General features: G+C 39.2%; 10 protein-coding genes and 2 pseudogenes across 73 annotated transcripts; 6 read left to right on the plus strand and 6 right to left on the minus strand.

The window, feature by feature from the left end:
• The first annotated feature begins 12,427 nt into the window (after positions 1-12,427).
• LOC148842571 (uncharacterized) lies at positions 12,428-16,912 on the plus strand. Of its 2 annotated transcripts, none has more exons than XM_088956902.1 (9): positions 12,428-12,980; positions 13,490-13,566; positions 14,646-14,874; positions 15,125-15,279; positions 15,419-15,464; positions 15,564-15,655; positions 15,887-15,983; positions 16,215-16,271; positions 16,506-16,912. In XM_088956902.1, exons 1-9 carry the CDS (start codon positions 12,825-12,827, stop codon positions 16,659-16,661), a joined length of 1,065 nt encoding a protein of 354 aa, XP_088813028.1. In that variant the 5' UTR covers positions 12,428-12,824; the 3' UTR covers positions 16,662-16,912. The 2 variants fall into 2 exon arrangements, with proteins under 2 accessions (XP_088813028.1, XP_088813029.1); XM_088956903.1 differs by having other exon boundaries at positions 12,654-12,980; positions 13,485-13,566.
• A 1,204-nt stretch (positions 16,913-18,116) lies between these two features.
• Positions 18,117-22,141, minus strand: LOC148842572 (uncharacterized). The gene is made up of 4 exons (XM_088956481.1): positions 21,610-22,141; positions 21,202-21,330; positions 21,024-21,094; positions 18,117-18,525 (listed from the first exon to the last, which is right to left on the minus strand). The coding sequence occupies exons 1-4, from the start codon at positions 21,772-21,774 to the stop codon at positions 18,282-18,284; spliced, it is 609 nt and encodes a 202-aa protein (XP_088812607.1). The 5' UTR covers positions 21,775-22,141; the 3' UTR covers positions 18,117-18,281.
• Positions 22,142-27,916: 5,775 nt separating this feature from the next.
• LOC148842573 (uncharacterized) lies at positions 27,917-39,523 on the minus strand. Of its 50 annotated transcripts, none has more exons than XM_088958410.1 (12): positions 39,132-39,523; positions 38,032-38,151; positions 36,017-36,120; positions 35,767-35,913; positions 35,198-35,334; positions 34,744-35,011; positions 32,563-32,667; positions 32,326-32,454; positions 29,809-29,858; positions 29,600-29,697; positions 29,173-29,457; positions 27,917-28,673 (listed from the first exon to the last, which is right to left on the minus strand). In XM_088958410.1, exons 5-12 carry the CDS (start codon positions 35,310-35,312, stop codon positions 28,140-28,142), a joined length of 1,584 nt encoding a protein of 527 aa, XP_088814536.1. In that variant the 5' UTR covers positions 35,313-35,334; positions 35,767-35,913; positions 36,017-36,120; positions 38,032-38,151; positions 39,132-39,523; the 3' UTR covers positions 27,917-28,139. The 50 variants fall into 50 exon arrangements, with proteins under 50 accessions (XP_088814536.1, XP_088814551.1, XP_088814547.1 ...); XM_088958425.1 differs by having other exon boundaries at positions 35,198-35,285; positions 38,032-38,091; positions 39,350-39,506; XM_088958421.1 differs by having other exon boundaries at positions 35,198-35,285; positions 39,132-39,506.
• Positions 39,524-40,214: 691 nt separating this feature from the next.
• LOC148842574 (putative glycosyltransferase At5g03795) lies at positions 40,215-50,271 on the minus strand. 2 transcript variants are annotated; one of them, XM_088956660.1, is made up of 6 exons: positions 50,130-50,271; positions 49,466-49,730; positions 47,805-48,777; positions 47,582-47,712; positions 41,238-41,586; positions 40,215-41,100 (listed from the first exon to the last, which is right to left on the minus strand). In XM_088956660.1, exons 3-6 carry the CDS (start codon positions 48,690-48,692, stop codon positions 40,432-40,434), a joined length of 2,037 nt encoding a protein of 678 aa, XP_088812786.1. In that variant the 5' UTR covers positions 48,693-48,777; positions 49,466-49,730; positions 50,130-50,271; the 3' UTR covers positions 40,215-40,431. The 2 variants fall into 2 exon arrangements, with proteins under 2 accessions (XP_088812786.1, XP_088812787.1); XM_088956661.1 differs by lacking the exon at positions 50,130-50,271 and having other exon boundaries at positions 41,238-41,556; positions 49,466-50,035.
• Positions 50,272-52,363: 2,092 nt separating this feature from the next.
• Positions 52,364-57,517, plus strand: LOC148842575 (uncharacterized). 3 transcript variants are annotated; one of them, XR_016103418.1, is made up of 6 exons: positions 52,541-52,811; positions 53,254-53,342; positions 53,528-53,625; positions 56,508-56,627; positions 56,711-56,758; positions 57,062-57,517. XR_016103418.1 is itself a non-coding variant. In XM_088958635.1 (5 exons), the coding sequence occupies exons 1-4, from the start codon at positions 52,802-52,804 to the stop codon at positions 56,623-56,625; spliced, it is 315 nt and encodes a 104-aa protein (XP_088814761.1). In that variant the 5' UTR covers positions 52,389-52,801; the 3' UTR covers positions 56,626-56,627; positions 56,711-56,885. The 3 variants fall into 3 exon arrangements, 2 of the variants coding, with proteins under 2 accessions (XP_088814760.1, XP_088814761.1); XM_088958635.1 differs by lacking the exon at positions 57,062-57,517 and having other exon boundaries at positions 52,389-52,811; positions 56,711-56,885; XM_088958634.1 differs by lacking the exon at positions 57,062-57,517 and having other exon boundaries at positions 52,364-52,811; positions 56,508-56,885.
• A 1,071-nt stretch (positions 57,518-58,588) lies between these two features.
• On the minus strand, positions 58,589-61,598 carry LOC148842576 (sugar transport protein 14-like; annotated as a pseudogene). Its single transcript, XR_016103682.1, has 4 exons — positions 61,388-61,598; positions 59,885-60,189; positions 59,148-59,728; positions 58,589-59,043 (listed from the first exon to the last, which is right to left on the minus strand). The product of XR_016103682.1 is annotated as a sugar transport protein 14-like (transcript).
• A 4,141-nt stretch (positions 61,599-65,739) lies between these two features.
• LOC148842577 (protein MODIFIED TRANSPORT TO THE VACUOLE 1-like) lies at positions 65,740-77,183 on the minus strand. Its single transcript, XM_088958388.1, has 5 exons — positions 76,435-77,183; positions 75,355-76,101; positions 74,536-74,691; positions 72,318-73,310; positions 65,740-66,118 (listed from the first exon to the last, which is right to left on the minus strand). The coding sequence occupies exons 1-5, from the start codon at positions 76,639-76,641 to the stop codon at positions 66,077-66,079; spliced, it is 2,145 nt and encodes a 714-aa protein (XP_088814514.1). The 5' UTR covers positions 76,642-77,183; the 3' UTR covers positions 65,740-66,076.
• A 20,668-nt stretch (positions 77,184-97,851) lies between these two features.
• NINJA (Putative interactor of JAZ) lies at positions 97,852-106,777 on the plus strand. Of its 10 annotated transcripts, none has more exons than XM_088958396.1 (6): positions 97,941-98,327; positions 98,521-98,621; positions 98,860-98,988; positions 102,319-102,421; positions 103,585-104,831; positions 106,044-106,777. In XM_088958396.1, the coding sequence occupies exons 5-6, from the start codon at positions 103,688-103,690 to the stop codon at positions 106,517-106,519; spliced, it is 1,620 nt and encodes a 539-aa protein (XP_088814522.1). In that variant the 5' UTR covers positions 97,941-98,327; positions 98,521-98,621; positions 98,860-98,988; positions 102,319-102,421; positions 103,585-103,687; the 3' UTR covers positions 106,520-106,777. The 10 variants fall into 10 exon arrangements, with proteins under 10 accessions (XP_088814515.1, XP_088814516.1, XP_088814517.1 ...); XM_088958393.1 differs by having other exon boundaries at positions 97,994-98,327; positions 98,521-98,642; XM_088958390.1 differs by lacking the exon at positions 102,319-102,421 and having other exon boundaries at positions 97,856-98,327; positions 98,521-98,642.
• A 4,560-nt stretch (positions 106,778-111,337) lies between these two features.
• Positions 111,338-113,079, plus strand: LOC148842579 (E3 ubiquitin-protein ligase ATL42-like). The gene has a single exon (XM_088958399.1). The coding sequence runs from the start codon at positions 111,448-111,450 to the stop codon at positions 112,804-112,806; it is 1,359 nt and encodes a 452-aa protein (XP_088814525.1). The 5' UTR covers positions 111,338-111,447; the 3' UTR covers positions 112,807-113,079.
• A 4,251-nt stretch (positions 113,080-117,330) lies between these two features.
• On the minus strand, positions 117,331-121,149 carry LOC148842580 (uncharacterized). Its single transcript, XM_088958400.1, has 3 exons — positions 120,583-121,149; positions 118,561-118,976; positions 117,331-118,448 (listed from the first exon to the last, which is right to left on the minus strand). Exons 1-3 carry the CDS (start codon positions 121,031-121,033, stop codon positions 117,483-117,485), a joined length of 1,833 nt encoding a protein of 610 aa, XP_088814526.1. The 5' UTR covers positions 121,034-121,149; the 3' UTR covers positions 117,331-117,482.
• Positions 121,150-122,642: 1,493 nt separating this feature from the next.
• PNSB3 (NDH-dependent cyclic electron flow 1) lies at positions 122,643-124,518 on the plus strand. Its single transcript, XM_088959755.1, has 6 exons — positions 122,643-123,003; positions 123,113-123,223; positions 123,571-123,627; positions 123,887-123,949; positions 124,047-124,109; positions 124,224-124,518. The coding sequence occupies exons 1-6, from the start codon at positions 122,776-122,778 to the stop codon at positions 124,269-124,271; spliced, it is 570 nt and encodes a 189-aa protein (XP_088815881.1). The 5' UTR covers positions 122,643-122,775; the 3' UTR covers positions 124,272-124,518.
• Positions 124,519-139,852: 15,334 nt separating this feature from the next.
• Positions 139,853-141,342, plus strand: LOC148842582 (protein JINGUBANG-like; annotated as a pseudogene).
• Positions 141,343-142,251: the final 909 nt, after the last annotated feature.

Below are 142,251 nucleotides of genomic sequence, written 5' to 3' on the forward strand. Positions count from 1 at the left end.
TAAGAAACTTAAGGATGCATGAAATGAAAACCCAACCTTTTCTTTTCTACTGGGTTTATTGATTCAGAAGAAATTAAGTAGGATAGCTAGACTAGTTTCTTTATATGGAAAGATACTTGGTGGTCAACTTTTCAATTTTTTCCGGTGAAGCTCCTCTGGATTGCTTCGATTCGAAACCCCTTTATTCAGACTACTCTTCTGAGAGCCATTAATGGATTCACGATGAATCGCATCTCTTGGTGCGACTAAAGCGAATCTAATATTATTCTCCATTAAATTGTTTCGATCGGCATCCGTTTGTATTTGTTACGATTCATGAATCAATTCGACCTTTTTGCTGAATCCAAGAAGGTTTGATTTTTTCGCTTTTCAATATTGCTTTCTTTATTCACTTGTTTTTGTATGTTGCTTTGGAGAGAGAGAGAGAGAGAGAGAGAGAACCAATGCAGTATCCTATTCAGTTATCCGCTCTCAAGTCTCACCAAAGAATAAAGATAATGCGAGAGGTAGTTCAGTCAGCATTCTATTGGTCCACGACAGGGCCCCATCAGCAAGTTGCACCCTATTCACCAACCAATGTTTGCCACGTACTGATTGCTGGATGAAGCTTATGAGATATTTTGGTTTTGAGCCTTAAACTGTTCAATCAAAGTAAACCAAACTCATTTGTTTTTTAATTTATTTATTTGAGAAGAGGCCAACAGGCAACACTCAATAAGCAAGCACCAATTTCAAATTGGCTGTGTATTACAGCAAAAGAAAGAAGCCCACCACCACCTTGGAATTTGCCTTCCAAGCCAGACCTCATTAACTCTCCCCAAATCCACTGATGGACAAAAATAACTAGTTCACGAGCGTCCATTTGTTCTGCTTCTGCCACCAACCAAAACAGTGGTAGGCCCAGTTTTCTTAGAATGCCTCCTCATCAATCACGATTCATGATTCATGAATCACTCTCCCTCCACTCCATAGACCATGCATAGTCCATTCCTCCTGGGTCAATACTGCCCATCAAAGATCAAACCATTCTAAGCCGTGGAAGCCATCCACCTAGCACACACTACCTACCCCTAGTGAGAAGACATAAAAGACCATTGTTACTTAGTGGTGATGAATTTCAAAACATGGCGGGGGTGTTTCTGTCTTTTTGTTAACACTGTACATTAGGGGTTGTTTGGAATCTGCATAGGAATGAAGTCATCCTATACTTTGTTTGTGAGATACCTTCTTATATATGTATATATGATTGAATAGGAGTTTCAGCAAAATCAGCTCATCTTCCACTTAAATGACACCCCACCAGTGAAATAATTTTTCCAATTTAAATGATGAAGTTGTCATGCCAATTGCCATCAAACGCCCCTGGAATCAGTTGTGCCTGAGGTCTGTGGACCTCCTTATTGCTATGATCAAATGTCCCCAATGCAACATGACGGAGACCCAAACAACTCTTCCCATATGATGACTTGGCTTGGGTCACTACATCGACCTAAAAACCTTTGAAGCATCACCATTGTCCAACTATGTGGTGCCAGAATTCCTGTTCCATGAATAAGACTGATGACCCCAATGCATTAACTTCTCCTACGGCATAAATCATGTCCAATGGCGTGGCTAATATTGACTTTTGTAGCTTAGTTAATCGGTTTTTGTCGTGGATTATTTATGGATTTCTTTCTTCTCCATCGCATTTAAATCACAATTTGTCCATCTGGATTTGAAGTTACAACCAAATCAATTTACGAACATGCATGGCAAGTTGGCAACTACACATTTCAAATTCATTGTGGTTTGAGGTCTTTGAAAAGTCTGAGTTCATAGTACTTTTCTCGTTTTTGATTTGTGTCATTACAAATAATTTTACTCATCAGGGTGAATGTATCCGAGTTCAAATCAGCCCCCCCACAATATTGTTCCCCACAAAGTCACACAGTACATCCCTGCCGTATATTGGGAGCATCTCCCAATGATGACATCATCATTTATGGAATTATCACCGCGAAATGTTTCCAATACATGGTGGAAATGTGCTAGGACATTGTGGGGGGATTGATTTGGTCTCAATGTATTCAGGGGTTGAATTTTTTATATTTCTAAATAAATAAAATAAAATAAAGAAAAGAAAAGAACCAATATTTTAACACAATCTAGTTGCAATATTATACCTTGTATTTAGGGCTTCTTGAATTGCTTTTTTTTTTTTTCTTTAACATGCTCTTCATGTGAACGTTTATCAGAATTGAATTGTGGACAATTAAAAGCGTATTTATACCTTATACTGAAATTTAATTAAATATAATAGAGGTAACGAATATCAGACACTCGACCACTTGGTCACGGGCTTTGATACCATCTCAAGAAACGAAACTGTTCAACCTAAAAATTTTAATCTGTTAGATGAAAATCCCTAAATAGGTTTTATTATTTAACACCCACTTTCTAAAAGAGGAGACACAAAGGCGTTGACCCCTTCTAGGAAAATACTACAAGATAGAAGCCTAACAATGAAGTAGATGTGCCATGCAAAATTAACATCGCATATGTAAACAAACCCAGCCCAATAATTAATGACACAAAAATCTACGTCTAACTAAAGCCGAAAACTACTCAAATTATGTTTCTGTAGTGTCTCCACTACAAGTATTGAAAAAGAAAAATTAAAGTTTTAAAAGCCCGAACGTACACGAATGAGATGACTAGACCAGAATTAATCTACCAAATAGCTATTTTCCAAAATCTGGTAGAGCCAATTATAATATTAAAATATACTAATTAATGGGGTAAGATGGAAATAGAAGTTTGGGAAGAAAAGAAAGTCATGGACGCATTTACCTTAATTAAGATAAATAACCCATATGGTATCATACAACATAATGAATAAACATTTCTAGAAATAATGGACTTTGAATTGTACAAGTTACAGGATCATAGGCTGAAGAAAGGTCTACAAGTAGTCGGGTTCATAGGTTTATGACCAGTCGTGGCTGGTTGGCTGGCGTATATGTTATATAGGTTGGGTTTGGAATCCTTCCATTTAGTAGTGGGTCCTTTTCGAAAATCTAAAGAACTAAAGATAAGTATGATCAAGCAATTAGAGTACACATTCTTCTTTTCTCTATTCACTTGCTCTTTCAAGTAAAATTCCACTAAAGCCACCCAAAAGGCTATTATTATTATTATTAAGCTAACATTGTTTCACTCTGATATTTGGCATATTATTGGGGTCATTTTTTAGGGTGTTTGGTTCCGTGCCACTTCAGCAGTTTCCCTCTCTTACTCTTCCGTATGTATCGAGAATGATAAAAGTGGACTTTGATTTTTGTGCACGCCTACCATTTGAGAAAGTTATTTTTTAAAGCTTCTACAAATAGTCAAGCGTTTTTTCATTGTTACGCTGATGTAGAGCCTAGTGGTGCCTATTTGTCATAAACAGTTGTAATTATTACTCTTGTAAATGTAGAAAAGAACATTGTAAAGTTGGTCAATGGAAAAAATATACCCATTGACCAACTTTCCCAAACTTATTTTCCGACTAATGAGACTTTAATGCTTTCATTTGTTAAAGGAAACAAATTAAATGAGCAGTTTGATATACAAATCCAAACAATTTCTGATCTTTTAATCAAAGAAACAACTTTTTGGTGTATGGCCTATTGGCGTACAATAATATAAGCTTAAGGATGCAATAATATTTCTAAGTTTTTCTATTGCTTTTTTTTTTCCTAAAACCTAAAAAGAATCTTTCAAATACAAGCCAATGTGACTGCTATATATTGATAAGAATAATTAAGCATATATATGGTAAAATAATAAGTGTAATGGTGAAGTATCACTTCTATGTTTCTCGTTGGCATCATCTAAAAAGAATATATATATAAAGCTAAAAAGTGTACAAAGGAAAGCATGAGGATGCAAGAAATGGAAGCTAATAGTAATTTTTACCTTTTTTCTTAGAAATTACAAGAATGCCACAAGATAAACCCCATTATGTGATTGACTTGTAATTCCCCTATGTTATTTGAAAATTACGGCAATGCTATATATAATTCTTTACGGTTATGCCATCCTAAAAATTAAAATGCCATCCCTCTTCTCTCTCTCTCTCTCTCTCTCTCTCCTCCTTTTCTTTATCTCAATGTTTATTTATTCATTCATTTTTTTTATTATGTAAGCATTTATTTATTTAATAAATTATTTTAAATCAATAAAATAAAAGAGATTTGACATTGAGAGAAAGATTTTAATAGGCATTTATTTAAATTATTTATTTAGTTATTATTATTATTATTACTATTATTATTATTATTATTATTATTATTATTATTATTATTATTATTATTATCTAATCATTTATTTAGTTAATAAATTATTTATAAATCAATAAAATAAAATATATTTGACATTGAGAGAAATATTTTAGACTTATTTATTTATTTTACTAAATTAGTTATTTACTTTATTAGAAATAATTTACTAACAAAGTATTCTCACCCCTTGAGCAAAATATTTAGCTAGGGTTGTCAATGGGTCAAGTCTGACCTGATGGACCCAAACCGATTAGGCCGATTCTAGTTCTAGGAACTGGAACCAACGAGTTGATTCCAGTCCTGATATAGGATCCCAATTACTACTGGTTTAGAATATAAATAAATTATATATATACTATGCATATAATATATAGAATATTTAATATATATTATACATAAATATTTATTTTTATTTATTATAATTGGGTCTATCAAGTCAGACCCTATTGTCTTGACAACCGATCGATTCAGTTTCGGTCCAAAAATTACAAACCCTATTGGGTCTGGGTCCAAATCCGAGGAGCATGACCAAACCATCGGGCCTAGATCTTGAGCCCAAGCCCGACCACCATATAAAACCTGAAGTTCGACCAAGAAATTGAGAAAAAAAGATTCGTATTCTTTATTTGACAACAATATTGATTTATTGATATTAAATCGACTTCAAAGTGAAAATTTTAACTATTTATTTATTGTTTTATTTTATTAAATTAAATATATTATTATCCATAATTTTTATTTATTTCATTCAACATGCGCCCAATATTTAGGGTTGTCAATGGGTTAGTTTTGGTTCTAGATAACTTGGACTAGTCCTGTCCCAATAATAAATGAAAAGTTACTTATTTATTTTATTATAATAAATAATTAATTTATGTATTTTACAAAATTAAATAAATTATTATCCATACATTTTTATTTATTTACTTTAGTAAATAATTCAATTAGTTAATAATTTATTTTACTAACAAATTATTTCTCTTTCTCCCCGAGCCTAATAATTTAGGGCTATCAATAGGTTAGGTCTACGTTAGGCAAGGGTGGAGCTAGGAATTTTTTTATGAGATGGGCTAAAATCTAAGTGGGGGTAATTTAGGGCCAAAATAAATATGGATGGCCATTTGGAGAGGGGGGGGGGAGGGAGAGGCGGGGAACCATTGGGGTGGGAAGTGGGAGAGTGGGAAAAAATATACATGAAGAGTAAGGATTCGTTGGGCCATACAGGGGCCTTGGCTCCTTGGGGTCCCCTTGTCTTTGCCCCGGGGTTGGGATTAAACCTATTCGTAGGCCACGCTAAGCTTTGCCTTTATATCAATGGAATATATTCAGGCCCAAGTCTGAGCATGACCGGATCACCAGGACTATATCTTGAGCCCAAGTTCAACCCCCATATAAAGCCCAAAGCAGGAAATTGAGAAAAAAAAAAGATTTGTATTTTTTATTTAACAATAAAATTGATTTATTTATATTAAATTGGTTTCAAAATTGAAATTTTTATTTATTTATTTATTTATTATTTTATTTTATTAAATTAAATATATTATTATCCATAAATTTTTACTTATTTTAAGTAAATCCTTTTTTCTAAAAACTTTTAATTAAAAAAAAATTGGCTAGTGTGTGTGTATATATATATATATATATATTACCCAAAATATAATAATCTTTCATGTTTAATATAATAAGCTTGAATAAAATACAGTTAGAACGAGGGTTTCTGCCTTTGTGGGTTGACCTAACTTGGACTCTCTAGATTTGTAAAAATAATATAATAAGCTTTATTAACAGTAGAGAAATAGCTCCCAATACCTTCAACTTTAATATACATGTCCTCCTAACACTATTTTTGAGGGGACTTTATTGAATGAGTATAGAAGCTTTAATGACATTGAATGGTTGTAACAAAAAATATTAATAATCAAGTCAATTGAATATTCTCTCATTCTCTTTCTCTCTGCTTCTCTAGAAAGATTGTATAGCTATTTGGATGCGAATTTTAACCACATTTAATCGATTAAAGTTGAAGAACTGGTTGAGTTCATTCAAGTTTGTGTCAAGTCTTTCTGATTCTCCATGGTAAAAATCAAGTGGTCTTCCATTTTGTCCCTTCTTTATTATTGTTGTCTACTTGGATGTTATGACTGCCCTCTGGGAATCAAAAACAGGTGGCTTCACCTTCACAAACCAGCATCTCTCTCTCTCATATTCAATGATGTTCAGAGCTCATTGACCTCTGCAGTCTGCAGGATAATATTTCTTGTACATAGAAATAAGGGAAGCACAGCTTCTGACTGCATAAATATTGATTCACAGCATGTGTGGACACCACCTAGAAGAAAATGATTCACGTTGCATTTAAAGCTATTCACTGTTATAGATGGAGTTAGTACCCTGTTTATATATAAATATATATTAGACAACCCCGAATTGCTGCATGCATCTTAGGAGGCATTCACCAACATAATGGCTTTGTTTTGCACAACAAAAAATAACTGCCACATCAGAAAATTTTACTGACGTGGCAAAAAAAATCTTTCATATTGTTAAACACTCTTTAAGCTGTGTTTGGTTTGAAGGAAAAAGTAGGGAAAGGAAAGGAAAGTTAAAGAAATTTTTACAAACTTTGTATAGATTTTCCTACCTTTCCCTTCTTTTCTCTACCTTTTCCTTCAAAACAAGCATAGCCTTAATGGATGGGATGGTGAATTCAGATTCCATGAAAATTTGAAATTAAGGAAACACTTTTACTTCATTTAGTGTCTTCGATTTTCTGCACATGTCAATTGGGCTTGGGCTTGGGCCTGGTTAGCAGCCTTGTACAACGCCCATGTTATGATATCGTGAAGAAAATGTAGGTTCAAGTGCTATGCACTAACTCAACCTTAATCCCAATTATTCTTGATTGGATACACAAATATTGTCCCTCCCTGTGGGTTCAAATGACTTTTTTTTCTCTTTTTTTATTAAATAAAGAGACTGGACTTCACTTGCATTTATGCTTTGGAGAGATGGGTGGTTAAAATGGTTATTGATCCTATTCTTAGGATCGGGGAAGCTAGCCCAAGTCCTTCTATATCATCAGGCCCATATAGGTTAGAGGTAAACAAATTACGTTGTTTTGGATTGGGCTGGACTACAACTTAGCCAACCCAATTCAGTTCTGATTTGTCTTCAACATGAGGAATGTAACAACCACCGAATAACCCAATACCCATGGAAGTAAATCGCCTTGACACTCCACCCGGACACCCCCCCCCCCAAAAAAAAATAAATAAATAAATAAATAAACTGATTGCCAAACCTGAAACTAAAACTGGGCAATCACATGGTAACAGCAGTCTAGTTTATAGATATTTGGTTAACTATTTATTGGTAATTGGATGGAGATAAAATCTGACATCTATCAAGTCCTGATGTTCCCTCGAGTCGGACACGAATACTTAAATTTTGCTACTCTGGTCGTCAATGATTTATTGTATAAACATCCCTTCACGTGCAGTTCATGTGCACCACATTCCACTGTTTTTAGTTTTGTTTTTAAAAAATATTTGTTTCCCTTCTTTTAGTTCTGATTAATCAATCCCGTAGCTCATGTGACGTGCCTATGTTGCATTCTGAAAATCACGTTTGAATCCAATTGGTGACCGACTGTCGATTAGTCCCATATAACCAGTTAACCACAAGGTCAGGAGTCAGGTGGGCTGCCTCAAAAGGAGGGATTCGGAGGACCCACCCTTTAATTGGTCCTACCCTATTTATATGGGTATGGGCCGAGATGGGCTGGACTCTGGAGTGGGTCGGGCTAAGTGACTAAGTGGAAATCCCAATTTAACAAGACCCAAAATTCAGATCCTAACCCACCAAGTTAGTGGGGATTTATTTATTCCCTAATCCGAAATTAAGAAAACAGAATGTTTCATCTTTCATGAGAGCCTTGACCTGCCATCCGGCTTCAGACCAAGATGTATCTCTTTGGTCAGAAGTCAGTAGAATTGGATCATCGGCACCACCCAACCCTATCAATCGCAAGATATCTTGGGGCTTTTAAGGTGAATCGTGATTAGTTGACCAAGCTGATGATGGCAACGCTCAGGTGATTTTGTTAGCGGTATATAAAAAGCTTTTGTGTATTTGTTTCGTCTGTCTAATGGAGTGGGGTTAAGAGTTGAGTGTAAAAGTATCTAATAGCTAGCTTCTTTTTTTTTTTTTTTTTTTTCTTTTGTTTGTGAGTTTGTTCACCTAATAATATTATTATGTTAGGTCCTCTGCGTCTCTACCTAAAATCTTAAGCCCTTGGCTTTGCTAACAAGTTTCATCCCAAAAACACACCCGAGGAAGGTCGCTGTCACTACTCACTTGCCTAAAGCTAGAATTGTAGCGGTTGAGCTTATATCGCCAACCTGCCTCCCCTCCCTCAATCCTTCCTTTATTCAGATTTCTTTAATTTGGTCATTGCCGTGAAACTGAACCACCCATTGGACCAGAGGGCCGGCCGGTGACCGGGGCAACTTCTAAGTATTACCTGAGCCGAGAAGTGAGACCTCAGCCACAAACAGTTGCGTTGGTGGTTAATGCAGGGTCAGAGACATGCATCAACCCATGATGACTATGAACTATCCGAGATGCTATCTTTATTCGCCCATCTGGTGTCTTTGGTAGTTGGCCATTCTATGTACCACTGGAATTTGAATGGGCCATTGTAGAGTGGGCCCTTATTGGAACTTGCTTATTTGCAGAATGCAGACTGGTGGTGTCAATGGACTGGGTTGGGATCCTGTTCGAATCAAAACCAATTCGAATGGGTTGGGTGGTCTAATAAGACGTTGAATTAAAATATTAGATCAGGCCAGACTTGGTGGTCCAAAGTATTTGTTGGATCACATTAGATTTAGCCCATCTGTAATAGATTTATATTAGATTGGACCAGGTTTGGGTTTGATCCAATCTGAATTAAAATCAATCTGAGCGGGTTAGGTGTCCAATAAGATATATTGAATTGGATCAATAGGGTCCAAAATATTTATTAAATTGGAATAGACCTGATTCTGTAATAGACTCATATTAGACCGGATCGGATTAGACCAATATCCAGTCTATTCATTGCCCTTGGTACATATTGAAATATTTCATGGGCCCTGACATAAGAAATGTAGTAATTCGTTGGGGTGGTCCAAAATAATTTGGGCTTTGGAGTTGGAGGTCCATTATGCTACTATTAAGTACCAAGACATGGAGAAATTAGGGTCCGTTTGGTTTGTAGTCAGAATCGGAATCGAAATTAGAATCGAAATCCTCTAGAATTGAAATTGGAATGGTTCATTCCCATAGTCTGTTTGGTTCAAACAGAAATGGGAATGAGAATTAAAATCAGCAGGAATGAGATTTCATTCTCAAAAGAGAGGCAAGGAATGGCCATTCCCTCAAATGGGGGAATGCTATTCCAGCAAAAATGAGAATGGGATTCCGATTCCACCCAATCAAATAGTTAAAATCGGAATAATCCATTCCGATTCTGATTCCAGACCCCTATTCTGCGAACCAAACGAGGCCTTAGTTGATAAACAAACAATCTTTAGATGAACAATAGAGCAACTGAGCAAGCAAGAGACAAAAGAGTTTGTGTCCCAAATTTGGGCTGATTACGTTGACCGCACGAACAACTGATGAACCAGTGAGTGGTTCTGTTTTGCATGACACCATCACGCACTTCATTTCCTCTCCCCCAATTCCCGCCGTACACATCATCTCCCACCTCTTAACCAAATTTTTTCTCTCTTTCTTTTCTTTATCAATTATCAATTTATCACTAATAGTTGATTTACCATTTCTACCCTTCTTAATGTTTCATTGGAAATTGATGTAACCGTTTTCGGCCACTTACCAATGTTTTGTGATGTAAAATTTTTTGGCAAAGTACCTCATTATTTGACCCAGTGGTGGCGTGCCTTAGTGATGAGCTACTTGGTGGCGAACTCCTTGGGGGAGAACTGCTTGGTGACGAACTACTTGGTGGCGAACTGCCTTGGTGGCGAACTGCCTGGGGATGAACTGCCTGGTGGCGAACCGCCTTGGTGGCGAACTGCCTGGGGACGAACTGCCTGGTGGCGAACTCCCTGGTGGCGAATTGCCTGGGGACGAACTGCCTTGGTGGCGAACTGCCTGGGGACGAACTGCCTGGTGGCGAACTCCCTGGTGGCGAACTGCCTGGGGACGAACTGCTTAGTGGCGAACTCCCTGGGGGCGAACTGCCTGGTGGTGAACTCCTTGGGGGTGAACTGCCTGGGGGCGAACTGCCTGGTGGCGAACTCCCTGGGGGCGAACTGCCTGGTGGCGAACTCCCTGGGGGCGAACTGCCTGGTGGCGAACTCCCTGGGGGTGAACTGCCTTGGTGGCGAACTGCCTGGGGACGAACTGCCTGGTGGCGAACTCCCTGGGGGTGAACTGCCTTGGTGGCGAACTGCCTGGGGACGAACTGCCTGGTGGCGAACTCCCTGGTGGCGAACTGCCTAGGGACGAACTGTCTGGTGGCGAATTGCCTGGGGGCAAACTACCTGGAGGTGAACTGCCTAGTGGCGAACTCCCTACTAGGCGGCCGATTGTAGGTGGCGGGAGCTGAGAGACCTCCGAGAACTCCATCTTTTCCTCCTTGTAGGTGGCGGGAGCTGAGAGACCTTCGAGAACTCCATCTTTTCCTCCTTGTAGGTGGCGGGAGCTAAGGGACCTCGAGAGCTCCATCTTTTCCTCCTTGTAGGTAACGAGAGCTGAGGGACTTCCGAGAACTCCATCTTTTCCTCCTCTTCGTAGGCGGCGGGAGCTGAAGGACCTGCGAGAACTGAATCTAAGGTCCCGGGGGTATTTTCCCGGTGGGGGCTCTTCGATGCTTAAGTTAGCACTCTTGTTGTAGAGAGCTTTGAAGATAATATGAGAGAGCTAGAGAGCAGGGTTACTTCCCTTTTTTCCCATCCCTCTCCCCTTTGGGGGGTGAGGTCTTTATATACCGGAGTCCTCACGGGTTAGGTGGGTGAAAAGCCTCCAAACGGTAAGACTCGTCGCATCCTGTCAGAACCGGGGTACGGTGGTGAACTCCTCGAGGTCGTCAGGCTGGCGCTTGTGTCAGGCGGCCAGATCGGCGCCTGGGCTGGGTTGTCAGAGGGGTGTCTGCGTCAGTCAGCAGGTCAGCGTCTAGGCCAGGTCGTCAGATTGGCGCTTGTGTCAGTCGGCGAGTCAGTGTCTAGATCAGGTCGTCAAGCTGGCGCCTGTGTCAGTCGGCGAGTCAGTCTAGGCCAGGTTCGTTGGTGGGCGCCTTGGCTGGATCATGCGCTAGGCTGGTCCAGGTCGGCCAGGTCGCGCAGGTCGTGCGTAGTTCGCGCAGACCGCGCGCAGTTCGTGCAGGCCGCGCGCGCGTGCCGCGCAGGTCGCGTGTGCCGCGCGCAAGTCACGCCAGGCCGGCCAGACTAGTGCCCGGGTGGATCACCAACTTCATAAGTTTGTTGGCTGGGTGTTTTCCTAACTGTCACGAGGTGCCATGTGTCACAATTTCACTTAATGGCCAAATCTGCCCTCATCAGAACTAATTATAACAAAACAACCCCAATGTCTCTAGACTCTAGTCATAGCGGCAGCGTGAAACATGACCCTTACAAGAATTGGCGGGAATTGACACACATACTAAAAAATTAATAAAATAAAAACGGAGAATACCCATTTTGCCCTTGTGTATTGAAAAATATGGTTTCCATGCAACTTTAGTAAAACTTTTGGCATTCATTTCTCTTGATGTTTTGATGAGTGATGATTTCTCGAGTTGATTATTAATAGAATTAGAAGGGAATTAGAATTGGTGGTAGTGGGGCCCTCCACCTCCACTTACCAGTTACCACACAGCACCATGCCTCGTCAATCGTCACTATAATAACTTTTGACATTCATGCAAGTGCGGATTCACTGTTCTTAAACCGGAAGGGTAAAGTCGTCTGTTTATAAACTATTATCGCACCAATCCAGATATTACTTAACAAGGCTGAAGGACAGAAGGGTAAAGTGCGAGCTCACACCTGGCGCCTCACAGGCGCATCAACACATTCTAATATATCATCTATACTTATTAGTTATAATTCACGGGAGATGTTATACGGTGGATGTGCATGTGAGACGCCCTCTTGTGAGGAGTAGATCCCGTCACGAAGCCCAAAGGCCCCATCACGTTCTAATATATTTAGGGTAACTATCCGTCTCGGGTTATTGGCGGCATATTTTTCTCTCGCATTTCTTGTGCTTTTATGCTGTTAATTTTATGCGGTAGAAAAAAAACAGCCAAACACCCTCTAGACTCTGGACTCTGGAGTTGGTCAGCTTCCCCTGTAAACTAAATAGAACGACAAGTTTCGGACGGATCGGCAATTCGACATGTATTAATAATAGACAAGGCCCATTCTCAAAGTATCCGAGTTCTAAGACCTCAAAACCGAACTCATCTTCAGCTTTCAGCTTCAGAGTTAGAGATTGTTTCAGAGAGACATGAACGAGAACATGCCGGAGAGCTTTGGCGCATACAGTATTGGCATGGACGAAGCATATCGGCCCCTTCCTCCCTTGTACCTGGGTTTCCTATTAATCTGGTTCGTTTCGGCATTCTCGTGGACGCTCAATACATGGAACAGCCGCCATTTCCAGGTACTCGGTTTTATAATTATTATAGTTGTTTAATTTTAACTTGTCACGATGCCACTCATTCTATAAATCCATTTCGATCGGAGAATATTGCACAAGAGATTGGAGAAATGTTTAAAGAGCTCGAATTTCTATGAATTTGTGTCTGAAGTGCGAAAGAAGCGACGGAAGAAGGGAATTCAACAGCAAGTTATAATTCATTCGTTTTTCGGCTTTCTTGTTTAACTGGTTTTACGAAATTGCTGTGGAACTTATTCTGATTACTTCGGTTTCTGATGCTTCATTGTTTCAGAAATAAAAAGGGAAAAAATTTAACATTTCTCCAGGAAAACTTCTTCCAGGTTTCAAAGAAACAATTTCCTTCAGTTTATATGCTCTTAGTTGGGAAGATTTCATCTCACCTTTGCGTCGGAAGCTTCGCATTTCTATTTGAATTTGAAGTTGATGGTAATGTAATAATAATGATGATGATTAATTGTCTTTTTTTTGGCGTTATTTCCGTATTAGAGCAGACAAACAATCTTCAATGGACGCTCGCCTCTGTCCCTTTGATTAAAGTTTTGCAGCTCGCTTTATCCTTTCTCTTCTGGTACGTGCAAAGACACAGAAAGATGAATTATGTATGGTTTTGATATTGGAATATATGATACCTTGTTTGTCTTTTGTGAACAATCAATAGGTTCCTTCATTTCAGATTTGGATGAAAATTGGTAATGTTGCAAGAATAGTTCATAATGCTTTGGATGAGGTTACAAGAAAATGCTTCTTTTTGCCATCTGTGCCAATAGTTGGCACTCAAACTTAATGGCAATTCAAGCAGGACCTTGCTGCAGAACATTTTCTATATAGAGATTAATTGGCTACAACACATTTAATCTGTCCGGTTTCCCAAATTAGCCCATGTGTGATGTCTAGAAATTAAGTCATTCATGCAACTCAGGGAATGGGGATTTTTCTTCAATTTGCCTGACATTCAAACTTCATGCAAACTGTATGAAACTTATAGATTAACATGATAGACTCATCTTAATCATAGTGATGAAGGCGGTTTCAAACCCAGCTGAATGGAACAAAGGGCAAAACTCTTAACTTGGCATCCTCGCTATCTGCAACTTGGTACAGCTTTCTGATGTGTATAGTTGGACCAAATAAACTCTGCCCACTCTGGATTATAGAAACCGGAATGGGACCTTTGTTCATGATGTGTTTCTATATGGCTTGAAGAGATTAGATTATCCATCTGAAGCATTAACTATAGGAAATGACTTAGAGTTGTAAACATTTTTTTCGCTGAGGTCCCCCTCCTCTCCTTTCAACTATAGGAAATAACTTTGCAAAAGGGTGTTTCTTTATCATCAGCTTTCTAAATCATTATCATCTACCAGTTTTCACAACAATACACAATTAACAAAACCTCCTTTTGCAAAGGAAATAAGGAAGCAATGTAAATAAATTACTCAAATTAGCATACAAATTTAATAAATATTTCATCCCAAATTCCCTTTGGCATCAATTGTTATATTTGGAAAACAGTGTCAACGAGTTAAATTTCTCATTTATCACATTGTTGAGTTTCCATCTGTTTATTTATTTATTTTCATCGTTCAGCCTTTCTTCTTTTTTGTTTGATTATCCTATTCTTCAATGTGCGTGCTATTGCACTTGCAGGTATTCATGTTTTAATCTTCAGACTTGCTCACTGTGGATGTCATTTGGGGTGTACATAACTGGAGTGCTCTTCCAGACAGCTTCTTTTGTCTCTTTTTTGCTCATATCTCATGGTTACTGTATCATGTCTGAGCGTCTTTCAGTACCTGAACGCCGTACAACAGCTGCTCTTGGGTGTATTTTCTACTTGACTCTTGTTGGTTACAGAGCGTCTGTACCTTACTTCAGAGTGAGTCCCTTGAAATTCCTTACCTCATTGCCACCCTTGATCCCTGAGTAAATAGTCAACTAAGATGCAGTCTCCAATAAGCAACAACTAGATATTATATATCTGGGCCTTTACTTCTAGATACTATGACCATTTCTGATGTCACATTGTTGGCTTCTCCATTCTTTTCTGAATTTTTAACTATTTTCTACATTTATCTGTTTCTCCATGTTTAAAGTATTCTAATTTCTTTCAACTGTCTGTGACGTAGGTCCTCCTGCTGCTCAACTATTTCATATCATTCTATGTAATCTTCTATCACATATCCCAGAATCTCCTGGTGCTGCGTGAACAATTGAATTTTATAGAGGACGAGGACATTCGTGTAATGCATGATGCAGTGCATGCAAAGTATACCATGTTCAAGTATGTAATCCAAGCATGCAAAATACTTTCTTTTGAATATTAAGATCTAGGGATTTATAGTTTTTATAGAGGAAAACAATAGTGTATTTTGACCTTGGTGCAATTTCTGCAACTCTGCTGTTTGCTTGTCTCCTATCAGGAAATTCCAAGGTGCGATGCAGATAGTTGCCATGGCAGAAACTATGGTACGGATATCTTTACAAATTCTATTGTGTACTAAACTAGTCAATACAAAAATTATGGAAACCTGGTTTTTGAAACACTTTAGGTTTTTTTATCCCCAGATATACATAAACATGGATGACACATCAGGTAATTATTGGCTTCGGGTGTTAGTACGAGAATGGGCGCAGTTGTGCATCTTCTTTTACATTGGGTATGTTGTAAGCCATTATCTCTTCTGGTATACACTTAGACTCCAAAATCCATTTTTTGTCCTTCTCAATCATGATAAACTTGTCAATCTTTCCAGCATTCTCATTATCCTAATACAAGACATTATGCACATTTAATCAAAGTTCCTCTTGTTTCTTTCTAGAAAAGATTATTTTCATTGCAAAAAGGAAAAGAGGGGGGTAAACATGATCAAACTTCCTCTTGTTTTCAGGTGGACTTTTAGGTCGCAGGAATTTTCACCACGTTTCTCTGTTATGCCGACTCTCAAATCTAAAGGGGAGAGGATGGTGCCTCCTATCTACAGCATTGTAAGCTACCTTCCTAAGATCTAAAAACTCCTAAGAAATTGGATTTCTAAATTTCCACATGAAATATTCTACCGTCCATCAATATGTTATTTAGGAATGCTGCCAAAGATGCTCAGGATAACATACACATCCACTTGTTAATATACACATTGAATTAAGGAATTCTACCAAAACAGACATTAGGCTATTCTGATATTTTCTGATATTTAATGCTAAATCCTACTATTGCAGGAAATGGATGCTGCAGCTTTCAAAGATTTTAGATCTCATGAATGGCACATTGGGGTGGTAAGTAAAACCATTTCAACCTTGTCTATCTTTTGTTATTCCTCTACATGTTTTTATTGAATGAAGAATTGACACATCTATTACCTCCTGAAGAACCTCTTAGCAATAAGAGAACTTCATGGTTTACTTGAAGAAATTGCCTTAAGTTTTCAGCATGTAAGCTTTATTTAGTTTGTATAATTTCAGTAACATTAATTGGTATTCATACTAAAAATTGTAAATGCATTTCTACAGCCAACTTCTTGTCCTCCAGATATTGAAAGATCTGCAGGTTCCTTTCTAGTCATAGTTCAGCATCCTCATGCATATCTGGCAGCATCCAGGGGCCCCACCTCTCCTAGCCAAGCTATTTTAGATACTACAGCCACAGATCTAGATCGAGATTCATGATTATATAGCAATGATGGATACTTCACCTAACAAGATACATCTACCTGCAACCATTCAGTTGCAGAATGAATGATTTTCTTTTCAATCCTTTATACATGTTTTTGCCTGCTGCAGAAATCTGATAGCAAGGCCTGCACAGTTAAAAATTAAAATCACTGTAACTATATGGGCTAGAATAAAAAGAGCCCACTTTTTTGTCAATACATGAATATCGACTGTTAAAGCAGAAATGTAATGTATATTCACCCCCACTCTCTGTGTCATTCAATATCTTTTGCATTGGTATCTTCCGTTTAGATATTCCTGATTTTATGAGTTGAAACCTGTTAAAATTAAGAGTAACTTGTGGCATAAATGCCAACTACAAATCTGCAATCTATTTATACATACCCACATCCAACCATGTAATCTTTTTCTGCATAATGGTAATTGCGTAATCTGTCAGCAGTTCGCTCTTAGAATGAAGGGGATCCTATGTCAAGATATACCCACTAGTTGGCACCTTGCCTTGAACGTTTAAAGCTAACTGTTTAACTTCAAGAAGGATTTTATCTTTGATTTGTGAGTAAACTTTCACAGTCAATGCAAAGAGAAAGAAATGAAACGGGTTATATTTATGAATGTTCATTGGATCCATTTGTGGGCTATTTAGTTATCACATAAAATAAGGACCCATTAGTGCACCACCCTTGACACTATATGACTTTACAAGGACAATAAGGATGAAGGTCACCATAATTTTTCCTTAGCTTCTTTAACTATAAAGTTTTGGATAAACCTCAAGAATCCATTAGCAACTTAGAGGAAGTTCTACAACATTAATGTTTTTGTTTTCATTTGCTTTTTCGAATACAGATATTGTATGATTTATGTAAGATGATGAAGGACCATTATATGAAACATATTTTTTACCAGAGATTCAATAATACATTTTTTGTCAGTTTTGATAACAAAAATAAGCACACACACATACAACCAAGAACATGTTTTCATATTTTTGTTTGAAGAACCACTTTGTTTTCAAACCAGATGGTTTTAATTTGTTTTTGGAACTGACAACAAGGAAAACAATTAACGTTGAAGAACACCCCCTTAATGTTTATCCTTCTGCCATAATCATAATCGGAAGATGTAGGAGATAGAGGAGGAGCTCCCTATTTATTTTAAAGTGTAGGTAATGTTTGGAGCATCTAAAGTCCCTATATATGAAAAATTGCACCCACGAATACCTTCCATAGACCACAAATCCACAATCAAAGGAAAACCCTCCCATTTACCAAATGCCTTCTCAACGTGCAATATCTATGTCAAAGGAAAAAAAAAAAAGTACATTCTGAAATCATAAAGTACCACCAGATGAAAAAACAGAATTAAAAAAAAAAAGTACATTCTGAAATCATAAAGTACCACCAGATGAAAAAACAGAATTAAAAAAAAAAAAAGAAAACAATGTAGTTGGCTTAATTTTTTACATAAATAGACAGTATGGAGAATGTATAAATCCTCTTATAATGTCAAACAACACTTGCCTTTTGGCTTTCAAGTTATGCTAAAGCCAAACTAACTTTTTTATCAGGAGTATTCCCCGAATAAAGTTACATTGTTACAAGGGCCTTTGGTTTAACTTTTCACAATTTTCTTGGGTCTTACAATGAAGTCATCATCATCATTCTCATTAATTATTCTCTTCTTGGTTTTCAAATCACTGTTCTTGGAGGCATGCTTTTGCTTTTGTGAGCTTTCAGGTTTATCAAGTTTCAGTGACTTAATGGGAGTTCCCATCCTTAGCTGCTGTTGCCTCCTCTGCTTTCTCTCATATGCTTTCTTTGCTCTTTCGGGGGACAATAAACCATGTTCCATCATCCTGCACATGGAAGTAGGTAATCCTTTTCAGTTGTGTTGTAAATAGTAATCTCTAAGATGCTTCATGTCACAAGGGAGAATTTTAGCACAATTATTATGTGTGTGTGTGTGTGTGTGTGTGTGTGTGTGAGAGAGAGAGAGAGAGAGAGAGAGAGAGGCCCCTATAAATTCAAGTAATCAGCCCTGGAGTTTGAGCAATGAGCTTGTGAATACAGATAAATAGTTAAGAATCATGGTTTCAGAAAGTTGCTATATACAACTCAGATTTTAGTCAATGAAATATAATTTTATGGTTTCAGCTGTAAAGTGAAAATAAGTGTGCAAGAAAATTCAAGTCCAATCTGCCTCCATTAATATCACAACCCCATTAACTACAAGACTTCATCCACTAGAAATTTTAGTCTAAAATGATTGACATGTTATTTTATCAATTGTTGTCACAGGGAATTTGCATTTTTATAAGCACCACAATAAATGACATGAAGAAAAGGCCTGAAAACTTATAATAGAAAATCTGCAGAAAAAAAAAACATTATATTGAATTAAAAAAGTATAAATGGAATATTTAAAGTATAAATGGAAACACTGGCACTGCATTCCTTGTAGAGAGAGATCTTCCATGCTCAAGTGAGGTTTTTGCTGTCATCTAGACAAGATAAAGAAGAGAAGTACTGAAGAAACTTAAACCTTCAGTCCTTCACGTGGTCTTGAAAAAATAATAAGCCATCTTAGTAGAAGGCTGCATTAGAACTACAGACCAAAATAGGCTTCACTCCATTAATACATATTAACACTGCCATTGATGGCACTAGCAGATGGATAGCCCAGTTTTATGAGCTGATGAGAAAATGCCTTTATATCAAATGAAACACTTGATTGGTAGACCATCATTACTTGGATTAAACGCATGCTGTCATTGTGCAGAAGGATCTAAATATTTATACCTTCTAAGGTTATTCATTTAAGGAAAATTTAAATTTTATGAATTTCTTGGTTATTTTGATCCATAATTCTAGGTCCTCAATTATGTCAAGCCTTTAACCATAAATTCATTAAAGCAATGATCCCAAGTAACCTTTTCTATTACACTCATGATACATAAACCCCAATTCTTTAAACCCCCTAAAATTGAGGAAAGTACTTTCTTTGTTCCACAACAAATCTGCCACACTTGGTAAAATGAGCTATTTAAAAGTGTTATCTTTGGTATTTATGAGTTTTGTGTTCTTCATGTTAATTATGTTTGTAAAGTGTCCAACAATTTCATCACTGCTATATGCATAGGCAGATAAACATCACTTCTCATTTCAGACCAATCAAATTTTGATGGTTGATTTATCTTGAAGTCCTTTGCCTTGAACAGCATACTCCATATTTTCACCAGGAGTTCAAAATTTTGCTCGACATTTTGGAGATGATGCCATGGGTGCATGCACACCATGCCCTCTTTTTCTACAAAACATTTTTTTTTTTGTGGATAGCAGCACCAAATCACGTTAGGGAACCACAAAAAGAACAGAGTCAGATAGCATAAACAGTATCAGCAAAAGAAATGCACACCATGCTACTTTTCTATAGTGATAATAGTAATTAATTTAGTAGCAGAATTTCCTTGAACCCAAAGAAGCATAGTTATGGGTGGCATAAGGTTCACCACAAACATACTTATTGAAGCGTGCAAATCCTGAATGCAGTCTCAGTCTTCTTGATTATTTTTTCTTTTAATTGGCTTTCTTTCTATTTTATATACACTTACCCAACCACATGCTATCAGAGATGCAGTAATTGTCATACATAAATGGCATTTTGCATTTATAATGCTTTCTTAAAGATAAGAATAAACAGATAGAACCTTAAAAATAACCCAGTCAACTGAATAGACTAGTTGTTAGTGAACACAGTTGACCTAGTCAGTGCTCAATTATCCCAGGCAAACTTATCATGCGAATTGACTGACTGGTTAATGAGGCAGTCAGCATGATTCTGATCTGACTGGGCACGATGCTTTAATAACACTTAATTCACATAACACATCTCAAGTCAGATGGAATAAATGAATGAACTTGCAGGAGTTTACAATACATGCAAGTCACAGTATGAATACTCACATGACTATTTAAAAGAAGGAAAATTCCAAGGGCATAGAATGATAGAAGTACAGAACTAGGAACTTGGTTTGGCATCCCAATTTAACCACCTAAAAGTTTAGGAGTTTGATCACAAGATTTGTTGTTTCAAGCGCTTTTCTACTAACTAGATTCCTTTTTAGCAGGTTAAACTCTCCTGTTTCCCCCCTTCCCCCTTCTCTCATTCAAGTGACATCAGTATTCGAGGAAAATACAATATGCAGCACCATTTCTAAAATGTATAGAATCAGAAATCTAGCAAAATCCGGAATTTCAAAGATGAACAATTTCTAGAAGGATAACTTGATAAGAATCAGGATAGTAAGAACAAAGGAAAATAGAATAATCTATAAAGTATTATAATGATACTCACCAAAATTCTGCCATTTCACTTGAGGGTATCTGTTTGGACAGTGACTCGTAGAATATCCTTAGCGGCTCTCTCTGTGAAAAGCAGTGGGAGAAATAAAGATAAGAAATAATGGATATTTAGTCATGGAAGATATTCTTCCTGAAAAGAAGGGTGCAGCCAAAGAGTATGGATCTAGTACTTCTTCAGGAGGATCGTATTTTTGGCCAGGCAAAGTGTAAACTTTCTTCTTTGATTTCACCTTAACAGCTGTCGTCTTAGAGACAGATTTTGATGAACTTGATGTTGTTGATGTTGTCTTCGCCTTCACCTCCATTATAATAAGGCATTCATTGTTAGAACGATTCAAATCAACTTAACAAAATTTGAAAAGGAAAATGAAAAGCTCAAATACCCAGAAGCTCTGGCAAAAAAAAAATGATATAATTAAGTAATAGAGGAAGAAGAAGAAGCAAAACAACCACCATAACTTCAGAAGGCCAAATGGAGCAATTAACAAGTAAACAAAAACTGAAACTCTCCAAACGGGTACCTGTTAGATAAGTACGAGACACGGAAAATCAAAACTGAACAATCTCAGATGGGGTACCTCAGATTTAGTAAGAGTGGAGAAGGATTTCTGCTTCAAGTCCGGGGTGTGTTTGCTTGAGCTGACAACCTTCTTCTTGTTAAGAGGAGAAAGTCCCTTGACCTTTGAAGAGCCATCTTGATTGGGTTTAGCCTTGAGCACATGAGCTTTGATTTCTGTAGCCATGTCCACAGTCCACAACTAGGGAACAGATGAATCCCTTATCTTCCTCGCATGATTTTTCGAGTCCCTAAATCTTGTCATGAGGATCAATTCTCAGTCTGACCATGTGGAATCTGTAGCAGTAGATGTCAAAAAATACAGGTGAAAGAGAAAAAAGGAAATTTTTTTCAATTGGGTTGTTAACTTAATAACTGTTTTTGAAATTGGAGGTGTCAAAAATCACGTATAACGGGCGAAATGCTGTCTGCTGGTGAATGCCCGAGTGATGACTGATGAATGGTAAGGTATGGGAGCTTATCGAAAATCGTACTTGGTGCGCCTTCTGGGCTCTGGCCTTGCTGACTAGCTGTTGGTTCTTTACTTGAACGACGAAGACGGAAGAGGGGGGCTACGGGGGCAAAAAAGTCAATCTCGTCTAGGATGTCTAGATTCCCGTAGTCCGTATTCTTTCCTGATACGTGTCTCTCATGATGAGTTGATTATTCTTTTTCAAATTAGCGGTTGATTTAGACTTTAGACAACCCAAAAAAGAGTCTGTAGTCAGAGAACTGATTTTGTCAAATGAAATATAAATACAATAATCCATTTGATTCACGGTTTAATTCTTATTCACCTAATGAGTAAAAAACAAAAAAAAAAAGGCAGCTCCATTCTGTGAAACTGTATATACTGATTGCTACTGATAGCTACTAGAGTTCTAGTCTAGTATGGGGTTTGCAAGCAAAATAAGCGAAGAAAGTATGAACAGACAGGTTACCGGTTTTATTTACATTTTACAAAAGCAAAAGAAACTTCAAGATAGTTTTTTTAATAAATTACGTATTTTTAGTCGATAAAACTGCCCCATCCATATTGTAGGCTTGGTGGTGATGTAGGACCAGCTCAATTATAATTCTTAGAGAATGTTGAATGATCTTCTTGGATCAGAATTTTATGGTTATCGATGGCTATAATGACTTCTTGAAGGAATAAGAAAGAAAATAAGTAGAATCACTCATAGGGTGCTTAGAATCACTTTAGGGCATGGGAATCATTCACCATATTTAGCATAAGCTCAAGGAAATTCAATAAACATCATTGCCTTGGATAAAATGTCCATACATATTTATAGACTCCAAACTCATAATTATCCTAGCAGTCAAACTGTTAGATTCAATAATAGTCTTAGGAGTCAAACTGTTAGACTCAATAATCCTATTAGGGCTCAAACTAAATTGTTATATCCTATTTTAATTCAAAGAAAACTCAATAACTTTAATCCTATTTATACAATGATTTTGAAATTTTAAATATAAAAAAAAACTATAATTAAACAAATTAAACCTTATCAATAAAGTCCACAGAAAATTGCAAAAATAACAAAAATACCACTATTATCCAAAATACAGAAATACATAAAATATCATAAAATTCCAATTGACTCTTCATCTCCTACATCACTTGGACTTGATGATTGGAACTGCTCGATCCATATTGTAGTCATTGAGACTTGTTGGGAATCACCGAGGATAGATCATTCACAAAAGAGACCTTGCTAGTCACTGAGGATAGTAATCTGATCGCCGACAATGATTTTCATTCTTTGAGCGTATTGCAACGATTTATATTCTTTGAGCGTATTGGCGTATCGGAGGATGAATGAGCATCCTGAATTGGATCATATGAGCCATCAATTTGACAATATTAGAGTGTGTAAAATTGGTTCAGACGCGAAAGCAGAGCAACAATTGGGAAGAAGAATGAATTGCCAATTTCATTGAATGAGGTCTTTATAAATACAATTGGAGGAGAAGAGTAACCGACTAACAGTTGACACTTAAGCCTGGAGTTCATTGTAACAAATGACAATTGTACAACTAACTTACAACTGTAATATCTCTAACACCCCCCCCCCCTTCAAGTTGGATCATGGAGTAGTCAAATGCCCAACTTGGATAAAATGTGATGAAATTGATCAGAGTTAAAAGCTTTAAGTAAACAAGTCAGCTAGCTGGTTGTAGCTAGGTAAATGGTTCCTTGCTGAACATGATCTCTAACAAAGTGGCAATCGATCTCGATGTGTTTTGTACACTCGTGAAAAATTGGATTTGCTGCGATGTATAAGGCAGCCTTATTGTCACAATGTAGAGGTATGACATTAACAGAGATGGTGAGTTCAGCAAGGAGTCTTTTGAGCCATAAGAGTTCAAAGGTTGTGACTACCATTGTACGATACTCAGCTTCAGCAGAGGAAGGTGAGACGGTATGCTGCTTCTTTGCTTTCCAAGATATGGTAGAGTTGCCAAGTATGGTAATGCAGCCTGTAGTGGAGCGTCGTGTTAGTGGACAACAGGCCCAATCTAAGTTACAAAATCCTCAAAGAATGAGGTCATTTTGGGCTGCCATGAAGATGCCAGAAGAGGAAGTGCCTTTGAGATAACAAACAACACGCAAAGCAGCATCGAGATGTTCTTGCTTGGGGTCATGCATGAACTGACTTAAGTAGTTGACAACAAAGCAGAGGTCCGGTCTAGTGACAATGAGGTACATTAGTCGACCAATAAGCCGACGATATTGTGCTGGATCAGTCAGAAATGGACTAGAAGAGTCAGTGAAGTGTCTTTGACACTCTATGGGTGTTGGTGCAGGCTTGCAATCTATCATCCCTATGTCTTGAAGTATCTTACGAATATATTTTTCTTGACTGAGAAATATGCCCGAATTAGTGTGGGTTACCTCAAGACCCAAGAAAAAACTAGGTGATCCAAGATCCTTGATTCCAAAGTGCTCATTGAGGAAGGCTTTGAGAGAAGACATGACTGAGGAATCATTCCCGACAACTATAACATCATCAACATAAACTGCGATAGCAGTGTAAGAAGTGTCATTTTGTTTGGTAAACAATGAATAATCTATCATAAATTGAGTGAAGTCTAGGGAAAGAAGTGCTTGGGTGAATTTATGAAACCACATGTGAGAAGCTTGTTTGAGCCCATAAAGAGATTTCTGCAATTTGCATACTCGACGATCACCTTGTTTGACAAACCTAGGAGGGATAGTCATGTAGACTTCTTCATCAAGATCTCCATGTAGGAAAGCATTGTTGACATTTAGTTGGTGAATGTCCTAGTTCTTGGCTATGGCAACTGCAAATAGGCAATGCAGTGTAACTAGTTTTGCTACAGGTGCAAATGTGTCATAAAAATCAAGACCTTCCACTTGGTTGTATCCCTTGGCTACTAAACGTGCTTTGAATCGCTCGATTGAACCATCAGCACGATATTTGATGCGATAGATCCATTTTGAACCAATAGCTCATGTGGTAGTTCTACAAGAGTCCAAGTGTTGTTCTTTTCCAAGGCTATAATTTCATCATCCATTGCTTGTTTCCATCGAGGGTCAAAGGCTACTTGAGCATATGTAGTGGGTTCAACCTCTAATGAACCGGTTGCATTTTTAGAGGATGGTGGTGGGTTGATGGATGGTGGAAGGGAATAGGTGTAATCTTGTAGTTGGGCTGGGACTTTGTGAGACCATTGTGGTCGTGTGGTGATGGCTGGGGTCTGTTGAATTGTGGGTGAAAGGGGCGCAGTGTCGGGTTTAGAATCGTGGATACTTTGTGAGACCGTTGTGGTCGTATGGTGATGGCTGGAGTCCGTTGAATTGTGGGTGAAAGGGGCGCAGTGTTGGGTTCAAAATCATGGATACTTTGTGAGACCGTTGTGGTCGTGTTGTGATGGTTGGGGTTTGTTGAATTGTGGGTGAAAGGGGCGCAGTGTTGGGTTGAGAATCATGGATATTAGGACTTGGAGGTGTCGAGTGGATTCAACAGTTGGGTTTTCTGAGTTTGGGAGAAGGGGAAGATATGCTCATAGAAACTTACATCCCGGGAAACAAATATACGACCGGTAGTTAGGTCGAATATGCAGTATCTTTCTTGCAACGAGGGTAGCCAACAAAGATTCTTTTAACAGCCTTGCTTGCAAATTTATCAAGGGGTCGGGGATGCACTTGAGCATAACATAAGCACCCGAATACCCGTAAATGTTCATAAGATGGTGGTGAATGAAATAGTGCTTCATATGGTGAGTGACCAGATAACACCAATGTGGGGAGAAGGTTGATGATGTAAGTGGTTGTTAGTAAACGTTCCCCCCAAAATGAAGTAGGTAGTGAGGCCTAAAATTTCTAAACACGAGCTACTTCCAGCAAATGTCGATGTTTGCGTTCAGCTATACCATTTTGCTGGGGTATATCAATGCAATGGTTTGATGTCAGATGTCATGGTGAAGGAAGTATTCTTGCAGTTGTCATGACATGAATTCAGCACCATCGTCTGATCTAACCATTTGAACTAAACAATCAAATTGTTTATGCACCATATTGCAAAAATACACGAGGGAAGGGACTACCTCTAATTTATTTCTTAACAGATATACCCAAGTACATCGGGTGTTATCATCAACAATTGTTAGAAAAACATGAGCCCCAAAATGTGAAGGAGTTTGTTAGCCTCCCCATATATCGCAGTAGTTTGAACACCAAGAATAGAAGAAATGCTATTGTTGGAAGCATGGCCAAGTCGCCTATGCCATGTGGTGCAATTGTCGTCAGTAACAGCCGAATGAGTAGATGCGGGTGTCTAATCCACAAACTTCAAGTGGTACAGACCACGGTGGAGTTTACCCACTCCAATTACCATCTTGGAAACAAGGTCCCGGAGGACACAAAAGGTTGGAAAGAATAATACCGCGCACTTTAATTGAGCAGTAAGCTTACTAACCGACAGTAAATTGCATTTGAATTGTGGCATGTAAAGCACATTATGAAGGATAGTCCCCTTAGCTAATGAAACAGAGCCTTGTTAGCTTGCTGGAATTATGTCACCAATGGGTAGATAAACTGGTTTAGTGAGGTTGCTGTGTGTGACAAAATTCAGGTCTGAAGCAACCATGTGGTCGGAAGCACCACTGTCCAAGATCCAAGAAATAGGAGAGAAGTCATTACCAGATGCATTTGCTGCTGCAAACTCAGGGGGGCTTACACTCAACAAAGAGAGCAACTGTGTATATTGCTGCATGGTAAGCCCATTGATTGGAGAGGTTCCAGTGGTGTTGCAAGGCTGTGAAGGAATGGATTCAGTTCCAGCTGCACAAGCCAAGTAGTTGGTGCCTTGTTGCCTTGACGGCCATATTTTCCTTTTTCCCAGTTGGGAGGATATCCGACTAATTGGTAGCATTTGTCTCTTGTATGCCCCTGCCGTTGGAAATGATCGCATCGAATCTTGGTTCGAGCTAGGTCCATTGGAAGCCCGAGGTGGTGGCTGAAACGAGGCTTGCAGTGCCAATGCTTCAGGAATTGACGGGCCACGAAGAGAAATAGACTGCTGATGGCATTCTTCTTGAAGTATCAAAGAATACGCCTTGTTGAGACAAGGCAATGGATCTGACTCGAGGATGCTGGACCGTATGTTGTTGTAGTTTTCATGCAGGCCCATGAGAAATTGATGCAATTTTTCCTTCTTTCGTTCAGCCACAATTATCTTTACAGCAGCGCCACATGCGCATTTTGGATATGAGGTCAAAGTGCCAAGCTCATCCCACAGTGTTTTTAATCTGGTGAAGTAGATGGTGACAAAGAGATCGGCTTGCTGTAGCATGGCCAGATCCCATTTTAATTGGTGGATTCTTGTATCGAACTTCCAGTTCTTTCCACACATCAGATGCTGAATCTACGAATGCCACACTGTCATAGATTTCTTTTATCAATGAATTGAGGATCCAAACCACAACCATGGCATTGCATTTCTATCAAGCAGTCCATTCCGGCGAGGTAGGTTCAGGATGTGACAAAGATCCGTCTATGAAACAGATCTTGTTCTTGGCACGAAGAGCGTTTTTCATAGCCCTCTGCCAAGTTGGATAGTTGTCGCCGGTGAGCAACTGTGAAACCAAGACACTTCCTGGACTGTTGGAGGGGAACAAGAAGAAAGGAGAAGCCGGACCAATGGATGTCGACAGATTGCTGGTGGACGATGAAATCGTCATTTCTTTTATCCCATGAGACACAATAAGGAAAGAGTCGTAGACGATGAAAAGAGACAAGTACGAATCGGCAGATCACCGCTGTTGTAAGTAGTCGACGGCAATGGCTTCGGATCGAAAGATTATTCCAGCCTCGCTCTGATACCATGTAAAACTGGTTCAGACGCGAAAACAGAGCAACAATTTTTTTTTTTTTCTGCTTGCTTAAATTACTGTTTCTCTTGGTAACATCTAACATGGTGTTTTTTTTTTTTTTTCTAAATCATTTCCCCGCTATCTAGATTGATGTTCAGACAACAAGCAAATGAACAGTGATAACAAAAGTAACAACCCGGTAGAAGAAAGCTAATTTTGTAGTTGAGTGGAGATACACACCATCCCCATGTGCTCTGCTTTCTTGTTTCCAATTTCCACAAGCAAAGCCAGTAGGGCCTCGCACATCTCACAAGCATCTGGTTCAGAAGTATCCCTCTTCTGTGAGGAGTAAACCATCCAAGCATGGTCCAGCTTCCGCTCAGGTCGGACCACCACAGAGCCTGGGACCTCTGCATCACGGCACGTCACCAAGCCATCACTTTTCTCTCCATACCGGAGTTGTAGATGCAGTGCACACACTGCCATGACAGCAGCAAGAGGGAAGACCACAGGTACCTTGCGCCCAGTTTGGATGATGTCAGACTCCTCATTCCCAAAACACCTAGGCAAGGGGAGCCGTGGAAGCTCTGCATGGCCTATGTGAGACATCATGGCCAGAACACCTGGTCCTACACTTGCTTCAGAGTGGAAGGACACTAAAGGGATCTGTTCTGGAAGCTTGTGCTTTGTGATGAACTCCTTCCGCTTATCATAAGTGAGATCCTCCAAGGCTCGCATGTCCCCCTGCAGTACAATTTGTATGTTTAACAGCTTCCACAACAAAGCAAGTTTTCCCCATTTCTTTTTCTGAGAATGATGATTAAAACTTCTAGTATAGAAAGATTTTGGCTCAATAAGTAGGGTAAACAATATATTTTATAGTGGTGGAAGAATTAAGCTCAGAAAAGTCCGGTACTCTGGTTGAAATGCACAGGACACACATTTTAGTTAATGGATGGGAAGTGTTAAGTGATGGTGAAAGTTAAAAACCTGATTCTTATAGTCTAATGCCCTAATTGGGTTGTGTTTTGATTGGCTGAGTCATCTTGGGGTGGGGATCAATGTCCCACTTGCACAAGCTTCAGAATTCGGTATCTTGGCTCCAAAAAATGGTGCCGTGCAGAACACAAATTCATTAAATTATAGGCTATAATCTGCAGTTTTTGAGATTTTAAAAACCGTAAGGGACCCCATTGCCCCCTAGTTCCACCTTAATCCAAAGAGACTTCGAAAATGAGATTACCTTGATAAGCTTGCATATCAAGAGCTCCATGATCATCCGAGCTTCCCTGTTAGCAATCTGGCCTTGTCGGAGAATGTCAGAAGCAATGGGGCTTCCACCGTAAGGGCTTTGCACTAATGCCAAGCCAGCAACCTTGTCTTCTAGGTCAGACCAGTAAAGGGACAATGCTGCAGCAGCATCCACCCCACCTTTGCTGTGCCCAAGCAGCATAACCTGCTTGCCAGAACCCCAATACAGTTCCTCAATGTATTGCTTTAACTCCCATGCATTGTGCTCCACTGATGCCTGCATATGAAAATTTCCAATATAAAGGGCACAACAACATGAATTATTACAGTTCTAGAGACATGATAATGATGATAATGGGGATTATAACAACTGCGATGATAATGATGGAAAAGAAGGTAAACAGGTATTCATTTCTCACCTCACTGTGAATCTTTGCAATATGGCATGCAAGACCCATCTTCGAGAAAAATCTTTTTGTATTCACAAAATACAAGGGACCATGGTTGCTAAAAAGACCTGCAAGAACCATGAGTTGCAGCAGAAAAGGATCAACAGCCTATTCCAAGAGTCAAACAAAGAGCTAGAAACTCAATGCTCTAGACTAAGAAAAAACAGAAATTTTCTCACCTGGAATTAGCAAGTAGACAAATGAATTAGGCAGAGTATGCTCTCCATTTCTGGAAACCATAGAAAGCAATAACCAATTGGATTCACATATTATAAACAAAAAGGACAAGAAAGGGAATAAGCAATGACATTCACATATACCAGGCCGTACTGGCAGGAAGAAAAAGAACCATTGCTCATACGGCACACAGTCATACATTTAAAAATGGTGCAAATAACCAATACTCATAAGACAAAATGTCCAGTGAAAAAGAATAAATGCCCATTAACTAAGACCTTTCTACCTAAAAACATTCCAAAAGCTTGCAGCATAATTGTAAGGCAATTATTACCTATCTGCAGAATGCCAGAATCAAATCTTTTTTTACTTCAGACTTGAAATATTTTTTATCAATAACTGAAATAGATTCATTAAATAAAATTAAGTACAGAGAGAGAGAGACTCTCTTAACTCTCCCAAAACAGAATGACATGATTACAACATAGCCAAAAATGGTTGATTCCTTCCCACCCCATGTTTAGCCAGTGCATCAGCAAAGAAATTAGCATCTCTTTTCACCCAATGCAGATTTACTTCCATTCCTGGTGCCAGCCACCTAACCTTCTTTTTTCATTAATGTAGTTCCACCCACCCACCCCCCTCCTTTTGAAGCCAGCTTATAACCAAACTTTGAACCCCCTTCAACTATCAGTTTGCGGATCTTCATTTCCTTGGCTTTTTGAACTCATTCCATAAGGGCTGAATTTCAGTCCTCAAAGAATCTCCCACACCAATAGGACCTGAGAAGAGAGCAATGATTCTTCCTTCATCATTTCTAAAAACTCCTCCAATGCCTGAGGGGGGCCTGGATTTCCTTCACATACCATCAAAGTTCAGAGTTCAGACATGAAATAGTTCATCAAGTACATTTAATTTAGTTTCTAAGAGGAGCACCTTATTCTTCTTGAGAGCACTGGAACTATTCAATATATACCCATTTACCACATGACCTGGATATTGTTGGGAAGAACAAACCAGAACAGTAGCACACATAGGTGTCTTAAGGGTGTCCAAAAATTGTATAGAAGAACCATTCAGTTGGTGAACATGAATCTTATGCTTTAAATTCAACCTGTGGATCGCAAATAAAATACCCAATCTATAGCAATAAGAATGATTACCATGTCTTTGATTATGCAAGATAATGAGTTAATGACATAAGAAATGCTCATTCCCATATATAAAACTCAGGTGGTCTCTCAGTCGAATGTAAAATAAATGTTTCAAGTATTATATTTCAGAAATGTGACATTCACTGTAAGTGCAGACTACTAACTACATAAGAAGGAAATTATATATATACTCTTATTATAATGAGTCCATTTATTTTCATTGCAGTTCATTAGAAAACACCAAAAACCATATCATCCAACCTTGAACATTTTTCTACCCCTTAGAGAAAAAAGAAATAACTTCCATTTGATGATAACTAGATAAAGATGGAGAAAGTAACTCTAAGCAGATTAATTATTCCTTTTTTATACAGCTTTACTGCCTCTACTACATTGAAGGGTTATGGACAAATTCATCCATCAGATAAGGGATACACGTTCACTTTTCTAGTCCACACAAGTCTTGTATCCTAGTCCACTGAAAATGCCTATTTTGAAAGCAGGGATTTTCTGCTTAAATTGACCACATGAACAAGGGGAAGTAAGTTTAAAACATTTGGCCATTTTGGAGACCCAACCAAATTTCCTTTTCATTTAAAGACTTTTCTAAATGACCAAATTAGCAAATCCAATCAGCAGATCATTACTTCCATTACAGTTGGATCCCCTTTTGTACCTTTTTTTTTTTGTTTTAAGTGTAAAATATCAAATTGAATTAACCAAAAGACATAATTACAAAGACCCCTGTATACTAAGGCACCAAATAGTGGGGATGTACAATTGGATCTATATGGCAGTATGCATTCCTGTTTACAGAAAGCACTTTACTAAAGGAAAATTCTCGACCCCCTGAAACTTTTATGAATAGACAACCATGGCTACAGCCTTCCCATCAGTTTCCTTGCCAACATATCCTCTGAGATGCAGTTATGTTAAAGATGTGACTTTTCCTTTTGACCAAGAGGGTCCAACAAACTGCCAAAGGAATCATGTTTTACGCTGGTCTGCTTTCTTACTTAACCCCTGCAGATACCGGCTTTCCAAAACTTCCCTAAATGATCTTCAGAAACAGGGTTTAGCCCCAAATATACCCAAACACCTGGCCTATAACTTATTGGCTCCTTGACAAAGTAAGAAAATTGTGATTTCCTGATTCAGGTTGCATACATACTTCTTTATCCAGCCCCAAATACTTTAGGCCCAAAGTATAACTTTCTTCATACATAAAAAGATTGAATTCCTTCCAGATTGCAAGAATGGAAGTTCTAATTATATCTGAGAGAGTTTGAAAGTGCAAATAGATTGTTATAATCAATATAATGAACTCTCTGCAGTCTACCACAGGATATTAGATTAGTTCGTTACCTTATTCGTTTAAGTAGTTCCATGAATCTAGATGTACCATCCTCCACGGGTGCCATCCCAGGAGTTCGTTGCAACCATCCAATATCATCAGAGGACCCATGCATTGTCCTCTGCACTCGGGAAAAGAAACTGGTAACAGCAGACATCCCTAGTTTATTTCAATAGGAACAAAGTGAAATTAACAGTTTCAAGGAAAATACACACAAACCCATTAAGTTCATGAACTAGCCTTTTTACCTCCGAACTTGAATTTGAGCATGTCTGACATGAAAGAAGGAACGCCTCCAACAGGCAAATGTCAACCTCCAGGCAAGTCTAAAACCAAATACAGGTAGCAGCAGCCTGGAAAAGGTTGGATCATCTGTAAGAAACATGCAGATGCACAGGTAAAGCTAAAATTAAAAGCATGCTCTGATTTGTATAAGGGCTTTAGGCTCCATTTGGTAAGACTGCAAACATCAAACCAAAGCAAATTTGCGGCCCAGTTTGGTTTTATAGACATTCAGTAAGAGTGCATATTTACTTCTAAACAAGGAGTAAAAATGTTTTTTAGTCCCCATTTGCACTCATTTAGCAGCAAGTTTTGCCTCCAAAAAAGGCTACAGAGTTTTGACTCAGGCTCAGTTTGGAAGGAGTACAAATACAAATACAAATATGTACAGTGCAAAACCTTGTATTTTGCACTATTTTGTGTATTTACACTGTACATATTTGTATTTGTACTCCTTCCAAACTAAGCCTCATTGTTTGCATTTACACTCATCTTAATGTTCAGTGGTCAAATAGCTGAATTTTTTTGAATTTGTGTTCATCTTTATCGAATAAACATAACACCAGAAAATTTGTATTCATCTTTGTACCCATCATAACCACCAAAACACTGAAAATTAAAGGGTGCAAAACCAAACTGAGTTTGCACCCTCAACTCCTCAAGTTTGAACAAATTTTCATTCATGTGAGTGCATTCATTTTTTGTACTCTTACCAAATACAGCCTTAATAATTCTCAAAGAACATTATTGTCTAAAGAACCACAGTACCCCCCCAATCTGGATTCCATGAAACCTATTCTTCCCAAATTCTGAGTGAACAATACAATTGAATTTCCATACTAAGCTATCTAAACATACAATGCCATGGTGCACCTGCAGCACTGTGATAGCCTACATCACAGAACAATGGTTATAAGTCATGGTGCATTTGAGGGTGTCCATCAAAGCTGTGTTCCCAAATTATATGGGGACCAAAGCATATGATTGGATTGTCATGCAATGACCAAGGCAGATAATTTTAATCTGTAGATATTAAAAACCGATCAGTTTAAGATGTAAATCTGGGTAGGATACAAAACTGGAACCAAATTGATTAGGCAATGTCAGATAAATTGATTAGATTACGTCAGATGCAGAGTACAAAAAGGAAATATTTCTACATCCATCTAGGAGCACCTTGTCACCTGAGATAACAAATCACATGATAGTGACACTTACCACAAAAGTATAAAACTGGACACATGCCATATGTACAGTAGGTCAGGAGCCACCACTTAATTGGGCAACAGAAACCAGATCTACAGAATATTTTCTGGACTTAAGTTTTGCACCATGGAAAAGGAAAAGGACTGAAACCAAATGGCTGAGATCACCTGACTGTAATATATTTTCCCCTGTAGATCTAGTTGGAACCTAATAAATGTAACACCTTAATCTTATGCAATCCTTATGTATTTCCGCATGTATGTAGATGTGTGTTTAAGGATAGCCTCATGAATGCTTTAGTTTTTCACCTCTCCCCGAGCAACCTGACCAAGAAAAAGGTCAGCCTAGCTTCCTTGTAATATATTTTCCCCTGTAGATCTAGTTGGAACCTAATAAATGTAACACCTTAATCTTATGCAATCCTTACGTATTTTCACATGTGTGTAGATGTGTCTTTAAGGATAGCCTCATGAATGCTTTAGCTTTTCTGTGTTTCCTTCCTCCTTTGAACCCTCACCTCTTCCCCAGCAGCCTGACCAAGAAAAAGGTCAGCCTAGCTTCCTTGTAATATATTTTCCCCTGTAGATCTAGTTGGAACCTAATAATTGTAACACCTTAATCTTATGCAATCCTTGTGTATTTCCACATGTATGTAGATGTGTCTTTAAGGATAGCCTCATGAATGCTTTAGTTTTTCTGTGCTTCCTTCCTCCTTCGAACCCTCACCTCTCCCCCAACAACCTGACCAAGAAAAAGGTCAGCCTAGCCATGTTTATATGCACAAATGGATGGATATAGAAGCCCCTGGGCCCTGGGCTCCCATAATGTTCACAATTAGAAACAAGGATACGGCAGGTTTTGACTAAAGGTTAAAATGCACTACTTAATCTTTATAACTGAATATCATTTCTCATGAGATGAAAGGATAGGAGGATTCATACCCTTGAAAATTGAAAGGACCACCCCAATTGGTATGGTTGTTTTGTACAATTTCAAAACTTCTACTTGAAGAGAAGTTTTCAAGGATTTCTGGCACTCCTGTTGCATTGATCTGGAGGCTTGTGCCTGTATCAGAAGGTTTAGGAGAGGTTGAACAACCCTTCGGATGAGATCGGTATGTCCTGCCACATGAAGATCTTGTATGCCGCCCAGAAGACAAGAATCCCATATCTTGTGAGCATCTTTCTATATCTCTGAAGACAAGATCCTCTACAACAACAAATTGTACCCAAAGATAACCATTATGTTTGTAAAATGGTTTCAAATAGCAACTATGAACTAAGGGCATAAAACTCAGTTGAGCATCCTAATTTAACAAGAATAGGATTTATAATGTAAATAAAGGTCACATAATCAAACTACCATTTATCAACCTAAAAAGGATAAAGAATTTACCAATGAAACGAATGAAGCGACGCCTTATTTGGGAAGCCAACGTCAAGATACGAAATAAAAAGTCATCCATTGACAAGCAAAAAACAAGCTGTTCAGAAGGTAAATTTGTGGTCATTGCAGAATGATAAAGTTCAGACCTGCACTAGAATTCAGTAAGAAATAACAGTAGCAGAAAACTAAAAAGGATAGAGAGAGAAGAAGAGAAGAGAAGAGAGGAGAAGGAAAAACTGGTTCGAACTAGAGAGAAAGTTCAGTTCTCCCTAGTCAGCCAGATTGTATTTATACTTTTCTAATGAAAAACAAAAGGTCTGCTGTGCCCCTACTTAAGTATGGGACACATCACTTAAACATGACACCTCACACCAAACATAAACAATTTGACAAAACTACCTCTATACAGTCAACACTAACACGGAATTACAGAAGTCTTGATGAAAGACCTTATATTAGACACTCCTAGTGACTTGAGCAGTCCTTTTATCAGGTTATAACTTATAATACACCATAAAATGACAGAGAGCAAAAAAATTGAAGTTTTCAAGAAGAAGAAGAATTGAAAATAAACTTACCAAAAAAATCTGAACTTATCTCAGTTGGTGAAGATCAAATATTGGAGAAGTGGCTGCTACTCTGAGGTGGAGATGTGTATAACTCATCATCATCACCTAAGCCTTATCCCAACCACATGGTGTCAGAGGCTCAGAGCTACACGAATCCTGTTTTGCCATTATAATATGTTTAGTGCCACATTCACTAAATATATAGAATTAAATTTCAGCCTTAAGGCTGTGTTTGGTTTGAAAGAAAAGGTAGGGAAACCTGTACAAGGTACACAGCCTAAAGGATGGAGGTGTGTATCACTGCCATCAGGATTTATAGGTCTCTCATTGGGTCCAAGCTATAGATCCAAGCAATATGAGATCCTATAATTGAAAGTTTCAAGTGTAAATCATCTGGATAGAAGAAGGATTATTGTTTAAGTAAATAAGGCATAAATTTCATTAAAATAAATAAAAAGGTTGCAACAACAAATAGGGTGATCACATAGCACCCTACCCACAAAAACAAACAAGAAGAAAGCACAAAAATGGGGACTTCTTGTAGGACAGTCCAAATGAGGAAAAGAAATTCCATTTGGTGGCCTGGTTATGTCTCAAAAGATGAAGGGCAGTGGGTGTAAGACGACTAAGTGGCTGTTTGATAACAGCTTAAGTTGCCGAACTGAAAAACTTATTGCTTTGTCTTTTAGTGGATAAAATGATCAAATAATAAAATATACACGAGTATAGTAGTCTACCCAACTTCAGCTTCAGCCATTAAGGAGCTAACAACCACCTTAAAATCTTATTCACTAAAAACCAAACAATAAGCTTTTAAGTTCAGTTGCTCCAGCTGTTTTATTAAACAGCCCCTAAGGATGATGAATAGATAGTTCTTGGAAAATGGCTCTGGAGATAAGGGATGGAGAAAGAGAATCTATGGTGTGATAAGCACGGGAGCAATGCTATGAATTAGGAAGTTTCACATATCTAGAATACATTTGCAGCGAGCTTATAGAAGGGTATAACGCAAATTATGGATGAGTTTGGAGGGATGCACAGTGACAGATCATTGGAATTTGGAAGCAGTCTAACGAGACCTGTTCAATATTGCATTCAACAAAGATGCAACAATTCAAGATTATTACAAGGTAGTGAGCAGCAGCATTTTTTTTTTTTTGGCACCAAGATTTCTTTGTAATGTGAATGATTGGATGCTGACATTTCAATATTTCACCTAAATTGTTGCCACATACAGACATGGAGGATGGCAGATTTTGAATGGTGAGTAGGACTGACATTTTATTACTAAACCTTTCTCCTATGAAAGGAAAAAGCCAGTATACTTTTTTCTGTGGAGGTAGATTCAGAAGACTCATGTCTCCTCTAAAGTATCCTTCTTCACATGGATGCTAGAATTGGATAGGATTTCGACCATTAACATCTCATCAATAAAGGAATAAATATTAAAAATAGGTGCTATCAGTGAGGTGCTAAGGAGGGATCACTTAAATATCTAATAATCAATTGTAACTTCATTCTTAAGATTTTGTCTCATTTCCTTGAACTTTTCAATCAGCAATGGGTAACTCTGGAGGACCTTCCTAGATTAATCTCATCATAGAAGGTGCCTGGTTTCAGTGTAAGAAGGAAAATATTAGTGAACCTGCTTCGTTTTGCACTATGCTGGACTATATGGAAAATGAAGAACAACAGGATTTTTGAATCTAAGGAATATGGGGAAATAGTTGGCTAAATAGAGAAGGCTCTTGTTTGATGGACTGGGATTCTCAAGCATTTTAATGGGTTCAACAGGATCATTTCACAAACCAGTAGATTAGTTTTATCTCACATTTATCCTTTCTAGAACAATAAGAAGGTTCATATACTAATGTTTTCTTGCTGTTATGCCTCTGTTATAATCCTTGTAACCATTTCAACTTTAAGGGAACCTCTCCCTCAGTTTCTCAGTAGTACAATATTAGTTAAAATTTATAAAAAAAAATGACTGAAAACAAACTAGATTTGAGGACAAATTCTTTTAAAAAAAGAAAAGAAAAAGATTATCCAATGTGTAACAAACCCTCCCACACAACTATCTTTCATGCTAAACAGATAAAAAGCTTGAGTCTCACAACATGCTTTCTTTCATTTCCCCGATTCCTAAGGAGAAAACAATTCTTTGCATCATGTCAAACCTGTTGTGACTTAGTAATCTAATTCTAATAATTTTGTCAACCACAATGCACAGATATGCAGAATGTAGGTATATGCATCGGATAAAATAACACTCACAGATGAAGAGATGGAATTCATTTGCCTGTTGATGCATGACTCTCCCATATATCTCCAATCCTGAATGAATACACAACAGGATAAGGCTACTAATTCTGTCTGAAAGGAGCACAAGAGTTCCTACAATAGAATGCCCAAGAAAGCAAAATAAGAATCATTTTGGAAGAACTTAAAAGAAAAGGATAGATGTGCAGCTCTCATCTGTACTAAATTATCTAAAAGGAAAGGAGGCCGTCTACAACTATACAGTCATCATAAGATGGGACCCAGGTATAGTAATTTGAGCATCTTTTATGCTATGCACAAAAAGAATAATTTATATATAATTTACTCTAATATTCTGCTGAGCCAGTTCAAGGAATCAAATGAAGTGATTGGTCATTTCCAGAAAACAAAATCAAATATTGAAAATCAATAGTCAAAACAAAAATTGAAGAATAGCAGACAAATGGACAGAAATGCAAATATTGGCTGATAGATCAAAAAATAAAAATATTGGTCATCTCTGCTCTAACTTCTAGACAGCCAGTCTAATTACAGAAATCAGAAAACGGAAGTTGAAGAATAGCAGATAAATGGACAGGAATTCAATTTTACACCCCCCCCCCCCCAATTTATATACCCTAGCTGAAGGAAATCAAACATTCAACAGTCTGTCCTAATTAGCAAACTAAAACCATTTTAAACCCAAGGACAGACAGAAGAGGTCCGAATCAAATACAGCACCCTGCAATATAGCCTCGAGAAGTAAAAATAGACCAGGCTGATCAAACGCAGAAAACCAGTGGGTTGAGAAACATAACAAGAAAAGTAAGAAAATCATCTTATCCAATGTCCAAACGCACGCCTACTTCCATTTTACAATTCTCTCAGAGGATCCAACTACGACTACGTAAGTAGTTGGAGAAAAGGGAATCTTCTCTCACAGACACGGATAAATATAGAGGTGCATATACCAAACCTCAAAAAAAAGCTACCTAAATACGGAATTCTGCCTTCGAAGTTTGAAGAAGCCGACGGTGAATTTGGAATTAAAAAAAAAAAAAAAAAACGAATTGCAAGAAATTAGAAATTTTGCATATCCTTCTCCATGGCACCACCTGCTTCAGATCGTTAACTGTGACGCGATCGTCAAATTGTAGATAAGTAATTTTTGCAGTGTTCTAAAACGTTGGGTGGAATTGGGATTGGGACCCGCTTCCGATTGTTCATTGAGAAAATGAAAACCCACAACCCGCAAACCAGAGGCAAAGGCCAGACAACAATCGCATCGCTGCTCAATTTATTATTTATGGTGGGAGGAAAAGTGATGCTTAGCTTGAACGGTCGCTTTGCTTTGTGCGGGACGGAACTCGGAAGTATCTTCTAGATTGAGATGGACACTGTACTGTACTGATGAAGCCTCCTCACCATACCACACACCTACCCTTCCTTCATGCCATCTGGATGTGGATGACGACGACGTACAGCCAGCACCTCTCTCCCTCTCTGCATTATGTTATGGCGTATTCCAATTGAATTAAGTCAAAAGTCTCACTTATCTATCAATCTCAACCATTCAATCAAGCAACAATTGCATCGCGGTACAAGTGTTGTTTTGATCATGCTAGCTGTTGTCTATACGTTTACAACTAGATCTCTAGGGAACGGGATCTGCACTTGGGCGCCTCACATGCACATCCACCGTGCATTGGAAACATCTCCCGTGAATAATAACTTAAAAGTATGGGAGATGTTCCCAATCCACGGTAGGATGTGCGTGTGAAGCGCGTGTGAGGCGCCCTATGTGGAAGTAGGTTCGATCTCGATGTCGAGAGCTAGTGGTGGATCACCACCTGACCCTACCATTCGAAGTAAGCAAGACCGGTCACCGAATACGAGCAGTCGGGCACCGATACATCTAATCTAAAAGACTAAAATGAGCTGGGCCCAATAACTAAAGATCCAGCCTTACTGGGCTTGCTATTAAATATCAGGGTGGAGAGCTGAGCTGCAAACTGGAGCTACAGAAAGATTCAAGGCACGGCACCACTGCACGAGGCACCAGCATCACGTTGTCAGTTCAAGTTGTAACCCTCTCACACCAGACCAACTATTGCCAAACCAGCGTTCTTATCTATCCAAACTCCACACAAGGAGAACCGTTCATTGAGATGCAAAACACCATTATGTACATAATAATATAATCCAAATTCCAGCACTCCCCCCCACTCTTTTCTTTGTGGGGAGAGAGAGAGAGATTGGTTTATTGATTGAGTGGTAATTACATGATACCTCCCACCTGCTTCACTCTACATTGTCTCTGTAATACCTCTTAGCCTTCATTCTCCCCTTCTTTGGGTTCTTTCTTCTTTACAAAGAAGGCTGAGATGTGTCACTCTTGTCACTACTAAAAAGCTCTCATCTTAGTTTTAATTGAAATACTCTATTGAACCAGATTGAATGGAGAGTCATATAAAATAGATCATACTTGAGAGGCTTAGTGTGCCAAAGAAAATGTCTCTGCACCTTCTTTACATTCAGCTGCATCGCAAGATACTTCTTGTGTGATATTGAAAGGAGTATGTCCTTCAAATTGGGAATATCTTTCTCTGGGAGAATGACTGAGAAGGCCTCCCAGTCTAAAACCTCAAAAAAGGGAGGCACAAAGTTGTCAGATATAATAACAGGGACACATTCATAGAAGATGGCCTCAACAACTCGTGGACTGTTCACCTCATAACCCCTAGGACATATGCAGTACTTGCTGCTCTTCATGTGCTGAATGTAGTTCATTTTACTTGCAACACCACTAGGCATCGGACCTAAGATCTTCATGTCGGGGTCTCTGTTCTCCCAGTACTTGAGTAGGATTGGACGTAAATACCCATGTATGTTCCCGGCATAGAAGGCAAGAATTTTTCTCTCAGAAGCTGGTTTTCCACCAATATCCCTTTGAGGATTCTTTGCAGAGCGGACATATGTTTCTGGCAGAGATACATCCCTGCCTATTTTGAAGCCTGTGGTAACATCAGCATTGCAGAGGGCTTTGATGCAACGTTCCATGTGATGCCTTGTTTCATATGGAGCCTGGCAAAGTGCAGTTAATCAAAAACATCAAGCACTAGTAAATTCTAGGCCAATATAATTAATCTGTCATGTTAAGGACTTAAGTTAAAGGAAAGGTGTAGAACACAAGTTTTAATGCACAAGGAGACAATACATACCCAGTCATGGCAACCAACAAGAAAATGATCTGTTCCTCCAGTTCTGTTCCAGAAGGGATATTTTGCAGCAACCATTTCGGCATAGCTTTTCAAATATTGGCGTAGGTTTGTTCTATTGTGTGAATTGCGCACATACAATGTAAATTCTAGCATTCGTGTACTAAAAGGCATGTAAAACAAATGGGCTTTTCTTGGATCTTTCACAGAAAATTGCTTGTTTCCCTCCATTAGTTTCATAAACCATCCCTCAGAAGCATATATTCCCTTGAGGATTGGCTGATGAAATATGGGCTTTCCTCCTTCCCTGTAGACGTAGACTCTGAGCAAATGTTCCATCAGTTCATAACTCCTGCAAATGGGACCATATGGAAGTTCCAATTGAATGGCTATCCATAAATGTAGTATCAACAATTTTAAACCTTCATAGATCAATAGAACATGGGTCCATGCAAATTCATGAAAGAAGTATAGTAGTAGCATTTTAACTTATCAACAGCTAAATTAATGTACAAAAGACGTTGTAGGAAGATAATTCCCCCAATGCAGCTACTTTCATTATTTTTCTTCATTTATAAAATCAAAAACCAAAATGTTAGAAAACTCTATATAATCATGTCCACCTTTGGCTGTAAGCAACCAGAGGACCTTCTTAACCTGATCTACAGTACCTTGATTCTTGAAATCCCCTAACTCAGTGTTTCAAAAGCAAAAGCGCAAGAGACAATTTGTGCCCGAGGCACAAGGCGCAAGGCAAGGCGTGCGCCTTTTTGAAGCAAGGTGCAAAAATACAAAAAAAAAAAACAAAATAGCTAAAAAAAATGCCAAAAATAAAAAATATTAAACATAATATTAATAAAAAACATAAACTTAAATTTTAAAATAAATGTTTCAAAAAGCCTATTATTTAAAATTAAAATACATAAGCATAACATGTAAAGCATATTCAAATGAAAATTTAAAAATAAAATCAAACATATAAAACATTTTCAAGCATGTAAAACCCATAATCTCTTTTTTCCTCAATTACATTACTTCAAGTAGCTAATGTGATGTAAAACATATTACATTCCCGATTCTACGAGCCAACTTTGTGCCACACCCCTCAAGGCAAGCCCAAACAAGTCCATGTTAGGGTCTTAAATTTTTAATTTTCACACGAAAAATAATGTGATGTAAAACATAAGTGTGCACGTGCTTTGTACATGGCAATTCTAGATGATGATAATGATAGGAATAATGTATCTAAAATTTTCTATAAATTTCATGCATTTTTATTTTTTTATTTTTTGTTTTTCACTATTAATTGGATGCAGGTTGCAAAATCTGAATCTAATTACGTAAGCACTTCATATTGGGCTACAAAGTTTCGCGTACCATTGACAGGCCTACCCACTTGGCTGGACTCTTCTTTTTGTAATGTTTTATCTTCTTAGTGTTTTTTTTTTTTTGTTCATTTATCAAAAAATGTAAGATTTAAAGAGAGGGAATTGAATGGGGTAAAATTTTTAGTTCAAACTACATTTTAAAGTTCACAACTAAAAAATGATTAAATTAAAAAATGGGTATTTTAGTCAAAAGAAAGTTCTACAATCTTATTCATATTTTTAATAGTAGTGTAAATATGGATTTATAGATGTATTTAATTTTTTCTATATTTTTTATTTATATGTGTGTAAAAATAATATAGATATGCATACTTATTTTTATTAAATATGATAAATATACGATATATGTGCCCAAATGTTTTTTTGCAAAATTTATGTATTTTTATTTTTGTGTTTTTTTATATTTTATTAATTTTTATTATTTGATTATAACATTAAAGGTTAATAGATTTGACCCCAACAGTTGAACTATTGTTCTTTGCTAAACAGGAAAATAATTTCATTTTCATCATCAATAAAAAATATTTCTTTTTTATTATACTTGTTTTTTTTTAATTTGATTAATAAACAATATCACAATTGTGACTATTTTTTCTACATTTTTTAATTTTACATATTTATTTCTATTTAAAAATTTTACTATATAACTATGATTTCATGGGTTGGCCAATATGATTTCAGTTTTTCTAGACCACTCCTCTCCGGACAATAGAGTTTGGGCAGAAACTTCTACAGGTAGTTTTTCTTGTTCTTCGTTTTTCAATGCTTTGGCCCTTCCTTCTAACCCGATTTCCTCTTTTCCTGTTAAAGAAGTTTGGAGCACTCCGGTCCCCCAAAAGTAAGGGCTTTTTGTTAGGAAGTGATTCTCCAAAAAATCAATACCTTGGAGGTGCTTCAAAGAAAGAGACCAAATTGGTGCTTGTCACCTCATGTCTGTAGCCTTTGTTTGAGGAATGGTGAGACGGTGAATCACCTATTAATTTCTTGTCCTTTTAGTGCTCTAATTTGGGATTGGTTCTCTCTCTTTGATTGTAGGTGGAATCCTCCCACAAGTGTAGCGGATTTATTTAACCCTAGCTTTTTCCAACAACCAAAGAAGAAAGGGTGATGTGGAGAACAATGAGGGCAGCTATCTTGTGGGCAGTATGGGAAGAGAGAAACAATAGGATTTTCCAAGGGAAAGAAAAATCAGCTCCTAAAGTTATTGAAGGTATCACCATCAAAGTAGTACATTGGCTGAAAACTCTTGACTTGTTCAAGGATGTCTCTACAGATGATTTGATTAGAGGCTGGAATATTTTAGCAAGATCTTCTACTTTATCACCTACCATACAAGCAGTTTGGTCCCCTCCTTTGCAATGTCATGTCAAATTGAACTTTGATGGCAGCTCTATTGGGAACCCCAGACCTTTTGGAATAGGGGGTGTGTTTAGAGATGTGGAAGGAAAAATCCTAGTTCTATATTCTGGCCCAATAGGTGTGGGGGACTCACTTAGAGCTGAAGTTTTGGCACTCCTCCAGGGGCTCAGATGGGCCAAGCAATTGGGTTTCCAACAGTTGGAAGTGGAAGGGGATTCAAAATTAGTAGTAGGATGGCTGCAATCAAACAGTTTGGGAACGTGGTCCCTTAGACAACAGGTAAGGGAATTATTGAGCCTCACAAGGGAGCTGGATGCAAAAGTGTATTGGTCTAGGAGGTCAGCAAATGCTTTAGCTGACTACCTAGCAAAACAGGGGGTGAATCGGGAGTTTTTGTTTTGTGCAGTGTTGTAAGATTTTTGTTATTCAGGGGTCACCTTTTACTTTGGAAGGTGATAGTTGTTTCTTATGGTTTTATCTAATGAAAGTTATCGTTTCCTATCAAAAAAAATATATAGTTGAATGGCTTAGTCATCACTTGGATAAAGAATGCTTTTGTTATTGAGTAAGTTTTAAAATATATGGGTTTATATTATTAAAAGTATTTGACATAGATCTAATTAGTAGCATTTATTAGTGAAAAAATAACTTAAATATGGGATTTAATAAGAGAGAATGGGATGTATGTATATAATATAAAATAAAAAGTAAATATACACAAAAATTCCAACTTCATGTGGATTGCACATTGAAATTTTAAATTACAATAACAATGAGTTTATTTGAGTTTTAACCATGATGATGATGATGATGATGATGATGATGATGATGATCATTATCATTATCATTATCATTATCATTTAGATAGGAAAGTAACTTTGCTTTTAAATCAATTTTAAATTATATATTTCATCTACATTATATAAATATTTTTTACTTATTACACTAAATTTTTGTTTGATATAATTAATATATAACAATAGAGATGTATACAATTTTTTTATAATTTTTATATTCTTTTTAGGTTGACTTCAAATTTTGTATCACATTTACATCATTGATAAAATTAATTCTTATGTATAATACTTATTTTTGTTCAATGTAATGAATATAATATTATAGATGTACCCAATATTTCATTTTTTATAAATATATAACATTAGATATGTACCCAATATCTAGTTTTTTTCATTTTTGTGATTGTTTTTATTTTCTATTTTTTAAAATTTTATTATTTCACTATAACATCATTTCATTTTTAGGTTGATTTTAGATTTGACATTCCATTTTCATCATTAATAAAATTACTTCTTATATTTCATACTTATTTTTGTTTAGTATAATGAATATACAATGTTAGAGATATGCTTAATTCTTTTTATTTTTCTATATTTTCTATATTATTTATTTTAATTTTTTTAGTATTAAATTATGACATTGTTGATTAGACCATTTAAACCAAATGGTTGAATTGTTTACCCACCACCGGAAAGGAAGGAAAATGGTTTTGTTTTCAAAATATTTATTTTTTTAGTAATAAAATTAATGTTGTGGATTTAATTAGTGGAATTTAATGATGAGAAAAATATATCTTCAATATAGGATTTAATGATAGAATATAACTTGGATATGAGATTTAATGAGAAAGAATATGAAAATAATTTTATTTCAAATTGGTTTTAAATTGTATATTCCATTTCCAACATTAATAAAAATATTTCTTATTTATCATACTTATTATTATTTATCAAATATTTGATTTTAAAACTGTTCCAAAATTTTCTTTAATTTTTATATTTTTTTGCATTTTATCTATTTTTGAATTTTTATTATTTAACTGCGGCAACATGAATTGGTCCATTTGACCCAAAATGGTTTAATTTATTACCACCACCTAGATGAAAACACTATTTTTTCATGTAGATTTTAAAAGTATAAGTTTGTATATTATTGGAATTATCAATTTATTATGTATGAATTTAATTAGTGGAATTTAGTGATGAGGATAAATAAAGATGTTTTAAATATATGATTTAATGAGGGTGAATGAGAGTTAATACCTTAAATGTGTGATTTAATGAGAGGAAATTGAATGCATTGAATAATAGTATTCAAATTACATTTTCTACCCTCGCAATAGAGGGATCATATTTCAGAAAAGGGGGTATTTTAGTCAAAAAAATCCAAAACTTTTAGAGGATATTCCTACTTTTTATAGTAGTATAGATATTTTATTAAGATGAATGAATGAACAACATTAGCAAATAGGCGGTTCTCGGAGCTTCGGTGAGCAAGAGAACTGGAGCGGAGTTTGGGGGTGTGGTCGGGGGTCCAAGGGTGGAGCCCCTGGCCCAACCGCTAGGTTCAAAAAAAGCAAAAAAGAGTAAAATTTTCAAAGGGCACACATTTGGGCTAAGGCGCAAGGCACATCAGGCACATGCCTAGGTGCACCAAGTGTGTGCCTTTTGAAAGTATTGCGCCTAAGACCTGGGTGAGGAGCCTACCCTAAAATATGCCTCACCTGTGTGACTAGGCACACATTTTAAATCATTGTCCTAACTCACTTTTGCAGATAGACCATATGCATGCACATGGTTTAGTATGATTCAACCTGGTCAGAATATTTTATAACTAACATTTGACCAAGCACAAATTATAAATGTCATTTTAAGCAACCTAGCATTAACATAACTTGTACTCAACATCCACTGTCATACCTGCCCAATTTATATCCTCAAACAATTTCAATGCCACATACCAATTTTCCCTGATAACAGGGATATAAAACAATGACTTAACACAAACAAGATAAACTCAACATGCAACTCAACTTAGCCTTAATCCCAACTATTTGGGGTTGGCTACACAAAACCTGTCCGGCCATTATGCCCTATCAAGAGCACTGAAGACAAACAGGATAAATAATAAGTTACGTCTTTAAATTTTCATAATGGTATTATTACATGAACATCGAAGCATGAGTAAATTAACCAACTACTGCATATCACAACAAACTAGCAAGCATATTTCTTAATTTCTACTCTGAACTTAACTAGGCCTTTGTCCCATTTACATTTGTACCAAGTACCAACAATAGGAAATTTCATGTGCTGAGAAAGGATAATAACTTTATGTGCTGGAATTGAACAGATAGTGCTAGAGAGAATGCCAGCATCCTTAAGATGTAGAAAACTTAACACTTGGGGATTGCCAAGTCAGAAAATATCCCATGATGCTATGTCCTCCCAGCACTCTACATTGCACTTTAAGCTTATTACTGTGAAGGACAATCTAGGGTAAGGATTTTAGACGCTTTAGTGGCCCTTTACCCCCAAACAAAACCCATGTTGCTTCTATTTTTGCCACGATTTATTCAAGGTTTCTACAGCTTGACAACATCCATTCAATATTTTAACTGGAAAAAAGGGGAAAAACATAGTAGATAAGCAGCTCACAAGTTTTTACCAAAAAATAAATAAAAAAGCAGCACACAAGTTGATCATACCAATAAAAACTTACAGAGGTCAATGACCTCCAGACAAAATTAAACTACTGCATATGGTGTAATTTATCTACCTTTTACATTGTAGATAGATTTACCTTTTAAACATGGAAACATTCCGAAAAAGAGGAGCATAAAGCTCTGTATCATTCCTTACAACAGGAGCATTCTGGATCTGTAATTTTGCAGACAAAAGTTCCTTGTCACGTACTGAAGACCATCGTGGCTTCTACAATCACAGTGAGAAATATTTAAAAAATTATCCCAGAAAGAAATCACTCATCTACAGACTAATCCAACTGTCATAGTCCAAAGGCATACCAATGAACGAGGAGATGCATGGCTACGGAGCAATAAGTGGTTCATCTCAGCTATTGAAGTCACTGATCTTGGTGGCATCTCAGACCTCATCTTCTTCCTTATAGGCAGTTGGTTATTGTTAGAAGTTAACAAAATAATTGAGTCATTACATTTTGCATCCGAGCCTCTAAGACATGTCATGTTAGTTAAAGAAGCTACAGGTGACAATGCAAGCAGAGAGAATGTGGTCCCAGCATCCTTGCTTCTAGTATTCTCCAGCATCATATTTGTATCTGCTTTCTGCCCTTTATCAAATGAAAAACCACTATCTGGTGTAATAATCTGCAAACCACTATCTGGTGTAATAATCTGCTCCAGGGATAGATTGTGTTTTGTTTCTGTAGGTCTGTCTACCAAAGAACCAATGTGTACATCCTTGAAATCCTCCGGCGTAGAATTCTCGTTTACAAATTCCTCGGACAAAATTCCATTCTCGGACTCTATTTCCTCATCTAGTTCAAATGCATTATCTGGATCCCTGTCCTTTTCTGATACAAAATCATCATCCTGGTCTTCAGCTTCTTCATTATACTCAGTCTCTTTCATCGTATTGGAATCATTGGAACTTTTGACCACCCCAAGAATTACAGATGATTCAGTCAAATTTAAAGCATCCACAAGTAGAAAATTACCAGAATTCATGGTTTTAGGAGGAGAATTTCCACTTGAAAATATGCTTTTTCCAAGTTTTATAACCTTATTATCAAGAGATAAAGACAAAAGAGCATTTCGATATGGAAGCATCAATGACTGAAACAATAAGATAATAATAGCTACAGACCCCATGACAAAAAGCAATCTCCTGGGCTTGAACTGACATAGCTTTTCAAAATGAACTGAACACTCCATAACATTAAGAATAGAACTAGCTACCCAATGAACACTGATCCGCTTGGGAGTTCAGACTTCTACTATCTCATGCAATCCTGGAGATCTGACAAGAGATCCAAAAGTCAATCAAGACCATATAAAAATCAAAAAGGGAGGTAACAGATTTACATTAGTCAATCAAGAAATACACCTAATTAAACCAAACTCCAGCAATTCAAGCAACGATTTCAACTCTGAGCATGCAAAAGACAGTCCATATTTTTTTTAATTGGAGATAAATGAAGAGAAAAATGTGTCAACAAACGCAACCTCAGCAGTGATTCGGGCTCTTAGAAAGCATGCCAAATATACAATTTCCTACACAATGTAAAAAAGCTGAAATAATAATCTAAGAACTAGACCAAAACTTGATGAAGGATCATCTATCAGATTTCTGAAGGAGTATTGCAGGTGTCAAAAGGACAATGTAGCCTAAGCTAAAGCTAAAGAACATGACACCTCAATTATAACATTGCAATAGTTCAGTGGACAAAGTAATGTTAAAATGGTAAGAGAAGTAACGGTTGGTACCACTGATCAAAAACAAGTGGCATTTGGTGCCATGGAAATTCCCATTTTTTTCGACAATAGAATTAAGAACCCAGTTAGTAGACCGTTTTAAATTCAGGAAAAAAAAAACCCGAACTAATGCTATCAGAAATCCCGGACATTGTAAGAATTCAAGAAACCCAGAGAGATCTAAAATTGATTAACAGGGTAGTAACAATATCAGATACAAAACAACTATCTACCTTAGTACATAAAACCTCAATTGAAGCTTTGACATCAGAACAAGCACCAAGCCCCTAGAAGACCAATTCTTCGCCCCAAGCAGAGAAATTTACAACTAAAGAGGAAGCAGAGTGCAAGGAAACTGAATAATAAACCAAATTAGTAAACCAGAGCATCGATATTATGAGCTTCAGCAACCTCGGACATATATCAAACTGTCGAAACTTGAACATACACCAAACCAGAGCGATCTGCAACTCCTCACTACGAAACCAAGAGTTCGAGCTACATGAAAAGAAGAAGTGGAACAGAATTAATCTTCTCAAAAACTTCTCAAGAACCACCCGTCTACTTTTTACCTAGTAGAACTGCCCGTCCTCTGTTGAACTTGTTAAGATACTTAGGCATTTGAAAACCCTAACTGTTTCAGGCATCTAGCTTGCTTGAATGGGAGTAGATGAAGAAATCAAATTTAAAAGGAAAAATCTTGTAATTAGAATCTACATTGATTATAGTATTAATAAACTATGGAAGGCGACAATGATTCTTGTTTTTTATTTTTATTTTTTTGTCAATTTCGAGGTTTCTTTTTTGTTTCCTTCGTAAATGTTTACACTTTACACCAATCGTCATTATCAATTTTGAATTTACATGAGCAGAACCCACTTTTTGATAATGGCACACCTCATTAAACATTAATTAATAGCCTTGAAGTGCTTAGATATCAGTTCGCATGGTAATAACTAACTACTGCTTCCAGACACCAGCCTCTCTCCATCTTCTCTCAAGTCTCAACCTCAGTAGAGGGCGGCAGCCGGCAGCCAACAAGGACTCATTTTTCGGAACTACTGCTGTATCTCATTTGAGACGGGCTGGGCTCACCGCTCCTGTTCCCCACAGAGCGCGCCCCACAGCCCATTCCTGTTCCCCACAGGGCACACCGCTCCTGTTCCTCACTGCTCTTTGCACTTGGGCGCCTCACGTGCAGATCCATTGTACATTAGAAACATCTCTCGTGAAAAATAACTTATAAACACGGGAAAATGTTCTTAATGCATGATAGGATGTACGTGTGAGGGGCTATAAAGCAGATTCGGTCTCCCCGAAACATCTTCCTACAGGCGCTAGCTTTAGGGTTAAACAGAAAATGCAGAATGATTTTGAGTCGGGCATATTCAGTTGTAGGGTCATATTAGAGTTTTGATTATTTTATTCGAATCAATTTTGGTTTTGACAGACCCGTCAGCTGGGTAATGAATCTAAAGATACCTTAATGTATACATAGTTTTTTTTTTATCTTTTTCTGAGCATTTACATGTATGAATAATATTTTTTGTAATTTTTTTGACTTCTAATTCCATAACCTTAAAAGTTTAGAATTTTTTATATGTTGATTTTGGTTTTTTAATGGAAAATGTGACAAACTTACACCTTATAATCTATAAAACAAGTTCCTAAGGCTGTGTTTAGTTGCAGTACAATTTTATTTGTACTAATATAAATGCATGGAAATGCAAATGAAAAAATGCAAATTCTTGTTTAATTTTGTTTTGAGTTTTACTTATTTTTCTTTGTATCTTAATTTATTACATTTGTACTACAGTCAGAAAATATGTTAAAATTAGAAACAAAAATAGATCAGAATTTACACTCGAATCATTTGCACTGTTATGGTTTTGTATTAGTACAAATTTATTTGCATTGTAACCAAATTCAGCCTAAGGTTTAATTTGGAAGGAATACAAATACAAATATATATGGTACAAATACAATCAAAATAATGCAAAATGTAAGGTTTTGCACTCCACATATTTGTATTTGCATTCCTTCCAAATTAAACCTAACTTAAATTAATAGAGTTTATGTTTTCAAAATGTATTAAAAAATACTATAGATAGGATATGTATTGGGGGTGGACCCTATAGGGTCGGGTTGGGGTTTGACAATAGGAGTTGGGTTAGGATTGAGGTGGCAGGCAAATCCCATGTTCAACCCGACCCATTGACATCCCTACCCACTGCCCATTTTATTTTGCATATTGGACGAGTCCAGTTGTTATATTCAGGACAGAATTAAGGCCACCATGTTTGTAATGTGCTGATAAAAATCATGTATTGGGATAGATTTTGTTGTGAACATATCCCATTCCCAAATTCTAAGCCAATGTCTTTAACGAGTCAGAATCTCCTACCAACACAAATCCCTTCTAACATCATTTATATCACCCCATCATCTGTGGGATCCACCACAAGACAGCGACCTATGATGCATATGATGTGCGGGCACAAATCATGTTGGAATGCATTGAAAGGGTTTTTGTTGGTGGAAGATCAAGGTTTCTACAGTTCTGTTATTTACCCTTCTTTTAAGAAGTCTAGGAATGTGAAAAGGAGAAGGTGCAAGTGCTACAGGAAAAGGGTGAGGGTTGAAGTGGATCTGGGTGATCACCAAATTCGTGAGATCTGATAAACTAGAAGTTGGATTGAAAATGCGGAATATAGTGAGTATATTTTTGCTCTGCCTTCCGTTCCTGGGATACGAGCTACGATCGGTTATGGTGGCTGAACAAGAGGTTTCTTCCTTAGAGGTTGCAGTGATTTCGAAGGAATCCAATTTTTCCTGCAATGCTGCTTGGCCTGGTCAAATAAGTTGGGATGGAGGTGTTGAGGCGGAGGGAGATGGTGCTCAAGGTATGGAAGTGGGGAGGTGGTGAAGCAAGCAACATGGAATATTAAAAAATATATATAATGGAAGTTAGAAATTTGTTGGGCTTGGGCTTTCAATCTAGGCCCAGGATGCGGGCCAGGCTGGGCTCTGGCCTAGCTTCGAACTCTTATTATTGGTTTGGTGCTAAACCCGGCCCATGATCAACCCCCCAAGGGAGAGAATGTTTAGAAGTCAAAAACATGGCTTTAGTGGCTTATCCAAAGCGGTTCAAAGCCCGTTTGGAAGGGCTTCTGGGTTCAGACTGAGCCGCCACGCGGAAGCGGGGATGAGCGGCGATGGTTGAGCCGCGTGTCATGCGTGCCCATCTCGAAAGTCGAAACGCGAGAAGCTGCTATGCGAAAGCCATCCCAGCCCGAGTTGTTAGAGTTTGGACTTGGGCGTAATTTGGAGTTTGAACGAGTTTTCTTAATCGTCTGGGTGACTGGGTCATTTGCGAGATCGGCTTCAGTCAGTGCAGGGCCCGTTCGAATAGCCTTTGCAGCCTTTCATGGGGAGATATTCCCAATGCAAGGCTATAATGGGTGTTCGAACGACATTTGCACTGACTGAATCCGGTTTCGTCATATGCAAAACTGTGCTGATCATCCAGCAAAATCAAAACCATAGTCACAGAAACTGACTGAGCAACGATGAGCGCAGGTAAAGTCATAACTCATTTGACCTCCTCCTCCTCTTAACCCTTCGTCAATTGTTTTGCTTTAGTTTGATTAAAGAGGAAAAAGGCTAAAAAAAGAGCACAAGATCTGTGGCGATGGTAGTAGTAGCTCAATCCTTTAGTATTAATTCGAAATTTGGATCAAAGATGATGGTGGCCTTTATCGTTCTTTAACCAGAAACATAATAGGAATTAGGGTTTTCAGGACATCGATTTCATTCTATCTTTTGTGCCTGTCATGAAAAATTCAGGGGTTTCCGAACTTTACATTGGAGTATTTCTCCACTAGCAATACAGAAATTGATCATAAATCTGAGTATGTTTGCGTCATGGACTATGGAGCTAGAGGAAGAGGAAGAACTGAAATAGTTGTTCTTGCTTCGATGGTCTTATTTTCCTGAAATAATTTTATTGATGTGTTGACAGGTGGTGCATTTGGCGGGAACAGGGGATTGAGACCTGTACCCCCAGAAAAGGGTGTGTTCCCTCTGGATCACATGCACGAATGTGACTTGGTATGATTACATATTTTCTTCCGGGTTTTCGTTATAATCCAATTCATACTCTTTTTTTTTTCCTCAATTGGATTTTGGCTCTTCGTTTCGATTTAGTTCTGAGTCCAATGAATAATGTCGTAGTGGGTTGATGTTCTGGAGTTTGGTTTCATGGTGACTTAATTTACAAGTTTATTATGGTTCAGGAGAAGAAAGAATATGTAAATTGTCTCAAATCTGCTGGCTATCAATCCGAAAGATGTAGAGACTTTTCAAAGAAGTACCTGGAATGTCGTATGCAGAGGTTAGTTGCGCTGTAGTTATGTGATGTTTGTATGCTACAAGGTTCTGAGGAAGTTACATTATGCTTACATAGATGAGGATCTTGTACATCTGGTTCTATATATCCAGATTTCTCCCAACAAAACATTGACTTTTGGAACCATGGTGGATATGATAGTATTTTAAGAAGAAAAAGGGCTGTAGGCCATATTTCTATTGGATGAATATTACATTTCTTTAAATTCACTACCATCTAGCAAGGAAATATAATGAATATCCGATTTCCTGTAAACCTGCTACTAGAACAAAAGGAGTGCTTGAACGGGGTTAACAAACCTATTCATTAGGTCTTGTCATTTCCATATCTTGTTGTATTGGGGGGATCTAGTATCACTTTTTTTTTTATGGAATTGAAAGTAAACTTTACAGTGCTTTGATAGTAAACTAATTTATTTTTGGAAATTAATTTTCTCAATTTTGTAGTAGAAAGCAAAAGATCTTGACTTTGCAAGTTTGGCCTTTTTGTTAGACATCTATTCTTGATGTGAATTAGAAGGTTAATAAATCATTAAATCATGTTTGTGATGTCTTGACAAGATCTTTTCAGCTTTGGTTCAGGTTGTGTTGGTTTACCATAACAATACTTTGGTTATTAGAAAGGAAAGTACCTAGGCCTAGAGGTTTATCCTTTCTAGGTATTTGGTCTTGATCTCAACTATCATTTCAAGAATTCATGTTTTAAACTTGTGATATCTGGACAAGATCTTTTCAACTTTGGGTTGGGCCATACCGAAGGAATTATAACAACAATGTGGTGTCCTGCATTATTTTTTGAGAAAAAAGTTAACTTTATTCAAAAGGAGAGGTACATGAGGCAATGTACACGACAGATAAAACTCTCAGAAAATTACAAAGGCATAGAGCTATCACTAAAGAGAAAATCCCTGTGAGCACCAGATTTAGCTAGACTATCAGCTTCAGAGTTTAGCTCCCTCGGAATCCAGACCACCTGGGAACTTAAAGAAGCAAGAATGTCTCTCGCTTCAGCTAGGTAGTGAGCTAAGGCCCAAGACCCACTGTCAGGACTAGAAAGCCAGTTGATGGTGTTGGCTGAATCTCCTTTAATGGTAAGATTTCGTAAGCCCATGTCTTTTGCAATCCTGATGCCGGTTAGAGCTGCCAAGACTTCTGCCTTTGTTGAGGAGGCAATTCCAATCGGCCCACTAAAAGCCCAACTGATACCATTTCTATTTCGAATTACACCTCCAATCCCATGCAGTGTTATCAAAGCACTGACTAGTTAACGCCTAGTCAAGCAATTACTCAATTGTAGAACATACCAACTGCATCAGTAACCAGCCAATACCCATGATGTGGTCTCCTAGGACAACTAAGTATTTTTTATTTGGTTAACTAACGATTAGTTTGCTTAGTTGACAAAAAAAAAATGAATGCACAAAGTAAAAAAAGGAACAGTCAAGTAGCTATTTTAGGTCTTATTCTGATCAATAGTTTGCTGGTACGGAGTTGTCATTTACAAGGGAATGAGGGAACCATATCAGGAACAAATACTATTTCTCCCTACTGAGATTTTGATCAATAGACCGTTAATGCTCTATATCATATCTTTTATTGAATGCTTGCAGTCTTTATTAAATTATTTATGAGATTTCATTATTAAATATGTTTATATATTTGAGCAGTGAGACTGAACCATTATTTTGTGGTTGACTAGTTAGCACTGAAAGCACCAACGAGTCACTACACTGCATAAGGAGGCCATAACAACTAGATATCTTATTTATCAAATAAAAAAAAAAAAACTAGATATCACATCACCACATTGGCAACAACTTATGGCTGACCTTTCTGTGCAACTAAAGAATTAGCACAAGTGTTTGTCTCTCCGAGGTTTAGTCCCGTGGCTTAGTTCCAGTTCTGGAACATTGCATGTCAAGTGTGTGCATCTTATAGCCAAGCCTTGTGTACAAGTGCAAAGTTAGAAGTTTATAACTATTTGAATGTCTTTCTCCAAGAGATTTAGTCTTGTCATCTCATTATAGTGATGGAAAAGTCGCAAACCAATGCCTGAATATTATAGGGGATAATTTGGACTCGGAGCACTTCCAATAGGAAATTTTGAAAAGCAGATTGCTTACTGAGGACTAAAATGCTGTAACTGTATTATTGAAAAATTTGTTACTCAGTGTTTCATATAAAAAATCAGCAAATCCTCAGTCAATTGTATTGCTATACCATGTTCTTTTCGGTAATAATTTTGTTTTATTCAAAGTTTACACTATTAACCATGTTCCTTATGGAAAACAGCAAGGCAGTGAAATCTATTCAACAGTCAAAACCTTAGCAATGATGCATGGATCTCCAATTACTAGTTTAAACTATTTTATAACAAGAAGAAGCTTGACTAGTTCAATTTTCTTTATTGGATCTTTAGTATGGGTTTTATGGTATACTAAAAGTTGGCATTAGTGTAGTTTGTGGAAATTATTCAGAAATGAGAATATTCGTCTCCTCAGATTGCAAATCTATTTCTGTCAGAATAGCATTGTCAGCCGTTTTTAGTGGCCACCAAAAAAGTTTACTCTGGAGATGCGTTTTTTTTCCTTTTTATTCCAAAGTATTATTGTTTTAAGCATGGTTCCTCCATCAATGAGAAGTACAAGCTTATATGATAATAAGTTCCTCATATCCCCACAAATCTCTGTGAGAAGAAAATTTTTTTATTGGTAAAAGAAGAATAGAGCATTATTAGAGCTTTTGTCACAAAGTTTGGGACAGAGAAAGGACCTGAATTGTTCTAAATTCTTTTCCCTTTTATGCTCAACTTCTCAATATCTCTTACGAGAAAACTCTCTTACATAAGTTGTCTCTTTGGGCTTCTAGGAACTTGATGGCAAAGCAAGACTTGTCAGAGCTTGGATTTGGCAAGGAATTTGACGTGGAAGCTTCTGAACAGAGTAATGATAAGGCTGATTTGGGAGATAAGACCATTGCTAGTTGAAGGTGAATAACTTGTTGGTTAGAAACTTAGAACAATTGGATTCTGGAATTTTCCTTTGATCCAGATTCATGTTCTTTGTCTCCAGGAACAAAAAAAAAAAACACTCAAACGTACAGAACTACAATGAAGCAGTGTAAGGTTTATTTATATAGTTATATTAGAATGAATGAAGATAAACCATGAAAGCTAATATGTAGTGAACATTTGTATATTTATACTGTCTTTCAATAAATCGAGCAAGTTTACTAGATGGTAAGAAAGTGGCCTGCAATTAAAAAGAAAAAGAAAAAAAAAAAGATAGGGAAACTATTTCATGCATGTCACATCTAACCCCACCCATTCAAGTGCAAATTTCTGTCATTCTATTTCAATGTATTCAAGGTGAGTTGATCACATTTCTAAACCTAGTTCCTATTTTTTCATCCTTGGTTTACAGAAGGAATGATCACCCCTTGGACAGTTTGCTAGCAGCACTGCAGCAATATTGGTGTTTGCAGTGCAGATGGGACTTGGGAGTAATGAAACTTAAAATGACTTTTTGAATGGCATCTTATCTTGTTTACGCTTGTTTTTTTGGGTCAAGATTTCGTCCTGACATATGGCAAATCCCCCTCCCCCCAGAGTTTGTGAAAATTGCCATCAAACCAGTTTTATAATAGGAATTGTATCAAAATAGGGAAGGTAAACCATTTAGAAAATCTTCCTCCCCTGAAAAAACTGTAGCATACGGTTCTGAGTGGATTCTATCATTGTAACAGTCTGGTTACATATTGGAAGTCATAAGGACAAATGTCCCCCTTCCAATAAGAGCTTGTATTACTTTTTTCTAACAAAGCAAAGATATTTTATTGACAGGTGGCAGGACTTCAGTCCTGACACTTTTTTATTCCAAGTTCACGGCAAATGTAGATTATGTGCAGTAATGAAGTATTAGTTTCCATGTAGTGACAAATGATCATTTGGATTCTTTAAAAAGGCAAATGGTTATTTGTATTATGCAATCTATGCTATGCCCACCGACTTCAGTGACTCAGTGTTCTTCTAATTCTCCAGACCCCCCTCCCCTCTCTATAAATTTATTATGTTTCTTTTTGCTTTTAATCACCATGTAGCAACTTGTTTTGGAATCCAAAGCAAAGTTTTGGTCTAGACGATTTCGGTGTTTCTAATAAAAATAAAAAATGAAAGTTTGGGCAGCGGTTGACGTATCTGCTGGATGGTCTGGATTGGCTACAGATTTTCTCTACATGGCAGAAATAGGTGGAGTGGTATAGTGAGGTATCCATTTATCCATGTCCATTCCGACCGGGGCGTAAGAATTAATATATCCAATTCTCCACCAAAAGGATAACACGAACTCTTCCTAGCGGTACAAATTAGGCTTCATTTAGCCTTAGGCAGAGGTTTGAACAATAATGCCACAGCAATCACTAAATAGTAAATTCTAAAACTCATCTTCCTGACTTGTCCAATAGCCAAGGTTGTATGGACATAAATCCTATCGATTAGCAATATATGGGCTTGTTATTTAGTTGTAGCTGTCTGCCTGTCTATTTAGATGATGGTTTTGTTTTATATTTTTTGGTTTCATGTAAGAATATTGTCAGTAAGAACACATTCAGCATGTTGACCAGAGGCCACACTCAAATATGTTAAATTTGTTGATTTATTTTATGCGCATAAGATGCTTATCTAGCTGCAAATAGTAAACTCCTTGAGGATCACTGGCGCCTCACATTTCAAAATGAGAAGCTTGGATTTGGGTTTGAGCCGCTTCTTAAAACATTCAATTCAATTGAAGTGCAGTAGTCTTGTTTTGGAAATTCACAGATTGTACTTGCATTAAAACTAAAAGATAACTAAGCATCCATCTGAGAAATAATTTGTCATATTAATTCTAATCTACCCATTGAATTAAAAAAGCATTAATAAATACTAATCTAACGGAATATACCATACCGGATATGTGGATCTTTTAAGCAGCTATTATACTGAATTTTCATCACTGGGTCTACCAACAATGTTCTTCCAGAACCAATGGTTCTGGAACAGTAAACTTACCTCTTCTATCGGAACTTGCTTCGTTTCTGGCAGAAGCAAGTAAACGAAGCAGCTCATGATGAAAATCAAGCACACGAACAGCAAGAATATACCATACCGGAGGTGGCAGAGAGCTACAAGGAAACACCGGGCAACCAAAGCAGTGAAGAAGAGGTTAACACAGACAACCATACTCTGTCCAGCTGATCTTGTCTCCAGCGAGAAAAGCTCGCTTGGAACTAGCCACCCGAGAGGACCCCATGACCACCCATAAGCCAATACAAACAAACAAACCATGATCACAAGGATGATGGCATCTATTTTTGGGAGGGCTTCTCCATGTCCAAACTTCAGTGCTAGAATAATTGCCGCGACCAGCTGCACAGAAATTCCCAATCGGTTCAACGTTTCGTCATAAATTCATTGAGTATGGGGTTTCCGTTTCACAAGGTGAAGGGGAGGAAATGGTAAAATGCAATTACCATGGAGACCATCATTTGGACACCAGCTTCCAAGAAGAGAAACCTCCTGCCACGCCTATCAACCTGGTGCATTGAGACAAAGGTTGCAATAACAAGCGCTCCACTGGTTATCATGGATGAATACAAAGCTGTGCCTGACCCCATACCCAAGCTCTGGAAGATCACAGGAGCATAGAAGAGTATTGAATTCATGCCGGTGAGCTGCTGGAAAGCTGGGATGCCAAAGGCTCCTATCACCAGTTGTGGGCGGTTCTTCCTCTGGAGAAGGTTTCTGAAGGGGTGTTCTATGGCCCGTGCTGCTTCACTTGCATCTTTAAGATCCTCGAACTCTGCATCTACATTAGAGGTGCCTCTAATTCTTTCTAAATTTCTTCTTCCTTCATCTAATCGCCCTTGTTCTACAAGGCTGTTTGGAGTCTCGGGAAGGAAAATGCCCTCAATGAACATTAGAATTGTCAGTGAAGTAGTTTATGACATTTGCTACAAAAATTCCTAGGCAGGTAGTTAATTGAAATAGTTGGTTAACTGCTCCACGGATACTTGGAGGTGCCGTTTCTGAAAGGTAAAGAGGAACTGCCTGAGAGAGAGAGAGATGAAATAAAAGCTGAATCAAGTTTCTGCACCATATCAAGTGAACCCTAGCACTAAGAATATATATATATATATATATATATATATATATATATATATATATATATATATATATATATATATATATATATATTTATATTATCTGGTTGCCAAATCCAATGCCTACACCAAGCATAATTCGGCCTATTATGAGCATTGAAATATGGGCAGCAAATGCATTCAAGACCGCACCAATGAAGAAGCTCACCGAGCCGAAGAGGATGCTTACTGTCCTCCTTTTAGCTCTGGTCATCCATGAGGCTCCAAAGGTTGAAATAAGGCCAGCGAAGTAGAGAGAGGATGTAAAGAGTGTCATATTTACAATAATTTGTCTCCTTGACATGTTCTTGCTTCCTTTTGTACACTTTTGGGAAGAAATCCTTCAAGAAATCATCCATGGAAGTCATTCCACCTGAATCAATTCATTTCAATGTGGAACATTACATACCAAGGTCAGAGTATCAGAAATGCAAAGAGTATTGAAAAAGGCATTTTTAAGAGATATTGCCACACACTTAGGCATTTTCTTTTGATTAATACAATCTTACTTTACCTCTTAAAAAAAACATATCAATAATATGCACTATATATAAGTTTTAGACGATTATAAATAACCCATATATGCAAAAAAAAAAACAAAAACAAAAACACATAATTATTTAGAAGTTTACATGAAGTGTGAATTATCAGGACACACGGTAAACAATGTAATGTCATGAACTAAAATTATATATTCTTGTATATGAGTCTAATAATCAATGCTCAAAAAAAAAAAAAAGAAACAGTATAATTTGTGCTAATATTTAAATGCAGAAATTTTATTTGATCAATTTTTTACATTTAATGACAAACATCCACTAAAAAGAGAAAATGTTTAGAAGTTAAGATTCAAAATACATGTGACTATATAACAAGTGATTATTAGAGCATGGTGTAGTGGTAGGTTTGTTCTCTTTCAACTAGGGGTGAGCAAAAAAAACCGAAAATCGTCGGTTCGGTGTTTTTAAAAAATCGAAGGTACCTGTTTGGTTTAGGTTAATCAGTATTGAAAAAGTCATATTTATTAATTTATATTTTTTATATATTATAAATTAATAAATATGCATTATATATAAATATATATTATTTATTATTTAAAATATAATATTATATATATTTATAAATTTTTATTATATATTTATAATTTATATTATAAAAAATAAAAATAGAAAAACCAATAAACCAAACCAACGGTTAACCGAACCAGTCAACCGGTTAATCGATAGATTTTGGTTTGGTTTTGGTTACTAATTTTCCAAAAACTGGTACTACCGGTTCACTTACAAAAAGTGCCCCACGGTTCAGTTAGCGGAACCGTGAGCAATGAGCACCCCTATTTTCAACCTGAGATATTTTTACTTTTAGTTTTTATACCAAATAAATTATGGGTTTGAATCTTTTGATAATCAGGGGAATTTAATGGTGTGTGAGAAAGTCAATTAGACAAATTTGAATTTGAATAGTTGCCTTAAACATACGAGTCAATGCGAGAGTATATGAAAGAACGTGAGGAGAAAGAGAACTAAAAAGATCAATTGATATGTTCACAATAGAAGGAAAAACATATATACCTGAAACACCAAGATCATATCCGAAAAGAGAACCTCCAATTGCAGCAATGATACAAGCATAAACAAAAGCTTTGGTAATTTTGTACTCATACAACTGAGCCCTTTTTGCAGACCCTGGGCCAACAAATGCACCTACTGCCATTACCAGATTCCTTGAAGTTTCTGTTAGAAGCTTCCCCTCAGATTTGTTTAGTTTGATGGATAATGATTCTTATTTGCAGAGAAGAGAAGATGGCAGAAAGCCAGCAACAAACAAGATAAATATATGGCCAGTGAGTGCTCAACCCAAAGGAGAAAGAAACAAAAATTCGATGAGCAGGTACAAGAAAAACTGTATATCAAATTTGACAGAGTGAAAGTGATGGATAAAAAAGAAACAAAGATGGAACACTTAAAATTAAAATATGCAGACAATATCTCAAACAGCAGAAGACTCGCCAGAGTAACCGAAGGAGAAACTTGGTGGGAAAACAAGGAGAGGATTTACATCTAATAATAAAAAAAATCTATTTCAGGTATCTTGGAGGTTGGAACTAGACAACCATGCATACTTTAAATAGTCAAATTTGACAGTCCGAATTTAAAAGCTTAAACCTTATCTCTATTGAACTTTAATAACTATTAGGCTCCATTCATTTACCGGTAAATGTGGGATCCAAGTAAAACAACTTTATCTTAGGTAGTAAATCTTTTGGCAACCTACCCAAAAAGTCTTATGTTGCCAAAATTTAATGAGACAAAAATGTCCATTAAACAAAAATGCACAAGGATAAAAATGGAAACGGAAAAAATTTACTAGCTGGGTGATAAGTGATTTACCTGAAAAAGAACGGAACTTTACCTCTATCTCTCCATTGTTTTCTTAGTTTTTATTATAAACTTGCCCCTCGAATACTCAGTTCATTAAGTCTGGTTAGTTGTTCTGAACTTGGCCCTAGAAGTATTGATCAGGAAATATAAGTTATTATGCTTTTAAAATCCCATACTCACCTTGAATCTGTTTTTTTCCTGGGGAGGGGAAATTGTAGGTTGGTTAGAGACAGATTAATGGGCTTTTTATGTATGTCTTAATTGAATGTTATTATGCAGATTAAAAAAAAATGAAAGGGCTCTAGTTTTAGCGCATAGACTGGCTACCAGTCCATTAATTATGGGCATAGAAAGGTAATTTACCGATTTTAAAACCTAACAGATAAGGGGTTCAAATCAAATGTATTCTCGATCAGTTCTGTTTGGTAAGTTTGCATCACCACAGACACCACTCGGTGAGGCTTAAGAGGGTTGTTCTGATAGATCAAAAGGCCCTTGTGAAGAAATCGTTGTTCGTATGTTTTCATTTTTTTTCTAATTCTTTTAATAGAGAGTGATGATAAAAAGAAAGAAATGCTTCTTTTTGCCTTACCACCTTTGCATGTAAAGAGAGATAAACTTGCACGTATAGCTGATCAAGAGTCTGGATCTGCTTTGACATCTTTGCAGCTGGGTATTGGCCGTTAATCCAATCTTAGTCCAACATCTGCCCCCATTACGTAGGTTGGCAGTTGGCTGAGGCCCAAATCTTGCCACCTGTCGCATCATCAAGTCATAATTAGGACCCACGTGTATGAAGCTGACATGGTCGACCCAGTACTTCAACAGCTTTTTAGGGGATCGAGCAACCTCACCAGGCAATAATGGACTCGATTCTGCAAACATCATTCGAACAAACATGTACTAGCTAGGAAGAGTCCAGAAAGCAGAGCTTCGAAAAGAATCAAGTTTTGGCAGGAACCAATTTGTAGGGAGAAAGTTCGAGAGAGGTTTCACCTTCTTCTGCCTCAACGGATTTGCTTTGATCACTTGGCTTTTATTGGCCCATCTCTGGTATACTCTTCTCTTCAGTCTTCATCTCTGCTTCAATGCCCACTCTTTCACCTCCTCATTTCTCCATTGCCCGGCCCCACTTTCTTTTACCAGTCCTTTGGTTCAGCTTGTAACGTTTGTGCCTTTTTCTTCTTAGAATAATATATATTTAATATGAAGCCTAAGTACTTCTTTCTTTCAACTCTACTTGAATCAGCTACTACTGTGCTCTGTCATGATTCTAAACTCTGGTATCTAACTATTTTCAGTATATATTCCTACACTCGAATGATTCATTTTATGTGCATTTCGTATGATATGATTTCTAACTTAATTAATCTCTTATCATCTTATCCTGACAATTAATCAGTTTATGAGTGATGCTGGAGCTGATGACTGATATATATTTCTGAGTCCTTTGTTTTTTTTTTTTTCTATTTCTATCTCTAAAAACTCTCTTCTCTTTTACTTCTGTTTCAAGTTCATATTTTTTCTAATTAATCAATGTGTGTGGATGCTACCGTGACTTGGTCATTCTTACTGTAAAATATGTTTGGCTCAATAATGGGTCACCTCCTGCTTGAAGAATTAATTTCTCATTATTTCTGCAGATAGCACGCTGATTTGTCTCATTTCTCATGTAAGAGCTTCTATATTCTATTTGCCTTGTTTGGTTGCTTTTGATTTTGTCAATGCTATGTTCAGCATATGGATAATATGTTAACATTTGTTTGCTTTTTTTCCCCTCTTTTCCCGACAAAAACTGCTGGCTTAGTGAAGTTGAGATGTTTTTGTTTACTTAATTTTTCCCTTGTGGCCAAATAATTCGGAGAGATGTTTTTGCCTTAGTGAAGCTGATAATTGTGCACTGGAGTATTAATGGAGTAAATTGCCTTGCTGGGTTACTGCATTAATCTGCCAGGAGATTTTCCCTTGTAATATTCAGCCCCAAGAATTGGCCAGAACCAGAAGCGGTTCTGAGCTTTCTGAGGCATGAATCGGTATCAGTGCACATAAATGGCTTAAACATACTGCTTACCAGGTATGCACATCACATGTTTATCTTAAAGCACAAATTTAACTTCATGTTCTGTCTGTCGCTAACTAGGAAATGCAGCAGCAAGCAGTTGTATATAACACAGCCATGTTAATTTCTACAAATTGTTGTAGACTTGTAGTGAAAAACCATAACACCAAAAAAAAGCAGAAGTATGATCTTTATTTTATGAATAAAAAACTGGGTATTTAATTGATTTTCTCATCTGTTCTTTTCTTTTTTAGCCTTAAGTTCAAACATATACTAAGCTTTCAAAAATAATCCAAATTAGGTTTGCAGACCGCAGTACATGATTTGCTCAAAGTAATGGTAGTTGGTAGATGCAAGGTTCTTGCGTCTTGGTTGATGTGATTTGTCGCTGGGAAATGTCAGTATGGTTCAACTTTTAATTAAATGAAACTTCCGCGAACAATGTGAAATATGCATGCTTGGTTGACTAAATTGCGTATTGTGTCATCTTATTTTCCCTTCACTTGCTTCAGCATTTCCCCAGTTGGATGGCAAAGATCGAAAATTGGTGAAATGGTTTCAGGATCATACACTTTTTTTTATTGAAAGTGGTATGCAGAATCCAGAAGTTTTGTGGAATCTTCTTTTTCTTTAAATTTGTCTATTTTCTTTGTTATGATTCACCCTGTAACTAGTCACAATGCCTTTGCCCATGCTGACTGAGGATACACAACAATCATTCTCAATTCTACTTTACCATGTGTTGGATGCATCTCTTTCCTGTCTCTGGGCATTTGACAGAACTAAGCAAAGGACAATATTACCCAGAGATGTTGCTGTAATAATTCTGGCTACAAATTGCTGTATTGCAGCGAGGAAGTTGGGTGCAGGCGTATCTCTTGCCTAGTGTTTATGGTGTCCCTTCAAGATTGATGTTGGAGCTCATGAATTTATTACAAGTTCTTCATCCAATAGATAAATCGCATAGTACGGCGTCTGAGGCAGGATTAAAGCAAGGGTTCCTTGACCATCTTGGTTCAAAGGCTCCGAACAACAGCGGAAATCAATATCTAGGATTCTGGATTAATTTGGTTCAGAGAGAGAGCTTATGTTAAGTTCGGAAGGAGTAGGAGTACAAATACAAATATGTACAGTACAAATACATATAAAACAATACAGAGTAACAAGTTTTGCACTCTACATATTTGTATTTGTACTTCCAAACTGAGTCTGCCCAACCCAAGGTCAGCTTTAGCAGAGCTCAGCCTGCTTTCTTCATTTTCCCATATACAATGGCAACTGGGAACCCTCCATTTTCCATTATCAGCATTAGCCCGGGTAATCAGGGCTCAGTAGCAGCAGTATGCGACCGGGCCCAGTTCAGTCAGTACACTTGAGAAATGAGGAAAAACTTCGTCATTTCTGTCATTTCTTCTACAAGAAAACTCAACCTAACATGCCTACTAAAGAAGAGAGCAGAAATGCAATCAATACATGCACAACAGAATCCAAAAAATTGACGAAGCCAACTGCATATCTTCAACCGTGTTTCTGCCTTATGGATTATGATACATCTCCGACCATTTCTCTCCACCCTCTCTTCTCCCCTGCACATCTCTTTTCTCCTGCCTCTTTTTTAAATAACTCCAAGTCTCCAACCACATAAGGGCACTATAACATCCTACATTACCGATTAATTCGAGGCAAAGAGATTTGATTATTGCAAAAGAATATATTGACTAACTTTGTTGAATAAAATAATTTGCTTCAATCTGCACTTAGCAAGTAGGTCGTCATGAAGTAGAAAGCTGTTCATCTACAAGCATTAGTTGCATAGAGCTTCAAATCACCTTCTTCGGATCACGGGCTGCAGCTAAATGGTCCTGCAAGACAAATGGCGTCTTAATGTAAAAATATCCATTAACCACTCTTACTATGTGCATATTTCTTTTCTTTTTGTAAAGAGACTGGGCCGAATGGGTCCTGGTATCTTCTCTTGTAATATCTTTTCTTTTATTGTTGGCTAATGGGCCTGTTATTTCTTTTTGTTTAATCTCTTTATATTATTGCCTAGCTGGCCACCCACTTAAGGGCATACTTGTCATTATTCTAACATTAATTCTTAATAAAAAGGATTAGAGGAGAAAGGGAAGATAATTCGAACATTTCTTCTTCTTCCTTCTCTTTTCGCCATCTTCTTCTCTTGTACTGCTGCTCTTTCTTCTCTTCTTCCTTTTTTTTCCTCTAATCTTCAAATTTACACCTAATATTTGAGGACTGATTTACATCTTGGTATCAGAGCAGGTCTATTTATTCCTTTTTTTTTTTTCCTCTTTTCCCAGACACCCTTAGATTAAGAGGATCCCTGGCCTACTTGGTAGAGGGTTTGGAGAGTTTAAATCTGGTTGGATATTGCCAAGAAGTGGTGTTGTTTTGTTACTGCCCAAAACCCTAGCCGATTAGAGATTTTCGAAGGTACAGGTAAAGGTGAAGCTTTGGGTGTGACACTCTGTGCTTGGGAGGTGTCTTTTGACTCCTAAAGGAGGGTGGTTCAGGTTTGGAAAAGATTGGGAAGCTCTGATAGGAGCGATTGCATCTTCTTTCTTCCTCCCCAACAGTTGGACGGAGTAAAACCCTAGTTTTCAAGCATCTGGGTTCTGGTTTGACTTCAAGTGAGTTTATATAGACAAAATTTCTGGTTCTTTGATTTTCGTTTGATTAATGGAGCCATACAGAAGTGAGTTCAAGCAAGTGCCGGTTTCTGGCCTTGGCTCGATAGATTCTGTTTTGACTGGTGTGACCACAATCAAGCTAGATGGGACAAATTATCTTGCTTGGGCATAGTCTATAAGAATTTATGTCTGTAATAGAGGAAAACTTGGGTATCTCACAGATAGTAAAGTGAAACCCGAAGAGATAGACCCTGAATTTGAGAGATGGATGCAAGAGAACTATACTGTCATAGGATGGTTGGTCAATTTTATGCAACCTCATATAAGTCAGCATTATCTTTGAATGTCTTCGGCTAAGGAGATATGGGACAGTGTTACTAAGACCTATTCACAAAAGTTGAATGTAGCCAGAGTCTATAAATTGAAAAGTGATGTGAAGAACCTAAGACAGGGGGAGAAGAATGTAGCATTCTACTACTCTATACTGAAATCCCTATGCTAAGAAATTGATGTTATGGAGACAGTTGTATGGAAGAGTAAGAATGATGCTGAAATGTATAGGAAGTTGGTGGAGAGAAATAGGGTGTTTGAATTTCTCACTAGACTCAACCCTGAGTTTGACATCATTAGGCAAAATATCTTGGCCAGAGATGAGGTTACTCTTTCTCAGGCATACGCTATGATAAGCAGTGAGGAGAGTAGGCGGCAGGTTCAGTTGCAAAGTCCACCTACAGAACACTTTGTAGGTGAATATTGCAAGAAACCGAGGCATACAAAGGACACTTGCTAGAAGCTTCATCCTGAGCTTCTTCCTGATAGGTTTAAGAATAACAGCAGCTCTAAGAAGGGCAGTCAGGTAGGAAAGCCTAAGACATCTAATGTTGCTACAGTACCTGAAGGAGGAAATAAGGAGAGTGAAGAAAAATCAACCAATGAGCAGTTGGCAGCAATGAAGGCGAATTTTGAAAAGTATGGGAGGCTACTAAATCACTTGGAAGCTACTATTTCTTCATCTCACTCTTCCAACAACACATCATCTTCATCTGCATTTTCTCACTCAGGTATCCGTGCTTCAGTTTCAGGTAATCATAAAATCCCTTGGATTATTGATTCCGATGCATCAGACCATATGACCAGCCTGTCTAATCTCTTCTGCTCATACCACCTTCTCTCTGGTAAAGAGAAAATATCCCTTGCTGATGGGTCTCTTGCTCCCATCTCTGGTAAAGGGGATATAAAGACCTCTGGCACCCTTTATTTATCCTCTGTCCTACATGTCCCTAAACTTAACACAAACCTTTTATCTGTTAGCAACTCAACTAAATCCATGAATTGTAGCATAACATTTTTTCCCACTGATCGTGTTTTTCTGAACCTACAATCTCAGAGGATGATTGGGAGTGGCCATAAGGCAAACGGAATATACTTGTTGGATGCACCAGATAGAGCTTTTGGACCACCTCATGGAGTTGCCTTAGAGTCAGTTTTGTCAATCTGTTAACAAAGTCTTGTCATGTCACTTTTGGTTTGGTCATTTGTCTTTTTCTGCTTTGAGTCATTTGTTTCCAGATATGTTTAAGGGAGTGTCTTTATCGAGTCTTCATTGTGAGTCGTGTGAACTGGCAAAGCATTGTAGACATTCTTATTCAATAAGCAATAAAATATCTCTTTCTCCTTTTCATATTGTTCACTCTGACGTGTGGGGGCCATATCATTTGCCAACTATGAGGGGTTACAGGTACTTTATCCTTTTTATTGATGACTACTCTCGTTACACTTGGATTTATCTCATGAAATCCAGGGATGAAGTACCAACTATTGTGCAAAAATTTCATGAACTCATCCTCGCCCAATTTAACACTCGGATCAAAATATTCCGTTTTGATAATGCTAAGGAGTATTTTGAGAAAACCCTCTCCGCTTATCTTAAAACTTTTGGGGTTATTTATCAAAGCTCTTGTTCCTACACTCCACAACAGAACAGGGTGGCGGAAAGGAAGAACAAACATGTTGAAATTGCTAGATCCCTCCTATTTGCATCCCATGTTCCTATAAAACTTTGGGGAGATGTTCTTCTTACTGCTATTTTTTTGATCAACCGTATGCCCTCCTGGGTCCTTAACTTCAAAACCTCCTTTAGCCTTATCTTCTCGGATGAGAATATTTTTTCTCTTCCTTTCTGTGTTTTTGGGTGCACTTGCTATGTGCATGTTCACAGTCATCAAAGGCACGAGTTTGAACCTAAGGCTCGTAAATGTGTTTTTCTGGGATATGCTTCCACATAGAAGGGATATTGTTGTTTTGATCCAGTTAGTGGCACCCGCTTTGTATCTCGGGATGTCACATTTGCTGAGTTGACTCCTTTCTTTAGCATTTCTCCTGAGGGGGAGAAATCTGAAGAAGAGCCATTTGCTATGTCTCCAATTGTTCCTCTTCCCATTCCTCTTGAGTCCTATCATGAGATGTCTACTTTTCCCACTGGACCTACCTCTGATATTCCTATTCCTCCTCCTCCTCCACCTCATTCTCCTATAATTCCTCCTCATCCTGTTCTCCAAAGGTGGTACCAAAGGCACAGATTCAGACATGGACAGGTTGTTTCCACTCCTACAGAAGAGCCTCTTGCTCCTCCCATCATTATTGAGGTAACAGGTCAGCCTTCTTCTGACCCATTTACATCTTTCCCAGACCTTGACCTTCCTATTGCTCTCCGCAAGGGCAAGCGGAAGTGTACAGCCCATTGTATCTCCAAACACCTGTCTTACAGCCTTCTCTCTCCTTCCTACTACTATTTTCTTGCTTTTGTTTCTTCCCATGTGATACCCAAGTCCATACCGGAAGCCTTATCTAAACCTGAATGGAGGGATGCTATGATGGTTGAACTGGATGCTTTGCATAAAAACCATACCTGAGATATTGTTGACTTGCCTGAAGGGAAGGAACCAGTGGGTTGTAAATGGGTGTTTACCATTAAATATCACTTTGATGGATCTATTGAGAGGTTTAAGGTTAGGCTGGTTGCTAAGGGCTACACTCAGATGTATGGTATTGACTATCTTGAGACATTTGCTCCTGTCGTTAAGATGACCTCAGTCAGGGTTTTGTTATCTCTAGCCGCTACTTTTGATTGGCCCCTACACCAGTTTGATGTTAAAAATGCCTTCTTGAATGGGGACCTACATGAAGAGGTCTATATGTCTTTGCCTCCAAGGGTGAATGGGAAGGAAATGCAAGGCAAGGTGTGCAAACTGCAAAAATCTATTTATGGTCTCAAACAGTCTCCTCGGGCTTGATTTGAGAGGTTCAGAGCTGCTCTTGTCTCCTTTGGTTACACACCAACTCAATCTGATCATACCCTGTTCTTGAAGAGAAATGGCTCTCTGGTGACCTTCTTGATAGTTTATGTTGATGATATTGTGGTCACGGGTAATGACACTCAAGAGGTTGGTAAACTAAAAAGATTTCTCAACTCTGAATTTGAGATCAAGGATTTAGGAGATCTTCGGTATTTTTTGGGCATTGAAGTTGCTAGATCTAAGGATGGTATCTTCGTTTCTCAGCATAAATATGTCCTTGACCTCCTTGCTGAGACTGGTAAACTTGGAGCTAAACCAATCTCCACTCCTATTGATCTCAATCATAAGCTTTCTGCTACAGATGGTGAGCTTTTATCTAATAAGGGGGTGTTTTAGAGACTGCTTGGAAAGTTGTTATATCTTTGCATGACTCGGCCAGATATTTCCTATGCAGTAAGTGTTATTAGTCAATTTATGCATTCTCCCAGAGATACTCATTTAGCTGCTGCATAAAGGGTTCTGTGTTACTTGAAAGGTACTCCAGGGAAAGGTATTCTATTTGCCAAACATGGACACATGAAGCTGTAAGCTTTTACTGATGCTGATTGGGCAGGGTGTATTGATGATAGGAGATCCACCTCAAGTTATTGTGCTCTAGTCGCTGGGAACATTGTGTCATGGAGGAGTAAGAAACAATCTGTAGTTGCTAGATCCTTAGCTGAAGCAAAATATAGGGCAATGGCACATGGTGTGTCAGAATTACTGTGGCTACGATCCCTTTTAGAAGAATTGGGGGTTGATTACGAGAAGCCAATGATGCTCTACTGTGACAACCAAGCAACTATCAACATTGCACATAATCCTGTTCAACATGACAGAACTAAGCACATTGAGATTGATAGACATTTTATAAGGGAAAGAGTTTCCTCGGGAGAAGTTTATTTGCCATTCATCACATCAGACGAACAATTGGCTGATATCTTTGACCAAGGGAGTTCCAAGAGAGAAAACGACACACTATATAAGCAAGCTGGGCATGATTGACATCTATGCTCAGCTTGAGGGGGAGTGTAAAGAGACTAGGCCGAATGGGTCCTAGTATCTTCTCTTGTAATATCTTTTCTTTTCTTATTGACTAATGGACCTGTTATTTCTTTTTGTTTAATCTCTTTATATTACTGCCTAGCTGGCCAACCACTTAAGGGCATACTTGTCATTACTCTAACATTAATTCTTAATAAAAAAGGATTAGAGGAGAAAGGGAAGATAATTTGAACCTTTCTTCTTCTTCCTTCTCTTTTCGCCATCTTCTTCTCTTGTACTGCTGCTCTTACTTCTCTTCTTCCTTTTTTTTCCCCTCTAATTTTCAAATTTACACCTAATATTTGAGGACCGATTTACATCTCCTTTTTTTTTTTTTGAAAAAATCCCATGTCACCTGAAAGATCATATTCTTTTTAACACTCCACACAGAAGGCACCCAGTGAAACCCTCAGTCAATAATTTTAACCATTTAAGAAGGTCTTAAGGCCTAATCATACACTATAATTTTAAAGGAGTGGGTAAAAAGATGTGAAAAAATTATATGATAAGAGGAAAGTACCAACAGTTTTGATTCAAGACAGTGGTTAAGCTTCATATATGAAGCTTCTGAACCACACAACTGGCTAATTAAGTAAACAAAATGAATTTATTCTTTTGTCAAGTATTATACAAGTAAGATTCATAACAACATTATAAAATCAATTTTTTATTGTGATTTTTAAAAGATTTTCAGTAAAAGAATAATTGACACTAACAAGTCTTCTGGAAAATGAAGTGTTCGAGCAAACAATCTGAAATAGTCTCTGATCTAGTCATTGTTCCTTAGCATAAAATATAATATAATTCACATGCATAACCACGTTATAAAACTAATATTTCATTGTGATTTTTAAAAGAATTCCAGTAAAAGAAGAATTGACATTAGGCATCCAAGTTTTCTGGAAAATGAGGAGTTTGGGCAAACAATCTGAAAAGTCCCTTTATCTTTTAGTTCTTATTCCGTCATAATATCAGAAGCTTCCATTTTGAGGGAAAAAAATGTATCCAAACAAGGGATATATCCATCTTACCGAGATAAAATCGAAGGCTTTTGTCTCCTCTCTCTTTGAGTTGTTAATCATTGGATTTGAAACTTGAACTGGAACATTTGGATGGAAAATGTCAGGGAGTGGGGATGCATATGCTCCTTCCCTACTGTTACCAGCAGAATGTCCTAGACCAGCATTTCCTTGAGAATTTAGATGGCCAAGGTGTTGGAAGTTAGACATTGTTGCTAGTAGTTGTTGTTGTTGAGCAAGATAATTTCCCATTGCAGCATGGTTCATTGACTGTGAAGCAAAAGCTGGATTGTAGACAATGTTAGGAGATAAGTTGTACATAGAACCTAATGAATGCATAGCACTTTGGTTCATCCCAACTGTCTGCAAATTAAATATTCCATTCAAAGGATCATTTGGTGTTGAATGACTTGGTTGAATGCTGGGGTTTGGGAGGGCTGCTGCTTCAGGAAACACCTGAGAGAAATTTCCTTGTTGCTTAGTCTCTGAGGTCTTGCCATTGATGGACAAATCAGACATTAAATCATCCAAATTTTTTCTATCATTCTTATTTTCTGGAAGAAGTTGGTCAGAAATGGGACCAAAAATATCCAACAATGGTGCTCCATTTTTATTTGCTGGCACATGGACCTCAGCAGCTGCCTGCTTATCATCAACTGCCAAACCCGAAAATAGGTCATTGACATGTTCTTGATCCTCGGTAGTGTGAAAGGAGACGTCTGCAAATGGATCTTCTTCATTATTTTGTCCATTAGTGCCTGCCTCAGTATCCAAACTATCTCCAAGCAGATCAACAATTGTAGGGGTGGCAGATTTCATCAAATCTACAACACTCTGATCACTTTGCTTCTGGGTAGAATCTTCCTTCCCATAATAATCACTGGAGTCACCAGTATCTATTAAATCAGGCAACTGAACAACAGTAGTGGTTTTCGCTTCCACAATAGATTGTTTTTCTGGAAAATTTACTCCGACAGTCTGGTCTCCATTTAGAAGGCTCAAGACCTAATAGTTAAAAATAAAAGCATTTATTGTATCACAAAAAAGAAATATATGATGCACAGGGTAGAGAGTAGGTGGTTGTCTATTAAAAGGTTAGGCACAAATGCCATTCTTTTAACACAAGTTAATAAAATCTTTGGTTGCTATTGATACAAAAAGACAAAAAAAAAAAAGAACAACTGTGTTAATATTGGAATTTTTGTAAACTCCAATTCTCGTTATCCCAGAGCTAAATGATTGTTTATATTATCAACTTTTGATGATTGATCATAGAAATACATCTTTTGTCATTGACTCAATTGTCGGTTCTAGAACTCTCTTCTTTAGAATTGACCAGGCATCATCTTTGCATTATTTTTCTCTTTAAATTTTGTCTTTTCATGTAATCCCCATACAGGACAGTGGGCTTTCACACAGATGTTAAGTTAAAGTAGCTCCCTCCCCTCTGCCTCCCCCCCCCCCCGGAAAGAAATAGGAATAACTGCATGTGTGCATATGCAAGTGAGAAAACCTCAAAACCTTTCATAGAAAAACCCAAGGAATGTAATCATCTACTCTTCTATGGTTCTATTCTTTCACAAAAAATAAAAAAAAATTAAAAAATAAGAAAAATAACTTTTTCCATGGACACTATTTTTTATTTCTTTTGAAGGGCTACACAACTGGAGGGGAGTAGCCCATCCTCCAAGTGTGTCATGTTCATATATAAAAGCCTAATACAATAGAATTCCCTCAAATAAAGACCACTATTCAGTCTCCCATGCATTCTTGACACAAATAAGCCCCACATGCCAGAAGCTCATAATTCCACTGTATATGGATCCCTCCAAACTTGCCAATCCTGGATTATTACTATTCTTAACAGATCTGATTTATACTGCAAAAACTTAGAAAGTAACATAAGCCCGTTCTTTATTATTTTTTGAAAATTTAAGTTGTTGAACTATCAAGTACATCAAAAGTCATTTTTCTATACAAGTATCAAAATCAAAATAAAGGGAAGCTGGAGATTCCATAACTTTTTTCAGATAGCTACCTGATTATTATTGTTATGTCATGGATGTTCTACATTCTAGAAGCTAACATGGGTTGAACTCTGCATTGGCATATTAAGCAATTCATGAGGACCATTAACAAGTTCCTCTTTGAGATGAAGATGTTTCAGGTACACAATCCATATAGTATGAGACTAGAAGAAAGTTAGAATTTAATATTATAAGACATTTACCCTGTTTGCCTTTTCCCTCAGTGAAGCTTGGGGAGACTCAGAGCATCTCACAACAGCATCTTTGTTCTCACTAAAATAGGTGACTATGGTTGAAAAGTGTGCATCATCCCTTTTCCTTAAAATTGAATCAAGGACACAGATAGCCTTCATACGGATCTGACAAAGAGGATTCATCACAACAACCTTTAGAAGATGATAAATGGCAATTGCTTCGTACAACAGTAAAATCTTGGGCTGGTTAGTGTAAGATGCAGGTTCAAATCTGAGAATGGCCACTTTGTGCCAAAAAAAATGCCAAACTTAGGTTATATCCAGTCTAACCCCTACGAAGACTCTGGAGACCATCGTTGGGAAGTGGCAGTTTGTGCCCCAAAAAAAACCAAAGGTTAGGTCAGTATCCAGTATAATTGCTAGAAAGGCCCTGGAGACGGGAGACCATCTGTGGCCCTTTTTAGCCTTTAGAATATCATAATGTAAGAGGAAATTATTTGGTGCATGATAAAGTCTGAGGATAACAACAGTGAGAATGTGGATTCAAGTCTGAAAGTGACCACTTGTCAAAATATGTTAAAGGTTAGGTCCATATTCAATCCACCTCTCCCAACTCTGCACTATCATTGGGTAATGACCCTAAGATCATGAAGTAGGAAAGAAGAGATCACCACGCTCTTAATGTTAATGTCAAAGAGATCAAATAAGTTGCTTCATGCTTGATTGCTACAGTAGTGCATGCATGAAGCAGCTGGTTTTAAGATTGTACCGACCCACAGACTATGTATGCATAAGTGTTTCATTGCATTAGTTAGAACAGGAACAAACCTGCCATAAATGAGATTGAAGCTTTAATTCAAGGGCGTGACTTAAAGCCATTGCGTCCAGCTTTGAGGCCTCCACAAGGAAAGTCTGAATGGCATCACGAGTGGGTTGTAGACGAACACCACTGGATGTAACAATTGTCTCCAGTAGCTTTTCTTCACGACTCTTGTTCCCTGAGTAACTTGAGTTGGAATCTCCATTTGTTGTTGCCATCATGTTTTCTCTTGAATCCTGACCCCATGTTCCAGCACCTCCAATAGAGATTCCAGAAAAACCCTTTGTTTGGCTATGAGGTTCAATTCCTTCATATCTATCTGAGCTGTCGATATCTGTTGTCAATGACCTTCGCAAGGTTGGGCTTTTGTAACTCCCGGAATCATTCTTCTTCAGGGAATGAGCTCCCGTGAGATTACTAAGTCCTTGTTTGATAGAAGCACTTCCAAGGCCAACTACCTCGCTGAGAAATGACTTCTTCTCTTCTGATGGCATCTCAAAATTAGTGTTACCAAATCCTTGTATTCGCTTAGTAAGTTCTTCGGCAGGTGCAGGCTTGCTGTCCTCTGCAGCAAAAATTGCTGAGATAGCCTCATGAGCTGTATCACGAACCGCCTTATTAAGTGCATCTCCCTTCAATGGGTCCAATTGGCCCTTGTAATGAAACAACTGGCGCACTGCCACCGAATGACGTTGCATCTCCCTCCGGAATTCCACACCAGATTTAACAACCGCATATTTGATCAGCCTTAGAGCCTAAAAAAAAACAGAAATGAAACTAGCCTCACCAATTTACTCTAACTCGAGCTAAAAAACAAGTTTAGAATAGAGAAGGAATTATGTTTCTCATAATTTCTTTCCTGATAACTCAAATTTCACTTGTATATAACGCGATTTTCCTAAGAACTACATCTCGAACTAAATGTACGAAGTGATTTTTTAAGTTTTTACTATTAATCACTCAAGCTCCTCGCCTCCTCCTACATTATGCCTTCAAGGCCTACGCTTTCATCTCTCGCAACGATAGAACTTAGAAGCACTAAAATTGAAACATTAGAAAAAAGCCAAAGAAGATTAAGGATTGTGTACCTTCTGTTTGACTATCGGGCTCTTGTGTTCGAGCCGTTTCAAGATAAATTCAGAAACTTCTTTCACAATGCTGACATGAGAAGACCGAAGAAGCTCACGAATTTCCTCTAATTTATAGACAGGAGTGACCTTATCTTCATCCGATGTGGCGCCATCGATCATGCGAGATCTCCAGTAAGACTCAACGGCTTGCCTGCTCGAATCCATGTCGCTACTCGCTAATCTTGGTCCAATCACAAAGACCCACCGAACACTAAATCAATTGGAAATCATAGGAAAGAGTAATTAACAGAAACGTTTGGAAGATCGCTCCAAAATCAGGGTCTTTGGGCGCGCAATTAATTAACCAGAGCCGGTTCCCCCGATCGGAAAATCCAATTACGGCAAGTTAAAGCCCAATATCACGAAGAGAATTTCGGGGATAGATAAGAAACACAATGAAACCCTAACTCCTCTGATCTTAAAGAGGATTGTGCCACCAAGAACGATCGAGAATCCCTCAGAACTCAGGAAGTTGTAAGAATCGATGGAGGAAACAACCTGAAAGAGGAATTGAGCTTCAACGGCCTGAAATTAGGGTCTTTCAGCACCTGTTTGTGATGGAATTCCAAGGAAAATAGAGGAAAGAGAGGAGCTCAACTGCTCAAGCCTCAGGAGGAAGACGAAAAAGTTTTGATGGAACAGAGAAGCCTTTGAGTGCAGCAACAACTCTCTACGTACCGCGTACGTGCACAGACCATGGACACGGACTGGTCCTTTCCGCACGTGGTCATCTCAATAGCGCTACGTGTTATAGGAAAATTTATTAATGCCCCTGAATTATGCTGAAAATACAAAGAGACCCTTACTCTTCCATCCCCCACCACGTAGACAAGTGGAGCGGGAGGGGGAGATGGACATATTTTTATTTTCTTCATTCTTCATTCCTTTTTTTTTCCATTAATTGAGATGCCCGGAAACCAAGTCTTTTGGGGTCTTTTCTTTTTGATAGAAAGGATTTTTGGCAGCACCTAGTGATCGGATTACTTTCAGGTGGTCGATGATTCAAGTCCAAAATAGAGGATTTTTGTTGGATGTCGAGTTGATTAGGTCGAGTTGGGGGTAGATTGGGTGTCGAGCTGGGTTGATTTTTGAGTTGGGTAGCTCTTCAGGAATCAATGTTAGAGGACCGGGGTGGCTAATCCGGCAAGGTCGCTCTGATGATTAAGTTAGTACTCTCGTAATAGATCGCGAGCTAAAAAATCATAAACTATGAGAGCTAGAATGTGTTTACTCGCCTCTCTCTTGTGTCATTGGGGTTGGTGCCTTTATATAGGCATTGTTTGGTTTTGGCCTCACACACCGCATCTAAGATTTTCGAGAGGTCGTGCCTAACCAGTCTAAGATCTTCGGAGGTAACCACCATGCACGTTGACCATCCTCCGAAACATTCGATACGTGGGCCAACTTCTAAGAAACCTGGGAGCGTCGAGATATGCATGCCGAATTTGTTAGTGAGCGCATGTCGCAGGTCACCACATCGAGAGGTTGTGCCTAACCAGTCTAAGATCTTCGGAGGTAACCACCATGCACGTTGACCATCCTCCGAAACATTCGATACGTGGGCCAACTTCTAAGAAACCTGGGAGCGTCGAGATATGCATGCCGAATTTGTTAGTGAGCGCATGTCGCAGGTCACCACCGCCTAGTCTCTAGTCAGGTCGGCAAGCCCTCAAGGGATGTCGCTCCTCGCGTCAAGGTCACTTCGGTGGGTGATGAGGTGCTGCTACAAGCTAACCCTAGACGAGGTGTTGCAAGCCAACCTAAGTTGTGGTCGAGGTCGCTAGGTCGACGTAAAGGTAGATCGCCAGGTCAACGGTGAAGGCAAGTCGCCAAGTCGACGGTAAAGGCAAATCGCCAGGTCGGGGTAAAGATGAGCCGCGATCTAGGACTCCAAATCATCACTTAGGTGGTGTCTAGGTGTCATCTACCTATTCTGAGATGCCATGTGTCACAATTTCATTGGAGGGCCAAATCCACCCTCATCATTTTCCTTTCTAATGCCTTGGATTTGGGTCTTTTATTTTCTTTCCTTTCCGTTAATTGATTTTAGTAAACTCTATTTTTTTTTTTTTTGGTTCAACAGTAAACCCTAATTGAGGATTATTGAAAAGTTAAGCACTTATGCTTTGGAAAACAGAAAATACAAAGCTTTTGGTTTTGAAAGTGCATTCCAAACAGGTAATAGTTAACTGTTAGTCTACAAATATATATACTTTTGTTGGTTTGAGACTGTGATTCCAAGCATAAATAGTGAGGTTGTGTTTGGACAAGTTTCAAGATTTGTGTTTTTAAAGTCCAAAGTACTTTGGGACTTAAAAGCATTTTGAGTTTAAATTGTTGTGTTTTTAAATGTGACTCTTACCAAACCCACTAAATACTTTTTTTAGCTTAGTTTTGTTTTTCACAACTTGAAGCTTAAAAGCAAAAAAACTTATCCACACAGAACCTTAGTATATTTTATTAACAATTGGTTTGGTTTTGTTTTGAAGAGGAGAAAACATGCTATGGATGAAACTCTGTAGTAGTATTTATATCACTTGCTTTTCTCACAAAGTTTGAAGGAATTGATTTTTTTCGAAAAAAAAAAAAGTGGATGATTGTTGTCCTTTTTTTTTACTTCCTTGATGTATTTTGAACCAATGTCATTCCCCCCCCCAAAAAAAAAAGTTGGCAGTCTTGATTTAAAATTTTTTTTATCAAACTCTTGTAGTCAATAACATTAAAAAGAATTGGGACAAGGCCTATAGATTATGATGATGAAAATGACTTTTTTAGAAAAGGGGCCATTATTGTTCCAAAATAAAATCAATTAATCACTCTAACTACGCAATCCTTTTTCTCTTCGTTACTTCATCATCATTTAAGCCTTTTTTTCCAATTATATGGGGTTGGCTAATATGAGTCCTATTTCACCATTTTATTCTATTTAAAATCATAACCGTTGTTAAATTAAGAGAGTATAAAAATCTGGACTTGAGTATGAGAGATAAAGAGAAGTCTTAATCTTTTGTGATTCCCTTGGGTTGGAAGGTGAAAACCCTAAGGCTGTTTTGAGTGTGACTGGCCCCATGTGATCCTTGGTTCTTCAAAGCACTCTCTTGTACTTAGGGCTAGTTTTAAGTTGTATTAATTTCATTAGCCTATTGAGAAACATATCTATATATCTAAGCTTCAATGAAATATATAATAAAAAAAGAGTAGTGTTCAAGGAAGAGAACACCATTAGAGGTTTGATTGGGACCTATAAGACACTCGTGAAGTAGAGACCTTGATGATCTACCACTTCAGGTTGGGTAGGCACCCATGAAGTTCTGTTGAGTTTGAATAGCACTAGAAAGTCTATCTAAGGTTTATAGGAGCCTTGAACCTATGATTGTAAAGGCTTTCTTGGCACCCAAGCTTAGTTGGTTGTTTTAGAGGAAATCCTCTGAGGTAAAAGATGTAGGTAAGGGTTTCTGCCGAATTTCTATAAAAATATTTGTGCATTGTCTCTTCTTCTTTCTTTGTGCTTTTTTCTATTCTTGCTCTTAAACTTTTGTAATTATTTACATTCCTTTATTTTCACTATTGCATTCCACTTGCACAAAGAACATGTTTATAGCTATTATCTTACCTGTATTCATTTATACTTGATAGGCTACAATTTATATTTATCTATTGTAGTTATTGGAGTCTGATGAAGGAAGATTTGGCCCGACCTCGTAATCACGCAATACGTGGCAAAGGCAACAGTTCGTCACAACAGTGCGCCCAAGGCGCGAGCACTAAAGGGAGGAACTAGCGGTCCGAACTCCCTACCAGCAATCCGAACTCCCTACTAGGAGCCCGAACTCCTTACAAGGAGCCCGAACTCTCCCTTAGGCCCCGAGCCAAACACAAAGGGCAATAACCCGAACTGGCCTGCCCCATGGCAGTTCGGGACACACCTCTATCCGAACTCAAAACTTCACCTCGCTCACCACTCTAGCACTTCACCTCCAGGATGCCGAACTGAACAACCGTACCATGCCCGACACCGAGGAAGTTTGTATCCAAGGGCGGTGCACCTGACTGACTTGGGATCTGACACTTGACAGGCGCACTTCAAACAGCCACCCTGCCACCGCCATCTCCAGTTACAGAGACGACTCCGATAAGGAGCAGTGGCGGTTCTGTCCCAGTAGAAGGGATGACACCCGAACTGGCAGAAGCACATAAGTAATCATACCCGACCTGACAGAAGCCTTGGAGTGAGTGCGTGAAGTGGTTATAAAAGGCCCCCTACCCCCAACAACAAGGTATGTGAACTTTGCGCCATCTGGTTTTATCTTGCCTTTAAGAGAATACTAACTTGAGCTTCGGAACAATCTCACCGAGTTCCCCCCGGAGTTCCCTCATCTTCTCCGTTTCAAGCTCCCCGTTGCACCAGTCAAAGGCAAGGTCGTTGACAGCTAGGACCAGCCGGATTACGCACCAACAATTGGCACCATCTGTTGGAACGCTTCTAAAAGCCTCCCTCTAAAACTCTCATAACCTCCTCTTCTTCCAAAAAACTCCAACACCCATGGCTTCTTCCAGCAATGCCGGACGTGGCACAGAAACGAACACCACCGGGGAACAACTCCAAGTCCCCGTGGTGTGCATCGGACAGTTCACCATCCCTCTTCTAGTGGATGGGATCCCCAGCTTGAATGCATCACAAGCAGTGGCACCCCTAAACCTTCCTGCCCTGAACATCCCTCTTCCACTCCCTATTGAAACAACTTTTGCTAAACCAACTATTGTCCCACTGGCGACCTGCCAGAACCAGTTGGACGACCTAATGCAATGCATGCGGGCAATGCAAGCCTAAATGCAACAATTCCAGCAGCACCAAGTACTACACCACCTCTCTCAACACCATTATCAGCAGTAGTTCCCTCAGCTACCCCTGAACCAGTCACTGCTTCCACCTCGGCACCCTGTTCCGAAGCCGGTTAAGGCCTCCCCTCAGGGTGGACGCCCTCACCGAGGAGAAGCCTCCCAACTCCATAACCCCCCTAATAGCCAGGCCTCATCCCTTGGCCGAAAGGAAAGGAAAATCACCCCCGCCTCGCAGCTTGTAGGCAAGTCAGGAACCTCGCCCGCAAAGTCAGCACCTCGGCGCTCCAAGCAGCAGACTACCATCATTTCGGGCCCATCAAGCTCGGAAACATAGAGGCCAGCAGTGCCAGTACCAGGCCCGCTCAACAACGAAGGCGCCGACGAAGTCGCCGAACGGCCACCCGTGTACTGCCCGAGCTCAGAGGTAAGGAAGAGATGAGCTCGGACGAGGTAAAAGCTGCCCCAATTCTCTCAGTTCCTTCCCCCCTCGCATAAGAACTCCTGGCAGTCCCCATGCCCAGAGACTTCAAGCTCCCACCTTTGGACAAGTATGATGGGTCCTTTGACCCCAACGACCACGTCGATGCTTTCCAGTCCCAAATGCACCTCGCTAGGGCCAGTGAATCATGCATGTGCGTGGCCTTCACCACCACCTTCAGGGTGGTGGCCCGCACCTGGTACAGGAACCTAGCCCCCGGGTCAATAAGAAGCTGGGCCCAGTTCTTGCAGGTCTTCACCGCACATTTTGTTACCAGCAAGAGGTGCCCCAGAACTGAGGAAAGCATCTTCAGAGTAGTCCAGAGGGAAGGAGAATCCATCCGGGGCTACATCAAGCAGTTCAATGAAGCATGCTTGCAGATACCGCGATTAGACCCCGTAGTACAGCTCGCGGCAGCCAAGAGAGGAGTAACACACAAGGAGTTCAAATGGCACATAGTAGCCCGCCAACCCGCGACTGTGGCTGAATTCCTCAACCTCGCGGACAAGTTCATGAGAACAAAAGAAGAAATCAACCAAAGAACCGAAGGCGGGGTCGAGAAAAGAAAAAGAGAAGGTGAGCCCTCTAACCTAGGCGATAGAAGAAACCAGGCCCGGGAGGCGAAGCCAAGCCAGCCGTCCCGAGCTCCCTTGGCAGTTCGGACGGATTATACACCGTTAAACACAAGGCGGACCGAGATCTTGATGACGATCAAGGACGCCCCATACGTAAAGTGGCCACCTCGCCTAAAGAGTAATCCAAATGAGAGAAATAAAAATGTGTACTGTAGTTTTCATAGAGATCACGGTCATAGTACCGAACAGTGTAATAATCTCCGGGATGAGATAGAGGGACTCATCCGTCACGGATACTTGAGAAATTTTGTATAGCATAATGATAATAATAATAAGGCAGATCGGCAAGGGTAGCACAAAAAGGATGCCCCCGAATCTAGCAGCAGACCGACTGAAGCGTTGCAGCGACAGCCTCCAGAAGAAAGGCCAGTTCGGGGGTGGTAGCAAGGTGTACTTCGGCAGCAGCCTAGATGTCAGTTTGCGAGGTAGCCTGAGAAGAACAGAACCCTCCAAAGAGGCCGAAGACAGAAGAACCGATCTTTTTCACGAAAGACGACGCGCGAGGTGTCCACTACCCCCACGATGACGCGCTTGTCATAAAACTATGGATTAGCGACTTCGAAGTCAGGCGCATACTTGTGGATTCAGGTAGTTCAGCGGACATCCTCTTCAGGTCGGCATTTGACCAGGTACAGTTGCAGAGAAGCGAGCTGAGACCCGCAAACACTCCTCTAGTGGGCTTTAACAGAGAGGAAGTCAGGCCCCTCGGGAAGATAATAGTACCTGTGGAAGTCGGCACATGGCCTTGTGCGGTCAGACTCAATCACAATTTCCTGGTGGTCGCGACCCCCTCCCCATACAATGCCATAATAGGGTGGCCAATTACGCATATTCTGCGGGCAGTGGTCTCCACCTACTATCTAGCAATGAAGTTCCCCACAGACTTCGGTGTGGCGGTAGCGCGGGACGGCCAACTTGAGTCCAGCAAGTGTTATGTTGCCACCCTGAAGGGAAAAACCAAGGCAGCCGACGACCTCGAATTGGAGTGGCCTACGGAGCAAGGCAAGGAACGAGCTTCGCCCATAGAGGAAACGGTCATGATCCTAACTTCGGCTACAGATCCGACTCGAACGCTACAGATCGGTGCTTCCGTCAAGGAGCCTCTGCGAACTGAACTGATGAGTTTCTTACTTCAAAATTTAGATATTTTTGCATGGTCCGCGGCCGATATGCCCGGTATTGACCCTGGCCTTATAACTCATAAACTTAACACTGATCCTGTAGTCAAACCCATTAGACAGAAGAAATGCAACTTAGCCCCGGAGCGCTGGAGGGCGGTCGATGAGGAGGTCGAAAAGCTCCTCGCAGCGGACTTCATAAGGGAAGTTCATTACCTGAGTTGGGTAGCCAACCTAGTGCTGGTGAAAAAGGAAAATGGCAAGTGGCGCGTGTGCGTCGACTACACCGACCTGAACCGAGCTTGCCCAAAAGACTGCTTACCCCTCCCCAGAATTGACCGCCTAGTGGACGCAACATCGGGACATGAGTTGCTAAGCTTTTTGGACGCCTACTCAGGCTACAACCAAATCAGGATGGACCAGTCCGATGAGGAAAAAACCAGCTTCATAACCGAGTTCGGCCTGTACTGCTACAAGGTCATGCCCTTCGGACTAAAGAATGTTGGGGCGACCTTCCAAAGACTTGTAAATAAGCTTTTTCGGCCCTTAATTGGCACGAAAATAGAATGTTATGTAGACGACATGGTCGTCAAGATGCAGTTTTCACAGGAATTAATACAAGACTTAGATTCTGTCTTCCAAATTCTGCGTCAATTTAGCATAAAATTGAACCCCAACAAATGTGTCTTCGGTGTTACCTCGGGTAAGTTCCTAGGATACATTGTCAACCAGCGCGGTATTAAGGCCAACCCGGACAAGATAAAGGCCATCCTAGATATGAGACCACCCTGAAAAGTAAAAGAGGTTCAAAGGTTAAATGGCCACATAGCCGCTCTGAGCCGCTTCATGTCCAAATCAGCTGACCGCTGTCTGCCTTTCTTTAAGGCAATCAAAGGCAAAGGGTTCGAATGGACCCGAGACTGCTAGCTCGCGTTCGACGAGCTAAAGAGCTACCTCGCCACTGTGCCAACCTTAGCCAGGCTCGAGGAGGGCGAGGTCTTAGAACTATACCTCTCAGCGAGCGACGAGGTGGTCAGTTCGGTACTAATAAAAGAAGTAGATCGGGTCCAGCAGCCCGTCTATTATGTTAGTAAAATTTTGCAGGGAGCAGAGATGAGATACCTGCATATAGAAAAGCTAGCATACGCATTGGTAATTGCAGCTCGGAAACTCCGCCCATACTTCCAAGCTCACACCGTCACCGTCTTGATTGACAAACATCTGAGGCAAGTCTTACTCAAGCCTGAGGTTTTCGGTCGGCTGACGAAGTGGGCCATCGAGCTCAGCGAGTACGACCTCCAATACAAGCCACGAACTGCCATTAAGGCCCAAGCCTTAGCAGATTTTATCGCCGAGTGCACATTCAGCCTCGAAGCCCCTAGGTTGGTTCAGCCCAAGATCCCCAGTTCGGGTGAACCCGGAGCTCCCAAGCCAATAGAGTCTGAACCCCGTGAAGTAGCAGCCGGTGTGGCATCTCTCCTGGTTAGGCCAAGCACGAACTGGGATGAGGAGCCCTGGATCCTTCACGTAGATGGCTCCTCGAACCAGCAGGGCAACAGAGCTGGAATAGTCATATGCGGCCCAAGTGGCACGAAATTGGAATACGCACTTGAAGGGATAGGAAATCCATCACATGGACGCCCAAAGATTGCGGAATAAGGGGGCGAATTTCAAAAATTTTTCTCTCCCTTCAACTGGGAATTGAATTCCCTATTTAGAAAATCATATTTTCAAGGATCATTCTTGAACCATAAACTGAACCAGATCTGAACCAAAAGGAGTAGGAAGAGATAATACCTGATACGGAGAAATAATATCTCTCAATGGAGGTGTTAACGCCCAAAGTAGGATCCAAAATCTGCTCCCACTGAAAATGGCGCAGTGCAGGGTGGAGCAGAATCAACAGTGTTCTTCCAAAAGAACTTGATCCTTCTCAAAAATCACCTGGACGGCTTGTGAATACAACTCCCACTAATCTTTTCTCCAAAAGATTGGAATCAAGATCCAATCTTGATTTCTCCCAAGGAATGGAGATCGAACTGCTGTAGGCGGCGGCTGTAGGAAGGAGGCGGCAAGAGAGTATTTGCAGGGTGCAAAATTCTCTCTTCTGTGATTTCAGCTCTGAAGACAAGACTATCTGTTGCTTGCTGATTGTTGTGTCTAAAGGCTGTCACCCCCTCTTCCTTTTATAGACTTAAAGGGATCAACTCCTAATCCCATTAGGAGTTGCTAACCCAAATCATATCTGGATTAGAAGTCCCTTCAAGATAAGGGATAATCCTTATCCTATCTACAGATTAGATCAGCCATCTCTTAACCTAATTAGGAAGTTTCCAGATCTAAATCTCATTTAGATCTTGGACTCTCTGAGTGGATAGGGTGTGGGCCCAATCCTATCAGTTGATCTTATCTCAGAGTTCGCCCCTTAAGTGACTAATCAAATTAGCCCAGTTCGAAATGGGCTTAAGGCCCATTTAAGGTTATGTATTCATTTAGCCTTCCAAACTGCTGCTCAGTTGGGCTTCCTTGTATGGCGTGGGACCCAAACATTGATCTACACATCAGCCACATGGGTTCGGCCCAGCCTTTGTTACAAGGCCTAGCTGAATACACTACTATGGACAGTGCACCCCCTGAAACCCATCAGATGGGCTCTATGGGCCCAACACTTACCCTAAGTGGTCCTTGGGCCAAGCCACCTTGTAACATCCAGGGACTGTGGGCAGATGCAAGATTAGCCCATCAGGTATTATCCTCAATGGTCTTACACTTAACCTCTCAGCCCATAATGATCATACACTGCCCGACAAGAGAGGACCTCTCCCTCGGCTGCAAGGAACAGTGTTGCACTCTCTCTAATATGGATCTCAGGAATTAAAACCTATTTGCAATCATTTCGAAACCATAATATATATACTTTTATATCTCAAATAAAATATATTTTGCAAAACAAATCTCAACGATTGAAATCGGCTTCCAGCAGTCTTGGTTTCCATCAGTGATAGTGCATCCCCGATCATTACCTTTGTCCGACAAAGGGGCTGATCCTGTCACTATGATCACCCACTCAGATGAATTCTCAGACTGTCCCAACATACCCAGGTTTTGACCCCCGCTAAGGATCTCACTGATTGGTACATCAAAGACAGCCCAATCTGACACCTAGTGCAGTATCATAATCGAGTCTAGGGGTCAGGTGTAACTTTCCAGTTTTGCCCATCAATCTCCAAGGTCCAGGGCAATACTGGAAATCTGGTCCAGTTCAAAGATTCAATTAATCCCACACTGTATGTGCCTAGGGTCTCACCCCAGTAGCTGAGACAAGCCACCCCAACCGACTTGGTGGCACCACAGTGTCAGCATTATCAGGATAGGTCTCTCCAGACTGATCCACTGGCTGTGAACGTTCTAAACTAACACGAGTCTCATTAAGTATCCAGTTTAAGGGTATTACATAGAAACATACCAAGGGAACATGAATCAAATATGCACTTTTATTCATTTACAATAAACTCATAAATTACATCATTTTGATTGAAGCTAAGGGCATACAAAACTGTCTAATAGCACTACGCTTTGACTTCGCAGCATCCAACAACGAGGCAGAGTACAAGGCACTAATAGCCGGGCTGAACCTAGTGCAAAAGGTAAGAGCAAAGCACATAGTTATCTGCAGTGATTCCCAGCTCGTGGTCAACCAGGTTACGGGCGAATACGAAGCACGCGAGCTCTCTATGATCGCATACTTGGCAAAAGTAAAGGAGGCTCTGCTCAACTTGCAGTCACACTTCATCAAGCAAATCCCAAGGTCAGAGAACATTGAGGCCGACGCCCTGTCCCGGTTATCCAGCACGAGTCACAACACCATGAGAACCGTGTACATAGAGGACTTACCTCGGCTTAGCATTCTCAGTGGGGCAGAGGAGGTCGCTCCTGTCCTTGAAGCAGAGCCGAGCTGGATCAACCCACTCACGAGCTTCTTGCTAGATGAAACCCTCCCTGCGGACTGCAATGCAGCCAAGAGGGTGTAGCGCCAGGCAGCCAAATATGTCATAATAGACGAACGGTTGTACCGACGGTCCTACACTCTCCCCTACCTGCGTTGCTTGCGACCTGCCGAAGCCGAGCTCGTACTCCGCGACACTCATGAAGGACTGTGCGACGGACACCTGGGGGGCAAAGCCCTCGCCCAAAAGGCACTTCGACAAGGATACTACTGGCTAACGATGAAGGCAGAAGTCGTCGAGCTCGTCAGAAAATGCGACGAGTGTCAGAAGCACGCCAATATCCACCATCAACCTGCTTTCAACCTAAAATACCTCACCAGCCCATGGCCCTTTGTGCAATGGGGCATCGACCTCCTGGGGCCATTCCCGCCAGTAACAGGTGGAAGAAAGTTCTTAGTGGTGACAGTAGATTACTTCACAAAGTGGATAGAAGTTGAACCCCTAGCAGCAGTTACAGCCCGAAACATACAAAACTTCTTTTGAATGAGCATAGTATGTCACTTCGGGCTACCTCGGGTACTGATCTCCAACAATGGCAAATAGTTCGAGGATATCAAGTTCCAAGAGTGGTGCCAAAATATGGGAATTCGTCAGAACTTCACATCAGTCGCACACCCGCAGGCAAACGGTCAGACAAAAGTAATGAACCGGGTCATCCTCCGCGGACTGAAAGCACGACTGGACCGAGCTAAAGGGTTGTGGGCGGACAAGCTACCAAGTGTTCTATGGGCTCACCAAACTACAGAAAAAACTGCCATGGGAGAGACCCCCTTTAATCTCACTTACGGCACTGAAGCGGTAATCCTAGCGGAAATCGAAATACCTACATTGCAACTAGAAGCATATGACGATCAGACAAACGGAGACGAGTTACGTACCAACCTCGACCTACTGGATGAGGTAAGAGACCTCGCGCACATCCGGATAGCGCCCTACCAACAAAAAGTAGCTCGGTAGTACAATGCCAGAGTAAGGAAGTGGAGCTTCCGAGTCGGCGACCTGGATCTCTGCAAGATCATGGTGCTCGAACCTGGCGTGGGCAAACTTGGACCAAATTGGGAAGGGCCCTACAGAGTAAAGAGAGCGCTCGAGGGGGCATACGAGCTCAAAACCTTAGAGGGAAAACAAGTACCCCGAGCGTGGAACATCATCAACTTAAGGCGATACTACCTATAGACCACCAAGCGAAGTGGACGAAATCGCTACCAGAGCCCAAGGGCTAGGATGTCGAGTTAACGAAGGAACCTCGGCATAAGCAAGCAAAAGAAAAGCTAGCCAAAGGCTTAGGCGAAGCAGATCAATTTGGCAAATATGGTCAACTTGGGAGAGAACAACTAACACTTAACCAAAAGAAAAGCCATTCCATTCAATATAAGGGAGGGTACATTTCGAAAAAAAAAATTTACAGGCCCAGAGCTACTTCTTCATTATCAGAAGGCATTTCAATGATACCCAAAGGTCTTGCCTCACCCTCGAAACCTGGCTCACCATCAACAGCGTTGGCCATCTCCTGAGTTATGCGTGAAGTGGATATGGCACTGATATCGAGCTCGGGGTACATGTTTCGGATCATCCACCAGCTCAGTTTAAAACCCCTTCTGTACGAGTTCACCACCAGGTCATCAAAACGTGGCGAGGCGATGTACTCGTCAATGACCTTCTTCTTGGCATCCTCGATGCCTTGGGAAAAGATCTGCGTCCTCTCCCTAATGTCCTCCTGAAGGTATTCAACCTGATGCTGCAGATCCAGCCTCAGGTCCGCCATGTGCTTCACAACAACCCCCATGGTCTTGACATCTCTCTGAGACCCCGCCTCAACAACTCGGGTAGTCACCTCGGTGGCACGGAAAGCCTCTTCGGCAGCTCGTGCCTGCCTCGAGCTCCTCTCCACCTGAGCTGCCAAGGCATGAATAGAAGACTTCACCTACCAAAAGAAAAGAACAAGTGATTAAGAGAACGACAGCAAGAGAGATAAAAACAAAGAAGCCCGACAAGAAATCTGACTCACCACCATAGCATGAGTAGCAGCACGACAGTTGACCTAGTTCAAAGGAAGATCGGTCCACGCCGCGATCTCCTCAGGGAAGGTGGCCTCCTTACTCTTCTAAAGAGCGTAGTTCGGCGACAGCACGCTCCTGAATTCCCCTTGGGCTCTCGACCCTGAGAGACCAGCTCGCGTATAAGCAAACCTAGAGTAAGCGGGAGCACTAGAGTAGGCGGGAGCTCCCGTGTGAGTAGTCTCGGCATAAGGGGCCCCTACTGCTTCTTGCATTGGAGGAGCCACCTTGGGCTCCCTGTGCGGATCCTTTGACGGGTAGTCTAATACTTGAGGCTCCGCATCCTGGGGCAACTCGGCACGAGTTCGCTTGGTGACTCGCTTCCTCCTTTTCATGATTTGGAACAGGTGCCTACTGCGAGTCCTTTCTGAGTCCATCACACCTACAAAAAGGAGTTCAGCATAAGAAAAAATGAAAGAACAAAGCAAAACAAGAAACCTCTAAGCAAGGAACCTACCCGAACTCAGGCCGACCACAATGAGCTTGGCCTCTGATAGATAATGATGGCATTTTAGCCCTAGCCGTGCCCATTGCCAGAGGCCCTTCATTGTCTCTTTATCAAGCGTAACACCGGAGTCAGGGGTGGCCATCCCCCACCCGGTCTGAAACGGCCACCCTAGTACACTTCGCACCCCGAAGTAGTCCCGCTTCCACGCGGGGACCTTATTGAGAAGTTCGTGCAAGAGCTTAAAACCCGGGAAGGGGACCCGCTTGTTTCTTTAGCATTAAAATAGAGGAGAATATCTCCAAGTCTAAAGGAAAGCCCTACTCGCAAAAAATGGAGATTGTCCCCACCAAGTTACGAATGGAGTTCGGGTGAAGCTGGCCGATGGTAACGCCGAAGTGGTTCATGACCTTGACAAGAAGGGGGTGGAGAGGCAGTCGCAGCCCCGCAGCGAGCTGCTCCCAGAATATCACGATCTCTTCAGGACCGTGTTCCCAAGGAAAGCTACTCGAAGGAATGAAATAGGAGTACTCCCCAGGCAAGTTGTAATAGGTAATAAGGGATTGGAGCCCCTTAGGCGTCATGGTCAAAGGACCAAACCTGTCTAACATCCGACCTCGACGAGAGGTAGACGCCAAGCTGCCCGAAGCGGCTCGGCCTACGGGCTCAAACTCTTCCTCAAGTTCTACCTCAGGTTCGCTAAGGCCATCGGGGGATGCAACTCGGTTCGTAGAACCTGCATCAAACCCACTTGAAGAACCGTCTGAGCTATCCAAGCTAGACATCAAGGAGAAAAGGTGGATTCCAGGAAAGTACTCACCCGAAAAAAGGTTTGAACAAACTTTGAAAACTGGAATAAGCAAAAAACCTTGAAGGCGAACTAAAAGCTTGGACGCGAGCTCAAGAAGCAAAACGCATAAGTGACAAAACAACTGGGGTCTCCCACTATTTATACCCACAGTAACCAAGAACCAATAGTGCATATCAGAGCCAATACGATGACCCGCATTCACGCTGACCACACATCCCCTGAGACCGAGACGTGATTGGCGCACGTCTTTCTGAAACTGACAAAACGCCGGCACACGTCTTTCTGAAACTGACAAGACGACAGCGCATGTCTTTCTGAAACTGACAGAACGCCAGCACACGTCTCCTCGCCTTACAAACGGCAGCGGCGCATTTTTTCAAATTCTAAAAGACCCGTTGTCATGTCTCCCAGCGGTGCACTTTTTTGAAATTTGAAATAAGCGTGCGCCGCCACGTCTGTCAGCATTTGTAAGCAGGTAGGTGCGTCTCCCGCCTTTTGGGCGCTCGAGAAACCCAAAGAACCCTGACAACACACCTCACGCTATCAAAATTCGAAGTACAAGACAAATCCACCTGCCACCTCGCAAACTCCCCACGCCAGGGCAAGACCCTTAGCACGAGGAGTGGGGGGCAATTGATGAAGGAAGATTTGGCCCGACCTCGTAATCATGCAACACGTGGCAAAGGCAATAGCTCGATACAACAATGCGCCCAAGGCGCGAGCACGAAAGGGAGGAACCAGCGGTCCGAACTCCCTACTAGCAGTCCGAACTCCCTACTACGAGCCCGAACTCCTTACAAGGAGCCCAAACTCTCCCTTAGGCCCCGAGCCAAACACAAAGGGCAATAACCCAAACTGCCCTGCCCCATGGCAGTTCGGGACACACCTCTATCCAAACTCAAATCTTCACCTCGCTCACCACTCCAGCACTTTGCCTCCAGGACGTTGAACTGAACAACCGTACCATGCCTAACACCGAGGAAGTTCGTATCCAGGGGCGGCGCGCTTGACTGACTTAGGATATGACGCTTGATAGCCGCACTTCAAACGGCCACCTGCCACCGCCACTTGCCACCGCCATCTCTAGTTACGGAGACGGCTCCGACAAGGAGCAGTGGCGGTTCTGTCCCAGCAGAAGGGATGACACCCGAACTGGTAGAAGCACAGAAGTAATCATACCTGACTTGACAGAAGCCTTGGAGTGAGTGCGCGAAGTGGTTATAAAAGGCCCCCTACCCCCAACAACAAGGTATGTGAACTTTGCGCCATCTGGTTTTATCTTGACTTTGAGAGAATACTAACTTGAGCTTTGGAGCAATCTCACCAGGTTCTCCCCGGAGTTCCTTCATCTTCTCCATTTTAGGCTCCCTGTTGCTCCAGTCAGAGGCAAGGTTGTTGACAGTTAGGACCGGCCAGATTGCGCACCATCAGAGTCTATTGGTCATATACTACACATTCTTGTTACTTCACCTTCTACTTCATTTACTTTGGTGCTGCAAGTTATTTGTTGCAGTTGTTAAAAGTTGTTGTTCATTCACAACTGCAACATTGAACAAATGCACACACTAAGCCTTCATCTCATTGCACTTATTTCAATCCATTCAAGAAAGCTTAGAGGTTTATATGTTTTAGGGGATGTTTTTTGTCATAATGTATTCACCCCCTCTTGGGTCTAGCAAATTGGGTAAATCTTATCAAGAGATGCATTGATGGTTAGTGATGAGGGCGGATTTGGTCCTCCAGTGAAATTGTGACACCTGGCACCTCATGCAAACCAAGTGCAGCCTCTTGATGACTGGGCAGCTCGGCATAGGCAGCTCGGTATAGCTAGGGCAGCTTGGCATAGGCAGTTGGCCACTCCGCAGTCCGCCTGGCATCTTACGAAGAGCTCGCCACTTAGGGGCAGCTCGGCACTTACAGGTAGGTCGGAATAGGCAGCTCACCACAGGTAGCTGGCCACTCCGCAGGCAGCCTGGCGTCTTATGAAGAGCTCGCCACTTAGGGGCAGCTTGGCGTATCGTAGGAAGATCTCCTGCCTGACAACTGTACCTAACAGATCAGGAGACCTGCGCCCACATCTCTTGCTAGGCGGCGCCGTGCCTGCCAGTCCTGAGAGTTGTCCCTTGACTGGTAGAGCCGTACTCTGTAGCAGCCGCCTGCACCCGCCACCTCAACTCTGACAGTAACGGCTGCGGCAGAGAGACAAAGGCGGTTACGCCTGACTTGACAGAGGCTGTTACGCCTGATTTGACAGGACACCACTATATAAGGACTCCGACCCCCAAAGACAAGGGGGAGAGAATGAAAAAATGGAGGTAATCCTTGCTCTCTAGCTCTCTCATTTCTCTCCAAGCTCCCTACAAAGGGAAGCCAAGTAGGTCCTTCAGCTCCTACCGCCAGGAAAATACCCCTTGGTCCTCTGATTCAGTTCTCGCAGGTCCTTCAGCTCCCGCCATCGACAAAGGAGAGGAGATCACCTCATGCAAAGGGAAGCCAAGTAGCTCTCCACCAGGGAGCTCATCACCAGGTAGCTCTCCACCGGGGAGCTTGTCACCAGGTAGCTCTCCACTAGGGAGCTCATCACTAGGGAGTTTGCCACCAAATAGCTCTCCACCATGGAGCTCGTCACCAGGTAGCTCTCCACCAGGGAGCTTGTCACTAGGTAGCTCTCCACTAGGGAGCTAGTCACCAGGTAGCTCACCACCAGGGAGTTCGCCACCAAGTAGCTCTCCACCAGGGAGCTCGTCACCAAGTAGCTCTCCACCAGGGAGTTCGTCATCAAGTAGCTCTCCACTAGGGAGCTCGTCACCAGGTAGCTCTCCACCAGGGAGCTCGTCACCAGGTAGTTCTCCATCAGGGAGCTCGTCACCAGGTAGCTCACCACCAGGGAGTTCGCCACCAAGTAGATCATCACCAGGCAGTTCGCCACCAGGGAGCTCCATCATCCTCTAAGTCACATGCCACCTGAGAGTAGGTCAAATGACGAGGTACTTAGCCAAAAAATTGGTACATCACAAAAACATTGGTAGGTGACCAGAAACGGTTACATCGGTTAGTATACACACACGGGAATTGGTTAACAAAAAAATTGTCATTTTTTTCAATATCCTAATTAGGTAAATAACTTCCCCACCTTGAAGGGGGATACTAAAATTAATGAGACAAAATTGCCCATTAAACAAGCTTTAAAAACAAAAAGATATAAGGATAAAAATGATAACACAAAAAAAAAGTTTAGTTGAGCATAAAACAACATAGGTAATTAATTTAAGTGGCTCAGGTCTTTGCAACTTCAAATGATCAAGCAACAAATCTCTTCTTTGGAAAATTCTGTGTAATGGTTTACATAATATGACAAGCACGTAACAAGAAAATATTTGATGGAGATGAGATGATGCCTTCTGATATAATAAACAAAGCCAAATACTATCTCTCCGGTGATAACAATCTATTGGCAAGGGGTATGCAAGCACAATGCATCAACATGATTGGAGTAGGGAATTCTGCTACTCTTCACATAGGTGGCTCATTTGACCCAAACACAGGTGCTGCAGGACAAGCTTTCATTCTTCAAGGCACCGGTAGAAATCTCACAATAGCAGAAGGCAGAAGTCGTTGGGCTGTAGAAAGTTATGATGCGGAGCTTCGTGCCTTAACTAGTGGTCTAAAGCCAGCCTCAACAGCCAATATAGTTGATATAACAATATATTATGATTGCCAAAAGCTTGTTAATCTCTTCACAATTCACACCAGACCAAGTTCATGGGTAGAACAGATGCACTGGGCTCACATCCAGAAGCTGCTGCTTAGTTTCCGATCCTTCTCACTTATTCATGTAAATAGATAGTTAAATCCAATGGCCCATCTTTTTGCCTACTTTGTTTGTAAGGGTAAACTCACTCTAGCATATTAGGGCTGTTCACGGGTCGGGTTGGGTCAGTTTATTGAGATTTTTTCAATCGACCTGACTTGGTCGGGTTACCTGAAATTGAAACTGAAACCGACCCCGTGTTAAGCAAAACCGACCTAATCGGTTTGAGTCAGTTTGGGTCGGTTTTGGCTCTAAGTTCAACCATGGTAATAAATTTGTAGATTGGAGAAAGAAAACTGAAATTGGTAGGGGGCGGACCAAGTTAGAATAGAAGTTATCAAGAAAATAGAAAGTCAAACTGTACTAGAGATATTTCAAGAAACCTTCTAATCTAAGTAAAAAATGACACTTAATTCTAATTGTAATTGGTTGCCTATTTAGTGTAAAAGACTATAAAAACTAGGATCATTTGATTCTTTTTTTTTTAAATTTTCCAAAAAAATTCCTTGTCTAGTTGTCTTACAATACTTGTTATTGATGTCATTCATAACTAGAAGATTAGAAATTAAGTTAGGTTGTAACTAGGATAGAGACAACTTAGTTAAGTAGGAACTAAGTAGGTTGTAACTACTAACTATTAAGTCGGTTCGGTTTGGGTCGGCTTCGGTTTTCACATATGAAAATCAAAACTGACCCGAACCATCAGTTTATGATTTTTTACAATTTGAAACCGACCGGTGCTGAAGAAAACCTGGCCAACTCAGGTTAGGTTGGTCCGGATTGTCGATTTGATCGGGTTGGGTCTTCTTATGAACAACCCTATAGCATATCATTCTACTATCCAAAATCATGTAAAATTATTTTCTAATCAGTAAAGCTGTTTTTCTTGTGTGCCAAAAAAAACCAACATAGGGAAATGTAGTTATTTGAATAAGTGTTAGCTTGGAAACACTTAAACACTTACTCGAGTAAATAACTTACCCCAAAACGATGAATTCAGAAGTGTATATAAGAAATATGTTTATTAGCTTTAAAGAATATATTTTGAATGTAAAATAACATTTTATTACTAAAATCATTAAGTACTTGAGCATAATCAAGGTGAATTTTGAATGAATACTAGCTGATTTTTTTTGTTATGGCACCCATTGATTGGTATCAGGTATGCTGCCGTAGGGTCTGTTTGGTTTGTGGTCAGAATCGTAATCAATCCCTTGAAATTGAAGTTGGAGTTCCCTACCCGTTTGGTTCAAATGGGAATGTGAATCAAATTCGATAAGAAATGCATGACTCCCAATAAGGGTCGGAATTGGGTAAAGAGAAATAGGGTTTAAGGGGGTTTTTAAGTTGCTTGTCTTTTTTCTTTGAGTAATTGAAATGAGATTTTCATTCCCAAGGAGGAGCCAGAACCAAAATGGATATTCCCTTACATGGACGAATGCCATTCTACTAGGACTAGGAATCTGAATCATATTCTGCCCAATCAAATGTTGGAATCGGAGGAATCGGAATAGCCAAATCCGATTAGTAACCGCTATTCACACGGACCAAATGGACCCTTAATTTTAGCGTATTAGGACAGGGTTAATACGATATGATCTGCCCCAATACATAATGAAATTTGCACCTTGATTGTATTGTCTCATGACAATCAAGCTCGGTTTTGTTGTTTTTGATAGGGTGGCAGGTCAGGTGGGCCCAACCCAAGGTCAAAATGACCCAGCCTACATTCTTACACAGGCTAGCCTTGGATTTTCGGTATTTGGTTTAGTCTGAGTTCAAAATCCTCAAAATTTTTGGGTTGGGCATGGCCCTAATCCTTGGGTAGCCCAAGCCCAATTTGAGCCTAGCCCAACCTTAACCCAATTAAAACTTGGCTTGACCATACACATACATACATACATAGGTATATGTATGCATACACATACATTTACACATGCATGCTTATATGCAATATATATATAGTTCTTATTTATTTAAGGGTTTAAATGAGTGATGTTAAATAGGTTTATGCAACTTTTTAGTACATTGGCCCCACCAACCCGAGCCAGTTTAAGCCTAAGCTTGAACCCGAGCCCAACCTAAATATGCTAATTTTCAGTTTAGGCTAGGCCTGGATTGGAAACACTAGACTCAGGGGCGGAGCCAAGTGTATTGGTGGGGGGTCCTTGGCCCCCCAAACTTTTTGTTAAAACCATGGTTACTTAGTGGAAGGTAGGTTAAAAACATAATGAAGTGTGTTCTTGGCCCTAACTAAAATATCAAAGGATCACTTTGCAAGGATCCTCCAACTCCTGAAATTAAAAAGAAAAGAAAACTATTTATTTTTCCCCAAATCCTACTTCTTCTCCTTCCTATCTTATTTTCTTGTTTAACTTGCCCCCAAAAGGGCATGCCTTGGGCTTGGGCATTAGGCCATCCATTAGGGCTAGGCCTGAATTGACACTTTAAAGCCAACCCGATCTGCCCGACTTGCACCTAGTTTTTTTTATAAAAGAAAAAGTTCCCAATTTGTACTTGCACTTTGGGCCTAGTGCCACTTTGGTCCCTGAACTTTAAAATGCAACAATTCAATACTTGAGCTTTTAAAATGTGTCAATCCATTACCTACCATTAGCAAGTCCATTAACCAACCATAAGTGACATTTGAAAAGATATAAATGCCTTTGAGTATCATCTAAATTCTCTTTATCAACCATCCAAACGTTGATAAAAAATGAATAGTATCAAATTCTTGCTTCTTCTATTCAAGAAAGTTGAAGTCATGTCTCATTATGTATTAAAAAAAAGGCAAGAATTTGAGGCTGTTCATCCTTCATCATGCTTTGATTGATAAAGAGAATTTAGACGATACTTGAAAGACATATTTTTTCTAATACCACTTAATAACTGATTATGCGTAAATGCTAAATTTACACGTTTTAAAAATTCAGAACCCAAAGTATCACTAAGCCAAACGTACAATATACTAATTGGAAAATTTCTCTTTATAAAAAAAAAGATCTCCGAGAAATTTCGCGAGAAGGACGAAATAGATAAATCACAAATGTTAACAAAACCATATGGGGAATGACCCACCGGCCCGCCCAACCTTCTTCGTTACACTTTCTCGACAGGCGCCTCAACTTTCTTCAATACCTATTTTGCCCTCCATTAATGGCACAAGGGCTTCCCCGCGCTGGTCCAATCAGAATGCTGCTCCTCTTTTCTCCACCCTCTGTTCTAGACCGACTGATTCTTGCCCCTCCTCTCTCTTTCCCGGTCCATTTCCAACTACTTTTTCTCTTATTACTCGTTAACTCTCAATTCCCCCGCCATTTCCATCTTGATCTCCCGCCGCTAAGCTGACGGCGGTTATCAGCGATGGCAAAATTCTCAAGCTCATATTAGGTTTCGTTTTTTTTTTTTCTCCTCCCCTGCTTCTTCTTCTTCATCGGAGGTTCAATCCTACACAGCTTTAGTTAAACCAAAATATAGATTTGTGTTCTAGCTGGAGACTCTGAAGTGACCCCCACTTATCTTCTGATCTCCAGCCAAAGCCTGATTCAGAGATCAGGCAGTCAGGGAATAGCCGGTGAGGTGCTGGAGTTGCAGACTTGAATTCTTCCCTTTGTATCTATCTCAGTCGCGTTCAATGCTATTTGCAGGTAACTAGACGAGCCTTAAGGATCCGATCTCATCTCCTTCTTGAACGATTAACGACATGCAGGAACGCTGTTAGATATATGTGACCTTAACTTGTAGTTTCTAGGTATAATTTAGGGTTTAAATCTACTAAGTTATTAGTAAATTTACGTTTTTTGAAGCTTGATATTGGTCCGATTTGGGCTTCTATTACAGTACAGGTTGTGCTCATCCATTCCCACCAGAAAACCTACGGGTTTGAGATGGCCGATCGATGTATCGTTACTTTGTGCTAGAGAAGGGGATCTCAGAATCCGGTGCTCATTTGAATTCGTTTTGTATGATTTTCTTTCTAACTCAATGGGGTTTGTGATCTCGCTGTCTTTATAATGTTAATTTCGTCGTGGCTTTAATGAAGTGGAAACATGTTTTTGTGTTATTCTTCTCTGGGGTTTCTCATGGCATGTTTTCCTTCTCCGAAACCCGGGTTTAGAATTTAGAGTTTGGTGTTGTTCTTAGAATTTTTTTTTTTTTCTTCCTTGGTTTTTTTGTTAGGTCGTCCATAAACAAGAACCCGAAAGAACCAAATGCAGGAACCACCGTCGCTGCTTACGTGATTCCTTCGTTTCCTCTAACGAACATCACATCGTAGAATTCTGTCTGCATGCAAATTAAATAGTCCAGGTGATTCTTATGTATCTTCGTTTATCCTCCAGAGGAGATTCCGAATAATACATAATTCCAGCTGCTACATTTATGAGGCTTGGAGCATTGATATATTCCTGTCTGTGGTTGAAGGAAAAAAATCTAACAATCAGTGACTTGATAAATTTGCCGTTGCATTCACTATCCCATATACTATTGTAATATCTAGATATGCATGTACTCTCTCTCTCTCTCTCTCTCTCTCTCTCTCCTGGTTCTGGTTGCAACTTCCAGCATAATTCCATCGTTGTTACTAAGTTTACATGCATTTGTTATTCATATCATACATACACTTCTTTTGGCAACTCATTCTCTGCAATCGTATACCTAAACAAGACAATATGAAAACATTTATCTTTTTTCTCCTTAGATTTTCCTTGTCATATTGGTGCAATGGATACCACATGTTGAACAATATCAATTCGTTGTTTGGAAAAACTTTGCTACCATACAAGTGATATGATATAATAATTTAGCTGGATGATCACAATTCTATCAAATGAAGGAGTTATTTGATTTAATAAGCTACAAAATAGTTTTTTTTTTTTTTTTTTTTTTTTTTTTTTAACTTTCCTTTGTATTTTATTTGAACATATTGAGTTGATTCTTTATTTTCCTTGTGGAATATAAGTTAACGTGTCCATTTGTCCTCATGTAGCTTTGGATCACTGACCACTCCAGCTTTTTCTTAGACATTTCCATTTCCCAAATTTTCTTGCATTTTTTTTATATAGCTGTTTCAGGTTTGATTTCCCTCATTCCTAAAATGCAATTGATTGTTTGTAATATAGTATCATGCATGTATGGATATGCCTCACAAAACAAGTGATGGAATTTTAACTTCAGCTATTTGTCTTAATCCTTTGTTATTGTATACCTATTTTAAAGCTGTGCATGTTCCAGACCTAACTGCAGACTATTAGACTCAAAGGCTCAAATTCATTCACTTTTTTCTGCTTTTCTAGTCATCTTTCCATCTTCATCACTTTTCTCTCTGCAATTAATTGTCTTGCTGGGTTTCATGGGTCCACTTGATTGAGGCAATTCACTTTTTTCTCTTGTCATCAGCTTGATTTGTTTCCCATAGCAATTTCTTGGTGTTTCAATTTTTTTGGCTTGCTCATATCTATTTTAGCTCCTTCAATTTGTAATAGTCTAACAGATAACTTCTCAGTTCTTCTTACTGGTTCTATAGTTGATCTTCACTACATGTGCTCAAACCATCTTAGTATACTTTCCCTCATTTTATTACCTATTGGAGCTACTCCTACGTTTCTTCATAAGTTCATTTATGATCCTATCCTTTCTAGTTTTCCCACTCATCCATCTCAACATTTGTATTTCTGCCACACTTATTTTTGGACATGTTTATTAAATATATATTGTGGAAAAACTTTTTTTAAATAATAAGATGAGTATATTTTCATGTGCAATTATGATATGGGTAGACTACACTTTATTCTTTTCCTTTTGTTCAATTCAGTGAAGTGCTTGCAGTTGCTAGTTTATGAGGCTTGAAAAATTTTATTTGTCTGAGATATATGCTGTGAATATTCTGGCCAGAAATTACATGCCATACATAACAAACTTCTAGCTCTTTAATCAGGTAATGTTGACTTCTTCATTATTTTTATCATGATGCTGGTCAAACTAGGGAGTACACAATGCAGGGGCTGTATTGATTGCTGTGATTTTCTTGGCTTATGTGGCATTTTTCTCTATTAAACATCTTGATGGAACTAGCTGTTTTACTCAATCAGAAATGGTTTATACACTTAGATTTTGCTTCTGTGCAAGGCACGATAGTTTTATGAGAAGCAAGTGACGCTTCTAGAAACTCCAATTTCATAATTCTAATGGCAAAAATTTGACATCAAACTCTATATTGCTCTCTTCAAGAGTTTTCACTTTTGCTTCCTAAAACCTGGTAGTAAGTAATTTGAAACAGCCTCTCTGGTAGTAAGTGATTAAGATTCTTATTCTATGTGGTTGGCCTTGGCGCAACGGTTGGATTGGGTGACCAGGGTTCAAATCTTGGAAACAGCCTCTCTGTATGTGCAGTGCATCAGGGGAAAGGCTGCGTACATCTGTCCCTCCCCAGACTCTGCATTGGCAGGAGCCTCGTGCACTGGGCTGCCCTTTTTCTATTCTTTAATAGTTATTACTGGTAAATAGATTTCTTATACTAATGAGCTTCCTACCCATCAGAGTCAACCTTGCCTTCAAGGTTCAAAAAATACATACAAAAAAGGGAAAAGGAAAAAAAAATATTATTTTACCTTGGTGAATGCCAGCCTACTTTGTTGACTGTGCAGCAACAACCGGGAACAATCATCTTTGCAACTTCACAACAAATGTATAAGGTTGGTGTAACAAGAAATTTCAAGAAAATGATTAGAAGACTTTCAAATATCTATCATTTGTTTGACATAGAAAACCTATGTTACATGGATACTGGTACTAGTATTCACAATCTTTGGTAGAAGGTGTCAAGCTCAGCAATCTTGACAAAATATGATTCATGGACTCAGCTGCTATGTTTCCGTTTTAAATTAAATTTGTAGTGATATATCTTCTACATTATATAATAATGGGATAATTATTGAAAAAGAAAAAAAGATTAAATATAGATGCATAAATCAGTGTAAACATAGATTGATTATACTATTATTAAAAAGTATTAGAAAATTATCATTCATGTCTAAAATTTCTCTAAGAGTTTTAGTTCTTTAGTCACGTATTACATATGTGACAAAAAGATGATTCTTTTCAATCATCATTTTGGTGTGTGCACACACATCTGATGTGGGTAAGATGCTAATTTTGAGTGTCCATGGCACTTTCTGCTTTCTGAAAGAATGAGCTTTAGCATTACAAGACTTTAAATATTTCAGAAGATTGGACTTTGCCTACAATTGGTCAGTTGTTCTGGGTGGTGATGTTGGTGGTACATTCATTGTAAAGATTTTTGATGGGACTGGTACAGTGGTACAACTTCCAAACTCTTTATATATCTTTGCATATAACATAAAAGGTCATCTACTAATGTTGGTCACAGCTATCTAGGATCTTGGGAAGGGTGGATTCATTATTTCAGAAGATTGGACTTTGCCTACAATTGGTCAGCTGTTTTGGGTGTAGATGTTGATTGTACATAAAGACTTTTTATGGGACTAATATAGATTCCGAACTTTTTGTATTTCTTTACATGTTACATAAAAGGCCATTACCTAATGTTGGTCACAGCTATCTGGGGTCTTTGGAGGGAGTGGACTGGACCTAACCTTTGGCTTTTTTCACTCTATGTAGTTACTCTCAGACTTGAATCCACATTCTCATGCTTGTCAACCCAAGATCTTAACATTACACCAAGCATCATCCATGCCTTACATGGATGATGATATTTATACATGTAAGTATAGTTTTTAAAGTTTTGATTACTCCTTAAAAAGTATAGATGTCAGGATGAGGATCACAATGAAGAAGCATTGTGATGGTCCTTAAAAACATTTTCTTAATAACCATTATTTCTCATGTCTTTTCTTCCATCAAATGGGATTGCATCTTCATCAGGAAATACTTCTATATCATTATCAAGACAGTTGCGACTGTGTCGAGCTTTTGATATTTTGGATGGGTCTCGTGTGGGTTGCAATGCTGAAAAGGAAAGCACTGACCCCATATAGTTGGGATAAGGCATGGATGATGATGATGATTCCATTGCTACTATTGTCTGCATGGAAACCTTTGTTGCAAAGAGAATTCAGTATCATCCCTTTGCTGGACACTTAATTTTTAGTATGAGTTCTGTGTTCAATACCTAATCCTGCCTCAGTCACTTGTACTTTCTTATTTTTCTGAAGCCTGTGGATCAGAATAGCCATTCCCAACTTCACTTACTCATGAATATAGATTGTTTTGGTGATCAAACACATCACTTAGCTGAGGAATATGGTCAGGGAGACTCCAAGGCAGTCACAAGATGGTTGGGGAGTAATCAGGAATGAATGTGGATCTACAGGCATATGGTCAGGGAAATTAGAAGTCTGATGGGGGAAATGAGGACAAGCATCAGATGGGTACTTCAGGTTGCAAACAACTTAGCAGATGGTTTGGCAAAATGGGGGATAACAAGAGACAATCTGTTTTGGAGTTTGGTAACTAAGAGGGTACCCTCCATTCAAGGGATGTGAAGTCTACTTCACAGACTTCTTAAAATGCATCTTTGAGGGGGTACCCTCCATTCGATTGACTTTTCCATTATTAATTTCTTCCTTGACATTTCACCTTGTAGCATCTACATTTACAAGAGGGATACGGTAAAGGCAAACCTGAAATTTCCTAATGTAATTAAGATTTTTAATTTAATAAACTTGTTAAGACAATGCAAATCTTTACAATATAACTAACTTTTAAAACAAAATAAAAAAATAGATATTAAATATCATTCAGTGTTAAGTTTAGAACACATATGAGTTGTTATGAGTCCATGTGTAATCATGCTCTCCTTCCATTTTCCTCTCCTTTTTTTTTTAATACTTATATTTTGAGATCAGATATAATTTTTTACTGCAGGCATCTATTTGAAGATGATCCCTTTCTTTTTGAGGCACAAGTTCATGAATGATTAGTTCTGTCAAATAAGAACAGGAAGTACCTATTTAGCACATAATTAAAGATGGAGGATGAGAATGGAATTGTGTTGAGCTTGGGTCTTTCCTGTGGTGGGTTTGCTGGTAAATCAAAGGGTAAAGATGGTGGTTCATCAGATAGTAAGACAGATGAAGGTGGTAATAGCAATAAATTAATGGGTGATTTTAAAGATTTCCTTCATACTGGTATTCAGAAACAGGACCTGGATAATGGTTCAAAGAAAAGTGACCTGATGAAGACCCAGGAGAACTTTTTTACCAGCCTTGCGAAATCCACTCCTGAGACATGCACTTCTGTGGACTTGAATGGGAACAATGTCCCACAGTTCACCAGATATGGAGGACTTTGGTCTTCAAATAGTAACATGACAGCAGAAGCTGAAGAAGAAAAGTCAGATCATCATGAGACAGGGGGCAAGCTGTGGGCAGAGGCAGGTAATAAACGTAAAATGTTGTTTGAGGATGTAAACCACCAAAAGAAACATGAGAGTGAAGTTCAGTATGCTGATGCACATGGAAAGAATCCTCCCAAGGCCGTTCTTACTCCAGTGAGGAGTTCACATGTTTCACTGACAACAGAAGATGGTTCAACTGCTGAAAATGAAGATGTGGCAGAATCTGAGGCTGAAGGCTCAACTTCAAGGTTGGCCATGCACCATGAAGATGGCACCAAGCTGTACATGGGTGGTGGTAGTGGCTCTTCTGAGGTTCCCAAGGAAGGTCATGTGCTTACTGATTCACCAAGTGTCATAGATGTCCAAGGCAAAAAGCAGTCTAATGTTCCACTAGGAAATGAATCCAAGATTGGGAATATGACCTATGGAATTCCGTTTTCTCTCCAACCGCTTACTGTGATGACTGTGCCATACTCTGTACCTGTAAAGGTGCCTAACCCTGCTGGTGCACCCAACACATCAGGAATTTCTGGACCTTGCATGATGCAGTTGATGCCTCCTGCAAATAATGAGCGGCCAGGGGGCCAACAAATGAATTCTGGCACTTTGCCATTTACTTTTGGCTATTCACCTGTACAGCTTCCGACATTAGAGACAGATCAACCCTGGGGGGTGGTTTCTCATGCGCAACAGTTCCCTCCCTTTGCTGGAAGGAGCACTGGAGGTGTGACGCTGAACTCGGATAAATCCGAAGATGGCATAAAGGTAACCCAAGGTAAGCAATCTCCCCCCTCCATCTCTTTCTTAAGTGCACTAACACACATGTATTTGTGCAATTATTCATCATGTATTTGCTGTTGCGTTTGTTCCTAAGTTGGGTTCTCAGGGGCAAAGGATGGCATGGTGGTATGATGTCCTAAATATGATGGTATATTTGATGAATTAGGTTAAGCACTCATCTGTCTTGTAGATCATGGATGATTGTTGACTTGCTATGCACCTGAAAGGAAAGAGATGGCTCATCCTAGTAGTTTTCTTACACAGTTTGTAAAGTGTTGTCAGATGGGCCTTGTCTTTGATTTTTTCTTTTTTTTTTCAATGAGGAGTCATGGTGTCATAAACTAAAATGATCAGAATAGTATAGATTTTTATAAAATGAACTTCAAATGGCTGATATTGTATATCATGGACAAAATAAATTAAAAATAACTTTTGTGAAACTTTAACCTGTATCTTTAGAAAAAAATACTTAGAAAAATGGCCTAGGGCTAAAAATGGATCAGATTGAATCAGACATAAGTAGATCCAAGTTTGGGATTTAAGTTGATTCTTATCTGTTGGATTTATATTGGATTTGAATATAATTTTGATTGCAATCAGATATTGAATAACAATAATAAGTTATCAAATAATTATAAAAAAAAAGTTATGAAATATTATATGTTATTAATAAAATTAACTAAAATAACTTTAATATTGTATATCATGAAGAAAATAACTTGTTTGAAACTTGGAATGTATGACTCTTTAGTAAAAACACACATTCATATGAACTTTACTAATAAATATAATATATATATATATATATATATATATATATATATTTGTATTTATTAGTAAAGTTCATATATATATATTGTATATATAAGCACATATATTTAAATTGAATGAATCAGATTGTATAGAAGTGGATCCATATTTGATCCAATTGTAAATGGATTGAATTCGTGGTCAGCCTTAACCAATCAGATTGAATTCAAATATGAATTTGGATAGACAAACGGATACTGTTTGCAGCCCTATTTATGATCAAGAGTTTCATTTTCAAAAGACAAATAGATTGTTTTACTTTTCATCTTAATCCCTACAAATTTGCCATGTTATTTCATTTTTTTGTTCCAACATTTTGTTCTTTAAAGATTCTCATCATATTACCTATATACTCTTCTTTGTGTTGTGTTCCTGATATTGTTATCTATCTCATCAGAAGCTTTGTCGTACGATGAGAAGGCATCTGAGTTGGCAAAAGGCAGTGGCAAACAGCACACCGTGGAAGAGGGTGGTGCCTCTTCCTCTTCCCAAACAGAAGATGAGGTGAAGGGAAATAACACGATCTCCAGGCCAAAGGAAGCATCTGACCAACCAATAATGGAAGGTTTCCCTCAGGAAGGTTCAGCTATAAGGCCGGGTTTGGCTTCAGGACTGAAATTTGGGGGGTGTGGTTCCTACCCGGATCTACCATGGGTTTCTACCACGGGTACAGGTCCCAATGGTAGGACAATTTCTGGAGTTACCTACAGATATAACAAAAATCAGATTAGGATCGTCTGTGCTTGCCATGGGTCACATATGTCTCCTGAAGAGTTCATTCAGCATGCCAATGCAGATAACCCCAATCCGGAGAACAACTCAGGCTTGCCTTCATATCCTAGTAGCAACCCTGCAGCTTCGGCTCAGAGTTAGTCATAGCTTCTCAGTGAGTGTGAGGCCAAGCTTGATAACGTATTTAACCATTGCAATGAGAACCATCCATGTGGGTTCTCTGTACCATTTGTAAGCTTCCTCGTTGCGTTACTTGCCATATATGTTTCAGTTCTTTATTTTCATCCAATTAACTCAGATGAGCAACCGGTATTTATTCTGCAACTTCTATGTAATCATTTAAAAACATACTCTGTTGTCAGATTTGTAACATTATTTAAGCACCCACTTTCTACAGTATTAGTTGTCTCTAAAAATTATGTTTGGGTGATAGACCGAGGATTTATCCTGCAGCAACTTGTTCATTGTTCGATTAAGTTTAAGATGGTAAAATCAACTTCTAGACTTGAGATGGAACGCAACTTGTTCATTGTTCTCTTCTACAATACTTGTGATTCTGGATTCAGGTAGCCAAATATCCTCTTCCTTGTTCTTCAACCAACGATATGGCCTTAGAGGAGGACCGGGATTCGTGCTGCTGATCCCATTTAAGGTTGAGCCGTACCCACTTTGACATCTTCGAACAGAGTGTAGTCTGATCGGATGCCCCTAAGCTTCTGATGAAGCTCATCCTCTTGGAAGGTAGAATAAAAAACTATTGTCCTCCGAATCATCTAATAGAGATGGTTTTTGTCACCCTGTAATTAGAATTGCCTGGAGAAGTCTGAGGCACCTCATAACGAGTAATATATGAGCCGACATATTCCACCTTGATGTGTTTTAGAAACACCCCCTAAAAGGGGTTTCCCCGTGAAGTATTTTATGTCTGTTTTAACTAAACAGTTTCCAGCCAAGCAGAAAGTTAACGGTTAAAACTTAAAACCCCTATGTGATTCTGATGCGGCAGTGTTTGTACTTGAAATGCCAATAGTACCTAATGAAAAGACTTTCAGTTCTTTTAAATTGTAGGGATATTCGCATTTTATGGTGGATTCTACCTTATTTTTGTAAAAGTTTTTGAATGTTGGATGAGGTGACTTTAGCATCCACTATGAAAAAGTGATTGAGCCAAAATTCTCTCCATACTGAATAGCCCCAGTGATGTTGTAAAATTTTGCTGGCTACACCATACATTTCTTAACTGAGTCCAGAGAGTTGGGGTTTTCTACAAATTTTTACTGTACTTTTTCTTGCACTTCCATTCAGTCTGACAGGTTTTCCATAATGGACGTGTAACGAGATGCATTTCCTAGACTAAAAGCAAGCGTAGGAGAAAAGTGCGGGAGATTTTAATTTTCTAGAAATCTGCTAACAAAGTAGATGAATTGTCCACCGAAAAATAAAAAGGTATATGAGTTGGTTTTGTCGAACTCTTAAGGATAATAAAATATGTGCAAGGGGAATACATATTCCTGCATGTAGAGGTCACTGATTCAAATTTTAATTAAATGGAGACTAGGGGTTTGCCCATTAAATGTATATAAAGAAATTCCTTGTGGAAGCTTCGAAAACGTAGTTTATTCTCTGAGAAGAATGATTTTTTATTTTAATTTTTTTAATCCCTGTATTTCAAAATTTGATATGTATAAACTGTAATACACACATACACTCATATTTTTGGCTTCACTGTGAAGGGGAAGAACCGAAGAAGAGCTGTATTATATAAAACTCAAAAAAAAAAAAGAACTTGAACAGGGATCTTTGTATTAGGATGAAAATGGCGTTTTCAATTTGTTTTTTGGGTGATAAAAAGAAATGAAAATGAAAGAGAATGATAACAAACCAAAACTGACAGAGAAAGAAAATATATTGGGCACAAGCTAACATATTGTCTAAGTTTCATCTCATGCACATGAATGGTTGGCCTATACTCAAACAATTAATAGATCATCTATTAAACAAAATATACCAACTTGACCCCTTGAGGGGTCTGACTGAACATAAAAAAGGGGGGGTCTGACTTAATTTCTGAGATTCAAGGAAGGATAACGATTGAAATCTTCTCGAGGGAAGTTTCTTCTTTACACCATTCATCCAACCTGAGGCTATGGGGAATGACAAATCCAGCTGGTAATGGTTGGCACATTCCAAATAATAAAGTTTGAAGCACAAAATATTCTGTATTCAGTGGTTTCCTCAAAAGACCAGGAAGAAACAAATGCTTCCAATAGAAAATAAAGCAAGCAAAGTACCCCCGTCTCTGTTAGTGGTTTCCTCAAAAGACCATGGAGTTATTCTTTCATTCAACTTTCATTCCATAGGCTTCGACAACATTACAGTGGTGGAGGTTTGTGTGGCTTGAGAGGCTCTTTAAGGCATGCTGGAGTTACTGTTTGAAGATTCCACTGCCAAAGGAGACTCTGCCCTCACCATCACATGCATCAATTCAAAGTGCAAGTATCCATGGTCATTGTCTAGCATCATTAAAGACATTCAAGTGTTATGTAGACGCAGTCGGAAGAGGTTCAGATTCACTCATGTCCATGGAGAGGCAAACTTTCTAGCGGCTTTTTGACAAATGTAGGTCAATTGCTCTCCGGATTGTACTTTTACTCAAGACGAGTGAAATTGAGAAAATTAGATGGGAAGATTTTTGGGGTCACACTACCCCGTCTCTGTTAGTGCCCCTTTTTTGTACCAAAAAAAAAAAAAAGGAAAAAAGAAAGAAAACCAAGCAAGCAAAGTAACATTACACCCATTACACCCTGATATAAATGGCCGGATCATTGCTTCCTTCAAAGTTCAGACAAGGCATGGCTGCTGCGTCACTTGCCTAAAACCATTTTTCTTTTAATCAGTTGTATTAACAAGTGCACGAAAGTCAGCCAAAATAAATTTCCTAAATTACCCTTGATTTTGTAATAAATTATTGTTTGTAATAAATAATTCACAATAAAGACAATATGGGTAGTCTAGGATAAAAGTTCGCTGAATTTTATGCTTTGTAAACTGGTGGGTGCCTTGTATACTACTTGCCCATCACCATTGTGACATATATGCATTTATATCCTGTCTCACAACAAACATTGCTGTGAAATGAAAAGCAAAAGCAATATTGCAAAACATGGGTAGTCTAGGATAGTCATTTTGGCAGTAGTGGGGGTCTAATTGGCCACCGACTTTTGTTTTTTCACTCCTTGTCCCTTGTTACATCCCATTCCCTGGCAAAGGAAGGCCTGACCCAGTCATTTTGTCTTGAAATGAAAGGGCTGGGCTAGGATACTTTTCGTGGTTGGGGGAGCTGGACCACCAGGCTCCCACCAAGTTCACATAGGTGGAGACCATGCCAAAGTGAGGCCCACCTAGCCCTAGGTTTAAATGGATAGGTTTTCTTTTTTTGGACCCAAAGGGACAGTGATCAAGTGCAGATCCATTAAGGTCCGGTTCTAGTAGGATATGGGGATGGTCCTGGAGAGTGGGGCCAGCAGGGATGAAACCCATCATCATTGTATCTAACAACTCGATTTGGGGTTTAGAAGTTAATGGGGGCTAGAGTTGCATCAAGGTCAAGGCCCAAGGGGGTCTTGTGTCGAAAATCTTCAAAATGGGCCTTTACCTTGCCTGAAAGATATTACGTGTGCCATCTAATGATCTAAGCTAAGCTTCTAAAGTATGGGATTTGGGAGTAGTAGATGCATGGTTTACAAATTAAAATAGAGAGGTTGGGACTAGTGACTATAAATCATGTTTGAAGCGTCTAGGAATATGATTCATGATGAAGGACATTGTTTTGTTTGACTTTTTTTGGGATTTGCTGCACACAATAAAGCTCTTCCTTAATCCTCTCGTTGTAGATTTGTAGGAACTCTCTCAGACGCGGAAACAACAAGCACAGCTTATGTGTGTAGTGTAGTGTAAGGTGTAACCCGTTTCATTTCCATTTCAGACGCGGAAACAACAAGCACAGCTTATGTGTGTAGTCTAGTCTAACCAGTGTTAATTTAAGACTTAGATTGGAGTAAAAACCAGAGTGCTCTCCAGGTCCCAGTTTTATTGGTTCACACTTCACACTTCACACTTCACAGGGTGATTTGTCCGCCCAATCCGTTAAAGGCCACCTATTCCTGGTTTTTTACGGTTCAATCGTCGGGTTCGAGCCGAGTCATGAAACATTGTTTCTAACCACTATCTCCATCTTTGGAAATTGGAATAGAACGATACTTTGGGTAATTCCGTAGTTCCCTACCCGACCCGACCCGACACAAACAGTCTCCATCCCTCCTTCCATTGGATTTGGATATTTGATTATTTGTTTTTTCACTTTTTTGAGCACTTTGTCTCACTTACTACTACTTTACAAAGTCAAAAGCAAAACAGCTGCTTTCTTGCGGGATTCTACAAAGTACAAACCCGAAAGGCCGAAACGCCTCAAGTCTTCAACCACAAGCCATCCACGTCCAGTAGTCTTATTATGTACTACGCTCCATCATGGTGGCACTTTATGCGTTATACCTAAACCAGCTTGAGAGTATCGCATTGACTCAATCTAATCTACGGCTACGCTTGCCTTGTTTTGCCCTGATAGTTACACCACTTACATCAATCACCAACCATGCATTTGGAATTTTTGTACGTTTTGGAGGGTACACCGTAAACGTATGATTCAGATTTCAGGGTCGGCAGTCAAACCTATTAATGTCTCCTCCATGCCCCCTATAATTCGTTTTCTTTGAATAAATTAATTTATTTAAATACATACATTGCCTACGTGTACGAAGAAGAAAGGAAGAAACTCGGCTGATAGAACCTGATGATGATGATAACGATGGATGAGTATTCCCTGGTGGGACCCAACCTCTTGCCTCATCATCTGTTAATGTATATATATACAAGGTCTTACAACACAAGACAAACCGGCGGCCGTGTCCAAGTCTCCATCTCCAGGGACTCACAGTCACATAACCTCCGCAGTCCGCAATGCTTGCCGGAGGATCATAAGATTCCGGCCATATATTCTACCATTTTTCCTTATGAAGCCATTGTTCCTTGCATTCCTCTTCCTTCTCTTGTCCGCTCATGTCGGTGCGCAAAACGGGACACGAGCGGAGGGCTCATCCCCACCCGATGCCGTCACGGCGTTCCGCCCAAGCCTCGCCGTCGTCATCTCCATCCTCTGCATCATGTTCTCTCTCACATTTCTTCTTCTTGTCTACGCTAAGTTCTGTCACGTTCCCGCTTTCGGTCCATTTAACCCTGGAGAAGATAACGAGGACGAACTCGACCACCGCCAGCATCGGGGTCTATTCCGAACAAGGTCACGGCTTTCCGGAATCGATAGAACCGTAATCGACTCGCTTCCCTTCTTCAGATTCTCATCCCTCAGGGGGTCCCGGGAAGGCCTCGAATGCGTCGTCTGTCTATCGAAATTCGAAGACACCGAGATCCTCCGGTTGCTTCCCAAGTGTAAGCATGCATTTCATATCGACTGTGTTGACAAATGGCTTGAGAACCACTCCAGTTGTCCTCTTTGTAGATACAAGGTTGATCCCGAGGACCTCTCCACTTTTACGTACTCTAATAGCTTAAGATACTTGGGCAATCCTTCGGACCTGGGGGAGGATTCCACTGTCGAACTCTTCGTCTGCAGAGAGCAAGACAATCAAGGGTCTTCCAGGTTCAGTATCGGAAGCAGTTTCAGAAAGATTGACAAGGATGATGAGTTGCCGTTGCAAGTACAACAAAGTAACGAAGATAGTGGTGGTGGTGGTGAAGATGATCAGCGGAAGCTATTGCATAAATTCAAGCACAAGATCATCGTCTCCGACGTTGTTCTCAAGAACAGATGGAGTGATGTTAGTTCCTCCGACCTTATGTTCTTGAACTCGGAAATGCTTAGCGTCTTGTCCAGCAACAGATTCTCTTCTTCGGCTTCGAATAGCCAGCGGTTCACGGCGGTACAGCCAATCACATTAAATTTTGATGATGGGTCTTGTAAAAGCGAGCAAATTATTATCAGGATTAAGGAGGAGATTGAGAGGAAAAGATCGTTCGAAAGCAAGATTGGTAGTATCAATAGAAGCTTTACAATTTCCGATACATCAGACCTTCCTTATATTTCGAATCCCGAAGCCAATATTAGTAGTACTTCGAGGTTCTTGAATCAATCTACTGCCGGGAAAAGATCGATGTCCGAAATTGTAAAGGTTTCCAGGTTTGCAGAATCCAGCGCAAATAATAGAATCAAAGTGGGAAATAATGCAAAAGAGGAGCGGAGAAGGCGTCTTTGGCTACCCATAGCGAGACGGACAGTGCAGTGGTTTGCCGGGAGAGAGAAGAGGTTGCAACAACAACAGTCTCAGAACAACACGAGACAATCTTCTAATGTATAGACTAGAGCTAGACTGGATTTTCTAAAAATTAAAGCAGCAGCCATTATCGTGTGCTTCGAAGTTCCTTTGATGCTGCAATGGTGATTTTTACACTTGACAGACATGGTGACCCGGCGGAATTCAGGTTGGGGAGAAAAAACCCAGTTTGATTGATGTAAGTAGCGATTGTCAAATGCATAAGTTTAGAGAATATGTTTTCATTTAATTTTATTCATTCATTTTTTCATTATCTCGAATTAATGAATAACATGGATGCTTGATTACAGTTAAGCAGTGATAGATGAATGAAAGTAGTTAAAATGATCAACTTGTACGTAATTGGGGTTGTTTCTAAATCCTAATTATAGAGATGAGTTTAATTACAGTTATTGCTTATAAAAGTCGTCGCTTAAATCATAGTTAGTTTCGTGTATGTTGGTGCACTCTCCTCCAGCCCTTGCATGTGTGTTGGTGCTCTGAACAAAATTAATTAATTAATTAATAGCATTAAAAAAAAAAAGAAAGAACATGGGCAGTAAGCCCAAGTGATTTTTCCATGAATCCTCCGGGAGACCCAAGGAATAATCAAGTAGTGAGAGTCTTCTTTAATTCCATGCAAAAAAATCAGTTCAAACCATACAAATTGAGCTCAGAAAATGGATATATAATAAGTGCAAGAAATGTTGCTTTTTTTTTTTTTTTGGTTTCTTTCTGGTTCTGGGGGAGATGAACTGATAATTGGAATCTTAAAATCTCGACTTTGAAGGGTGGAACTTGGTAGGGTTGTAGATCACGCATATGCCAACCCCATATAAATGTTACCAAGTACTTAACCCGATTTAGGATCGATTTCCCAGCTGAGACTCCCAGCCTGGATTTAGGAAAAAGGATCCGACCTGATAAAATTCCAAACAGGTACTTGTGTTACCCACTCACGGCATAGACTTTTCCTACCTTGCTTAGAAAAGAATTGAAGTCATGGTGACAACTGATAACAAGAGCTCAATTACTTGCTGAACAGGTTGATCTCCTTGTCCTAGTTGTGAACCCATTTTTATTTTAATGGCGTGACTCTATATCCATCCCTTCCCTAACAATGGTCAACCCCCAAACCCAAATGGGTTTACTTTTCCCCTCTCTCCCTCTCTCTCTCTCTCTCTTTGGTATTCCTCTCATCGCCTCTTTATTCAACAAAGAACACGCACGCGTCTCGAACATACAATTTTTACCACCGACCTAGCAGTCTGATGAGTTGTGCCTGTACAAACACGCCCCACCTTGTCTTCAAAAACTCTTTGTTTTTTTTTTTTAAATAAATCAGTGGTTGTAAGTATCTTATTACGATAGAAGATTGTTAATATATTATCACCCGGAAACAAAAATTGAAAAAAAAAAAGGGGTACTAGCGTAAGCGTAAAAGAACACTTTCTCCTCGTCTTCGAAGGAATCCTTGAATCATCCATCATCTTTACCAGGTGTCTGCAGTCTGCTTCACACGCTAGCTTTGCTTCATACATATAATTAATGTAATGATATAATCTGTGTTTCTTGCCGTCTGCTATTCGTTATTTTTGTTAATTGGGATTACAGCGAAATAAGCAACCAAAGATGCCTTTTGGAACACGCATGCCAACACATTTTCATGTAAATAATAATTAATTAGTACGGAGAGTGATCTAGATAGAGCCTTGTCTTGTCTCTACCTAATCGTAGATTCGTAGTTGTAATTGTAATTAGACATTATTATTAGTCGTTCTTCCTGTTACTTGCTATTCTAATTGTTGGACTGGACTGGCTGGAGGCCCACTTGGTATCCATTCGTTAAACTAGTTTTTTCTTTCTAATGTATTGTTTCTTTACTAATAAAGTAGGTGAATATGTGATGGATGTGTTCTTGTTCTTGTCTTTGTCGCAGATCTCGTTTGATGTATAATTTGTTATTTTATTTTATGTTATAAATTACAATTAAAAAAAAAGAAAGATAATTGATATGTTATGGTATGCGTGTGTTCCGATTTCCCGTAGAGTGTAGCCCCCCACCAAATCCCGGAATTTGAAGGGACGACACCCACATGGCCCACAACCATAATAACTCGTGATCCCATCCATGATCTATTTTGCACAAAGAAAGAGGTCGTGATTCCATGAGTTTTATGTGATAATTATTAATTAATAAAGTAGTAATTAATTTTTTTTGCGATAATTATTAATTAGTAAAGTAGTATTTTTATTTATTATTGATATTAGTTAAAATTTCGATTGGGCTCAAAACCCAATGGGAGATTTAGGAAAAAAGTGTAATATATAAAACAATAATTATATTAATAAAATATAATACAATTAATATAAATAATTATTTATATGATATACAATTATATAATATAGTAGTTTGGTTTTTGGTTCAATTCGGTTAAATTTTGTAAACAAATCGAACCAAAATTTTAACACATTAAAAACTGAACTGAACCATTAACTTATTTGGTTTGCTTTTCGGTTCTGATCCAAATTCCAAATTTGAACACCCCTAGTGATAACATATTTGAACATCACTATTCCAATCAAGTGGTTGCCACTTGTTAGAAGAATCTCCTTGAATCTTTTAGTGTTGGCATCACCGTTCAATATTCATTGCTAAAACTAAGTATGTGTTTGGTATGACTTCCGTTTATTAAATAAATGTTTCTATTTTATTTATTTTTAAAACAAAAAAAAAGTGATTGATAAACGTTTTTTTAGGATTTGTTGACAATTGGATGCCATTGTCACAGGGGTAGTTCTACAGCGGAAGAAGCCCGTGCGGCGTCCAGGCCAAGGTAGGCCAAGACAAGACTTTGTGTACTGCAAGGCTAGGAGTTCCCCGATGAGATGGCTCCACCAAGGTCAATAGCACTGGATCATGACCTCAAATCGCATGGCCGGGGCACTCGGCTGGCTCTGGCCGGTCCATGGGAGGCGCCACTTATGTGCTAAAGGGGGACGACCATGATGTTAGGCGACTAGGTGCCGAAGAGGTGACTGGGCACCGATATGAAGGGTCTCCTGTACGCCGATGATGATGAGCACCTATGTGCCATGTTGATAGTTAACCGCTTGGACCAGAACACACCCGTGTGCTAGAGGCAACGGGGTAGCTCATTCAGCTTGGGCAAGGGGCTGGCGAGGTGAAGGGTCAAATTGTGACGTGGAAAGTCACTCTGTCACAGTTCAACCTTGTAAATTGGCCCAACTCTAACAACATGGGTATAGGTGTCCTATTATCAGAGAGTGGAAGAATCCCAACTTGATTATTATGACCATCACATTCGCAAGAGCCATTTCAGATGTGCCGACTGTCAAAATATGCTAAACACTCAAAATAAATAGGAAAAAAATTCCAATTAGTACCCTGTACTTTGGGCCTAGTGCCATTTTGGTCCCCAAACTTTAAAATGCGACAATTCAGTATCCAAACTTTTAAAACGTGACAATCCAATACTCATCCTTAACTAGTTGTTAACCAGCTGTTAAGTGGCATTTGAAAAAGATACAAATGCCCTTCAAGTGTTATTTAATTTTCTTTATCAACCATCTAAACGTTGACAAAAACTTAACAGTACATTTTCCTTTCTGCAAATACATTGAGAAAGTGCATATAGAGATGCACCACTCGAATTTTCTTTGCACTTTCCTTCGTGCCTCTATACATCATACATAGTTTAGATATAGGCGAATCATGACATGTTACAACAGTTTGATTTGTGAGACTCACCTCTAGACATGTGACTTATATATTAATTAGATTGATTTAGTATTTTGATTGGCCTAGTATTCTCTCATATTTATTTGAGAAAATTCCTGATTAGTACTTTGTACTTTGGGCCTAGTGCCATTTTAGTTCCCAAACTTTAAAATGCGGCAATTCAATACTCAAACTTTTAAAACGTGACAATCTAGTATATGTCGTTAACTAGTTGTTAATCAGCCGTTAAGTGGTATTTGAAAAAGACACAAATGCCCTTCAAGTGTTATTTAATTTTCTTTATCAACCATCTAAACATTGACAAAAACTTAACAGTCCCAAATCCTTGCCTTTGAGTGGGCATTCTGTTGACCCCAACGTTCTTGAATAGAAAGGCAAAGATCTGAGACTGTTAATTTTTTGTCAATATTTGGATGATTGATAAAAAAAAAAAAATTAGATGACACTCAAAGGACATTTATGTATTTTTCAAATGCCACTCAAAACGTTTGAACTCAAATTTTTTGAATGGAAAAGGTAAGGATTTGGGACCCCAACTTTCAAATGCCATTTCCCATGATCGATGGATCCCATATGCATCACCCGGTTTTAATTACACTATTACTGTGTCTCTTTCTTCATGACTCCATCTCACTCATTTCTCTCTTTTTCTTCAGTTTTTAGACCATGTCTTCGAAGACAGCTCTGGCAACTGGGCAAGTCGCAAGAGTAGATGCCGGCATTCGGCAACAAGAAGAGAGCATCAACTGTGTTTTATTAGTAACTGATCATCAGTCACAGTACTATATAAATAGACGAAAAAAGATTAAGAAATGCTAATTAATTAAGACATATATATAGGCTAGCCTATCTCCATTATTGTACATACATGATACAGAATTGTATATGTTTATGTTTGTAAAATATTGTACAGTGACCGAAGTTAAAATTTATTGATCCTTCCTACGTATCAGAGTAGCTAGAATGGATACATCCCATCCTTTTCCGAGCTCTCCATATCAGAGTAACTAGAGTTATTATGGCTACCATGCTTCAAACGTAGCTCATCATCCACACGACTGATACTACTATGAGGACTGTCTTTCTTCCTTCTCTTATCTTGCAGTTCCCACTTTTTGAGAGTATGCCGTGCCAGCATTACGCATAGACCGGCGAAGATGGAGATAAAACACCCTGCTCCAATTGATATTAGAGTAACCAACACCCACCTAGTCCCCTTCCCCTTATTGCCAGCAGAAGGCAAGATCACCCATGAGGCTGCTATGTAAGCTGCAGCCATGAACGACACGGATGCCCACATGGTTTTATGGGTCACCACCAATAGTTTGGTCATTGATTTGCGTCTGAATGGGATGACACTGACTAGGACGATGACAATTCCCAGCGACAAGAACAATGCCACATTGTTGCAGACCATGAACACCTTGAATGGGGTTTTCCTTGCCATTGTTGCCTTCCCAATCAAATCCCCATCTTGATAGACACCACCCGGAGGGGTTATTCCACCGGAATATGCCACCGTCGCTATTAATACAGCAACTACCGTTATGGTGTTCCGAACATTGCGTAAACTATCATTGTGGAGTTCTACTTGCTTTTCTCGGCGACCACGTAAATGCCGTCGTCGGCGATGCGAACTGGCAGCAGGTGATTCCAATATCTTCTTTGACCACGAAGATGGCCCATTAAGATTATTTTGTTGCAATGCCCCCGAGTCGTTTTTCTTGGTGGTTTGCTGGACCGCCGGTGACCATGGTGGCAGTTGATCGCATCTCTTACCACCAGCATCTTCTAACGTAGGTATTAGCGCGAGAGCACCTGAATTGCTGTTACCACTATTCTCAACAACATCAAGAGCCGTGAATCCCTTGCGATTAAGAGCATTCACGTCAATACTTGTCTTATTGACTAGGAACATAACCATCTGTTGTCAACACAAACACACAGTTGATTATATATATGCATGACAAATTAATTAAGACACAGTGAAGTGAAGCTAGCTAGCTAGGAGGTGTATATATATCTTAAGTACGTACTCCTCTCAGCTTTCCGGCAGAGGCAATATGCAAGATGGTGTTTCCGTCGTTGTCCGGAAAGTTTAGAAGGTCGGTGACGTCAAGGTTCTCGACCAAGTACCGGATAGCATCGTACTGGTTATTTCTGACGGCAACATGTAGCACGGTTTCTCCATATTTGGTTACCATCTTGGCAGATTGGAGGCTTGTTGAAAGGATTTCATCAATGATACCGACTTTTCCTTTGATTGCAGCAGTATGGAGAGGAGTTCTTCCCTCGTTGTCTTGGAGGGAGGAGAGATCGGGGTCAAGCCTTAGAAACTCTCTTGTTACCTCTAAGTGACCTTTGCTACAAGCTAGGTGCAATGGAGAACATCCTTGCAGGTCCCTTTTCTGTGCAAAATCTGGGCGTGCATTTAGTAGTTCTTTCACAATCTCTGCATCCCATCCCCATCTGGTTAGCATTAACATGCATGGTTCTTGATCCAAAAGAAAACGGGACAAAAAGAAAAAAGAGAATGGTGCCAGACTACCAGTAGGTAGTAGGCTTCGGCCTAAGGAGTTATGGGCGCGCTATATATACATCTAGGGTGTCAATGGATCGGTTTTGCATTGGACCCGTTCAAACCAAAATCAATTTGTTTGGGCGGACCAATAAAACATATTAAATTGGATTAATCCAGACCAAAATATTTATTAGATTGGATTGGATAATAAATTGGTTGGATTGAGCAAAACTTCTAAGAGTGATCAGCCCATTACTAAAGCGGTTTGGGTCCATCAGTTCATGGGCCTTCTGTTTATTGAGACACCATCTTCAAATTTAATTGTATGACTTATTAATTCCTATTGAGGATTACAGTGGATTCCATCCTGAGGCCCTGACTTTTGTTCATCTTTCTTACAATGACGTGCCTACCTGATCCGGAAGCAAACGTTGCTTGCCTCTTTAATATATACAGATGGCTATTTACCATATTAACCTAAGTTTGACTTGGTCAAACTTACTCCATTTTCATTCAATGGGATGAGCCCCAAACAAAGAAAGTCGCATACAATGGATTACCGAATCAATGAAGATTCGTATATATACTGACGTGTTTACTCATGATTGGTTTCATTGCCCATCGTATACGCCGCCTTTATTTTGTAGTTCATCCAGTTCCAGACTAGCTCGGATTTCCTACCCACAGAAACTCTATCCACCTTACCAACATGACATCGGAGCCACATATAGGGAACACGATTATAGTGTTTTGTGGGTATGATTTTTGTGGGCAGGAGTCGAGTCGTTCTTGACTCAGCTATTTACACTTTCGGCCATGATCTCCTAACAGCCTTCCACCAGGGCTAGCTGTGCAAGTGAGAGCAGGTTAGGTCGGGTTGAAATCAATCCTAACCCAATCAAAGCTGTGAAACCCTCACGAGTCCAAACCTACCTTTGGGTTTGATTAATTAATGTTGGCCCAATTTTTCTATTTGCACATATACATATATGCCACATGCATATTAAAATGAAGCTAAGTTATGTTTGGGTTGAGTTGGATTGGCCAAAATTTCAACCTGGCCCAACCCAACTCAGGTTAAATTTGGGATAACCCAGCCCAAGTTGCAGCCTATCTAGAGCGAGAGTTACTGCGAGCAGTTTCAACTTTCGATGAGATTAAATTCATGGGGGTAGTGTTGATTGGTCAAATTTATAGTATACGCCTTAGTATGTCTTAACACGTATTACATCCTCTAATATTTATTGTTTAAGTTTATTTTTATGTAAACTAACTTTAAACGACCTTCTAGAAGCAGGAAAAAAAACCTTTAAACGGTAATTTACAAATATTTGTTTTATTTTTTATCTTTTATCGGAGAAAACCTAATGGTGCCGGAAAGACATGATACCGGACCGGAAGGGCTTTGATTTTGTGATACCGGTTCGTGGATTCCTAGTTTTGAGTTAAATCGTTACGGACGGTTGAATCCTTCTTCAAGGGATATCCATGAACCAGTCAAACGAAAGAAAGAAAGAAATAGAGTTCCCCGTCTTACCGAGATGCCCCGCTGACGCTGCAACATGAAGGGAAGTTGTTCCTCCATTATCTTCCAGCATTAGAAGCCACCTGTAGGTCAAGAGGTGCTCCACCACATTGAGCTGCCCCCTTCCACAAGCAACAGAGAGCACGGTCTCTCCGTCGCAATTTTTCCGTGCGGCAACCCAAGGGTTGGCCTCCAATAACACCTCCATTAAACTGAAGTGCCCTTCTCGGCACGCTTCGTGCAATGGAGTTTCCATCTTCTCGTTCTCTGCCCACACCATCTTCGGGCGTAACTTAATGATCTCCGCGGCCAACTCGAGATGCCCAAACTTGGCAGCTATGTGCAAGACAGTGTTGAAGGATCGAACACTTGTTTGTTCGATAATGTTTTCATCTTCTCCAACCAGATTCAGGAAGGCTGGCACATCGCCTCGTAGAGCCGCCTCATAGAGCCTTCTATCCATATTCCGAGCACCGGAGGTGGACGTTGAGAGAGGATGAAAGGAGAATATTATGGGGTGCAGAATTGATGGCTAAGGGAAAGAAATAAGGAGGGCAAAAAGCTCCATTAATCCCCATTGCTGCGGCTGCCGTGAAACTTCTGTGAAGAAGATGACACTCACATAAATTGTTTATTTATCCATTGACTCCGTGAGGTCAAGCCGACTGGTCCCCATTGGTGTTAAGTTTTGACACCGAGTTCGACCATAAGACCATAAACAAAGACAAGGTGATTTTCACATGCCCAATATTGTCATCTACCTAGCGTATAGGCTTATATCACTAATGTGTGTCTTTTTATGCTTTCTCCACCGTACGAGTTGATAAGTCTCAGTTTGGAAGGAGTACAAATACAAATTTGAAGGGTGACTCCAAAGTCCTATTTGACAGCCCAAATAGTGGAGTCAATTAGAATTAGGTGGGTTGTTGGGTGCAAGTTAAGCTACAACTGACTCTCAGTAGCCCATTTACTACCCATTTGTACACAGAACTTAAATAGATGTGTTGTGGGCGTGTGAACCACTCACCCATAACCCATTGTCAATCCAAGTGCAAAGTAAATCAATTCGAATATTCATAGTGCTGATTTTGATCCGTTAAAGGGGTAAATTGTAAATTAGTACCTTGTTGGGGCTAATCTCATTTTAAAACGTGCCACTATGTAATATCTGAATGGAAAAATCTATGATTTTAGTTAACACTGTCATCTTAGAGGAGAAAAGCATAATTTTGAAATGGACAAAATAGCCATATTTAACTATTTTTTTTTTCACAGTGATTGGGTACCACTATTCACTTTATGCCTTAACCTTTATGTTAAGAAACCAATTCTTCTTATGGGGAGAAGCCACATGAAAAAACATTGCCAGATAAGACAACATCTTCAGGGTTAAAAGGATTTTTTAGTTATTCAATCCATAACCGGGTGGGGTGTTAAACCACCATTGTTGCCGGAGAATACGAGTAATTCTTGCCAATGCTGAGAAGACGATCAGAGTAAAATATTAAAAAGGGGCAATTTTGATGAATTACTAACATCAAGTATTAAATTAGCAGTTTTCGAGAATTCAGATGTTAAATTGACACTTTTTTAAAATTCAGATACTAAAATGAGACTAACCCCAAAATTCATGCTACTAATTTGCAATTTACCTTTGGTTAAGTTCTAAAAAGTGAAATGGGTGGATATGATCCGAGCTTCCGTTGGACCATCCCATTGGAAAGGTTTAAATCTGTTTTCGAAAACATAAACTGTATATGATTAGATATTGTCGTCTTTGGCAAAATCAGGTTTAATAAAGATTGAACCACTGTTGAAGTGAGGATGGATTGTGCTTTCTTTTTTCATATTTATATGCACCTTAAATTAACTTATTTTTTATACCAAAAATAAAACCGGTTGAACCACAGTCATCCCGTCGAACCGGGAACAGGTGCTTTTCGGTTCAAAATCGGTTCCGGTTTTCAAAATATTACTCGAGTCCCGACAATACTCCATTTTTCTTGTCCCTGTGGCATTGAAGAAATAGAAAAGTGAGTGTGATAAATGTGGATAAGATAAACAAAGGCCACAAATAATGTACTCACACTACTCCCTCATCATAGAATAAGGTAAAAAAAAATCCAATTTAAAGGGACAACACACTTTCTAAGTGGAGCTGATCCTCCCACTTCCACTGAAACTCCAAAACCCAAGAAGATCGAAATGGTGACTCTTCCACTGAACCCTTATCACGCATTACCATCTCTCTCACTCTCTTCTAAGCTGAATTGGAACTCTACATCCCCCCAAAACCTTAAAGCCTTCAAGCGCCTATTCTGCAACAGAGAGAAAATCAAAGCTGTGGGAACGGGAACGATTTCCGGGAGTGAATCAGCAGAGCAAGTTACAGCTACAGAAGAATCTCCTTCCATCGATTTCGCATTTGTCAGTGTGAGTTCAAAGACATAGGTTCTGTTTATGCAAGGCAACCTGCAAGGAAGACAATTCTGTAGTCTGTAGTCATTTCATTTGTTCTCTCTGTGTCTTATTTTATTTGCAGCCTGTTCTACTTCCGGATGGAACGCCGGACATACACCTTCGGTCGGCTTGTGGTGGGCAGAAACTCCGAGACATCATGCTGGATAACAATATTGATCTCTACGGCCCCAGTGTAAGCTCTCCCTCTTTCTCTCTCTCTCTGTGTAACAGTTTGTTTTCCCATCTATTACGTGTACAGGACTTTATCCTAATAAGTGAGTGGCAAAGGCAGTAGCAATTTAGCAAAGCAACTGATACAAGTAGTTAATAGAGTCCATGTGGGGTATTTTTGGTAAATACAAATGACAAAATTGACAAAGCAAATATGAAATATGGTGAGATGAAAATAAGAATTGCAACAGGAAAGGGCCCCACCGGTGACCTCTTGATCTGCAGTCAAATGCTCTACCACTGAGCTATGGACCCACCTCTACATTAATGCCTATAACTTTTACTTATTGAGTTATTTTATTGCTTCAGGCCAGACCCCTGTTAAACTGTGGAGGAGGAGGAACATGTGGAACGTGTCTTGTAGAGGTAACCCAGTTCGTTAATCCAGCATCTCATGTATCATTCATTTCCACGCTTAACCCAGTTCATATTAATGATCTCAGCTCATAAAAATTTCGTCACAGAATTGGATTCACAAGAAGTGATCCTAGCAGGCAGGCAGCAGTTTCCAATTGTTCATATCTTAACAGCAAAAAATGAAACCTTCTCATTTTGTTCTATAAAAATGGAATTTCTTTGTAGACCCATCTTTCTAATGAAACCCTTGGTGCATGTGATTTGATAGGTTGTTGAAGGAAAGGAATTACTAAGCCCTCGTACAGACAAGGAGAAAGAAATCCTAAGAAAGGTGTTGATACCAACCTAAAACAATCTTTTTTTCATTCTATTTTGAAATTAAATCTTTTTTTTTTCTTTCTTATCATGTCGCGAATTGCTAATTGCAGAAACCAAAGAATTGGAGACTCGCTTGCCAAACAATAGTTGGAAATGTAAATTCTAAGGGCCAGGTTTGTATATAACTATGCTTTCTTCTCATATTACAACACAACGCCAAAATGTTGCCAATTGAAATGATTCTGAGCTTTATTTGATCACTAATTACACCAGTTTTATATATGCAGGTTGTCATCCAACAACTCCCTGAGTGGAAGGCACACGAATGGGTTTAGATAAAGAAAGCTGCAATTTGGTTTGGGTACATCAATGATCTAATCAATACAAACAAAGCAATTCATCATTCAAATAGAAATGGCCAGGATCTATCTCTATGCAATCTCAATCCAGATCAATGTTGTTGATTAGAAAAGAAAAAATCCCTTCACCATTTTCATTGCAAGTTCTTGTATATGTAAAATTACTAGGAGATTTTTTTCTGTACAATAAAAAAAAAAAAAAAAAAAGAGTGCCGATTCTACAGTTTTGGGATTGCAAGTGCAATAACATGTTTTAGGGCTAATATAACACCGCATCCTGCATATACGGGTTCTTCTGTAGACCAATAAGCAATTGGGCTTTCAGATGGTCATGTAACTTTAATTTGGGGCTTAGGCCCATTAATTCATTCTCTTGATTTCCTAGAGAATCATTTTATATTGCTCGGTACTGCGGTAGTCATTTTTTTTGTATATTCCAAACAGACACCAGTAACAACATTATTAATTATTGCATGAATTTTGGTCCATCCAGCAACAACTCCACAAGAAAAAGAAATGAAAGATGGCAACAAAAAAGCATGCATAGATACAATGGAAAGTTGGAAATCTATCAATTACAACCACATCAATAGCTAGGGAGGTTGAACTTGTACTGTTGCACATCACCATAACCATCAATAGTCCCATATTTTCATTTCATCCATCGTCGTTGAAAAGGAATATTAATTTTGAACATGATAAGGCTTTACAGCTACATACATGACAGGACAAACTGAAAGCAGATCACAAAGAATTATTTACCAAGCGATGCAAGCTAAGAATTGGAGGGAAGGATGTGTTTGTGTTGGTTTGGTCAAATTTAGAAATCGATGGGTAAAGGAGCATGTTCAGTACACATGAACACATTGCCGTAGATGAGCCCAGCTAAGCTAAGGCTCCGCCAATAAGGGGAGCAACCCACTACACCCAATTGTGTGTGAACTCTCCGCTAGCCACAGCGGGGCCAAAGGACCGAGAAGGGTTCATGGAGCCACCGGAGAAGGGTCCAGCTGCCAAGATGTTGGCACCGACGGGCAATAGGGGCGGTGGTGCCCAAGCATCCCTTCTTAGAGTCAGCAGCGGTTGCATAAATTAACCGTGTAGACCAGAGCGAAGGTGATCACAATCTCAAAAACAACTGCTTCAAAGCATCCAACACTGTGGACTGGAATTGTCTGCAGGTTTTATATATATAACAACAATTCACAAATGAGTGTGAGTTTCTTTGGTTTCCTTTTATTACATGAAGCCGTCCATTGAACTCACACAGACACAGACAGGCGTCCACATATATGTTTAATTGTCATGTCTGAATCCAGGTTCTATTTCATGACTTGTTGTAATGTCATGTGATCGAAGAGGTTTTGCTGAAGAGGTTGTATGGTATTTTAATGTGGTCATATATGTCGTTGGAAGCCCATCATGTAGTCAACTAAAATGGATAATGGACGACATTACTTGATGCAGCCTGGACTTCAACCTAACCAGGAATATCCCTTATCTGGTTCGAATTTGGAATTCGCTTCACCAGCAAAAAAAAAAAAGACTCTTCTTTGCTCTTCCTTAATTTGAAAATAACAAAACCCTCCTCGGGTTTGGGCTTCACCCAATCTGAGGTTAAGCCTGAATTTATCAATGGCCCAACTTGAGCTTAACCCAATGAAATTGGGGTTCAGTTTGGTCTTGGATTGGGTCAGGTCAGATTTTATCAGGCTTGGGTGGATTTTAAAGAATTTATGAATATTTTTTTGCAGAGTCATTCTTTATTAGGCTTTCTGTCCCAATATAATAGTAGGATTGATTGAAAATGTGTATAAATTTCACTTATATTCATATTTAATACATATATCATGTATATATAATTAGTAAAAAAGATATAAAATATAAATAAAATGCATGCATTTATGTATTTATTTGAATGGAGATGAGTTGAATTGGATTGGGCTAGGTCTAGTCAAGGTTGGGCTACCATGATATTTCAATCCAAGCCTAACATAAATTTTAAGTCAGGCCTGAGTTTTCTGATCCAGGCCTAACCCATTAAACCTGAAAACTCGGGCTTAACTCGTACAAAGCATTTGGACTCTGACAAAGGAGTTCTGCCAAGTGTCACAATAACACTCACTTGGCATCCTTGAAGGAAACATGCATGAACAATAACACTCAGTTGGAAAGAAATTCAAAACATCACATGAACTGCTTTTTAAGGAAATACGTAAGCTAGCTCCCAAATCTGTTTTCGTCTACACAGACCAGCGGCTTGCATTTCCGCGAGGTAGAGAGAGAGAGAGAGAGAGGGAGGAATTGAGGTGCAAGTGCATGAACCACTCTGGAACAAGAAAACTTTGGCTGACCATGCTTGACAGCCTGGGCTGTCAAAATTAAGGATTCTCCTTGTGTGACAGATAAGTTCTCCAACCATGCATCCAGCACCAACACTCTTATAAAGAATCTGTGTGAACAAATGTGTCATGCATATGGAGAGCAGCACCAATACACTGTCACAATCTGCAGTCGATGCTTTGCGTAAGCGGCTGCATTCTATTATTCAAAAGAAATTTAAGCTGCATTTCGCATTCCTTATTTTAATGACTTATATCTCCTTTTTGTTGTTAAAATGTTCTTTATGAACACTAAATTTTTAGCAATGCCTAATGCAACCTTAATTTTCTTTTGATTGCCAGATGATAATGGAATTAACCTTTGAGTTTTAAAAAATAAATAAATAAATAAAGGTTTAAAAAGCTAAGCCGGTGCCCATAACCTAAGGCAACGCAACTATAGATGGCGGCCACTGAATTGCCAGTTGATGTCTAAGCCAAAGGTTTGGTTAACACCGGCCTAGCTCATTTTTCTTGTAGTGGATACAATTTTCATCCAAACATGAAATTGAAAATTCCTTTACACTGGGAAATTAATTAAGGGAAAACTTTGGCTGTTTGGGAACTTCCTCCACATGACACTATATCAGTTCTTTACACACTCATGAGTCATGCTAGACGTATCATGCACAGAAAACTCTCACAGCCAAAATTTTCTGGAAATTTTCATGCCCATCCAAACCAAAGGCATTATGTATAGTTTAGACGAATTTTTTTTTGATATATAAAATAATTTTTTTTTAAAATAAAAAAAGAAGAAAAAAAATTACAAGGGAAAATAATGGTTCAGCCAGGGTCAGAATTTTTAGGCCCAAATTTTTTGACATTTACATTCTGCAGTGAAAATAAAAAATCTGCGTTACTTCCGAAGTTGCAATAGGGCACGGGAGGATGGGACCCAGAATGGAAAAGTCAAAACACGTCCGAAAAACCTAAAACATAATCCGCCTCCAGAAAAACAAAAACAAGCCTTGCCCAACACCCAACTGCTCTTGGACCCAATATACTGGCTAACTTTCGAAAACTCTTTTCAAACCTCAATACCTCAGGTCTCTGAAATTTCTATCCAAACGATTTCAATTCAAAAAAGAACACCACACCTCGGACCTCCGTCCAGAGTTAACCTATACTTCTGCCTCTTCTTCCTCTCCCTCTTCTTCTAACCGCTTTTCCTCGCTATACGTCTACCTTTACCGAGGCATCCACGTAAAAATCCATCAACCTCCTGAGTTTCCTGCTACCCGGCAAACCCTCGAACCCAACAAGGTTCACTGCTTCCTCCAAGGAAAAATTGCTCTCCCTCTCTATTTTGGAGTCGCTCTCTGCCCTCTCAATTTCTCTAACTTCTCTAGACTCTTCTTCGAACTTTCTTATAACCTTTCTTGCGACCTCTTCACCACCCAAAAGAACAGGGAGCGAATTAGCTGGAGACAAAAACATACACCCACCTGGCTGAACTACCCATCACGGTTGAACAAATAAGTGGATCCCAAATGAAATCCACAGTGAGCGCTGACGTGTTTAACTGTGATAGATAGTTCAGTCCGGTCTGTATGATTTTGTTTCCAGTTCATTCGGACTGAACACTTGTACATCGCTCTCCATCAACAGTCCTAAAACCCTTCGAAACTTAAAGTTTCTCTTGTTGATAGTACAGTCCTAAATGATAAATAACAACCAAAGTTTGATCAAGTTTCATCGCTGATTAAGAAAGGTTAGTCTCTGGTGACCAACCAAATTATGTATAATTTGGCAGTATTTGAACTTCGATACAATTTCAACCACTTGTACCAAAACTAAAATAGCTGAAATCAACTGAAGTAAACACGAAGGCTTTTAGGTTGTGTTTGGTTTATCAGTAAATAAATGTCAAGGTAGAATTCTGGCTGTGCATGTGGCAATTTGTCATATCAAATTATCAAGTTTACGTATCTAGAGTAACTATAACCAAGGAGGAAAGTCAAGGTTGTTATACCATGTGAATGCCATTAGAGCTCTAATTCAAAGTCATGATCATTGTGGACTGTATAAAGTTAAACTGTACAGATGAATTTGAAAAAAAAAATTAAGAAAAAAAGCAAAAGACAATTAAATTCTGTATCTCTTTTGGTAAACAGAGCCACAGAGGTGGTTGAGCTTTGAAATGTGGACTGTATGTATCTCAAGCACAATCAAATGATCTTACAAATGCAATACCCTCGTTAGGCGGAGACTCATCTTGTTATTTTGACTGCAATACCACTACATTACTTGAATTTCATGAGAATGATGCAATTATGATAATAACCAGCAGAACTCAATACAAATTTACTCTATTTTCTTTTATAAATTTGTTTAAGTAATCTAACTTATTAAACGAATTTGATCTTAATTTTAATTTTATTAAATAGGATGGATTCAACTATGATACCAGAAAGACATGATATCCTTAAAAATTTGTGATCAGTTAACTGATATCATAAACTGTTAATCAATTAGGTGGAATTTATCAAAATTTAAGCATGGGTTTTGATTGATTGGTACCATGTCGGGCATCATAGATTTTTTAGTGGATTTACATCTTAATTAATCATTTTAATTTAACAAGTGTCTTGTATATATGCACTTTAATCACAAGTGTCTTGTGATTCCCATTGACCGATTCTCCTACAGGATTTAGGTAGGATGATCCACAGTAAATATATTTCCCATTGAGAGGCATTATTTACTGGGGAGAGTTGAAAAAAAAAAAAAGAAACACGGGTAAGTGCACTTTCTTGCATGGTTTTTGAACTGGCACTGATCCGGATGGCCGGACTGTTTGTCCTTAAAACCTTCTAGGAAATGGGTTCCGTTTTACCTGAAACCTGATCCTTGGACAAAAATTGTTGATCCAGACAGTGAAACTGTTGACCTGTTCAATGCTTTTGACCATTTTTTAAAATTTAATTATTTTTTATTTTTAAATTTATTTTATTAGAATAGGCCGTCTATTTGAACGGTGGCCAAAGTGGACATTGAATGACGGAACCAGCAGACCGTTATATGTCTGCTGCCGTGCTTTAAACATAATGAAGCTTCATTGCTAGCTTAAATTACGAGCAAGGAATTAAAGGAAACATTTAATATAATCAAAGAAGACAGATCATTATTCATTATTCATTACTGAATTTTTTTATCAATTCTTTTTGGTTTATTAATTATTAAGCCCTGTGCGTCATTCTAACATTCCCCAGGAATAAATGTATTTTCAGTATGGCCCACCTAACACTAAACCCTAATTTCAAGCAGATAAAATGATTGAGACCTCGTTCACAAGCTAGCTACTTTTGTCAACATTAATCTAAAAAGGAACCATTTAGTTCCGGAGAATGTAGGGGTGTACTCTAAACCGGGCTTAACTTTGATCTCAGTGACCCAAGACAAATAATTATATGATTTCATTTAAAGTTTTTCCTCTCTTTCTCTCTGTGAATTGTGTGGAATCGAAGTAAACTAAAACCAGAAATACCTGAAGAAGAAAAGGGTTCAACAGAAAATTGTATTTACTAGTAATTAGTTTAATCATTAGAACTCAAAATGTTCAAACAAAAACCCCTTTTATATCCGGTCTTAATTTATTCAAACAATAAATTTACCTTGATTGTAGCAGATTTTGATAGGATCATTTTCTAAAAGAGGCTCAATAGTCAATATCAACGTTTTCAAACCGCTGTTTATTCGGATGGTCGGACCGTTTGGCCTGAGAATCGTTCAGGCAACCGGTTTCGTTTTACCTAAAATCCGGAATCTGGTAAAAAACCATTGACTCGGGCGGTCGAAACGTCGACCCATTCAACGGTTTTTGACCTTTTTTATTTATTTTTAGTTATTTTTTAATTTTACTGTTAGAACAGGCCATCCGTTCGAACCGGATGGTCGGACTGTTGACCCAGAAACCGATGCCCAGAACGACTCCGTTTTCGGGTCGTTTTTTAAAATGCTGGTCAATATTGTTAAGATTCACATATGAATAATTGAAAGAGAATCATACATTAGAAAGAGTGGCCCATAACCTAATAGCTTAAACTTTTGGATTATATGAGATGCCTGGCTTTGACGACTCCCCTCAAATGCATACATAGCAAATATAAAAATTTCACATGGGAAATTTGGAGCCCAAAATGGCCCCAAAAGTTTCCTCTTCTCATCCTTTTGCTCACGATCCAAATTTAAAGGCCAAAAACACCAACTATTCCTCATTTTCTAAAATGGCCACTAACTTTCCTCTTTCAAAATGGAAATTTGAGTCCTGAGCTTCAGCTAAAATTCTCATCCTCTCTCGCTTTCATCAAAACCAATTTACAAGTACATTAATCACTCCTGATCCCTAAACTCTCATCACTTGTTTCCCCTTTCCTAAATTCTTCCTCCTCTATAATCGCTCTTTTCCTAAAGTTGCTCTCAACTCTTAAACCTCCTGCTTTCTCTCTTTCTCCCGCAAAACCGTCTCTCCTTGAACATCATCCTCCAACTCCATCTCTGACTTTTGTTGGATATGATGTTTTAGTCCTTTTTTTACCCATACTTGTGCAATGCATGGGCTCTCTTAAATAGTATATATGCGAAATCAATGCCCTCAAATAGGAGGGTTTGTCATGCAAACAAGTAGTAGGGGTGACAATCGACATGGTTTGGGGTTGGACCCTGAATGAATCAAAATCAATTTGAACAGGTTATTTGACCACTTCAGGCTTAATGGTCTAAAGTATTTATAGATTGGATTGGACCTGTTCATCAATAATGAATTTATATTGGACTGTTACATTAATATAATGAATTTATATTGGCCTGAACACAAAACCCAGGCCCAAGCCCAAAATTTCCAGGCCGGGCCGGGCTGGGCTGAAATGATCACCCCTAATTGTAACCCTCAAAGTTATATAAGGAGCAAAAAAGCTCTAGTGAGGACCAAGACCAAAGATTCTCAAGAAGAGTAACGAGGGTGAAAATCTTTATTTTCTTTTTCAATCATCCCTGGGCCTGTGGTGTTGGGCCTCCATACTGCACCAAGTTTGACAAGTTTGACAAGTACCATATTGCACTGCATGCACAACACCAAGAGCCCTTGTTCAGGGCCATATGGAGCCTACCACCTCCTGCTATCTATCCAAACACATGTAACCATGATAGGAATTGATGAAGGAAAATTTGGCCCGACATCTTTATTATGAGACACGTGGCAGAAACGACAGCTCGGCAAAAGGGGTCAAGCCTAGGCGGCAAGAGCACACTCCGCCGAACTAACCCACCTTGTAACAGCTCGGGGTAGACTTCGCCCAACGCCTTGTAATAGCTCGGGATAGACTTCGCCGAACTACCATCTTGTAACAGCTCGGGGTAGACTTCGCCGAACTACCATCTTGTAACAGCTCAGGGTAGACTTCGCCGAACTGCCACCTTGTAACACCTCGGGGTAGAATTCGCCGAACTGACCGCCTTGTAACAGCTCGGGGTAGACTTCGCCGAACTGACCGCCTTGTAACAGCTCGGGATAGACTTCGCCGAACTACCACCTTGTAACAGCTCGGGGTAGACTTCGCCGAACTGCCACCTTGTAACAGCTCGGGACAGACTTCGCCGAACTGACCCACCTTGTTACAGTTCGGGATACCTCCGAGCTCAAGACCGCCTCGCTCAGCACTTCACATCATCTTCTAGGCACCAAAGCCAAACAAGTTGTACCATGCCTGGCACCAGGGAATTCCGTGCCCGAGGGCGCCACGCCTGACTGACTTGGGATCTGACGTTTGGCAGCAGCACTCTAAACGGCCACCTGCCACCGCCACTGACGCCGCCATCTCCAGTTGGACGGTCAGGCAGTGACGGTTCTGTCTCAGCAGAAGGGACGACAGCCGAGTTGACAAACGCCAGAGTAATCATACCCGATCTGACAAGGGCCTCGGGGCGAGTACGCGAAGCGACTATAAGAGCCCCCTGCCCCCCCGGTAAGAGAGGTATGCAAAAACTTTGCGCTATCTGGTATTACCTTGCTTTTGAAAGATTCTAACTTGAGCTTTGAAGCCTCTACACCGGGTTCCCCCCGGAGCTTTCCCATCTCTCCCGTTTCAGGATCCCTGCTACCTCGTTCGAAAGCAAGGCAGCGGACAGCTAAGACCAGCCGGATCGCGCTCCATCAGGAATCACACACATGCTCTTGAAAACCGTTCACCAACTGCTCTCCCCCAATCCATTCGACCATGGGAACAAGCCATGAGAGAGCCATCGCATACAAACTACTCGACCATGGGGGAAGGAAGCAAAGCCATGGGAGTCACCATCATGTTCATCTGTCAACGCTTGCACCCACCCGAACCTTCAGCTTTGATACCACTTGTTGGGCCTCGAGAGGGTCACGGACCATGAGGAGTTGATAAAACTGGGGGCTTTGTACACGTACACGAATGTAAGACTTGTACACAAAAGGCGGACACCACTTACAACCCAGAAGCATAAGCTATTAAGTCTTTTGCACTTCTGTCTTTCATTCCTCATTCCATACACATACTCACATGTGAATCGCAACATGTGGTTTATTTTCTTTTTCTCTATTATTACTCATTATTGATTTGGATCATTATTTCCCTCGATGTATTACTCTTGCAGGTTTTTCATCAATGGAATTGACTTTCCTTACAAGAGTAGCTACATATTCAAGATTCAGATTTATTTCACCTTGATTGGGAGTACATTGCCCTCTAAGTTGATGAGATTTGTTGGTGAGTCTTTGAAGAGGTTCTTTTAACTCCAATCACCATATCATCTCAACATCCTTGATACAGATTTCGATCTTTAGTCACTGCTGAGACCTCCTATCAGATTGTTTTCCAAGATAACAGTCAGAGCCTAAATTGCTTTTAAACTTATTTCAATAATACCACATTATCTTCTTCAGGACTTTCCTTGTCTTGATCTTCATTTGTTTTCTCAAGCTCAATTTCGGCATTTTGTCAAATATCATTAACTCCGTCCTCTTGTTCTGTCATGGGTTGTACGGGGACTTGCGAAATCCTCATTTTCAATACCACTATTCTCAATCTCAGAATCATTTAATTTGAAGAACTACAGACGGGGAAGATCCTTTTCCCCTTCCTCTTGAACGCCCTCTTTCACATATCCTCTACAGAACCTTTCTCTTGGGAATCATCATTCTCTACATCTTATACTGCAGCTTCACAATCAGCAACCACCACTCTTTGATTTGCAACAAGGATCAAAGAGTGACAATTTAATTGCTTAATTCGCATATTTATGTAAATTGCTTTAATTGTTAACTCCAATATTTACTGAATTTCATAAGACTCTAAGAAGGTTAGTTTAACTAAACAATTGTGGGTGCCTAACACTTTTTTAATGGCATATCTAGGTTTTTTTTTTTTTTTGTTTTTATCAGCTTAGAATTTCTATTTCTTTCAAAACTTAGGCTACATTTGTTTTTTGTTTGAATGCAAATTGACATAAAATTCCATCGTTGGTTTTCATTTGCCCGTGTTTATTTTCAGTGTAAATATGGGTTGATGTAAAACTTCACTCTCGATCCGTATTTTTACATGTTTGTTTTCAGTGTAAGGTTTACATTGAAAATCGATGTAAACCTCCCCATCGGTTGGATTTTTCATCGATAATCGATGTAAATACTAAATTAATATTATACATCAATTATTACATAAAAAAAGCTACAACTGTCCACTAATAAATCCACCAATTGAGTTTTACATCAATATATTTCCCACCAAAAACAAAGCAGCCTTTGGTAATAATTCTATACCAACCAAAGCGTGGAATTAGGAATAGCAATGAGGTGGGTTCAGGGTAGGGATCATGTTCACCATCCCCATTTCCCATTGCAGACCTGAATTCCCAATTTTTTTAGATAATAATAATTTTTTTAAATAAATTTACTTAATATATATATATATAAAAATTTTAAAATATAAATAATATTTTAAATATATATATATATATATAATTAGGATCGGAAAAGGAGAAAATAATATTTTAAATATATATATATATATATAATTAAGGGGTTTCTTCGTAAACCATCTATTGCTTCCTCTAAAACCATTCTAAACTAGGACGTAGATTTTACTTTTCTCTGTGAAAGTGTGAAACCTGTATTTTCATTGAAAGCATCTCAATGTGCAATTGAAAATCACATGCTTTGTTGCCATCGGAGTAAATGCAAATCTATCTGGATTTGTTTCACCTGTTGGGACCAGTACCTAAAATCATAATATTTTCCTCCCTGATAATTGCTTCTTTAAAGCTTCAAGTAATCAACACCATCCTCAACAAATATCTCAATCACAATAGGTCTATAACTATAATCCTAAATTTCTAATAGCACATTAATTGCCAATATCATATTTACAACCCAAAAAACTTCCTATAGTCAAACCCGGGCTCTAGATCCATTTAATTTCAACAGTATAGAGTACCACAATAAAAATGCTGGTATTATGCCTACATGGTTACATCCACCTATTATATATATATATATATATAGCCTTCGGATGACTATATAGATATCCCTTTATATCGTTTGAATTAATCTCGCTGTTAGAGTTGGTTAGGGAGAGCTTCATGTTCTTTGGATAAGGCAGGCTATGCCATTTTCTTACAAATTTATAATGATTAATAAAATATTAAGTTAATCACCCCTCCACTAGAAATAAATTTTGAGGTTTAAAAAAATCAATCCCAGCACCAACCTTATTAAAAAGAGATAAAAAGCTAGCTAGTCAGGTGGATTTAATTAATTAGTTTTTCTCTGTCAAATAACCATGAAAACTGGTTATAGTGCTAATAGGGCCCAACAACCAGCAGTAATCGCATTTCCTTGCTAGGTTATGTTTCGAGTTTTAATTGCATAAAAACATATACCATAAATTTTTGTCTCCCACTAAGCTTAAACTGCGTTTCGCATTTTCTATTTTAAGAAATTGTTTTCTTTTTACAATTAAAAAATAAAAATTTAATCTGGATTTTCTATTTGATGCTACGCGATCTAGCAGCTCCCTGTTGGAGGTGATCTGGCTTTCAGGCGGACGGCGAACAATTGATCTGCAAGAGGATCAGAGAACCCAGGGTTGCTAGCCCGGCGAAGTCACTCCGATGCTTAAGTTAGTATATTGGTTGCGAGTTAAAAATAACTTAAGAATACAGAGAGCTAGAGAGCATATAAATCACACGTACCTTGAACCACTGGGGGTGGAGCCTTTATATAATGGAGTCCTCGTGGGTTTTACGGATCAGTTCCGGGATCATCATCACGATAGGATCCGTTTCCATGTAAGTTGGAAGATAATGCTGCCAACCGATAATTCTCATCAATTCCGCCCTAATCGGGCGGGGAGATAATGCTAGTTGTTACACGACGTGATCTCGTGAGGCCCGGGATCTGTTGGAGGGGTTTACGGGATCACCACATAGTGGCATGTCGGTATCCCCGAACTGGGTTGAATGCCGAAGTACCTTAGCATCGAAGTGTTCTTGTTACGATCCGGTACCGAATCGATCTCGTCTTGAGGTGAGCTTGTTCCGAGGTCATTTTAGCTCGAGGTGGTTGGGTACCCGAGCTCGATTTGCTACGGACTGGTTACGTTAAGCTGAATTGTCATCTCTTGGTCAGGTCATGTCTATGTGTACCCTCTTTACTAGGTCGGGCCAAATCACCCTTCATCACTATCCACAATAATTCTATTCGCATCTACCCACATAACATCGTAGCTACATTGACATATGAAAAATATCTCATCCTCTTACATGTTATTAGAATGCAAAAATGTTCTCAATGAACGGAAATAGTGTTTTGTGAGTAAACGTGATAGAGTCCTTATACATAAAAGATCCGGAATCTATTTATAAAGGCATTTTTACTGAAAAATGAAATAATTCATTGAAATTAATAAAAAATGCCAAATACAACCTTACGCATGTGACTTGTAAGGGCATATATAGAGCTTGGTATTTAAAGAGTAATTAATAAAGGCATGAATGCTTTTAAGTCCATCAACCCACTAGTGTCAATTATATACCCATTTTTTTTGGCATGTGGAATCATTGATTCAAATGTGGAAGGTTCATTGAACTGAAAGTATTAACAGAGTAATTTAATTGAATGTTGTAATCCCACTAGCACAGGGCCCCAATACAATTACAAAATGCCAGTTACGATGTGATGATCAAAGCCATCCATATTTTATGTATACACTACGTAACGTAGTACAAAGAAGATGATAGTTATGCACATTCACCGGTCACCGGTCAGGCGGTCATCACATACATTGAATGGCGGAATTATACCTGGCAGCAAAAAGTTGACACAACCCAACCCCAAAAAACAGGGTTAGGGTTTTATATTTAGTTATTTAAATGTGAATACGGCCCAATCTGAAAAAAACTGGGTTAGGTCATGGGTGAATCCGCTAATCCGATTGTCAAGTCTAATTGAGATTATTTATGCATTGTTAGAAGTTTTCATTCTTTAATTTTTTTTATTTAGTCTGTACTTTTTATTGTTTACTCTTTAAATTATTAAGTGTTCAAGTTTTTTATAATTGAGCCGAATTTTTTATGTAATTTTTCTTTTTTTTTTTAATTTCAATTATTTTTTGAGATGATCCGAATTGACCCATGGGTCAACCCTAACCCAAACATTTAGGGTTAGGGTCTAGCATTTGACAACCCAACTCAAAATTCAACCCGAAGTACCTTGACCCAACCCACCCAACCCGATTACCAGGTCTAGATGGAACCAGCAGGCCGTTATATATCTGCTGCCCTGCTTTAAACACAATTAGTGAAGCTTCTTCTTAAGAATGTTAATAGGAAGATGACAGTATTGATAATGAAGCTTTATTGCTAGCTTAAAAGGTAAGAAAACCTTTACAAACCTTGTATAAGGCTTCCACCTTTCTCTATCTTTTCCTTCAAATCAAACATAACCTAAAAAAACAATTAATATAATCAAAGAAGACAGTCCATAATTAAATTTTCTTATCAATTCTTTTTGGTTTATTAATTATTAAGCCCTGTGCGTTATTCTAACATTCCCCAGGAATAAACGTTGTAGCTAAAAGAAGAGATGTAAACGGCGCGAGTTTTTTGATGAATGAATTTGAACTCAGACTTACCCCATGTATTTTCAGTATGACCCACCTAACAGTAAACCCTAATTTCAAGCAGATCAAATGATTGAGACCTCTTGCACAAGCTAGCTACTTTTGTCAACATTAATCTAAAAGGGAACCATTTAGTTCCGGAGAATGAAGGGTGTACTCTAAACCGGGCATAACTTGATCTCAGTGATCCAAGACCAATAATGACATGATTTTATTTAAAGTTTTCTCTCTCTCTCTCTGTGAAATGTGTGGAACCGAAGTAAACTAAAACCAGAAATACCTGAAGAAGAAAAGGGTTCAACAGAAAATTGTATTTACTAGTAATTAGTTTAATCATTAGAACTCAAAATGTTCAAACAAAAACCCCTTGTATATCCAGTCTTAATTTATTATAGCTGATTTTGATAGGATCATTTTATAAAAGAGGCTCAATAGTCAACAATGTTGTCAAGATTCACATATGAATAGTTGGAGAGAATCCCATGTTAGAAAAGACAGAGAGGTGCAAGAGACTAATATATAAAAGTGGCCCATAATCCAATACCTTTACAAACCTTGTATATACCATCTTTTGAATTATATATGGTGTCTGGTTTTGACGACTCCACTCAAATGCATGCATAACAAATAATAAAATTTCACATGGGAAATTTGGAACCCAAAATAGCCCCAAAAGTTTCCATTTCTCATCCTTTTGCTCACGATCCAAATTTACGGCTAAAAACATCAACAATTCCTCATTTTCTAAAATGGTCATTAACTTTCCTCTTTCAAAGAGGAAATTTGAGTCCTGAGCTTCAGCTAAAATTCTTCCTCTCTTGCTTTCATCAAAACCAATTTACAAGTACCCTAATCACTCCTTATCCCTAAACTCTCATCACTTGTTTCCCCTTTCCTAAATGCTTCCTCCTCTATAATCGCTCCTTTCCAACTTGCTCTCAACTCTTAAACCTCCTACTTTCTCTCTTTCTCCCGCAAAAAAAAACCGTCTTTCCTTGAAAATCATCCTCCATCTCTGACTTTTGTAGAAGTTAAACCTACAATCTTTTGTTGGATATGATGTTTTAGTCTTTTTCTTTACCCATAATCGTGCCATTAATGCATGGGCTCTCTTAAATAGTATATATGCGAAGCCAATGCCCTCAAATAGGAGGGTTTATCATGCAAACAAGTAGTAGGGGTGACAATGGACATGGTTAGGGGTTGGACCCTAATGAACCAAAATCAATTTGAACAGGTTATTTGACCACTTCAGAGTTCAGACTTACTTAATAGTCCAAAGTATTTATTAGATTGGATTGGACCTGATTCAGCCATAATGAATTTATATTGGACTGATTCATTAAAATAATGAATTTATATTAAACTGAACGAATACATGTGATCTATTGATATTGATAGAATATGAAAGTATGGGTGTCAATGGACCAGGTTTAATTGGAATGGACATAATCTAAATTAAAACCAATTCAAACAGACATTGATTGGGCCAGTAATTAAATTAAAGGATTCATCGGATTGGATTGGACCTGGTCCGGCGCGTTTGTAATGAATTCATATTAGACCAAAATCCGGTTCATTTACAACCAACCTTACCTTACAAACAAGTGGCCTAATTGTAATTAAAATTTGTCTATAATAGATGTGGGTGGGTCATGGGTGCCCTTATTTTCTAGATAAAACGTGTTGTTTTAATTACAAATTAATCAAACATAATTTATTCTTCTGAATCCAATTCAAAGCCCAACCTAAATTAATGCCTCAAGTCAAGACTTGCCACACTGGCGTGGGTAGTAATAAGTCCCGGTGTCTGTCCCAGACACAATTTAAACGCATGGTTGCTAGCTGCTAGCTGGTTATATCCATTAAACCATTAATAATGGCTCTCTTATTGTCGGCAGTAACAACGAACAACTAATTAAAAAGCCTCTAGTAGATTGTAGTACACCACTCTATGAGCAATTAGACTTTCTCGATGCTTTTAAATAGCCTCCAAACTGATGAAAGGTTAAGTGACTAGCTCTCTACCAATTAAAGCATCTTCCAATCATCTCCTTTACGATCATGGAATTCTATAGCGGAACCCATGAGAGTTTCTTTGATGAAGAACAGAATACTCCAAAATCACCTACTCCCCTTTCCTTCAAAACCCATCATCAGCTAAATATCTCGGAAATCGACAAGGAATGCAGTTCGCCAAGGCCCTTGTCGCCCATAGACCAGCTCCCACCCCAAAGCCCTGAGTCACCATGGACACTCTTTCCTCTCCATCCTTCCCCTTCTCTTCTCTACCAGTGTCTCACTTCACTCTACCGTCACGACGGCAACATCTTCTCCATCGCAGTTCTGAGGGATCTTGTGTTCACAGGATCTGAGAGTAGCCGTATTCGCGTCTGGAGAAAACCAGAATGCATGGAGCGCGGCTATGTCAAGGCAAAGTCGGGTGAAGTTCGTACCCTTTCAGCTTATGGTAACATGCTTTTCTCGGCTCATAGAGACCATAGAATTCGTGTGTGGAGTATTTCGTTATCTGATAAATTTCGTTCTAAGAAGATCACAAGCTTACCTCGACGGAACTCGTTTCTTTTGTTCCCAAGGTCCAAGTTCCAACAACACCACAAGGATTGCATCTCTTGTCTTGCTTATTACCACGCTGAAGGGATTCTGTACACAGGTTCGTGGGACAAAACCGTTAAAGCTTGGAGGATGTTAGATAGAAAGTGCGTTGATTCATTTATGGCACACGAAGACCACATCAATGGAATTGTGGTTAACCAGGAAGACGGATGCGTTTTCACCTGCTCATCCGATGGGTCTGTCAAGATTTGGAGGAGGGTGTTCGGGGAGAGCTCACACACGCTCACCATGACTCTCAAGTTCCAACTGTCGCCCGTGAACGCCTTGGCATTGAGCAGGTCTCCCGACGCTAGTTTCCTCTACTCGGGCTCCTCCGATGGATGCATCAACGTCTGGGAGAAGGAGAAGGTGTCTGGTAGATTTAACCATGGAGGATTTCTTCATGGTCATCGCTTCTCTGTTCTCTGTTTAGAAGCCATAGACGGATTGGTGTTCAGTGGTTCGGAGGACACGACAGTGAGAGTGTGGAAGAGAGAGGAAGGGACTAGCTTTCATGCATGTCTGGCTGTGTTGGATGGTCATCGTGGGCCGGTCAAATGCCTGGCTGCGTGCTTGGAGATGGATACGCTGGCAATGGGCTTCCGGGTCCATACTGCAATCTTGGATGGAACATTTAAGATTTGGAGGGTAAAGGTTTTTTCAAGCGAAACGAAGCTGACGATGAAATTGGATGACGCAGACACGAATGATCAGAAGAAGAAAAAAGCGGAATATGAGAGATATGTCCGGTGTTGTCGCCATCATGGGTTGAGAAGAAACGATCTATTGCTACCATGTGAATATATATATAGCTTTTAATTTCACTAATTTGTTTATCTATGCAGTAATTAACTACTTACAAGTTAATTAACTAGGAACCATATCAATATTAATTTATTGACTGTTTTTGTTGAATAGTACTTTATGTACTTTTAAAATTTCAGAGTATTAGTGTATTACTGATGAAGATGCACTAAAACATCATTGGCTAGCTAGTGGTTTAACTTTATTAAGTTTGGGATAGCCCGACATTTAATCTGTGTTTGGTTGGTTTGAAGAAAAAAGTAGGGAAAGGTACGAAAACCTATATATGATTTGTAAAGGTTTTCCTACCTTTTCCTTCCTTTTCCTTCAAATCAAATATAGTGTTAGTGCTCCACTAATTCTATCAACTTCCCTCCATATATGATATATCCCTCCTGTTATATCCTAAAGCTATGTTTGGTTTGAAGGAAAAGATAGGGAAAGGAAGAGAAAGGTGGGGAAACCTATATGAGGTTTATATAGGTTTTCCCGCTTTTTCCTTTCTTTCTCTACTTTTTTACTTTTTCCTTCAAACCAAACACAGCCTAATTGATTAACCCGTTTACAAACTATATATATACATATAAAGGAGATCAAGTGCAACCTGGGACTGGGACTGCTGAATCCCAATTGGGCTAGCTGGGAGGCTCTATGCTCTTTCCTCACTTAGTTTCCTTTTGCGTGTGCTTCAAAAACAAGCTAAATGTCCTTTTATAACAACATCCTATTGTATGCAACCGAATGTTGAAGTGTAACTGTTTGGTTGATTGAGGGATTTTACCATTTGATCATCCAGTCTACACAAGTCATTTGACTTGTCATTAACACAGTAAGAGTTGGAAATAAGATCTAATAAAGATTCTAAATAATGGATTTTCTGTGCATAAAAATGAATGAAAAACACTTTCATAAAAATGAACAACTAAAAGAATATTGTAAAAAATAGATAATTATAATAATATAATTAAAGAGGAAAACTTCATTGTGGGTGCAAAAGTGTAACACAGAGAT

This window comes from Nelumbo lutea, chromosome 8 (assembly GCF_056320005.1).
Source record: "Nelumbo lutea isolate HS-2025 chromosome 8, American lotus-T2T, whole genome shotgun sequence".
Classification (NCBI taxonomy): domain Eukaryota; kingdom Viridiplantae; phylum Streptophyta; class Magnoliopsida; order Proteales; family Nelumbonaceae; genus Nelumbo; species Nelumbo lutea.

Coding starts and splice junctions, on each gene's coding strand:
- LOC148842571 (XM_088956902.1), top strand. CDS start 12,825: ATGAACGAGAACATGCCGGAGAGCTTTGGCGCATACAGTATTGGCATG. Junction 13,567..14,645: donor GCTTTATCCTTTCTCTTCTG/GTACGTGCAAAG, acceptor TTGCACTTGCAG/GTATTCATGTTTTAATCTTC. Junction 15,280..15,418: donor GCAAAGTATACCATGTTCAA/GTATGTAATCCA, acceptor GTCTCCTATCAG/GAAATTCCAAGGTGCGATGC.
- LOC148842572 (XM_088956481.1), bottom strand. CDS start 21,774: ATGGCTACAGAAATCAAAGCTCATGTGCTCAAGGCTAAACCCAATCAA. Junction 21,331..21,609: donor CCACTCTTACTAAATCTGAG/GTACCCCATCTG, acceptor ATTATAATGGAG/GTGAAGGCGAAGACAACATC. Junction 18,526..21,023: donor AGTGAAATGGCAGAATTTTG/GTGAGTATCATT, acceptor TTCCATGTGCAG/GATGATGGAACATGGTTTAT.
- LOC148842573 (XM_088958410.1), bottom strand. CDS start 35,312: ATGACCACAAATTTACCTTCTGAACAGCTTGTTTTTTGCTTGTCAATG. Junction 32,668..34,743: donor GGTCCTTTCAATTTTCAAGG/GTATGAATCCTC, acceptor AACCTTTTCCAG/GCTGCTGCTACCTGTATTTG. Junction 28,674..29,172: donor TGATATGCAAGCTTATCAAG/GTAATCTCATTT, acceptor ATTGTACTGCAG/GGGGACATGCGAGCCTTGGA.
- LOC148842574 (XM_088956660.1), bottom strand. CDS start 48,692: ATGGAGTGTTCAGTTCATTTTGAAAAGCTATGTCAGTTCAAGCCCAGG. Junction 47,713..47,804: donor ATGCATCTCCTCGTTCATTG/GTATGCCTTTGG, acceptor CTGTGATTGTAG/AAGCCACGATGGTCTTCAGT. Junction 41,587..47,581: donor AATGTTTCCATGTTTAAAAG/GTAAATCTATCT, acceptor TCCCATTTGCAG/GAGTTATGAACTGATGGAAC.
- LOC148842575 (XM_088958634.1), top strand. Junction 53,343..53,527: donor ACATGCACGAATGTGACTTG/GTATGATTACAT, acceptor ATTATGGTTCAG/GAGAAGAAAGAATATGTAAA. Junction 53,626..56,507: donor CTGGAATGTCGTATGCAGAG/GTTAGTTGCGCT, acceptor TTGGGCTTCTAG/GAACTTGATGGCAAAGCAAG.
- LOC148842577 (XM_088958388.1), bottom strand. CDS start 76,641: ATGGATTCGAGCAGGCAAGCCGTTGAGTCTTACTGGAGATCTCGCATG. Junction 76,102..76,434: donor GCCCGATAGTCAAACAGAAG/GTACACAATCCT, acceptor GTTTTTTTTTAG/GCTCTAAGGCTGATCAAATA. Junction 66,119..72,317: donor AAGCCTTCGATTTTATCTCG/GTAAGATGGATA, acceptor TTTGTCTTGCAG/GACCATTTAGCTGCAGCCCG.
- NINJA (XM_088958389.1), top strand. CDS start 103,688: ATGGAGGATGAGAATGGAATTGTGTTGAGCTTGGGTCTTTCCTGTGGT. Junction 104,832..106,043: donor TGGCATAAAGGTAACCCAAG/GTAAGCAATCTC, acceptor CTATCTCATCAG/AAGCTTTGTCGTACGATGAG.
- LOC148842579 (XM_088958399.1), top strand. CDS start 111,448: ATGAAGCCATTGTTCCTTGCATTCCTCTTCCTTCTCTTGTCCGCTCAT.
- LOC148842580 (XM_088958400.1), bottom strand. CDS start 121,033: ATGGATAGAAGGCTCTATGAGGCGGCTCTACGAGGCGATGTGCCAGCC. Junction 118,977..120,582: donor AGCGTCAGCGGGGCATCTCG/GTAAGACGGGGA, acceptor GATGGGATGCAG/AGATTGTGAAAGAACTACTA. Junction 118,449..118,560: donor CTGCCGGAAAGCTGAGAGGA/GTACGTACTTAA, acceptor TGTTGACAACAG/ATGGTTATGTTCCTAGTCAA.
- PNSB3 (XM_088959755.1), top strand. CDS start 122,776: ATGGTGACTCTTCCACTGAACCCTTATCACGCATTACCATCTCTCTCA. Junction 123,628..123,886: donor GTGGAACGTGTCTTGTAGAG/GTAACCCAGTTC, acceptor GTGATTTGATAG/GTTGTTGAAGGAAAGGAATT. Junction 123,950..124,046: donor AGAAAGAAATCCTAAGAAAG/GTGTTGATACCA, acceptor TGCTAATTGCAG/AAACCAAAGAATTGGAGACT.